The sequence below is a fragment of the Ipomoea nil genome, unplaced genomic scaffold (assembly GCF_001879475.1).
Source record: "Ipomoea nil cultivar Tokyo-kokei standard unplaced genomic scaffold, Asagao_1.1 scaffold2823, whole genome shotgun sequence".
NCBI lineage: Eukaryota > Viridiplantae > Streptophyta > Magnoliopsida > Solanales > Convolvulaceae > Ipomoea > Ipomoea nil.
Window position 1 is genome coordinate 1 of NW_017619251.1, and position 115,000 is coordinate 115,000.

The 115,000-nt window shown below is 37.3% G+C and overlaps 2 protein-coding genes, 1 long non-coding RNA gene and 1 pseudogene across 3 annotated transcripts; 2 read left to right on the forward strand and 2 right to left on the reverse strand.

The window, feature by feature from the left end:
- The first annotated feature begins 53,226 nt into the window (after positions 1–53,226).
- Positions 53,227–67,203, forward strand: LOC109158570 (annotated as a pseudogene).
- Positions 67,204–75,487: 8,284 nt separating this feature from the next.
- Positions 75,488–77,930, reverse strand: LOC109158604. The gene is made up of 5 exons (XR_002050416.1): positions 77,512–77,930; positions 77,301–77,350; positions 75,889–75,962; positions 75,692–75,787; positions 75,488–75,607 (listed from the first exon to the last, which is right to left on the reverse strand). It is a non-coding gene; the product is annotated as an uncharacterized LOC109158604 (long non-coding RNA).
- A 14,163-nt stretch (positions 77,931–92,093) lies between these two features.
- On the reverse strand, positions 92,094–92,507 carry LOC109158575. Its single transcript, XM_019306462.1, has one exon. The coding sequence runs from the start codon at positions 92,505–92,507 to the stop codon at positions 92,094–92,096; it is 414 nt and encodes a 137-aa protein (XP_019162007.1).
- A 10,557-nt stretch (positions 92,508–103,064) lies between these two features.
- Positions 103,065–103,520, forward strand: LOC109158576. Its single transcript, XM_019306463.1, has one exon. The coding sequence runs from the start codon at positions 103,065–103,067 to the stop codon at positions 103,518–103,520; it is 456 nt and encodes a 151-aa protein (XP_019162008.1).
- Positions 103,521–115,000: the final 11,480 nt, after the last annotated feature.

Below are 115,000 nucleotides of genomic sequence, written 5' to 3' on the forward strand. Positions count from 1 at the left end.
CACGTTAGAAACACTTGATATGGTTCAAGGATGATATACGTAAAGTTTGGCTTGCATGCAAACGTGGGAACTATCAAACCCAGACAGATAAAGATATGCGATAAATCGTAATCGGGTTAGTTCGCAGTTAGAATAAGCATGCACAAAATATATGAGCAGTAAGTAAATAGAGAGAGAGATTTATAGTGGTTCAGAGGTGGTGTAATCCTCCTAGTCCACTCTTCTCCTTTCACTCCAAGGAGGAAATTCACTATTCTTCGATCACCCAGATACAATAGTGAATAAGTGTCCACCGACACTTCTCCGAGTGCTTCGCACAAAGCTACACTCCCCAAGGTTTTTCGCAAGCTCCTCTTGTTACTCGCCTTCCGAGTACTTCGCACCAAGCTGTACTCCTACACCACGAGAACTACGCACAAAGCTACGCTCTCACAGGGTTTTCACAAGCTCCCCTTGTTACTCTGCCCTTTACACCGAGTGCTACGCACAAAGCTACACTCAACCAGGGTTTTTCACTCTCTCTAGTTACTCCGCCCTCTTTCTACACTCAGTAGAGAAGTTACAAAGAGATAAATTTTTCTCTCACTCAGACTTGAATTCTATCGTATATAGCTCAATATATCACTTGATGATTGATTGGATATTCTTTTTCGTATTCAGCTTTGTTCAAGTGTCTTTTGTCTTCAAGTCTGCTTGGGCAATTTATAGCCAATGAAAGCTATTTGCCCGTTGATCAACTTTCGATCTCGATCGTCCATTTTGAATTGTAGTTGATCAAATAATATTGTCAACTTGATCTGAAATATTAGGTAGAAGTCTTTTCGCCTTTTGTCAGATGATTTGAATATTTTGCCCGTTGCCGTGTCTTGAATTTTGTAGCCTCCAAAATTTGAATAAGTTCGGCGCGGCAAGCTTGATATTTCTTGTCCTTCATAAATGTTCTGACATGTCAAGTTGATCAAATAATTTATCTGCTGATTCTTGCTTGAGTATGAAAAATATCTCGTGAATCAGCCTTCTTCGAGCGTCTCCGGTTCCACCGTAAAAAGTTGATGTTCAGATGAAAATATATCAGTTATTTTCTCCTTCATGATCCTTGTAGAAATATATTGGAACCTCTGTAAAACTTCATAGTTGTTCATGGTGAGATGCTCTGTTTCGATTTTATGCTTGGTCCACCATACTTGGTGTGTTTCTTCATCTGGTGCATGGCTCTTGTGAGACTTGTGCATTCACCTTGTTAGTCTCCGGCTAGTCTCCAGTCTTTTAGTCTAGTCTTAGCTAGTACTCCCAAGCTAAAGTCTCTCAGCTAGTCAGCTCCCAAGCAAGGTAAAAATGCTTCACTTGAGATTCAAACTTAGATCATTTACCATAGCTCACACGTATCATCCAACTCCTCTAGCATGGTTCTTGGTGACTTATCCGCATCATAATTGTGTTAAGCTATAATCCCGCTTAACTTCTTCAAATAAATTATGATCTTCAGACTTGTACATGGGTTGCATGATATGGGTGCACCATACTCTGTAGACTCAACTGACTCAAATAGAATAAAAATGGGGACTACTTGATTTTTCAAAAATACATTCGGCTCATCAAAATTTACAATATATTCCTAACAATTTCCCCCTTTTTGATGATGCCGAAACTTATACCCAAGTCATTTTGGCTTTGTCAATTTTGAAAAATAATTTCTTTTAATTGCTTTTATTTCGACTAGCCAATTGACGGGTTTAACAAAAATTGAGACTTAGAGATTTTTAATTGGACAATCCTAAACGTATATATGAGACTTTGATCGTGGGGTTTGCATTTTTCTTTTTAGCTTGAATTTTTCTTCCCCCTAAATTTTATATTCTCATTTTATACGTGTTACAAATTAATTCTAAGTCCAAATTAAAATCTTTAAACACAAAATAAAATAAAATAGCTAAGACACACTAGATAAGTATGGTACCAAATTTTGTCATGCATTTCAACCCATTTTAGCTTAGCATAGATATCGTATCAAAGGATAATGTGCTAGCTAAATAACTTATACACCAAAAAATTATGAGATGTGTCAAACAATTTTTACCTCCCTCTTAATTTGCATTGATGTGAGCCTATTTCTTGAAGTCATTTCGTAGTTTTGTTTTGGTACGGGCTCACTTGTCCAATGATGTAGTAGCCATAAGCTTCTCTTATGTTTCTCCTTCAACACACCGGCTTCGTGCCAAGTAATGCACTCATCAAAGGATCGGCCATCACTCATTTGTTCACTCCATGTCCGAACTCGGTTTGAAGCTCTTGTAATTTTTGCATTCTTGTGCAATTGGCTTCGGCATTGGTGCATTCGGCGTGGTGGTAACACATCATGCGAGGTTGAGCTAGAACTAGGACAAGTACCTTTAGATAATCAATCATGCTCACACGGCCCTTTTCGACCTCTTGTTGTTGTTGGTCGAATGAGTTCCACCAATGGTCCTCTCTGTGGAGCTCTGGTTGTGATGCATAAGCTTGAGGTACAAAATGACTTGCTAATCCTTCCCCCTTTTCGGCAGCATTAAAACTTTTGAAAGCTTTCCGAGGAAGAATTTTGCTTATCACGAACACCTTCAAGAAGGTCCATGTTGATGTGGGATTGTTGTAGAAGTCCCTTCATTTGTTGCTCCAATAGCTTGAGCCTTGAAATTGTTTCGGACCAAAGCTTTCCCATTTCAACAAACAATTCATCACCTCATTCTTCAACTCCTCCTTTGCCGTATCAATCTCATTTTCAATAGGCCTTGCCTATTAACAATTGCAAAGCACGTCCACCATTCTTTGTGATAGCCATCAAGCTTGTTGTCCATGGCATCCATCTTGGTGTTTAATCCTCCGTAGACTCTTGAAGAATTACCTTGACATCTCCAACAATTCTTCCCGTAAGGATTGAACATTGAACAATGTTTCACTTGCATTGGTGGTGTTGGATTCGGCAATGTGTGAGTAAAATCATCTTGAGGAGTGTAAGCATTGTCTCGGCAAGATTTGGTTCGGCCTCCTCATTATTGTAGCAAAGCATCAAGGTGGTACGGTTCCTTGGGTGATCTTGATCATAGAACTCACAAGTGGTTGGCAAGGTAGGCAAATTTCGTGCTTCATCCAAATTCAAAGAGATTTGATGGCTCGGTGCACTCTCATTATCATGAATAGATCCCGTAATCTCCGTTGCGGGATGGGAAAGCAAGACTCATAGCTTAAGTTTCTCATCCCCAACAGTGGCAGGATACGGGTCTAATCTCCGGCAATCCTCCATCATCAATCCGTGCCATAGATCCCTCTCCGGGTGCCCTTCGAATTTCCTCCATTGAATTAATAGTTGCCCGGCGAATTTCATTAGGATCAAATTCTCCAATTGGCACTTCGATGCGGCTTCAACATGACATTTTCTCGGTCCTTTTCTTTCTTGCAAGCTTGTCAAGAACAAGAATTAATTACCGATAAACGGGTGGCTCGGGCAGATCACGTGTACCTAGCCAACTCAAGACTAGTTCCTCCCTTCCAAGGTTTGGCCCATTGTCTCGGCCAACTATTGTGATCTCCCAACCTCCAAGCTCTCCAAGTTAGTGCACGTTCAAATTCCTCCAAAAGTACACTGTCCGCCCCAATTGTTGGTATGTTCTCAACACTCCAACCTCAACTTGGTCACACTCAACTGCATCAACCTCCAATCTATTGCTCCTTCAACTATCAACTTCTAGGACAAGGGATTCGGTTTGGAAGGGTAAGGGTCTTGTGGTTATTGGTGGCTTGATTGTTCTTCATTGATCGAATGGCAGGGGTGTTTGATCCTTCATTGCTTGGCTCTCGAATAAAGGTCTAAGGGCTAGGGAGGGGTTTGAGAGTTTCCTTTTTCGGGTAGGCTTGGTATTGTGGGTACGGTGGGATTTTTGGGTTCGGTTGTGTTTGGCCGAAAGAGGTAATTGTGGTTTGTGACATGTTTGGCTTTGGATAAAGTCACATTTTTGTCCTCAAAATTTCACCAATTGCAAAACCATAACCGATTTCCTGTTGAAACCAACCATCTACCAAAGGTTTTGCCTTCTTCAAGATTCACACAATCTCCCAAACACAAATGCACCCCAATCAACACAACATTATTCAAATAATATCCATTATCAACAATTTATCTCCCGACAACTTGTCACGGCAATGGTACCTAGACTCAACACACTTGTGTATAATATCCAATAGGAGTCCGTAGTCCTTTTTCAAATCCTTTTATTGCCGTTTATCTTAGGAGCTAGCGGTGCGTTTGCATCGCGTACCTCGGCCCAAGTGGCATTAATATCAAACACATGATTTTCTACCCAAATTTGTTTCAACAAGATTGAAAATCCTCCGAAAATCATCGATTTTTATTTCTACATCAACTCCTTTGACCATAGAAATAATTGAACCATTTTCAACTCTAGCATGCATATATAACTCGATCACCTCATCCTATAAAACCAACATATCTAAAGGTGCAAAAATTTAACAACCACAAGATTCAAGAGAGTTGATAATTTTTACCCCTAAAGTTTTGTCCTCCACTTGTTTGTTGAAATCGGTGATGTCGAGTATCATTCCTAAGCACACGGCTAGACTTCCTTGTCCCTCCGGTAGTGATTGTCTCCATCTCCACTTGATCAACCTCCATTTGAGTAGAACTTGAGTTTAGGAATTTTTGGTGAAATTTGGGTGTTTCGGCGGTGATGTCCGAAAAATGGGTGAGGGGTATGGGTATTTGGATTTAGAGGATATTTGGGTGAGATTTTGGGTTTGGGTGATGGTTTTTTATGTATAGAAGGTTTTGTGTAGAAGATTTAGGATGGGTATAGAAGCATTGGAAGATGTTTGGCTCTTCTTGTTCGAAAATCCGGCCGGCGAGAGGAAGAAGAGAAGATTTACTTTTTGGGTCTCCTCTTCTACCCGTTAGAATTGAGGGAAAAACATGTGCGAAATTACTCCTTTGCCCTCTAGTGGATGGAGAGAGAGTATTGATCTCCTTGAGGATAAATTCGACCTTCCACATGATTTAAATTTGCCAGCTCAGATTTAAATACTCCATTTGTGAGTACATGGCGCCAAAAATTGTGCTTCAAATAACCGCCAACCTGGAGCAAATCAGATAAAAAAAATCTCGAAAATAATCTGTTAGACCAATAAATATATTCCAGATAAATATTATCATCTCGATTTCATATTTCAATAAAGCTGATATATTTTCTGAAAAGAAACCTGATAAAAATTTTGGACTGACAGATACCTAATATTCTGAAAGGCTTCAAGTTCCAAACACATTTAAAACATTTGACTTTCTATATTTGGGCCTAACCTTTTTGACATTTGATACTTCAATTCAAGCAATCATCAGAATATTTATAGAAACCCATATAACATGCAAATTTCTAAATTCCCCTAAACAGATGCTTTATCTAAAAATTAACCAAAAAGATTTGTTCCCCCTTAATTGCATACTAAGCTCAAATTAATTAATTAAACACACTTAGAATAAATCACACAAATTAATTATTCTAAAACGTGACAAAATAAATTGATACATATTTCACATAATTAAATTACAAACACATGTACGCAAATTTCGTAAGATAAAATTTTAACACATTTAGACACATAAATTTACGAAAACATGTACACAACTAAATACATATCACACGAATAGTAGTCACATAAATAACACATTACATGCATAGTGCGAAATATATTAAGAGTTTAGAAAAGCTTAGCTCATTTCGATCATTCCCATTTCATGCTTAGAGTTGCAAAACGAGATTCACACAACGGCTTTGTGAGAATGTCGGCAATTTGATTCTCCGTGGGAACATGATCGATTCTCAAATCTTTCTTTTCGACGTGCTCTCGGATAAAATGGTGTCGAACGTCGATATGCTTGGTTCGTGAAATGAAGCACCGGATTTTGGGTTATGGCGATTGCACTAGTGTTATCGCATAAAATGCTAACATTTTCGCACTTAATCCCATAGTCCAATAATTGTTGCTTCATCCACAGGATTTGTGCACAACAACTCCCAGCTGCAATATATTCGTCTTCGGCAGTGCTCGTAGCTATGGAGTTTTGCTTTTTGCTAAACCAAGAGACCAATCCTCCCCCTAAAAACTGGCATGTTCCTGAGGTACTTTTTCGGTCTATTTTACAACCTGCAAAATCTGCATCTGAATAACCAGTTAGTGTAAAATCTCCTTCTTTGGGATACCATAATCCCACATTGATTGTTCCTTTAAGATATCGAATTATCTTCTTGGTTGCAATCAGATGACTTTCTTTGGGCTTTGATTGGAATTTGCGCATACGCCAACCGAGTAGGATATGTCCAGTCTGCTTGCCAGTTAAGTATAGCAACGATCCAATCATCCCTCGATACATCGTTTGGTCGACATCTTTTCCTTCATCATCTTTATCCAAATTTTGAGATGTACTCATGGGAATTTTGACTGAGGATTTTCCATCTACGCCAAATTTCTTGATAAGATCTCTTGTGTACTTGGCTTGATTTATGAAAATTCCTTCTTCAAGTTGCTGACTTGCAGTCCCAAAAAGTAATTTAATTCTCCCATCATACTCATCTCGAACCTATTCTGCATGAGCTTAGAAAATTTCTCACATAAAGATTTATCAGTACTTCCAAAGATAATATCATCAACATAAATTTGTACTAATAAAATGTGATTATTTTCTTGAATTCTAAAGAGGGTTTTATCGACTAGACCTTTGGTGAATCCACAACTAATTAAGAACATCGACAAGGTGTCGTACCAAGCTCGTGGAGCTTGTTTTAACCCATACAATGCCTTCTTTAATTTGTAGACTTGATCACCAACGTCTTTTACCTCAAAACCGGGTGGTTGTTCGACGTAAACTTCTTCTTCAAGTAAGCCATTGAGAAATGCACTCTTTACGTCCATTTGATATATGATGAAATTCTTGTGCGCTGCATATGCTAGGAATATTCGGATTGCTTCGAGTCGTGCAACGGGGGCGAATGTCTCATCAAAATCAATGCCTTCTTCTTGTGAGTACCCCTTCGCAACTAATCTTGCTTTATTCCTAACAATGACGCCATCTTCATTTGCTTTGTTCCTAAAGACCCATTTAGTGCCAATTACATTTTGGTGCGTTGGTCTTGGAACAAGTTTCCATACGTCGTTGCACTTTAATTGATCTAATTCCTCTTGCATGGCATCTATCCAACTTGGATCGGCTAAGGCTTCATCAATTTCTTTTGGCTCCAGTTGTGATAGAAAATATGAGAACATTGCATCCCTTGTTACTTGTTCGTTCCTTGTAGATGATCGCGTTTTTACTCCGTCTCTCGGATTTCCAATGACTAAGTCATGTGTGTGACTTCTTAGCCATTTTCGATTTGGTTGGAAACTTATTGGATTCTCAGAGTTTCCTTCCTGTTGAAATACCACTTGATGTGATTCCATTTGTTGCGAATTGTTGACGAGTCCTTCATCGGGTTCATCTACTGGGATTTCTTCCACTTGAATTCCGGGTGCAATTTCGGTTGTAGGTGTGAGTGATATTTCGGGTGTCACATTGGATATTGCCTCAATTTGGTGAGTGCCCATATCACTTGATTCTTCTACATCCTGCAACACAGTATCTTCCAACATATCATTAGACTTATTTAAATCACGATTACCTTCACTATTTTTGCCATTATTGTCGTGATTTTTGTCGAACACAACGTGAATTGATTCTTCTACCACCATGGTTGCTTTGTTGAATATTCTATATGCCTTGCTAGTAGATGAATATCCTAAGAATGTTCCTTCGTCTGCTCGCTCGTCAAAAGTCTTTAACTGAGACTTTCCATTAACAAGTACAAAACATTTACAACCAAATGTATGAAAATAGGTGAGATTGGGTTTTCTCCCTTTCCATAATTCATATGGTGTTTTGTTATAGGACTTGTGGATTAGACTGCGATTTTGAGTGTAACACGCCGTATTGATTGCTTCGGCCCAAAATCTCTTTGGTAGTCCGGCGTCTGATATCATGACTCGTGCGGCTTCCTTGAGTGTTCGATTTCTTCTTTCAGCTACGCCATTTTGTTGCGGCGTTTGTGCGGCAGATAATTGATGTAATATTCCTTGTGAGTTGCAGTACGATTGAATCACTCTGTTCACGAACTCTGTTCCTCGATCGGTTCGTATTGTTGCAATCTTCATGTCTTTTTCAACTTGCAGTAGCTTCAATAGCTCTGGCAACTTTGATAAGACTTCATCCTTTTTCTTGATGAATATTGTCCATGTGTACCTGGAAAAATCATCAACAACAACTAAAGTATATTTTTTACCACTTATACTTACTGGGTCTACTGGACCAAATAAATCCATGTGCAGTAGACTTAAGGGTCTTGATGTTGACTCTTGAGCTTTGGCTTTGAAAGATGTTTTGATTTGTTTTCCTTTCCGGCATGCCGTCACATATTTGATCTTTCTTGAACACAATATTGGGTAGTCCTTCGACTAGCTTATTTCTGGCAAGCTTGTTGATGGTTTTGAAATTCAAATGATTTAGCCTTCTGTGCCATTCCCAACTAGCTTCATTCGAATTGTTTGCTATCAAGCATACGGATTCCTTTGTTGTACTCCAATCTACAACGTACATATTCTTCTTTCTTGATCCGGCAAGTACGACTTCATTTGTAGATTCGTCTTTGACTTGACATTTGCCTTTGTAAAATTCTACGAGATATCCTTTGTCGCAAAATTGACTTGTACTAAACAAGTTGAATTTTAATCCTTCGACATAAGATACGTCATCAATTCGTAGACTATTTTTCACAATTGCGCTGGTTCCTTTTGTCATTCCATATCGATCGTTTCCACCGAACACTACTTTTGGTCCTTCGATGCTTTTGAACTCAACTAGACTAGCTTTATTGCCGGTCATATGTCGAGAGCATCCGCTATCGAAATACCAAACTTCCTGCAAAAAAGATTAATTATTTTTAGGTACCCATACTTGTTTGGGTCCTTTAGTGTTAGTAATTTTTGGCATCCAAATCCACCTAGATCCCACTGATCCAAGAGTAGGTGATTTGTAACCATTAAAGACTTTATAATCATAACGCACTTGCGAATAATGCTTTGGTGCGGGTTGGGAAGCAAATAGTTGCTTGATCCTATGAAAAAGAGCAAATCTGGACTTGGTCCATGGTTTGTCTTCAAGCGACCAATCTTGTTCTAAGGGATATAATCTCCTAGCCCCAATTCTCGGAATTCTTCCCATATTCCTATGAGGTTTTGTTGCACTAGACTCATTGGCTCTCTTTTGAGATACAAATTTTTGCCTTTTAAAATTTTGTTGCCTATCCGAGATATTAATTTTTGGATTCGGCCTTGCAACATTTTTCTGGGCATTCATTTGATTACCAATTCCTTGTCTCATTGTGCTATACTGACTTTTCACAAATTTTACCACTGGAACTTTATTAATTAAAGTAGTAGTAGAATTAGTCAGTTTCACAGGGGTTTGAGAACATGATGGATCGTAGCCTAGTCCGGGTTTATCTCCAGCGGGTTTTTGCATGTTTACCATTTTATCCATTATTTTGGATGAATTTGTAAATGATGCAATTACTTCCCGAAGGTTATGTTCTCGAACCTCTCTAGCTTTACACTCTTCTTGAAGTCGAACATTTTCGGCTTTCAAGTTACTCATTTCATTTAGAGCATTTTGCAATTTTTGTGCCATTTCTTCCTTTTCAAGGATTAACGTATTATTGCGCTCTTTGATTTGAGTGTGAGTGGCCATAACTTTTTGACAATCTTCCATAAGACTTTGAAATGATTCTTGAGTCTGGAAAGAAGTGTCAACAGAGCTAAAAGAACTAAAAGAGCTAGAAGATTCCTCTTCATCGGTTTCACGCGCCATATAACATTCCTCATGTTCGGATGTATTGCTTACCAAACATAGTAGCGCCGTATCTTCTTGTGATGAATCGCTTTCGTCACTAGATGATTCTTCGGATTCACTTGCTTCTAGCAGATCGCTTATTAGTGCCTTCCGTTTGCCCTTTTTGAATTTCTTCTCTTTGGATTTGTATTCCACCTGTGGAGAAGTATTCGAATTTTTGTCCGCCTTGGGGTGTGGACATTCGGCCATAAAATGTCCAGGTTTTCTACAATAGTAACACACATTTGTGTTATCTTCGACCGGTTCCGTTCTTGATCTTCAATTCTCTCGAAAAGAATTTCCTTGTGGTGATCCTTTGTTCTTTCGCATGAACTTCTTGAATTTCCTAACAAATAAGGAAAATTGTTCGTCAGATAAAAAATCATTATTTACTACTGACCTTGATGAGGATGGTTGTTCGGCCATTAGTGCGGATGTTCGTTCATCACGTTCTTCTTCGACTCGTGTCTTCATTTCGAACTCATACGCCTTAAGATCACTAAGGAGTTTATCAGTAGATAATGTCCTTAGATCTCTATGATCGCGCATTGCGGTCACCTTCATATCCCAACTTGTAGGTAGTCCGCGTAACACTTTGAGCGATATTTCTTTCTGGATAATTGTCTTTCCCAGATCCGTGATTTCTCCAAGGATTTTGATCAATCGAGCTTCCATGTCGGTGATGCTTTCGTTTGGTAGCATTTTGAAATCTTCGAACCTCTTCATGGCGATGGTTAGTTTGTTATCTTTTTCTTGTTCGTCGCCTTCACCGATACCGATAAGTGTATCCCATATTTCTTTTGTTGTGGTGCACTTTCGAATCTTTGGGAATATGGTGTCATCTACGGCCTTGAACAAAATATCTTTGGCAATGTTGTCCAAATTATTTCGTCCTCTATCTTCACTTGTCCACTCCATTTTTGGCTTTGGAACATATTGTGGAGCATTTGGATCTCGTGCAACGGCAGTATTAACTTCCATAATTTGGATAGGACCATTTGTGATGACTTCCCACATTTCGTCATTTAGAGCAGATAAGTGCACCTGCATTCGAATTTTACAATCATCAAATTTGTCAAGTGAGAAAAGTAGATTTTGAGCGAGAACCATAACTCTCTTCATCTTGAAGATTTTGAGATCTATCTAGCAGTCAAAATTGACTCAAATAGACAACCGCTCTGATACCACTTGTTGGTCCCGAAAGGGTGGTGAGAAGTCTAGAGGGGGGGTGAATAGACTTCTCTAACTTTTCAAACTTTCTTCGAAAACACACAAAGCAAATAACACTTTGGTAATTTCAACTCTAAGTAACAAGCATCAACAAGATAAACAACTTAGAGTGTGCAGCGGAATAGGTAGCGGTAAAGTGTTATGCTTAATAGTGCGGTGCTCAAAGAGAGATTCTAAACATGCAACACGTTAGAAACACTTTATATGGTTCAAGGATGATATACGTAAAGTTTGGCTTGCATGCAAACGTGGGAACTATCAAACCCAGACAGATAAAGATATGCGATAAATCGTAATCGGGTTAGTTCGCAGTTAGAATAAGCATGCACAAAATATATGAGCAGTAAGTAAATAGAGAGAGAGATTTATAGTGGTTCAGAGGTGGTGTAATCCTCCTAGTCCACTCTTCTCCTTTCACTCCAAGGAGGAAATTCACTATTCTTCGATCACCCAGATACAATAGTGAATAAGTGTCCACCGACACTTCTCCGAGTGCTTCGCACAAAGCTACACTCCACTAAGGTTTTTCGCAAGCTCCTCTTGTTACTCCGCCTTTCCGAGTACTTTGCACCAAGCGGTACTCCTACACCAGGAGAACTACGCACAAAGCTACGCTCTCACAGGGTTTTCACAAGCTCCCCTTGTTACTCTGCCCTTTACACCGAGTGCTACGCACAACTAGGGTTTTTCACTCTCTCTAGTTACTTCACCCTCTTTCTACACTCAGTAGAGAAGTTTACAAAGAGATAATATTTTTCTCTCACTCAGACTTGAATTCTATCGTATATAGCTCAATAAATCACTTGATGATTGATTGGATATTCTTTTTTCGTATTCAGCTCTTGTTCAAGTGTCTATTTGTCTTCAAGTCTGCTTGGGAAATTTATAGCAAATGAAAGCTATTTGCCCATTGATCAACTTTCGATCTCGATCGTCCATTTTGAATTGTAGTTGATCAAATGATATTGTCAACTTGATCTGAAATATTAGGTAGAAGTCTTTTCGCCTTTTGTCAGATGATTTGAATATTTTTCCCGTTGCCGTGTCTTGAATTTTGTAGCCTCCAAAATTTGAATAAGATCAGCGCGGAAATCTTTGACATTTCTTGTCATTCATAAATGTTCTGACATATCAAGTTGATCAAATAATTCATCTGCTGATTCTTGCTTGAGTATGAAAATATATCTTCGTGAATCAGCCTTCTTCAAGCGTCTCCGGTTCCATCGTGAAAATGTTGATGTTCAGATGAAAATATATCAGTTATATTCTTCTTCATAATCCATGTAGAATGATATATTGGAACCTTTGTAAAAACTTCATTTTTGTTCATGGTTAGATGCTCTGTTTCGATTTTATGCTTCATCTGGTGCATGGTTCTTGTGAGACTCGTGCATTCACCTTTGTTAGTCTCCAATTTACTTAGTCTCCAGGTAGGTTAGTCTCCCAAGCTTAGCTAGTCTCCTTCTTGGTTAGTCTCCCAAGCTTAGCTAGTTAGTCTCCAATATGGTTTAGATAGTCTCTCATACGGTGGAGGTTGGTTAGTCTCCCAAGCTAGCTAGTCTCCTTCTTGGTTAGTCTCCCAAGCTTAGCTAGTTAGTCTCCAATATGGTTTAGATAGTCTCTCATACGGTGGAGGTTAGTCTCCTATACGGTTGAGGTTAGTCTCCCATACGATTTAGCTAGTCTCCCAAGCAAGGTAAAAATGCTTCACTTGAGATTCATACTTAGGATCATTTAGCATAGCTCACACGCGTATCATCCAACTCCTCTAGCATGGTTCTTGGTGACTTATCCGCATCATAATTGTGTTAAGTTATAATCCCGCTTAACTTCTTCAAATAAATTATGATCTTTCAGACTTGTACATGGGTTGCATGATATGGGTGCACCATACTCTGTAGACTCAGACTGACTCAAATAGATCAAAAATGGGGACTACTTGAATTTCCAAAAAATACATTCGGCTCATCAAAATTTACAATATATTCCTAACATAGGAGCATTTGATTTGTATGCTCTAGCTTGAGGGGGAGTGTTGGAAATATCTCCTTGAGCAGCCTCTCCTCAACCTCATTAAGGCAATATCTCCTTGAGGAGAGGAGTAGTTTTCTTGGGCAGATTGTTCCATTTATTATGTCTCTTTCATTTATTATGTATCATCCCTATGCTCTTTCTTTAGCCTATATATTGTTGTAATATGATGTTCCAAGTATGTAAGAAATAGAAAGTACTTTACACAAGACTACAATTCACCTCAACATCCTTATTCACCACAAGATTACTCTCCAAATTCATATCCCACACCCACTCATTACACACCATATCCCCAAGACAGTCAACCCCCATATTGTAACACCACAGATTTTTTTTAAACTTTTTTAAAACTTATATAATAAAGGTAATACTATTATTAATACCAAAATAGAGCATACTAAACATCAGAGTTTGGGGTGCTATGCCACATCTGAGCTGGAGAACTCAGATGCACAGGCTATACTAACTAAATATCCTCAACACAATGTCAATACATCATCATGGCGCGCAGGCCGAAAGGAAAACTATCTATCTATGCTTCGGTTCTCTAGCGCGCTCCGGAGTCTACTCATCTATGCCTGAAAGCCAAATATATCTGTTTAGCGAATAATGCTGGTAACCCACTCCAACGCGTTGAAATACAATATAGGTATATATATAAATATATAGATATAGGAAAACCATTTCGAAGCAGAAAGATATATACTTAGGAGACTCTAGCTTTAAAACCAGAAATAGACTCAACAAGTAGGGACAAGCACATTCAACAGATATAATCATGCATATAAAGATACTAGCATATATCCTAAGGTCACATGATTATTTCACGTCATTCATATCGTTATCCAATCATCATCTCAATCACATAAACACACTTTGGTGGTGCCGCAGGACCCTTCACGCGCCCATACACGAAGCGCCAGTGCATATAGCTCTGTCATGGCCTCGAAGCACCCTGCTTGTACCGCAGCACAAGGGGTCGATCGCAACCGACCAATGAACCGCAGCTCATCATAATATTTGATCGCAACCAAACAGTGGACCGCAGCCCAAAAGTGTATTTCTGATCGCAACCAGATTATGAACCGCGGTTCATGTAAAACGTTTGATCGCAACCAAACGGTAGACCGCAGCCCTATATAATATTTATATACCTGACCGATCGCTACCGGCATGGTTAACAGTTGGTATGGTTCTCAACCCATCCAACTGCCCATATAGCCAATTTGATCGCAATCAAATTGGGATATCATGCACACATAACACATAGCAAGTACATGCAACCCACATTAGCACATTGGGAACGGGGAGAGAAAACGTATAATAAACTTATGCGTGGTCATCCACATACTAGGAATAATCCTAAGGGGTTCATACATTATTCACCTAGGCCAACGGGATACCAATTCAACTAGCATGCAATACATAAGACTCTATTATCCTACGAATGGTACCCGAAACATCAAACTAGACTCAGGCACGATAAACGGAGTCCGTTGGGACACCACGAGGGTCGGGGAAACCACCATCCCACATTGGGATTTTCCAGCGGGTGCCCGGCGGGCAGTCGCCTGCCCACTGCCGGCCACGCCTATTTGGGGCAGCGGGTAGGTGGCGGGTTCCCCTACCCCCACCTACCCCCCACTGACTCTTTTTCAATATATTGGTCCCGGGATCTTTCGTGGAACCCGAAACCATGTTTAGACACTTTTAAACACAAATGAGGACACCATGTAGTCAAATAACGGATCAAAACCAAGAATCATATTGAACACATCCTAACATGACTTCTAAACATAATTAACACCCGAACATGCGAAATCCCACCCAATTATATCAAGAATATCACAATACGAAATCCCCAATGTAACCTAGGGCTCTAATCATATTCAAATCATCAAAATCATAGTTTATCTTTAAAATCAAGAACATCAAGATTTATCAAGAACATCACACAATTATAATCATCAAGATTATCAAGATCAACACATAAGATCATCTCATCGACATCAAGATCATATCATCATCATCATAAAAGATTTATCAAGACACAAGCAATAGAGAAAGAACCAAAGAAGAAGATTATAGCAAGGAAAATAGGTTTTGTTGAGACATGGGTTACCTCTTAGCCTTAATTAGAATCCTTGGCTATAAAGGGTCTTTCTTTAAGATCTCTTCTTCTTGATTTCTCCTATGGGAATTATTGAGAATTCTTGTGTGGTGAAAGTTATTGTGGTGTGAGTTCTAGGCCCCCCCTATGTCCTTTTATATATCTAAGAGTCCTAATTAGGGTCTGAATGATATGGATTTACTAATTCTATTTCTTATAGGACTAAGGGTTTGGTTTAGGGATAAGGGTCCATGGTCTATGGTGGACCCTTCCAAGTTAATTAATGGATTTTAATTCTCTTTTTAGGGTAAGAAATTAAATAATTAGTTTGGGTTAGAAGCCGTAACACGGGGTATTACACATATGATCGTCACACCCATTCATCAAGTGTTGAGGTATGGATTAGATAAGGAGACCTTAGCATTGGCTAGGCGTTGTGTAACACCCCGTGTTACGGCCTTTAATCCCAAATTAATTATTTAATTAATCCCGTTAATAATAATTAAAAAGGATTTAATTTGGTTAGGATTCCCTTTAATTAATTAATATGGTCCACCATGGACCATGGACCCTTATCCCTAAACCAAGCCCTTAGTCCTATAAGGAATAGAATTAGTAAACCCATACCATTCAGACCCTAATTAGGACTCCTAGATATATATATAAGGACATAGGAGGCACCTAGAAGTCACACCACAATAGATATCACCACACAAGAATTCCCAAGGGACTCCCCACCACCAAGCTTAGGGAGATCAAACAGATGGAAATCTTAGGGAAGAACCCTAATAGCCAAGGGAGGATTAATTAAGGCTAAGAGGTAACCCATGTCTCAACAAAACCTATTTTCCTCGCTGAAATCTCCTTCTTTGACTCCCTATTCTATACTTGTGTCTTGGTGAAATCTTCTATGATAATTATGATATGATCTCGATAATTGTTGGGATGATTTTATGTGTGATCTTAATGATCGTGATGATGATAAGAGAATCTTTATAATTATGGGGTGTTCTTGATAAATCTTTAAGTTCTTGATTTTTAAAGATAAAGCTTGATTTTTTTATTTAAATATGATTAGAGCCCTATTGGCCTAGGTGGAGGTTGTATGAACCCCTTAGGACTATTCTTAGTATGTGAATGATCACACGTAAGTTCATTTATACGTCTCCCCCTTCCCAATGTGCCAATACGTGCTACTATGTGTTATGTGATACATGATTCCCCAATTTGGTTGCGATCAAATTGGGAGTTCCTGAGCTGCGATTCAGAAGTTGGCTACGGTTAAATTGGTTACTCATGAGCTGCGGTTCATTTTCCTGGCTGCAGTCAGTGATTCACTTCTTGGGCTACAGCCCCATGGGCCTCGTGTGCAGATGGTCCACCGACTGGACGCGCTAGCGGTGTGTAGGGCCACCAGCCTGAGGAAGGCCATAGCCCACCGAATGAGTGATCAAGCGGTGTGTAGGGCTATGGTCGGCTGCGATCCACCGAGTGAAGGGCCAGCGGTGTGTAGGGTCGTAGCCTCTGAAGATCATCGCCCACCGAATGAGTCCCTCAGGCGGTGTGTAGGACTTGATCCGCTACGATCCACCGACTGTGCTCGTCAACGGTGTGTAGGGTCGTAGTCCCTAAAAGAGGATCGCAGTCCACCGACTGAGCGCGTCAGCGGTGTGTAGGACTGTGATCCACCGTCGATCTATCGGCGGTCTATACGGTTGGTTGTGATCAACCCCTTCATGCTGCGGTATGAGGTAGGGTGCTGCGAGGCCGTGTTAGTGCTATATGCACTAACCCTCATGTTCAGGGCATGCGATTGGTCTCGTGGCACCACCAAAGTGTGCTTGTATGATATGAATGATGATTGAATGATGTTGTGAATGGTCTAAAAGTGAACTGTGACCTTAGATACATGTTCTTTATGATATTATCTCTATATAACTGAGTATCCATGTTTAATGTGTTTATCCCTACCTGTTGAGTCTATTCTCGGTTTTAAAGCTAGAGTCCCCTAAGTATATATCTTCCTGCTTCAAAATGGTTTTCGCATATCTATATATATATTTACCTATATTGTATTTCAACGCGTTGGAGTGGGTTACCAGCATCATTCGCTGAACAGATATATTTGGCTTTCAGGCACAGATGAGTAGACCCCGGAGCGCGCTAGAGATCCAGAGCGTAGATTAGTTAGTTTCCCTTTCGGCCTGCATGCCATGATTTTGTATTGACATTGCTTTGAGGATATTTAGTTAGTTTAGCCTGTGCATCTGAGTTCTCCAGCTCAGATGTGGCATAGCACCCCGCACTTTTATGTTTGATTTTGGGATTTAATGAGAATTCACCTTTATTATATAAGTTTTAAAAAGTTTCAAAATTTCGGGGTGTTACAGTTGGTATCAGAGCCTAAATTTGACCCTAAGATAAGACTCTTAAGACCAGACTTTAGGAACATAGGATTCAGGAATCTTCGGACGCGCGGTGAGATTGTGAGCCTACCTATCATCACATAACCTCCCCTCACTTTATCCCTCATTAATTTAAAGAATTTCCCCCTTCGCTTATCACATCAAGGTAAGGGTACAACACACTAACTCTTCATTCCACATACTTGCCCTAGAAATTTGTGATGTCCTTGCATGCTTTTACCTGTTTTGTTGCTTATCACTCTTTGACTATCATACTTGATTATTTGCTTAAGCATATGTTCCTAATTGATTTTAGACCAAGTTAGGAACTGCATATTATTGCTTAACTATTTGATCAAACATGCGTTATTTGGATGTCTGTTGCTTGATAAAGTATTTTGGAACTTGCAATTAGTAATGTTATTCAGCTTATAAAAGCTCACTTGTCCTAATCATAATTGACCAATATAGTTAACTCACTAATAACCCGATAAGTACTTACATGAGTTTGCATGAAATTTTGGGGAACATTGCTTTAATTAGGAAGGGGAAGAATGGGGTGTGTGATCCTTATGATATCTAGTTGAAGTCTCCCGTGTTCCTTGTTAGTGTCATAATAATGTGATCCCTTGATACTTCTTATGTGTTTAACATGTAAATAACAATCTAATGCTTGAACATGAAAGTCAAATTATCTTCCTAATTGATTTGTTTATAAGTTACATAGTAATTATAGGGACTAATTCTATTTCTAGAAAATCTAAAACCTCGAATGCATTGCATATTAAGTTTTGACCCGAAAATCAATCTGAGTGAGACCGGTAGAAAATCGAGGAACCTAAACCATGTAGTCATCTAGAAATTATCCTTGGAAAAATATATTGCGTCCCTAAACTATCTTAAAACTATCCCTCTAGACTTTGGTCCATGTTGCATGATAGACCACAAGCTTCCCATACCTTGTTTAGAACCCTTTACCACTAAGATAAGGACCCCCCCTAAAACAAACATTTATACATAAATAAGTATATCACTACTATTCTAAATATATTCCCCTAAAAATCCTATATATATATCTAAAGTATGTAGTAAACCCCAATTACATTCATATGCTACCCTTACACCAAATTATTATTATTATTATTATTATTATTATTATTATTATTATTATTATTATTATTATTATTATTATTATTATTATTATTTTCATTATTGTTACACTCTAACCCTAATTGCCTAATCCTAAAAATGGTTGCGTCATATACGGTACGTCCCTATATGCTTATATATATATATATATATATATATATATATATGTGTGTGTGTGTGTGTGTGTGTGTGAATAAACCTGTGAGCCTATAGAACATCCTCCCTTATTCATACGTATTCATATAAATTGTTACAGTTATATTATATACAATAATATCCCCAGCCCCGAACCATACACATGTACCCTAGTTACGATAATCTTATATACATCCATGAGGTTGCTCTTAGCATATCCTAACCCTGAAATATCATTCCGTACAAATTACATCACTCTTATATGTATACATACACATATCCTGAGATAACCCTAATTCTACTTTTCCCCCCTCGCATGACCTCCCTGTTACCACTCCTACCTTCCCTAAATAATTAAAAACTTTAGCCTCATCATCAGGTCATCAATTAATTTAGGAATTAGCAATCAAGGGTCTTCAACTCTAAGTTGTTTAGGTATTCTGGGCTTCTAGAGGTAAAAATTATGCCTACCTAAAATCTAATTACCGCCGAGATAAAGCTAATTTTCCTAAGTGCTTGTGTGATTAAATTCTGTCAAGATTTCTCAAGATAAAACCTTTAGTACTTGTGAACCTAGGCTATCTTACTCGTAATTATTAAAGAATATTTGTATGCAAATTGCATGGTCCCATTTATAGGTGGAAATTTATATTTTTCATATGTATTGCATGTCAAATCACATAGCTCGCATGTTTATGTCAAAACACACACTTACACACATTCATGTACATATACAAAGCATGCTAGACAAAAACGATATGTTATAAGGCATCCCACTATGCATATATACAATATTATTAACTACAAGCAGTCTGCATATAAGTGCCAATACTTGTTATGTGATCACCCACCGTTATCTATGGTATGCAAAATAAAGGCCCTAATTCTATTGTCTCCCCAGAATTTATTTACCCCATAAAGAAGCAAGAACCTCCCCCCTAATTACTTACAATCTTTTCCCCAAAATCTGAATTTCGCTATCTGAATAATTGTTATATGATTTATGACCTTCCTGAATTTATATGACAAAAGTTTGGTTATGCCACGATATTAAGTACGTGAATTTAATTGTTAATCATGCACTAGTTAAACATGTTGAGTAATACATACGATTCCATAAGACTACTTATTATTTAAAACTTGAAATAGGTTCACATGCCTTCATACTCTATTCCTATGGACTTAAGAAATTGCATATTTTAGCATAATTACGACTATATACATAGAGGTATGACGACTTGCAGGTTCCGCATATAACATAATAGTTAATTATCAAACATGTTAGGCTTGTTATTTTGTAACTATGAATGTTGGTATAATTTGCTAAGCACAAAGATTAGACATAGATCCTACATATATGGCATCTAGGCTCACAACATGCTACACTACATAATTAAATGTTTGCATCCATTTGTAAATGAGGTTCGCCTGTGTTGATATATGTGCATATATACTTTATAATAATTATGTGGCTATCCGAATCTACACCCGCGTGGTATTTTCTTCTCATTTAGGTACATAAATAATTATATGATCGGTACAACTTGTGATCCTATATGTTAAATCATTATAAAATAATTAAATAAAGAACATGCCACGTGTAAGACTTCTATGTTATGTATTAGTCACCCATAAAACTTACATATTGTGTGTTGCACATTCGTGACCTTGTTATTTGGTGCATTTTGCTAGCACAATAGTTAGACTCAAACCCAGTGCATTTATATGTGTACGTGTATATATTTCCCATATAATACTTTCTTTATGAACTACTATACTAATTCGGGCTCTTTACCCAAAAAATGATTTCTAAGCTTCGGGGACGAAGCTCCTTGTAAGGGGGGGAGAGTGTAACACCCCGTGTTACGGCCTTTAATCCCGAGTTAATTATTTAATTAATCCCGTTAATAATAACTAAAAAGGATTTAATTTGGTTAGGATTCCCTTTCATTAATTAATATGGTCCACCATGGACCATGGACCCTTATCCCTAAACCAAGCCCTTAGTCGTATAAGAAATAGAATTAGTAAACCCATACCATTCAGACCCTAATTAGGACTCCTAGATATATATATATATATATATATATATATATATATATATATATATATATATATATATATATATATATATATATATAAGGACATAGGAGGCACCTAGAAGTCACACAACAATAGATATCACCACACAAGAATTCCCAAGGGACTCCCCACCACCAAACCTAGGGAGATCAAACGGATGGAAATCTTAGGGAAGAACCTTAATAGCCAAGGGAGGATTAATTAAGGCTAAGAGGTAACCCATGTCTCAACAAAACCTATTTTCCTTGCTATAATCTCCTTCTTTGGCTCCCTATTCTATACTTGTGTCTTGGTGAAATCTTCTATGATAATTATGATATGATTTCGATAATTGTTGTGATGATTTTATGTGTGATCTTAATGATCTTGATGATGATAAGAGAATCTTTATAATTATGTGGTGTTCTTGATAAATCTTGACGTTCTTGATTTTTAAAGATAAAGCTTGATTTTGTGATTTAAATATGATTAGAGCCCTAGGTTGAATCATGAATTTCGTATTGGGATTTTCTTAGTATATTTGGGTGGGAATTCACATGTTCGGGTGTTGATTATGTTAGGAGTCATGATAGGTCATGTTATATGTGATTATTGTTTTTGATCCGTTAATTGCCTATGTGGTGTCGTTATTTGCGTTTAAAAGTGTCTAAGCATGGTTTCGGATTCCACAAAGGATCCCGGGACGTTTTATTTGATAAAGAGTCAATAGGGGGTAGGTGGGGGTAGGGGGACCCGCCACCTACCCGCTGCCCAAAAGACACCGCCAGGTAGCGGGCAGCCGGCGGACAGACGTCTGCCCGCCGGGCACCCGCTGCAGGGAAGTTCGCCGCCGGCGGGTGGCCCTCCACCCACCGGCTACCCGCTGGTTTGTCACCCACCCCGGGTCTTTGGCTCCCCCGTTTGATGTTCCCCAATCCCCGTGGTGTCCCAACGGACCCCGTTTGTCGTGCTTGAATCTAGTTTGGTGTTTCGGGTACCATTCGTAGGGTAGAAGAGTCTTAGGAATTGCATGCTAGTTGAATCGGTAACCCGTTGGCCTAGGTGGAAGTTGTATGAACCCCATAGGATTATTCTTAGTATGTGAATGATCACACGTAAGTTCATTTAAACTTCTCCCCCTTCCCAATGTGCTAATACGTGCTACTATGTGTTATGTGATGCATGATTCCCCAATTTAGTTGCGATCAAATTGGGAGTTCATGAGCTCCGATTCAGAAGTTGGCTGCGGTCAAATTGGTTACTTATGTGCTGCGGTCAGTAATTCACTTATTGGGCTACAACCCCATGGGATTCGTGTGCAAACGGTCCACCGACTGGACGCGCCAGCGGTGTGTAGCGCCATCAGCCTGAGGAAGGCCATAGCCCACTGAATGAGTGATCAGGCGGTGTGTAGGGCTATGGTCGGCTGCGATCCACCGAGTGAAGGGTCAGTGGTGTGTAGGGTCGTAGTCTCCGAGGATCATCGCCCACCGAATGAGTCCCTCAGGCGGTGTGTAGAGCTTGATCTGCTACGATCCATCGACTGTGCTCGTCAACGGTGTGTAGGGTCGTAGTCCCCAAAAGAGGATCGCAGTCCACCGACTGAGCGCGTCAGCGGTGTGTAGGACTGTGATCCGCCGTCGATCTATCGGCGGTCTATACGGTTGGTTGCGATCAACCCCTTCATGCTGCGGTATGAGGTAGGGTGCTGCGGGGCCGTGTTAGTGCTATATGCACTAACCCTCATGTTCGGGGCATGCGATTGGTCCCATGGCACCACCAAAGTGTGCCTGTATGATATGAATGATGATTGAATGATGGTGTGAATGGTTTGAAAGTGAACTGTGACCTTAGATACATGTTCTTTATGATATTATCTCTATATAACTGAGTATCCATGTTTAATGTGCTTATCCCTACCTGTTGAGTCTATTCTCGGTTTTAAAGCTAGAGTCCCCTAAGTATATATCTTCCTGCTTCAAAATGGTTTTCGTATATCCATATATATATTTACCTATATTGTATTTCATCGCGTTGGAGTGGGTTACCAGCATCATTCGCTGAACAGATATATTTGGCTTTCAGGCACAGATGAGTAGACCCCAGAGCGCGCTAGAGATCCGGAGCGTAGATTAGTTAGTTTCCCTTTCGGCCTGTATGCCATGATTATGTATTGACATTGCTTTGAGGATATTTAGTTAGTTTAGCCTGTGCATCTGAGTTCTCCAGCTCAGATGTGGCATAGCACCCCGCACTCTTATGTTTGATTTTGGGATTTAATGAGAATTCACCTTTATTATATAAGTTTTAAAAAGTTTCAAAATTTTGGGGTGTTACACGTTGGGGAGTCACTATTGTACTCGATGATGACTTTGAGGATGACGGCTATCCCATAAGACCAAGTGAGGAAGAATATGCCAATAATCAATGTCTACTTCTTGATTATATCAATTGTTATGCATTTCTAATATGAGTGCCACAATTCGAGGTCATAACTGCCATGTTCAAGGTGGTGAAGTTGCCGCCGGCCATGTTCAAACTACCTTTCAAGTTGAAGAACTGGCGGACAAAGAAATTTTATCTGAGGCATAACAAAGAAGAATGCCCGACGAAAAGATTGTCTACAAGTGAAATGAAGTGCTAGAACAAATTCATGAAATTAAAAAGTTGTTAAACGCATGGAAGCTAAGGTAACTATTATCTACTTCTTGATTATATCAATCGTTATGCATTTCTAATATGAGTGCCACAATTTGATGTGAAGATCGCTAAGTTCATGGTGGTGAAATTGCCACCGGCAAAGTTCAAGGTTGTGAAGTTTCCACCGGCCAAGTTCAAGTTGAAGAGCTGCCGAACAAAGGAAGTTTATCTGAGGCATCGCAAAGGAGAATGTCGGACGAAGAGATTGTCTGCAAGACAAATGAAGTGCTTGAACAAATTTGTTAAATTAAACAAGTTGTTGAACGCATAGAAGCTAAGGGTAACTACTATATACTTCTTGATTATATAAATGGATATACATTTCTAATCCAAGTGCCAAAATTCAAGGAGAAGACCACCAAGTTCAAGTTGGTGAAGTTGCCGCCGGCCAAGCTAAAGGTGGTGAAGTTGCCGACGGCTAAGTTCAAGACGGTGAAGTTGCAAACAGCTAAGTTCAAGCTGCCTTCCAAGTTGAGGAACTAGCGGACAAACGATGTTTATCTGAGGTATCACAAAGAAGAATGTCGGACAAAAAGATTGTCTACAAGACAAATGAAATGCTTGAGCAAATTCGCGAAATTAAACATATCGCTGAACGCATGGAAGCTAAGGGTAACTACTGTCAAGTTTTTTATTACATCAATTTTTATGTATTTCTAAACTAAGGGCAACAATTTGAGGTGAAGACCGCAGATTTTAGGGTAGTAATTTGTCACTGACCAAGTTCAAGGTAGTGAAGTTGCCGACGACCAAGTTCAAGTAGCCTTCCAAGTTGAAGAACTAGCGGAAAAAGGAAGCACTGCTGAGGCATCACAAAGAAGAATATCAAACGAAGAGATTGTGTACAAGGAAAATGATGTTCTTGAACAAATTTGCAAAATTAAACAAGTCGTTGAAAGCATGGAAGCTAAGGGTAACTACTATCTATTTCTTGATTATATCAATTGTTATGCATTTCTAATCTGAGTGCCACCATTTGAGGTGAAGAACGCTAAGTTCAAGGAAGTGGAGTTGCCGTAGGCCAAGTTTAAAGTGGTGAATGTAAGACTTGTCCATATAATATATTATATATTATGGGTCTTACTTATGTGGTGCAAGTGGACTAGGCCCATTAAGTAATTGGTTGGACTGGACATTCAGGTTTAAGTCTATATTCCACCAATGTGCCTATATAAAGCTTGTATTGATGGGATACAAGATACATGAATATTATATGGTACTCATACTGCTCAGAAAATACCAATACACCATCTAGGGTTCTGAGTAAGTATGAGACAGAACGGCTAACCCTATTCTGCAGATCTACTATTCAAGAGGCAATACAACAGGATATCAACCATGGCTGGAGATTTACAATGCATCCGCTTTCGCTACTACGAGTTAAGTTTCTCGTAGATTATTCTCTGTATAGTTAGATCATATTTAGATCTCACAATGAAGTTGCCGCCGTCCAAGTTCAAGGTTGTGTAGTAGTCGCCGGCCAAGTTCAAGTTGCCTTCCAAGTTGAAGAACTGGCGAAAAAAGGAAGCACTGTTGAGACATCGCAAAGAATAATGTCGGGTGAAGAAATTGTCTACAAGGTAAATAAAGTGCTTGAACAAATTTGCGAAATTAAACAAGTCGTTGAACGCATGGAAGCTAAGGGTAACTATTATCTACTTCTTGATTATATCAATTGTTATGCATTTCTAATCTGAGTGCCACAATTCGAGGTGAAGACCACCAAGTTCAAGGTGATGATGTGGTACCCAGTTACAAGAATTAGAATTGATTATGTTGCGAAGTCTTGGGCATAGGAAATAGAATTAATTAGACTCTGATACAAAGTGGTATTAGAGCTTAGGTTGCGAAATCTTGGGCATATGAAATAGAATTGAATAGCCTCTGATACAAAGATTGTATCAAAGCAGTATGAACCTTTGGGTTATAAGAATGAGAGTTACAAGTTGGTATTAGAACCTTTGAATTTTTTTTTTTTTTTTTACAAACCGTTAAATATGATGTACAGAAAATTTGTCCTTGCCCACTTGCCTATAGTTTCCCTCCTTTATATTCAGTTGTAACAATTCACAAATAACAATAACAAACTCCTCATATATCTTTCTTCTAGTGATATCAGATCCGATGGCAGAGAAAGGAAGCACTAATGTGTTGGAAAAAAAGGTAGATGTGGAAGCACTTCTAAGGCATCACAAAGAAGAATATCGGGCGAAGAGAATGTATGCAAGACAAATGAAATTCTTGAACAAATTCGCGAAATTAAACAATTCAATGAACGCGAAGATAAGGGTAACTACTATTTATTTCTTCATTATATCAATTGTTGTCCATTTCTAATCTGAGTGCCACAATTCGAGGTGAAGACCGCCAAGTTCAAGGTGGTGAAGTTGCCACCGGCGAATTCAAGCTGGTGAAGTTGCGGCTGGCAAAGTTCAAGTTGCCTTCCAAGTTGAAGAGCTGGCGAACAAAGGAAGCATTGCTAAGGCATCACAAAGAATAATGTCGAACAAAGAGATTGTCTACAAGGAAAATGAAGTGCTTGAACAAATTCGCGAAATTAAACAAGTCGTTGAACGCATGGAAGTTAAGGGTAACTACTACCTATTTTGTGATTATATCAATTGTTATGCATTTATAATCTGAGTGCCACAATTCGAGGTGAAGACCGCAAAGTTCAAGGTGGTGATGTGATACCTAGTTACAAGATTTGGAATTGATTAGGTTGTGAAATCTTGGGCATAGAAAATATAATTAATTAGGCTCTGATACAAAGTGGTATCAGAGCTTAGGTTGCGAAATCTTAGGAATATGAAATATAATTGATTAGCCTCTGATACAAAGATTATGGGGGTGTTTGGTAACTCAGCCTATCAGTTAAAATTGGCTGATTTGACCATTATTGGTTGTTTGACTTGATCAATCAGCCAATTTGAGTGTTTGGTAACTTAGCTTTTTGAGATAGCTGATTTGCCCAAACAGGTAATTACAAAAAGCTATTGATAGGAGCGTTTCTTATTAGCTTATTGCAAATTTCTCTCATTTGACCTTGTTGTATCTTCTACGCAATTCTCTCATTTTTCTCCCTCACAGCCAAATGCTCTCCTGGCCAATGCTCTCCATTCTCTGAGATAATCTCTATCCCTCTCTACTTTTCTTTAATCTTCTAAGTTGAAAACTTCACACCTATTCTTTATATCACACCCTTGAAAACTTAAGGTTTATAGAAATAGAATGCTATCAAATTGGATATGTGGTTTTTGCTTTGTGAGCTTCCTTCTTGCATGTATTTGGGGGCTCATCTGGGGGCTGGTTGGTCCTAAGAGAATTTTCGGCTCTCTGGGAAACTACTCGGCGCTTAACTGGTTCTTTCTGGGAAGATTATTGAGTCCGGTTGTAGTTTGGCTATTACACAAGGCGAAATTAGTTCCTATACTTGGATAAATTATAAACTGGTAAGAACAACCTTTAGTTTGGCAACCAGAAGAGTTTTACTAGGCGGAAGTGGTTACAAGGGTAAGAAACTAGTAGAAAATACCCTTAAACGAGTTGGCGCCTCTGTTCTTACAGAAGTGTTGGGGGAAATCGGGGAGAAATTGTTAGTCGTTGCAATTGCTCCTGCCAGTGTTCATAGAGCATGGTATGCAGAAGTCCTTAGAAACCTTTCATTCTTCTTCTGGATAATCAATAAATAATAAAGAAGTCAATCAATGCATTTCTATCTTTGATTTGTAGATTGTTTAAACTCATCGATTATTTAGTGTCCAATGTGAGGATTTTAATAGTTAGATTTTTCATATTTAAATGTATTGTATGCTAGTCTGAGTCTGAGTTTATTATATTGTTTCATAATGGTTGAATATAGGTAGGAAAATGAATGAATATAGGTACATGTTCAATTGTTCATCAATGAACTGAAACATGCCTAAATTACACTCATTTCTTTCCCATTTTATGTTTGTTTTTTGTTCAATTACTAATGGCTGCTCTCACATGTTTATAATTAAATGTTTGCCTAAATGTTGTGTGCATTAGTAGTGGTTCATATACTTGGATAAATTAGTTCTTTCCTCTAGTGTAGCATTTGTGGTTAAAGGCTTCATGTCTGACATGATTTTTAAAATTTATTTTGTGGCTATTGGACTGAATGCATTTTGAAATGTCAGAAGTAAGTATTGCTGACTCTAGAATGTCACCTAATTTCCATTAAGTAATACCAGCCAAAATCATTGTGTCTGTTTATCATAATTTATAAATCTGAATGCATTTGAAATGTTTAAGTTATAACATAGGGAAGTAACCTGTACCAAAAAAAAAATATATATAGGGAAGTAACCAATTTGGACATTTTCTACTGTTATAGTCATGCATGGTTCAGGTTAATTTATTGTTGATCATATGTGGTCACCAATATAGATGTCTTCTTGTTTTAGCTATTTGAAAGTTCCAATCATGATTATGCTATTTTGCTGGGCTTCCTACTACTTTATGTTATTCAAAGGTGCTTTTTCAGCATCAATCTAACACCTCAATTTTTAAGATTCCAAACTTGATACTTGTTAGTTTCAAAGTTCTTGAGAAATTGCTTAGATTTGGTCTGGAATTTTTGCTCCACTACTTGATAGCCATGGTGATTGCTTAGATTTGGTCTGTGGGGTATGGGAGGTCACCATGCCAGTCTCATTCCATGTGTATTGCTATGCAAATTTCTGCAATAAGGCAGTTCTGCAAAAGGCAATTTATGTGGTTCCAGTATGTGTTTGTATTGCATTGTTATACACTGCAATTTGGAGTGGTAGTGTTGGTACTATGCATATCTTTTTCTTATGTTATTATGTGTTATTATTTAAATGGCACCCAATCGAAAAAAAATAAAATTGTACATGCAAATCAAGGAGGACAAAATGATAACAAAGATGAAAGCCAACATGCTGATAAAGGAAGGGCTAGTTGGTCAAAAGAATTGCTTCATTTGCTTTGTGATCTTTGTATCCATCATGTTGAAAAGAGTAAGGGAAACAGGCTAACCTTTAATGGGATAAATCAAAGCTAAAACACAAGGTGGATTGGATGAGATCTAGGTAGGGGTTATGGAAACAACTAAGAGGAAAAGAGACTGGGTTAGGTGGGGACCATGAAAAGGAACTATAAGTGCTACTGATTAGTGGTGGCTTTAAAAGTTAAGACTCGATTAAATATAATTTTAATATATAACTTTTATATACATTTTAGGAAGTATTATTTGGTAGATAAAGGCTTCCTAGAAAAAAAATTATATTTGACACCTTATTCTAAGACAAGATCCCATCAATCAGAGTTTCGTGGTGCAAATTCAAGGGATCTCGAGAAATATTTAATAATAAAGCCCATTCTTCTTTAATAAGTTGCATTGAGAGAGCTTTTGGTGTTCTTAAGGCTCGATGGAGGATAATCAGGATATTACAAAAAATGCCAATATATTCATTAATAGATCAAAATAGAATAATTTGCTCATGTTTCGCATTGCACAACTACATTAGTAAATGCAAAATTGGTTTCCAATGTTTTAGAATCATTGATCAGGATCCAGAGTTCATACCTCCTGATATTTTTCAAGATGCTGAAGCTGATTTTACACCAAGTGGAGATGATATGAGAACTCGATAATTAATTAGGCTCTGATAAAAAGTAGTATCAGAGCTTAGGTTTCGAAATTTAGGCATATGAAAAAGAATTGACTGTATTAGGTTCTGTATTTCAGCCTGGGTCTACTTTAGAAGCTACTGTCTTACAATCTGGGCCTATTTTAGAAAATATTGTACCTGAGCTAGAAGATAGTTTGGTTAGACTGTATTAGGTACTGTATTACAGCCTGGATCTACTTCAGAAGCTACTGTCTTACAGTCTGGGTCTACTTCAGAAGAAACTGTGCCTAAGCTAGAACGTATTCCAGAAAGTACAAATTTCACTAACAATTTTCTGGTAATTAAAACCAGTTTTTAGACGTCATTTTGAATTGAATTGAGCACCTTATTTTGACGATTTTATGCAGCAATTATTCAGACAAGTTGGTTACTTTATTTATCGACTATAAAAGGGGCATTGAAGATCATGAAGAAGTCGAAGAAGCTACTCTAAAGATTGGTTAATCTTCCAAGTCTTTCACTTTATTATCTATCGTCATTGAAGATCGTGGTGTTTTGATGTTTGGAGAGTTTATTTGGCTTGCACGTACCCACTCAAGTAGATGGTGAAGATTGAGTTGGTGTAATTGGCTAATGCCATAGTGTGCATGGATATGTCTTACCAACCCTTGTAATTTTTGGTTATCATCTAGTGAATTGGGCTAACGTGAGTTGCCTCGCAGACGTGGGAGATTTTGCTCCGAACAGCGTTACCAATTTCTGTGTTCCTGGTTTCTTTTGTTTAATTATCTTTTATATTGCAAACCATCATTGTGTCTGATACAGTCTCTAATCCAGATAAGTAATTCAATTAAAATTAAGTAGGAATCAATTAGGTTCTTCTTGCATTCAAGACTCACGATCCTTTTTCAAAACCCACACAGCATCCACCGCCTGTGGTCGGAAAGTTGGCAGCGCATCTGCATTGGATGGGTTTGCGGACGGTGTTGCCGGCGGCAGCGCACCACTAACACACCTGGCCATATACAAAGTGTGTTAGCAATTGTCTATCTAGGGCATCATAAAAAAAAAGTACCTGCCAAGACGATGACATATTGGATGCATTTGATTATGCCATCGCGGATGGGGTTCAGGTGATTAGCGTATCCATTGGTTCATTACGTATAGATACGTACTTCATGGAGAGTGCCATCACGCTCGGAGCATTACACACCATAAAGATGAACATTGCAGTAGTACCTAGGTAGTGCGGGCAGCGATGGGTAACGTTACAATGTGGGAAATACCGCTCCTTGGATCGTCACCGTTGGAGCAAGTAGCATTGATCGAGTGTTTTCAGTCCCTGTTATTTTGGGAAATAACATCTTATCTAGTTAAGGTCAAAAATGAATTAATTTGACTTTTGGTCCCATCGACTTTTAAGTTCCTATCATTTTTGGTGCACAACTTTATTATTATTATTATTTTAAAATTTAGTGTCTAACTTGGTTTTTTTTTTTAGTTTTGGTCCTTCAATCCAAATTGATAGTGAAATATTACCGGATTTTATATTTTTAGGGGTGAAATCGTCAGCACAAGGAATGATCCTCATATCTAAATAAAAGGGAAATCAAATTAAGAGAAAGAGTAGGGTTTGCCAATCATCGACGCCATAAATCCCATAAATAGGTGTCTAGTCTCTACGTGTCTTCCCCATTATTCTCATAAATCAAACAACCACGCCGATACTTGTTTTCTTGAAAAACTACTTGTTTTGTTTAGATATCTTTCCTTGGGATGACGATTTTACGTCTAAAAAATAAAATATGGCAACATTTTACGGCCAATTTTGATGGAAGGACCAAAATTGAAAAAAAAAATTAAAAAAAATTAAGGTATGCATCAAAATTGAAAAATTTTAAAGTTGCGTATCAAAAGTGATAGGACATTAGGACCTCAATAGTAGTGGGACCAAAAGTAAAATTAATAGGTCAGAAAAATATTAACTTCTTTTCCTTTTAATTATCCTCAGTTTTTTTTTTTTTTTTTAAAAACACCGTCTAAGACATAACATTGTAAAACAACTGCATGCAGGGAGAAAGCATAAGCGTAATTAAGGAAAGAGTGACACGTACTTCCTCTTGTCTAAGTAGGAGATGTAGAGCTCCCTGGAACGACCAACTTTTCAGGGTTCCATTCGATTTTCTTCAATTCTTGTTTTATTTAGGTTAGGTTGTTGGCAAATTATACCATGAATCAAGGTCTATCTTGTATTCTGAATCTTGATCCAAAATGATGTGTGTGCAGTTAACACATTATGTACCAGCAATTAACCATTTCAGTACGACTATACCTGTAAACAAATTAAAAGCACATCACATGGTAATTATGATGGTTGAAAAAATTGCTAGGCATTTCTTGGGCGCTCGGGGGGCGCCTAGGCAGCGATTAATCGGCACCTAGGCACTCGTGTATTTTTTTTTATTTAAAAAAATTGTTTAGAATTTTTTAATTTTTTAAGACTTGATAATTATAAACTATTTAATACTTTAATAGTTAATACTAAAATATTAAATATTAACCTATAAAACATCTAGAGTTTCAACAACTAAGGGTTATTTCGCTCAAAACAATGTCGTTTTTAGTGAAATAACTCATTTAAAAAGAAGGGAATAATAGCTAATCGGGCGACTAGGCGACATAGTCGATGCCTACCACTGATTATGGTGATACGCTCGCTAGGCGGCCGGCAAACGCCTAGCGCTTAGGCGCGAATTAATCGGTGCCTAGGCGGGATTTTTGCAATACTAGTAATTACAAACACATAACATGATAACTACAGACACATAAACTTAAGAGTTAATCACCATTTTGGTCCATCAATTGTTTCTCAACTGTCAATGTAGCCCTAGTTTTCAATTCAACCAATTTGTTTCTCGAATTGTTTAAAATTTTGTCAATTAAAACCTTCCAGGGACCAAAATGGTGATTTCCACATTTTAAAATTTTATCAATTTGGTCCCTGTAAGGGTTGGAAGAGATGTTATTTTACTCGGAGTATTCCTTCGGCATCATCTCTTGTGATAACAATATCATCGACATAGACAACAAGGTAAATGCTCTTACCTTGTCGATGCCGATATAACACAGAATGGTCCACTTTGCTCCGAACTAACCCAAACTCTTGTAGACCTATGCTAAAACTAGGGCTGGGCATTTCGGGTTTCGGTTCGGTTTTTTTTTCGGTTTCGATTTCGGTTTCGTTTTTTCAGTTTTAAAAAAATTAAACCATTCGGTTTAATAATAGAGTTCGGTTTCGGTTTCGGTTTCGGTTCAGTTTTGGTGAAAGTTCACTATTTGAACGTTTGTTTTTTTGTCTGGTCGATTGTTTAATTGTCTCACTTGGAATGCCACTTGAAGTTTTTTGTTTATTACAAGATGAAGAATCATCTATCTACATAGTTAATATTTGAAAAATAAGAATTATTAAATCACCAAATGGTGGGACTTACGACTTAGAGTTGAGGTCTGAGGACATGAGGAGTTGAGATTATTAATTATTATAATATTTATATATAATACTAGCATTTTGTACGCGTGGTGCGTGAAAATTTATGCCCAACATTAAAAAATTGATAAATGCAAACAATTACAAGTTATAGTTCAAATTATATTTCAGAATTCCTTGAAGTAGTAAATTTTAATCATAGTATTTGAAAACTATAGAGATGAACAAAAATTATATTTTTTTATTAATAATGTAAACAATTTTGATATAATTTATACTTTATTTTTACAATAAATAAATAAAATATCTATAATACTAATCTAGTACCCGGACATATATATTGGTGTGTGTGTGTGCCTATATATATATATATATATATATATATATATATATATATATATATATATATATATATATATATATATATATATATATATATATGTATGTATATATATATATATATATATATATATATATATATATATGTATGTATATATATATATATATATATATATATATGTATGTATATATATATATATATATATATATATATATATATATATATATATATGTATATGTATATATATATGTATATATATATGTATGTATATATATATGTATATGTATATATATATATATATATATATATATATATATATATATATATATATATATATATATATATATATATATATATATATATATATGTATATGTATATATATATGTATATATATATGTATATATATATATATACACACACACACACACATATACACATATGATTTACCATTCATAATAATTTAATTAAAATATAATCAATAATTAAAGTAATTATATAATGATTTTAATAAAATGGTAATTAAAGAATAGGAAAAAGATGTGTGTATGATAATAATGATAGAGTTATGACAGTTAGAATAGTAACGGTGTTATAACGGTGTAAGGATACTTTTGTCTAATAAGAATGTAGTAGGGATAATTTTGTCCATTATAATTGAAGTGTACAACATTTAATGAAATTATGTATACTTTATTAGCATAGAAATGTAAGTACCAACACAAATGTTGCTATAGCTTAATGAGTAAAGCTCTTGCTTTATAGTTAAATGGTTATGGGTTCAAACCTCACCTTAAATATTTAATACATTATATATCTATTATTAAAAAATATATATATAAAACTGATCGGTTTATTGGTTCGGTTCGGCTTTTACCCGAACCGAACTGATCGGTACTTCGGTTTGAGATCGAACCGTTTGGTTTGGTTCGGTCCGGTTCAGTTCAGGTAAACCAAGTACCGATCGATACTTTGGTTTGAGACCGAACCCGTTCGGTTCGGTTCGGGTCGAAATGCCCAGCACTAGCTAAAACGTCCAAACCAGGCACGTCCATCCCCGTCCTTGGCCTCGGGAGTGGTGAGCTGCACGAAAGAGATCATCTTAATTTGCAAACCAAATCAGTATCCCTCCCTTGAGCAACAAAACAAGGAGGTTGCTCCATATACACTTTCTCTTTTAGATCCCCATGTAAAAATGCATTCTTGATGTCTAACTGGTATAGAGGCCAATGATGTATAGCTGCAAATCCAGCAATATATATGAAGATTTTGATGGAAGAAATCTTGGTCACGGGTGAGAATGTATCGGTGTAATCAACGACAAACACTTGAGTATACCCCTTGGCTACGAGAGGAGCTTTGAGTCTATCTATCTGGCCATCAGGTCCAACTTTGACATTATAAACCCATCGACAACCAACAACGGTTTTTCCATGAGGTAATGGAACCAAGTCCCAAGTTCCCAAGGAATGCAAAGCAGCCATTTCATCTACCATAGTCTGTTACCAACCAGGATGGGAAAAAGCCTCCTTAACCGATTTAGGAACAGAAACGGATGATAAACTGGAGATGAAAGCATTATAAACAGGGAAAAACGGCGATAAGAGACAAAATTATATATAGGGTAGGGATTACGAGTAGACCTGTTACCTACTCGACTAGCAATGGGAGGACTGGAGATTAGAGCAGGAACCAGATTTAAGGGAAGAGACAGCTCATGAGATGAATCAACAGGGTCAATGTTTGCAACAGTAGTGGTTGGTGGTAATTTTGACTGACGATGATAGGTGAACTGGAAAGGAGAAATAGTGTGGGTTTGTGATGTATTGGGAGGTAGGACACCAGGAGATAATTGGTATTTCTATCCCTCTTTCAAACGAGGGAACTAGTAGGACATCATGAAAAAGGATCCACAACCCCTGTAGAGTCAGATGAAAAGAATGGAGTGTACTCAAAGAAGGTAACATTTTGTGATACATAGAATCGACGTGTGTCAGGGAAGTAACATCTGAACCCTAGAGTACCCCACAAAAACACATTCCAAGGACTTGTTTGAGAGTTTATCATGACTATGAGTAATATTCCGAACAAAGCAAGTGCAACCAAAAACCTTAAGTGGAAGCTTTTGTAATGGCTATTGAGGAAACAATATGCTATAATGTATTTTACCGTGTAGAATAGACGATGGCATACGGTTAATATGGTAACATGAATGAAGGATAACATCTCACCAGAAATAAGAAAGAACCTTGTAGTGAAGAAGCATAGTCCAAGCAGTCTCCACTAGATGCCTATTCTTTTGTTCGGACACACCATTCTGTTGTGGGGTATCTGGACAAGAATACTCATGGAGAATACCCTCAGAGTCAAGAAGTGTAGACAAAGGAGTATTGAAATATTCCTTGGCATTATCACTCTGAAGAATTTTAATAGACATTCCAAACTGATTCTTAATTTCATTATGAAACTTTTGAAAGATGTTAGGTTGAACAGTTCCGAACGTCGTTGCATTAGGAAAACCCAAGTACAACAAGAAAAGTCATCAATAAAAGTAACAAAATACTTAAAACCTAACATAGAAGTGACACGACAAGGACCCCAAATATCACTGTGAACTAAGGAAAAAGGGGATGAGGATACTTTATTAACCCGTTCAGGAAATGAGGTTCTTGAATGTTTTCCCAATTAACAAGATTCACACTCTAGTGAAGACAACTTTGAGAGACTCGGTTCAAGTTGTTGTAGTTTCTTCAAACTTGGATGACCTAGATGACAATGAGTAAGGGAAGGAGGAATAGTAGCACTACAGACAGCGGAAGCAGGAGTGGATAGACGGTATAATCCTTTTGATTCATACCCCGAGCCAATCGTCTTCCCCGAACGACGGTCCTGTATAATAACCGAATCAGAAGAAAAAGTGACAATGAAATTTAGAGAATGAGTAAGTTGACGAATGGAAATCAAATTAAAAGGACACGTAGGTATATACAAAACCGATGACAAAGGTAAATTAGGAAGAGGTCTTGCTTTACCAACTCCGTTAGCAATACTTATGGATCCATTACCAAACACAATGGACGGAAGTGACTTAGAGTTTGTGAGGTGAGTCAATAAAGAAGAATTACCACAGATATGTTCAGAGGCACCTGAATCAAGGACCCATGGTCCAAGAGGTCCAGATTGAGAAACAAGGGCAGTATGAGTCTCTTTGGTATGAACCAAAGGAGTGACAACAACAACTTGGGTATCAGCTTTAAACCGGACAGATTCTTCATATTCTGCAAGAGAGATAGTTTTAGAACCTGATTCTTCTTGTTTGAGCTGAGCCACATTTGTAGGGGCAGGCAACAGTTTCCCATGCAGCTTCCAACATCGGTCTCGTGTGTGTCCAGATCTATTGCAGTAATCACAATATCTAATGTTTTTCTGCCAACTACGGTCTTTATTCCGGTTGCCCAGATTGTTACCTCGACCTCCTTAGATCACAAGAGCAAATTGTTCTATGATGGGTACAGGAATCTCACCAAGAAATGAAGCCACTTGAAGAAGGCATTTGAACAATTCTTGGATCCGTAACACAACATTATCCCCAAGAATCTTATTTCGAGTATTCTCAAACCCGGGGCCTAATTTAGATAAAACAACAACAACAAAATTTCACGTTGGGCAGTTTGTTTAGTAGGTGTCCCTCCAATTGGTAATAGCTTATTAAACTCATGTTAATAAATTTGAGTTTTTCCAAGAAAGACTTTCATACTCACACCACCCTTCTTTATGTTAACCAAATTATCAACAACTATGTAACCTTGTGAAATATCATTAGTGTATAAGGATTTGGCTAGATTCCATACCTCAACACATGTTTTAAAAACTCTAAACAGTTGAATTAACTCAGGTGAAAGGAATTGCCATAGGAGACTACAAAGTTGTGCATCCACCCTTTTCCAAATTGCCTTCTCATTTCTGGAACGTTCTCTACCCCCTGTTCCAAATGGTCAATAACACCTTGGCCCATAAACCACATTTCAACAGCATCGGACCAAGAGTGGTAGTTTTGGGCAAATATATCGTGCACCATTGTGCGCCCTGGCTCAAAACGACGTCGTTTTGTACCTTTTGTTTTGAAATTCCGTTTTGCGTGTCTGCTGTTAACTTTAAAAAAAAAAATTCCCATGTTTCGAATGTACATAATTGTATAATAGAAATACATAATTGTATAACAGAATACACATAGTCTTTTTTTGAAACGATAATACACATAATCTATCATAATACATAATAGATAATACACATAAACTCTTAACATAATACACATAAATTCTTAACTCTTAAAAAAATCCCATGTTTCGAATGTACACAATTGTATAATAGAATGTACACAATTGTATACTAGAATACAAATAAACTCTGTCGCATCAACTCCCCACACAACTTAACAAAACAACGTCGTTTTGGGCAGGGTGGGGCGCACAATGCACTGTGCGCCCTGGTGCACGATATAACGATTGGGTAGTTTTGTGACCCACACAATTTTTCAGAGGTAACAACTGGATATCCAGATAAAGTAGGCACAAAAATTGAGCAAGAAATAACATTTTCAACACTGCCAAATGTTTCCTCAGTTCCAGTTGAAGACATGATTGACAAAAGAAGAAAAAATATTACCAGGAGAGTCAGAGAAGTGTCAAAAACCAACTGAAAAGTTTAGCCGAAAAATCTCGCCTGAGGTCTCACGCGCCGGTGCGTGTGACGGTGGAAGGCGGCGCGTGAGAGAAAGAGGGTGGCGTGTGGAGGCGCGTGCGGCGGTGGTGGAGTTGCTTCTCTTATTTTGGGATATTTTGTCAGTTGGTGGGACCCATCACATTAAATAAAGAATTGCAACCAAAGCTGCGTGAAGTCCAATTAGCGCCCTGGCGCGTGCACTGCACGCATCCGCTGGGCGCGTTAATTAAAGCTTTGACTGTCTGTTTTTTTTTTATTATTATTAAATTCAGCTTTTGTTTTGTTTTTTTTTTCTCCATTTTTTATTTCATCTCATTTTATCTTTCCTAATCACACACACAAAAACTCCTAAAAAACCACACCAAAATCTCCACTATTGAAGATGCCCTAAGTAGAACAAAGAAACAAAGAGAGAAAGGGAAAAAATGAAACAGATGGTGGCTTTGACAATGAAACAGATGGTGGCGTTGGCAAAGAGAGAGAAAGATAGCAGTTTAGGTTAAACAAAGGGTAAAATTGGAAATAAAATATAAAAGCTAATCCTGAGAACGCAGGAATAGATTAATATCAGGGGGTGCCGGTAATAGCTATTCCCCCTGGAAAGGGAATAGGCCATTCACAGGAACATTATTCTTGGAAATAAATTTTTTTACCAAACGAAGAAATAAACATATTATTGGGAATGTTATGCCATTCCAAGCCTATTTCGTGAACCAAACGTGCCATTAAAGCAATCAATTGTTGTACAAAATGCATTTTAAGAAAATCATGCATTTACATACTCTTTCACACTCTAGCAAAAGTGTTTGTTAGGGATGACACTTTAGCGGGTGTTTAATTGCCTCTCTAATTCTTCTAGGCAAATTATTGTGTCCAACTGTCCATGTTCTACATAGTTGTGTGGACCATGAATATAATGTACATTTTCAATGCACTAAAAGTATATTATTTATGTACTGAATATACATTATTTGATTGCGTGTGTGTGTGTGTGTGTGTGTGTATATATATATATATATATATATATATATATATATGATGGTTTTATTAGGACCGGGTCCACCATAAACTGGGTACAGGGGTACAGAACAGGGGGTAGGGCGCTAGGCCCAACACGATGTGTATAGAAGCCCGAGGTACAGGCCCAAGAACAGCGACCCAAATACAAAGAACAAGGCCCACAGGATGGGCTATTGCTAACTTGTTACTGCTTGGAATCGAACCCAGGTGACTGGATTGAGAGTATGAGATCAAGACCACTGGACTAGTGTGCATGTCGTGTCTGTGTTGCCCTTTAGCCAGAGATCCAGGGCCCCTATTTATAGAAAGCCCCCCTCCTCCTCTAGCGTCCACGTGTCCCATGCAATCCATCCCCACTTCCCCACTCCGCTTGCTTCTCGCCATTTACATCACGTTCTCTACCTTTCTCGGCTCCTATTGCCTTTGCCACCTTACTCACGCCACCCCCGACTCACCATGCTCGGCGCACCCACCCCTCCTGCATGCGGACGCCGCCCGAGACCAACACCCCGGGACGCCGGGACCGCGGTCGCACAGGACCGGCGCGGCGCCGGATGCGCCGGGGGCGCCACGGCCGGCCGGGGCCAACGCGCCCTGGCCGGCTCTTTCCTCGGTCACCAGCGCCGGCCCCCGCTCGGGGCCGGCCATGGCCCCAGCACGCCGGGCGCCAAGGCCGGGCTGGTCGCGACGTGGCCACCCGGGGCCAACGCCCCGGTCGACGTCGCCGCCCGGCCACCGGCGCCGACCCCTGCCCGGGGCCGGCTGTGGCCCCCCAGCACGCGCTGGGCGCCGAGGCCGCGCTGGCCCGCGCCCAGGGCGCGCTGGTCGCACCACGGTCGACCGGGGCCAGCGCCCCGGCCGGTGTCGCTGTCCGGCCACCGGCGCCGGCCCCCGCCTGGGGCCGGCTGCGGCCCCCCGCGCGCCAGGCGCCAAGGCCGTGTTGGCCCGCGCCCAGCGCGCACTGGGTGCACCGTGGCCGACCGGGGCCAGTGCCTCGGTCGGCGTCCCGGTCCGGCCGCCGGCGCCGGGTAGCGCCGGCGGCCCCTCTTGGCCTCCGGCCCAAATGTGTCGCCTCCCCCTGTCGGCCCAATTACCTAGGCCCTCTGCGTCCATGGCCCACCTCCAATATCCCCATCAATATATATACTAGTTTTACTCGCGCATTGCGCGAATGAGTTAATACTTAATGTTTGAAAGTATATCAATGTAGATTATATATGAAAAGTTCATACATAAGTAATTTAATGTCAAATTTGTTTATTTAAATATGTAACTCATAATATATGAATACAATATAATATAGGAGATTCATTATAATTGTCGCTAAACTTTTTTTAAATAGAGATCAATGAATGAATCAACGGTACCCGTCCTTTAGCTGGTTTGCTCGGTGTTCATTTAGTTCAACCATTATTGTTGAATAAATTATTATGGATAAAGAAATTCTTAATTTAAGGAATTTAGATGAAGTAGTAAAAATTTAAAAAATTTAAATATAATGTAACCCATTGATATTGGACGGTTGGTAAATATGATGTAACCCAAAGATCAAAATGCTAAAGAAAGTGTTTGGTTATTCAACAGTTTGGGGCAATAATTTGTTACAAACCACTGAAAATACCAAAACTGCAATTTATAATAATTTCACTTAGCGTTTTTTAGAATGACTTCCCAAAACACCTTTATATTTTTTTAAAAAAAAGTTAAAACTGTAGAGCCATTTCGACTCCTTGAATAACAAAAGTCAGTTCCGCTGGCTTACTACTTGCCCATCAACGGATGGGTAAGCTTATTTTTAAATTGGAGCCTTAAGCCTCCTTTTATAGGAGCCTCAAGGCTCCCATGCCAATTTTTCCACCGATGTGGGAAAAGTGGCAAAACTAAGGGGAGCTGAACGTTCGGCTCCCCATATGTTTTATTTTTTATTTTTTTAAAAAAAATTATTTCGTTTATTAAATTATTATTATTTTTATTATTATTATTATTATTATTATTTTTATTATTATTATTATTTTTATTATTATTATTATTATTATTATTATTATTATTATTTTCATTATTGTTTTGAAACTATTATTATTATTATTATTATTATTATTATTATTGTTATTATTATTATTATTATTATTATTATTATTATGATTATACCCTAGGTCATTTTACATGTTAATCTAAACAACTAATTTTTTTTAAAAATATTTTTTTACCAACCGTTGATATAATTCGCTTGTCAAATCTGCTAATATAATCCTTAACACTAACCGCTAGCTACTGATTGCCAAACAAGGACATTTCACGATAGTTTCCCACTTCAATTTGTTGTGTTATTTGAATACTCTCTTTGTCAACAAATCCCTCAAGTAGTTAATATGATTGACTTAATTATATTTTTTTAATTTTTTCATGGTATTAATAAAATACTTGATAAATAAATATATAGCATTATTTTGTATTATAACTTTCATATTTAATTAAAAAATAGTGCACAAAAAAAAGATAATAGAGAATGTAGTGAATATAATCAATTGATGAATTTGAATGTAAAGAATTTTTACATTGGAGAAAAATAAAGACAATATAACTAATGAAATTATTTCTCTTAATTAATTTATTGATAATGAATAATTTTTTTGAATAAAGACATTGTAGGGACAATGTAGCGAATATAATCAATTGATGAATTTGAATGTAAAGAATTTTTATCTTGGAGAAAAATAAAGACAATATAACTAATGAAATTATTTCTCTTATTTAATTTATTGATAATGAATAATTTTTTTTGAATAAAGGAAAGACAGATAATTCTAAATTAAAGAAATGCATATTTATTATTTTTTGTTGTAGCTACTAAATTATTATTTAATTTAATAAGAGTAAAATAAAGTACTAATTATGCCAACTTTGATTGCGATGATGTTCGAACCTAATACTTTTCTTATTGAAATCAATCTGTAAGTTAACGGTGAACTAACAAAGATTAATGGAGAATATAATATTTAACCGAAAAGTTAACGGATAATCATATAATTAAGAATAAATTAGGAAATCTCAAGAAAAAATTAAAATCTGACCAATCTGAGCCATTCATTTGATTAAAAAATTTGACCGTCATTTTTTTTACCCATTATAGGCCTAACTCTCTTTGACTCTTATTAGTGTGTGTGTGTCTATATATATATATATATATGTATATATATATATATATATATATATATAGGAAAAAGTTCAAATGCGGCGGTGCGGCCATATTATCATCGTCCATTCTGCTTAATCTAACGGCAGCGGCTAATTTCTGAAGATTTGAAGATTTAAGCGCGTCTTGGTAAGTGGGGGGTGTTATGGTAATTATAGTGGTCATTTATATCGATCGCTTGATAGAATACACCAACAGTGTTAACAAAAGATACCAATAGTGTTAGGAAAAACACAACAATGAAATGCACAAATACACCAAAAAAACACACAACATACCAAAAAATACATCATATAACTCATCATCCCAATGCTGTATTTCCGAACACTTTGTGGTGTTTTATTTATACCTAATGGTGTTTTCTGGTGATGCGTATCTAATTTGTGCATGTTTTTTGGTGTGCATTTTCAAACATGGATATTGTATATTTGTATAACTATTAGTGCGCACGCACTGACCGCACGGAAAGGCGCGGGCGCACCTGAACTTGGCACTAACACGAATCCTCAAATACACCACAGTAAGGTTAATAATGCACCAATAACGAACATAAAACACACAACACTATGATTCGATCTATTCTGGTGCCAAATGACGATTTTAACCTTGCAGATCGCGTAGTGTGAAAACGTGCGCGAAAATATTGGAGAAGCCTTGATGAATGTGATTTATTGGATTTATCTAATCTAGTGGCCTGTAATTGACCGCACCGCCGCACCTAAAGCCCCTGCCGCACTTGAATCTTCCTCTCTCTCTCTCTCTCTCTCTCTCTCTCTCTCTCTATATATATATATATATATATATATATATATATATATATATATATATATATATATATATATAGTGAAAGGTTCCAGTGCGGTTGGGTGCTTCCCGTGCGGTTGTGCGGTTGATTAATGTGCGTGAGCTCTATACTTAATGTGCGTGAGTCTTGTGCTTAATGTGCCTGAGCTTTGTACTTAATGTTCGTGAGTGTGTAATGTTAATGTGCGTGAGTTTTGTACTTAATGTGCCTGAGTCTTGTGTTTAATGTGCCTGAGATTTGTACTTAATGTGCGTGAGTGTGTAATGTTAATGTGCTCCTGTACATATACGCTTTCATCTTCGTGTTCTCTTTCTCTCTTTTCCCTTAATCCTATATTACTCTCTCTCTCTCTCTCTGTTCTTCTTCATATACGTCTTCGTCTTCTCTTCCTATTCCTTTAATCCTCTCTTCCCATCTCTCTGTTCTTCATCATATACGTCTTCGTCTACTTTTTCGTTTTCTCTTCCTATTCCCTTAATCCTCTCTTCCCCTCTCTCTTTTCTTCATCTTATACGTCTTCGTCTTCGTCTGACTTTTGTGTTTAATGTGTGTGAGGTTGTGGCCTAAATGTATTTTGTTTATAGCTTCGTGTGCGATTGTGTTAAAAGTCACGCACATTAAGCACAAACCTCTCGCACATTAAGCACAATACTCATGCACATTAAGTACAAAACACACGCACATTAACATTACACACTCACGCACATTAAGTACAAATCTCAGGCACATTAAGTACAAGACTCACGCACATTAAGTATAAAACTCATGCACATTAATCAACCGCACAACTGCACAGGAAGCCACAAATGCACCTGATCCCTTCCATATATATATATATATATATATATATATATATATATATATATATATATATATATATATATATATATATAATGAATAGAGTGGACCCCGGTACATGCGTAATTTACAAATTTATATACTGAATGGTCACAATTTGTAAAAAGATAAATTACGAACATTTAGTACGTAAATTATGAACATTAAACATGTAAATTATGGACGTAAATTGTCAACATTCAATATGCACATTATGTATTTTAGACACGGTTTTGAGCCACAAAAACAAGACAAGAGATAATCCCAAATCATGAAAACGCTAAAAGGGTGAGAGAATATTAATTAAAACAAAGAGAAAGAACATACCTTTAAATAACTTTTGGAAACTCTTAAAAACTGTTTTCTAAATGGAAAGCATAATCATCTATCATCTATTTGGTTATATGTCACTATAACCACATTACTATGATTACATTTATTATCATATTCTTTTACTTATCACCATTTTCTATATTTTATATTTTACTTGTTTAAACATAACTTATTTACTTTCACTTTAAATTTAGCCATTTAGACATTATTTACATTATCAAAATTAAGAATTGAACTTTATACAATTTTTAGATTTTAGTTGAACTCAATAGATTATTAGTTCGGATAATTTTAGTTATGTTATATCGTAATACAAATTCGGTCCGGATATCGGATATTGAAATCTCACATATATTAGAATTTAAAGTAAAAATTATATATTCATATAACATTCAAATGAATATATCCAAAAAAATATTTTAAATATTAGCTCAAAAAATATTAATATTATCTAAAGTAAATTTTAGGTGAAATTAGTAGGTTATTGGTTCGGATATATTTTTTAGTTTTTATGTAAAACAAAAATTTACATACATTAGACTTAAAAGTAAAACAAAAAATTAAATTTATTCCATTTAAACCAAACATATGTAAAAATATCTTAAATATAAGATCTAAAAATCACTCGAAATTAAACTTGTGTCCATTTTTTAACGTTAATCTAAAAAAAAAAATTAAAAATAAGTGTTAGTAAACAAGTTTTCTAAACAGAAAATAGAAAATTAAAACTGAAAAATTAGAAAACAAAAAACAGAGAACAGTTTTCTGTTAGTAAACGGGGCCATTACAAGAACTGAAAAGGCTTACAAGAAGCAAATGACGCGTAAGTTTTGGGTTTTTGTGGGGTGGCAGGACTACAGAGCAATTGAGGGCTTGGAGTTTCAGGTTAGTGGGACTGGTGGCGTACAGTGTACTGGCAATGGTGGCGTGACTCGCGACGGACTAGAGCGTGAAATGGTGGCGGCAGGCTGGACTAGAGGAGACGGGCAGACGTGTAGAGTGTAGAAATTAGAGTTAGGTCTTGGGGGCGCTTAGTTTTTGTGAGAATTATCTGTTTTCTTTTTTAATTTTGTATTTCTCACTCTTCTGGCCACACCCGTAGCCATCAAGAACAAAACGCCTTCTGGCGAAACTATGCCAAATTAACATATATTTAGAGGCGGTTATGAAATCGTCGCTAAATGCAATAAGAACTGCCGCTAAATAAAAATTCTCACGGTTGTATGAAACTGCCGCTAAATTGTTCGCGGCACACTATTGAGTCACGATTGAATAACCGTCGGGAAGCACAAGCATGGTGGTTCTAAACCGCCGCTAAATAAAAATTCGCACGGTTGTATGAAACTGTCGCTAAATTGTTCGCGACACACTATTGAGTCACGATTGAATAACCGTCGGGAAGCACAAGCATGGTGGTTCTAAACCGCCGCTAAATGCAACAATAACTTCCGCTAAATGACCTATTTGGCGTAGTGGAAGGAGAGTTACAAGTTGGTATTAGAACCTTTGAATTTTTTATTTTTCTTTTTGTACACACCATTAGTTTGATGTATAGAAAATTTGTCTTTGCCCGCGTGCCTATAGTTTTCCCTACTTTATATTCAGTTGTAACAATTCACCAATAACAATAACAAACTCCTCTCTTTCTTCTAGTAAGTCAATTCAGATCATATGGCAGAGGCGTCGAGAAAAAGGGCAGACGGTGGAAGCACTATTGAGGCATCACAAAGAAGAATGTCGGGTGAAGAGATTTTCTGCAAGAAAAATAAAGTGCTTGAAAAAATTCACGAAATTAAACAAGTCATTGAACGTGAAGCTAAGGGTAACTACTATACATTTCTTCATTATATCAATCGTTGTGCATTTCTAATATGAGTGCCACAATTCAAGGTGTAGATCGTAAGTTCAAGGTGGTGATGTGATACCTAGTTACAGGAATTAGAATTGATTTTTTTTTAACACCATAACAAGTCTTAACACAAAGAAAAGAGACTTTGACAAAAGTCAATAGTATTTGGACTTTTTACAAACAAAAAGAAGCACAATAATGTAAAATAAAAGGGACATAGAAAAACTTTCTAGCCTTCAAAGACCTCTCAGATGGACTTCGACCTCTCAAGTCGATAAACTTCGTGTGTTTCAAAAAAAAAATAAAGTCGAGGAACTTCGTTAGCGTCCTTCACCATTAAGATAACCACATTCAACACATCCACCACATGAAGGAGCTTCTCCTTTATTTTCTTTTTTTCTTTTTTAATCTGCACATGATATCTGGTTTTTATCTTGAGTTTCACGTCGTTGACCTCCTCCTTCAGTACATCGGACTTGACATGCATCCTTTGCATAACACTATATTGGTGTTCGATGATTTCATACAGCTGATCTATATGTTTTTGCAAAGCATCTCTGGGTGGCACCTCCGCTATTTTCTTGATTCTCGGGAGGAGAGAAAGAGGGGGTTGAGCGGAATAGAATTTATTAGGTTGTAAAATCTTGGGCATAGGAAATGTAATTAATTAGGCTCTGATACAAAGTGTTATCAGAGCTTAAATTGTGAAATCTTGGACATATGAAATAGAATGAGTTAATACCCAAAATGGTACTCGACTATAGTGGTTTTTCTCAATTTCGTCCTAATCGACTTTGGTGACCTAATGTAGTCCCAGACTTTTTGTTTTTTGCTCAATTTAGTCCTCTGTTTGTTATTCCGTCAAATTGGTGTTAAATAAAGGGACAATTCAGTAATCTCAATATTGACCTCTCTTCACTTTCAACCTGTGAAGTGCAAAATCCCTCTTTCTTGTACGAATTATATTACTCCCAGACTTGCAAATCAAATTTTATATTCGCATGTTTAGGAGTAATTCTGGGAGTAATTCGTAAAATAAAGAGGGATTTTGCACTTCGCAAGTCTAGGAGTAAAGAGATGTAAATATTGAAATTACTGAATTGTCTATCTATTTAACACCAAATTGATGGAATAACAAAAGGAGGACTAAATTGAGAAAAAACATAAAAGTCTGCGACTAAATTGAGCAAAAACACAAAACTCTAGGACTACATTAGGTCACCAAAGTCGTTTAGGACGAAATTGAGAAAAACCATTATAGTCGAGTACTATTTTGGTTATTAACTCGAAATAGAATTGATTAGCCTCTAATACAAAGTTTGTGTCAGAGCAGTACGAACCTTTGGGTTATAAGGAGAGTTACAAGTTGGTATCATAACCTTTAAATTTTTTTTTGTACAAACCGTTATATCTGATGTATAGAAACTTTTACTTGCGCGCCTGCCTATAGTTTTCCCACAATTATATTCAATTGTAACAATTCACAAATAACAATAACAAACTCATCTCTTTCTTCTAGTGAGTTCGGATCAGATGGCAAAGAAAGGATGCACTAAGGCGTTGGGAAAAAGGGAGTACGGTGGAAGCACTACTGAGGCATCACAAAGAAGAATTGTAACACCCACTTTTCTTAAACAGTTAAACTTGATTAACAAACTAAACCTTTTTAAAGATAAACTAAAGCAGCGGAATAAACTTACTAAACATCTTAGAAGAGGTGTCACCGCCACAATCACCCTTCACGGTGATTGCACAGGCTAAGGTTAAACAAACTAAACATAAAAGTCTTACTAACATCCAATAAACTAGGGGATGAGTCCCCGGTGTTCAACACCATCAAAACATGGGTAGTCAACTACAAACCCAAAAACATTAAAGAGTTTAGACTACAAAAGATATCTAAGCTATTCTAGTCTATCTCGTGCCCTCTCTTACAAACTGGGCCCACCTGAAAGGGGTTATCAAACAACAAGTAGCAAACAAACTCGTTAGCACGAAGCTAAGTATAACGCCACTCAACCCTGTAAAGTAATATAATATATACTTTTGGAAAACATTTGCTTCACATTCTTAGATCAAACAACTTAATCACTTAAACCATACTTTGACATTAACTTCTAGATGCTTGCAACCTAATTAACATATAGGCATACTTATACAACAATCAACTCTTCACAGTCTCAACAAACTTACAACAAATCTAAAGCTTTCTCGAGTATTCAACAATCTCATGCTTTTTCATATAACCCACTAAGCGATCTCATGCTATCAAATACTCATCATGCAATCTCATGCAAGGCAAATAACTCATACGCAACCTCATGCTATCAATCACTAATCATGCAATCTCGTGCAATCATATAACTCATAAGCAATCTCATGCTCTCAACTACTAATCATGCAATCTCGTGCAAGACATATAATCATGCGATATGATGCTATAGCATAAGTATAGATAGATATACATATACACTCTTTTGTAAAAAGAATACTTTTCTGCGGAGGTTTCTTAGAGTCAAACTGACTCTCTTTGCTCTTCTTTTCTTAGAGTCTCAATGACTCGCTTTCTTAGAGTCACAATGACTCGCTTTCTTAGAGTCGCAATGACTCACTTTCTTTACTCGTGGGCGAGGTAGGAACTTCACCGTAGCGTGAATGGACCTATCCGGGCTCGGCGCCTAGCCGACCTAATACTCATCTCGCCCACAGAACCACTCTCTTGATTCTATATATCAAACTCTGTGGAATCAGGTATCGAACTATCAGTGTGCACACCCCCTGACCAGGATTCCAAGCCTGGCGGGCAGTTTCCAACCTCGTAACGTGGGAATACGCCGCGTTACATGATATCGGATCGTAATGTCCGTTTCTTTCTCTTTTATTCTGAAAGGACATAGTCCCATCGGGTCCTCCAAAACCACGGTTTACTCACACTAGATACATATAGATATAGTTCATGCAATTCAAATCATGCAACACTTTACTTATGCAAATATGCACATAACTTCTCAACAATTTATAAATACAACAAGATAATGACTTCCTAAAGTAGTTATGAGTTTTTGGAAAATAATTCTTACTCTCACGTTGGCCACTTATGCACTTTTAAAACATGATGTGCTCAAAAATGCAATTTAGTGTAAAACATACTTCAACTCCAATTTACTGTGAATTCTCCATAATTTCTTAAATCATGCTCGTAAACCATAACTTAGCAAATTTTCTCAACAAACACTTAGCAAGTATTTAACATGGACTTGGAACTCAAAATACTCAACTTATACTCATTCTCTGTATACTAGTATTCAAGGAAAAACATGCTCTGTATACTTCAAAAGCTCTAAAACATGGCAGACAACTCAACAAGTCATATTAGACAATTTAGGCATGCTTTTCTAGCAAAACTTAATCAATAGTGTTCATGTTTCTATATTTAACAAACAAGTAATATCATACTCTTCAAATAGATAATCTAAGTCTGGTGATTCTCAATTTATACTTACTGCAGTTATACTCTGATAGCTTCTGTAACAACTTTCTTCACAAAATCTATCACATAAAGCTCATTCCTACTCCAAATTCGATGAAACCAACGTCTAAACGTGCGTCATGATGGCCCAAGGTTACGAGCCACAAGGGCCCGTGATTCACGATTCGAAATGACACGTAGCTGAGCCACAAGGGCCCGGCCACTGCACAACTGGAGCTTGGCGGAGCATCGCGGGACTTGGCGTGTCCCGCCTCCTGGTTCCGCTTCACCACGGCCCTCTCCAAAGGCCGCTCCCTAGAGCCGGCCATTCACGGGGCTGGCCAACGGTCCCCTTCTAGGGCCGTTGGCTAGGCCCGTGCACATTCTGGTCCACACTGCCTTGTGCATCAGATGTGTTCTTTCACTTGTAGAAAATTATTCCAAACAAACCAACACCTCCAAAACCTCAACAACACATCATAGATCAATAATAAATCACTTAATAGCTTAAACACTTCAGTAATCTAGCATTTCTACTCATTTCTACCACAAAAAGAATTCACAAAGCCTAAGAAAAATAGCTTTGGGAGTCCATGGGTTATACCTTTGTAGACTTCTTCTCTTGAGTTGGGATTCCACCTTCTTCCCTAGCTAGCTACACCCTCCTTCACCTCCTAAACAACTCAAACAAACCACACAAAGCTTAAGGCTAGAACCTCAGAGAAAGGATGAAAGCTAAAGGGAAATGGAAGGCTAGGATTGAATGGAGAAGAAGGATGAAAACTTACTGTGTTGCCTCTTGATTTGCAGAGCTTAAATGTGGGAAGCAAAGAGAGGAATCAAGAGGCAATTGTCTGGAAGAGTCTTTATATATAGAGGCACAAAACCCTAGGATGATCCCTCATGATTGGTGGAGGGCAAAGGTGTAAAGTTTAGCTAGAAAGGTGCATCAGACAAAGGTTTTTGGATGGCTTGTGGTCCACCATGCTTCATGAACCAAGGACTAGAATTGATATTTAAAATAGTTGGGGTTGAAATGGAATTTTCCCAAAAATATTTTCTAGATAAACACTTAATTTAGGCTTCTCAGATTTCTCCCGGTTTCACTCAGATAAGTTTCTCTTTTTAAAACTTGGTACACGAAGTACCCAAAAAATTTAGGATTTTGGAATTAAATTAAGTCTTGGTGTTGAATTTATTTAAAAGTGGTTCAAAATAATTTATTCAACACCGATTCTATCGCAAAAAATTTTATGTAGTGAAAAATGGCTATTCTGATTCTCTTTAAAACGGGATTTATAAAATTAAAATTTGGGTTGTCACAAGAATGCCTATGGCCGTGCCAACCCAAGGCAGTGTATACTGCATTTTTTGCACGGCCAGTGGCACAGTAGCACGACCGTGCCTACCACGCTTTGTTCGTATTTAAGCCCGTTTTCACTCATTTTTACATGGTTCCGACCCTAGATGAACCCTAGTTGGTTTCTTTCACTTCCTTTCATATTTTTAGATTTAGGTTCTATAATAGTTTGGAAGTTTGTAATCTTGGATTTAAAGCTTGGATTTCAAGAATGTTCTCTCATTTTCAATACATAAGTTCTCCTTCTTTTTATCTCTTTCGTTTGCAAGATTTATGTTTAATACTTGTGCTTTTGTGTTCTTTATGTTATTTAAACATGAGTAGTTAGTTTTTAGACTTGAGTTAGGATTGTATTATCTATCTTGAAGTTTAATTTGTGATTATTGCAAAAAGGGGAATTAAGGAAAATAGTCAAAGAATGAAAATAAAATTTGATTTACTATCAAAGAGTAAACATTACGGGTAAAATGCGCAAATTAGAATTATTAAATAATTTTATATAATAATAATATTAATGGTATATATAGGGTAGTAATAATGATCTTTCTATATATTTTTTTAAAAAACATGAGCAAATACAAATTTTAGTCCCACGAGTATTAGTAAAATGACAGTTTTGGTCCACATATTTATTTCCTATTAATTTTCATCCACGACTATTATTTTAGTACCAAAATTCATCACGACGGTCACCCTTCCATTTAAGATATGCCGAAATCTAAAAATTTTAAGGACATTTTCATCATTTTCAACTTAAGATTCCAATTTGAGCATTAATAAAGGGATTAAGATCAATTCCAATTCGCAGTTTTCCTCCTCATCCTACTTTAATTTGAGGAGAAGAATTGCGAAATGAGGTAGATATTTGGGCTGAAATCCCTTTATATATTCATCCTCAAATTGGAATCTTAAGTTGAAAAAAATGAAAATGTCCTAAAATTTTTAGATTTTGGCATAACTTAAATGGAAGGGTAACGGACGTGATGAATTTTGGTACTAAAATAATAGTCGTGCATGAAAATTGGTACTAAAACAATAATCGTGGATGAAAATTGATAAGAATTAAATATGTAGACCAAAACTGTCATTTTGTTAATACTCGTGGGACCAAAATTGATATTTGCTCAAAAAACATAATACTTAGAATTTGATTAATGAAAATTCCAGTAAAGTTCGTGGAAACTGGAAAGCTAAACTTTCTATGAATATACCTTTCAAGTCCATGTACGCTTGCGTTTGTGCAGTCAACCTCACCTTTAAAAAAAAAAAATTTATCGTAAATATAAAATTTGATAGATACAAAACCTTACTAAATGTTTATAGAAGAGTTGATTAGGTGCAATTGGGAAAGCGATTGTGAGATTAATAGAAGAGGAGTTCTACTATATGTACTCCCAAATTTTACTCCCTTGTTTATACTTCTTGAGGTGACAAATTAGGATTGGTCATTTTTATCATATGGATCTACAGAAAATGTCTACACTAAGAACATGTGAGAGAGAGTAAAAGTATAGAGTACAAAATGGGAGTACACCAAGTATTTTCCTTAATAGAATGGTCTGAAGGCTTCTACTGAATCCTTACCTTAGCCAAAATCACAAATTATATAATATAATGGAAAATGATACTGAAAGCCAAAACTACCTTTTAACGCGTCAGCGGGCGCGTGGCTGAGCGCAGATAGTGTGAAAAACGCATCCTCAAACTACTGTCATTGCTTTTTCTCTCTCCAGCGAGTCCCACAAAAAATCAAGGTCTTATAGGAAGACCTTGGTCATCTCTCTCCTCCTTAGAGCATCCATATCGATCAGTTGGGGATATTAGGGGAGAATGTAAAAGTGATTAGGAAAGAGAAGATGGGACGGAAGAGAAAAAAAGAAAAAAAATTGAATTTAAAAAAAATAATAATAATAATACTTTATATGATTGTTAGGCGCGCCTGAGCGTGCACTGCACGCGCCCGTGGGCGCACAATGGTGACAGCCACGCGTTACTGTCACCATTAGTATAAATTGTGGTGGGTCCCACAAATTCTAAATTATCCCAACCCTTTCGGGAGCAACCAAATTTTCTCTCACCTACACCTCTCTCCTCCATGTAAGCTCTATATTTCTTAGAAGTTGTGCATGCTTCCCAAATTCTCCTTTGATGTAGATGCTCTTATGACATTAAAACTTGCAAAAACTAGCCAAAAACCAACTAATATAGATGCCCTTAGTCCAAACCTTCAAAAAACATTTAAGATTTTATTAAAAAGTTTTAAAGTCTATTGTATTGACTTGTTCCAAGCTAGTTAACGGGACCATCACTTACAGTAAGCAATAATTAATTACATCATCAACTTGTTGTGGTAGAGATGATGTCAGTAAATGGAACAAATTATAGGCATCCCGCAAGTACTCTCACCTTGCTAAATCTATATAAATCGTAACAGCAAACTGGAGAGTATATCCATCCTCTCTAAGATGAAGAAAATTCTTACTACATTTCTGTTTCTTTTCTTTCTTCACATCTCAGCCTTCAATGCTAAACCACAGGTTTATGTGGTGTACCTTGGAGAACACAGTGGAGACAAAAGCGCGCAAGAGATTGAAGGCCAACATCGCACATATATTCATCATGTAAAGCGCTCCAAAGAAGAAGCTTCAGCTTCCCTGGTGCACAGCTACAAGAATGTCATCAATGGCTTCTCGGCTTTACTCACCTCAGAAGAAGCAACCACCCTAGCGGGTAACTTACTTTTATTTACTTAATTAATGCATAATGGGGGTGTTTGGTAAATGACTGTTAGCTGATTCGGTTGGTGGGTTAAACTAGTTGATAGCATTAGCTGATTGTAGAAAAGTGTTTGGTAAATTAGTTGTTAGCTGATAGCTGATTACATACAAAATAACTTTCTAAAAAATGTGATCATAAAAGCTACTTTGAACAGTTTTTTGAATTTTAGCATTTTGAAGCAATAAGTTGTTACAAAAAGTTAATTAATCAAACACTTATATTGATTGTTTAACCAAGTCAAACAGTTAATAGTGGTCAATAAGCCAAAATTGATTGATAGACTAACTATTTTACCAAACAATACAAATATATACTTCTCTGCCTCCGACATGAGCACAAAGGGGTACGTGTTTGGCAAATAGTTGTTAGTGAGTTTGACTAGTTGATAACATTAGCCGATTGTGGAAAGATGTGCGGTATATTAGCTATTAGCTGAAAGCTGATTACATGCAAAATGACCTTTTAGAGTATAATTTATTTTCTCAAAAAGCTTATCGAAAATGCAGCTTTTTGAATTTTAGCATTTTGGAGCAATGAATTTTTACAAAAAGCTGATTAACCAAATATTAATATTGGCTGTTTAACAAAGTCAAATAGCTAATAGTGATCAAACAAGTCAAAAATTGACTGATAAGCTAACTATGTTACTAAACAGGACTAAAGTATTTTCCATGTTTAATTAATAAGTTGTTTGTGTTCATATATAGAAATGGATGGTGTGATCTCAGTGTTCCCCAGCAAGTCATCGGAGCTCCATACAACAAGATCCTGGGATTTCATAAATATGTATGAAGGAAATGGAAATCCAATTTCCGGCGAGGAGTTTCTGCGCAAAGCCGGCGGTGGAAAAAACGTCATTATAGGAATGCTGGACACCGGTAAATCATCATGACCAAATTCCTTTCATTTTCAATTCTCAGGCTTACTCATTTATTGTCCGTCAATTTACGAACGAATTATATATATATATATATATATATATATATATATATATATATATATATATATATATATATATATATATATATATATATATATAGGGACGGAGCCAGAAATTGGATTTAGGGGGGGCGAAGAAGTAGGACGGATTCAGAAATTTTTTCCAGTAAAAGCGAAACATTAAAACAAAAGAGATCATTTAAAATAAATAAATAAATTACCTAAGAATTTTTTTATAACCATTACTTAAGAAATATAGTTGTAAATATTGTTGGATATGTGCGAAAAATAAAACACATCGAAACTTTATAAAAATATTCATAACAAAATATGAAACATAATTAATTAAATAAAATAATTTGAATAGAAAACACATTATAAATATTTAAAAAGTGACTGTGTTGAAGTCATAGGAGAAGGACTCAAAAATATGTAAAACTATGTTAATACAAGAATTTGAACCCAAGACCTTTCCTATTAACAAACACATGCCTTACCAACTAATCTAACTCCTTACTTGTTGACATTTACTAGTTTTTTTATACTAATACTAAAACCTATACTATATATACATATATACATACATACAAAAATTATATATGGGGTGGGGGTGGGAGTGGGGGTGGGGTGAGGGGGGTAGCTGACCCCCCTGCCCCCTTTGGCTCCGTCCCTGTATATATATATATATATTATATATATATATATATATATATATATATATATATATATATATAAAAGATTATTGCCCAATTATTATTGCTACACATTGAGGTGTACAATATGATGAAAAGAGAATATTTTGTCATAATAAGTTTGGTGTGACATGACTTTTGAAAAAGTAAAAAAAGTTATTTCAAATAATTTTTTCTAATAATTAAGTAAATGGAATATTACCTTCTAGTATCAGAAGTGTGATCAAAGCCATTGCATGAGGTTTAATTTATAATTTCTTAGTGCACATTATCTTTCTTGTGTGATTTGTAATTTACTACACTTAAATTAGTAAATTTATTTAGGACATACACTTAAAATTAGTAGATTTATTTAGGGCATACACTTAGACACTGATTGTGATTTTTTTTTTTCATCATCTATAAACAAAAGAAAAAAAAAAAAGACAAAAAAAAAAAAAAAAAAAAAAAAAAAAGGCGAAAGAAACCATACTTCAACACATATGTTGACATCAAGGTAGAAGGTTGGTGGAAGTGACAAATTTTAGTGTATACGGAAACACTCTACGTTAGAAGAAGGGCATTCATGCATGTGCCAAGTAGGACATAGAGAGTTGCTAAAGAATAAAATAATTGGAAAATGATAGGCATTCATGGGCCAAATATGGAGTTGATCAGTCCTTATATCATGGACCGCGGTGCATGTGCATCGCGGTCAAAATGGCGTCATTTCTTTAAGTAAAGAAACGGCGCGCCGTTAGTTTTAACGGAGTGTATATTTTCTATATGTTAATTACCAACTGACACTACAGTATATCTAAACCGACATTGCTTCTCGTATTATTTTTATATTATCAAATGAAACTGCAGTTATATCAAAATGATACTAGAGTTGTGGTGAAATGAAACTGCAGTGTATATAAAATGAAACTGAATAACATTTCACATATTTAAATGTATATTGTACAATGAAGCTGTAATTATATCAAAATGATCATGTACTTGTGTTTTAATAAAACTATAGTTATATAAAATAAAATTAAATAACATTTTCACATATTTGAGTCTATAAATATCAAATGAAATTGTAGTTATATCAAAATGAAACTATAGTTGTGTTGAACCGAAACTGTAGTGTATACAAAATGAAACTAAATACCAGAGTTACTTTCTGCGGAAGGGTGCGGAACGGCGGGAACCAAATGCCGTTTCTTTTCATTAAACAAAACAACGTCATTTTGATGCGCGATACATAATCGATTATGCACCGCGGTGCACGATATAATTTGCCAGAGTTGATAGAGAAAAAAGAAATGAAAAAAAGATACATATATATTCTTAGCGAGTGAAATTTTTCCCACATATATTCTTACTAGCATTTTTACGCGCGATGCGCAAAAATTTATGCCCGACTTAAAAAACTTGATAAATGCAAATAATTAAAAATTATAGTTCAAATTATATTTCACAATTTCTTAAAGTAGTAAATTTTAACCATCGTATTTGAAAATTATAGCCAATTTTTTTTTTATATTTTGTTTAATAATAATGTAAACAATTTTGATATAATTTATACTTTGTTTTTACAATAAATAAATAAAATATGTATAATACTAAGCTAGTAGCCACATATATTGGTGCATATATATATATATATATATATATATATATATATATATATATATATATATATATATATATATATACACACACACACACACACACATGATTTACCATGCATAAAAATTTAATTAAAATATAATCAACAATTAAAGTAATTACATAATAATTTTAATAAAATGATAATTAAAATACGAAAAAGATATGATAGATATAGGTGTATAGTAAAAATGATGGAGTTATGAAGGTTAGAATTAAATAGTAACGGTGTTATAACGGTGTAAGGGTACTTTTGTCTAACAAGAATGTAGTATGGACAATTTTGTCCATTATAATTGAAGTGTACAACATTTAATAAAAAATGTATATCTTTATTAGCATACAAAAAAATGGACAAAAAATCAAGGATATAACTATGATTGAGACTTATTATTTTTTAGATATCAAACATTATTACATCGACCATGTCCATACAGCTGTGTGAACCAAAATAAAAAATACCTTTTTAATATACTAAAACTACATTATTTATGTACGTAAAGTACATTATTTGAGTATTGAAAATATATTGTTTTATATACTATCAAATAATGTACATTCACTACACATAATATATTTTTAGTATATTAAAAATGTACCTTATGTTCATAATCCACACTGCTATATGGACCTTGTCACAGAATAATTTGCCACTTCTTATGAATACTATAAAAATGTTAGGCTCAATTTCCTTTTCTACATCAATTGGAGCATTTTATGTCATTAGGTAGTAAAAAGTTATGAAATAAAAAATAAGAGTATATATATATATATATATATATATATATATATATATATATATATATATATATAGTATTATTCTAAAATGATGAGAACTTAATTTAAAACATATAACCTATTTTAAGTTATAAACAATTTATATCAGGACTATGTGGTCCAATGGTATCCGGGTTGGACTTCCATTTGGAAGATTGTGCGTTTGAGCCTCAGTGGAGGCGTGGAGGCGTTGTTAGCTCTTTGTGTTTCAGTAGGTTGAGAAAGTATATGAACAGATACTACATTGTAATAGAGTTAGTAGCATTCAAAAAAAAGTTATAAACAATTTATCGATTCAGCTTAAAAAATAATAAAATTTCTAAATTAGCAATTAATTTGAAATATTACTCTCTAATCTCTATATAGTGTTTCAAAAAATATGTTCGAGGTCTTACAAATTTTTGTTTTTCATTAATAATTCCATTGTTTTACAAGAATGACGGCATTGCTCTTTCAAGTTAAAATATAATTTTTATTCCTACCCTCCACACATTTAATTTTGTAAGTATTTTTTTTGAAGTTAAAATAAAATCCAAATATTCCAAGATACCCTTTTGCCTCATTATATATATATATATATATATATATATATATATATATATAGGGTTGAGTTCAAATGAGGACAACAATATATAGAGGACTGTGAGGACAAATAATGGGCACACAACAAATTAATACCTGACACACAACTTAATACATAGTGGCACACAAGAATAAACGTAAACATCAGGTTTCGAACCCATACTCTATAAATTAACAAATCTAGCACGCGACATACAAACTGCGTCACATGACTACATTCGGCCATGCACACAACATACCGGCTAATGGCACACACTACATCTGTCCTCACAGTCCTCTATAATATACTTGTCCTCATTTGAATACACATCTATATATATATATATATATATATATATATATATATATATATATATATATATATATATATATATATATATATATATATATATATATAGAAAAACGCTCATATGTGGTCATGTCATTAGGTGTGGTCTTGTGGTCGTATCTGTGTCGTTGAATCAGTTTAATCTAACGGCAGTGGTAATTCTGAGAATTTTCGCGCGTTTTGGTAAGTGGGGGTGTTATGGTAATTACAGTGGTCATTTTATAGCGGACGGGTTCCAGAATACACCAACAGTGTTGACAACATACACCAATAGTGTAATAAAACACACCACAGTGAAACACACCAATGGTGTATTCCCATGTTATAGTAATTACAATGGCCATTTATAGCGGTCGGGTTCCAGAATACACCAACAGTGTTGACAACATGCACCAATAGTGTAATAAAACACACAACAATGTGATTTTCCTTATTCCGGTGTTTTATGACGAGTTTACCCTTGCAGTTCACTGGGTAGGAGAATGTGCGCGAAAATACTGGAAAAATCTTGATTAATATGATTCATTGGATCTATCTAATCTAATGGCCTATAATTGACCATATGACCATACTTAACAACATGACCACATGTGATCACCCCTGTATATATATATATATATATATATATATATATATATATATATAGAAGAGCGCTCATATGCGGCGGGATCTTACGGTGCGGCGGTGCGGTCAAATTCCAGAATACACCAACAGTGTTAACAATATGCACCAACAGTGTAATAAAAACACACCCCAATGAAATGTAATAAAACATCACAAAATACACCACAGACTCAAAAAAACACACCATATAACTCACCACCCCCAATGGTGTATTTCCGAACAGTGTATGGTGTTTTTACTCACACCTAATGGTGTGTGTTTGGTGATGCAGGGCTCTGTTTACTCTATTTTGTGTGGTGTATTTCCTAACGTTGATGGTGCATATTTGGTGAACTATTGGTGTTGCCGCACCGTAAGAAATAACCGCACCGTAAGACACTGCCGCACCTGAACCCGCCTCAATATATATATATATATATATATATATATATATATATATATATATATATATATATATATATATATATATATATATATATATATATATATATATATATATATATATATATATATATAAGGTCAGGTCTTCCCGTGCGGTCAGTGCACTGTTAGGTATGCATAAATGCACCACACAGTGTTCGTAAATACACTATATGTGTGGTGTATTTTTGTTTTGTGTGGTGCATTTTTTGGCATTTTATTCTGGTGTATTTTCGAACACTGTATGGTGCATTTATGCATACCTAATGGTGTATGCCGCACTGACCGCACGGGATGATCTGACCTCACAGAAACTAATATATATATATATATATATATATATATATATATATATATATATATATATATATATATATATATATATATATATATATATATATAGGTTTAAGTTCCCGTGCGGGTGAAGGTTTCCCGTGCGGTTGTGCGGCTGATTAATGTGCGCGAGTTTTGTACTTAATGTGCGTGAGTATTGTGTTTAAGGTGAGTGACGTTTGTGTTTAATGTGCGTGAGTGTGTAATACTTAATGTGCGTGTGGTTTATGTTTAATGTGCGTGAGTGTGTAATACTTAATGTGCGTGAGTTTTGTACTTAAGGTGCGTGAGGTTTGTGTTTAATGTGCGTGAGTGTGTAATACTTAATGTGCGTGAGTTTTGTACTTAAGGTGCGTGAGTCTTGTAACTAATGTACGTGAGTGTATACTTAATGTGAGTTGTTGTTGAAGATGCGACTTGCGAAGCACGTTGCACGTATACGCATCTGGCCAACATTGCTTAATTATATATCTAATCTATTATTCCTGCTATGTACGTAAATATAACTTCATCATTTGATCTGCGTGTAGGCATATGGCCAGAGTCAAAGTTTCAATGATGAAGGGATGGAGCCTGTTCCCAAGTCATGGAAAGGGACATGCCAAGAAGGACTTCAATTCACTACATCGCACTGCAATAGGTGAATATATATATATATATATATATATATATATATATATATATATATATATATATATATATAGAGAGAGAGAGAGAGAGAGAGAGAGAGAGTGAGAGAGAGAGGAGTGATCACATGTGGCCATGTTGTTAGGTGTGGTCAGGTCAATTATAGGCCATTAGATTAGATAGATCCAATGAATCATATTAATCAAGATTTTTTCAGTATTTTCGCGCACATTCTCCTACCCATTGAACTACAAGGATAAACTCGTCATAAAACACCGGAATAGGAAAAATCACATTGTTGTGTGTTTTGTTACACTATTGGTGTATGTTGTCAACACTGTTGGTGTATTCTGGAACCCGGCCGCTATAAATGGCCACTGTAATTACCATAACACGAGAATACACCATTGGTTTGTTTCACTGTGGTGTGTTTTATTACACTATTGGTGTATGTTGTCAATACTGTTGGTGTATTCTGGAACCCGCCCGCTATAAATGGCCATTGTAATTACCATAACACCCCCACTTACCAAAACGCGCGAAAATCCTCAAAATTACCACTGCCGTTAAATTAAACTGATTCAACGACACTGATACGATCACACCTAATGACATGACCACATATGAGCGCTCTTATATATATATATATATATATATATATATATATATATATATATATATATATATATATATATATATATATATATATATATATTTTTATATATATATATATATATATAGAAAAACACTCATATGTGGTCATGTCATTAGGTGTGGTCGTGTGGTCGTATCTGTGTCGTTGAATCAGTTTAATCTAAAGGCAGTGGTAATTCTGAGAATTTTCGCGCGTTTTAGTAAGTGGGGGTATTATGGTAATTACAGTGACCATTTATAGCGGGCGGGTTCCAGGGTACACCAACAGTGTTGACAACATACACCAATAGTGTAATAAAAACACCACAGTGAAACACACCAATGGTGTATTCCCGTGTTATGGTAATTACAGTGGCCATTTATAGCGGTCGGGTTTCAGAATACACCAATAGTGTTGACAACATGCACCAATAGTGTAATAAAACACAGAACAATGTGATTTTCCCTATTCCGGTGTTTTATGACAAGTTTACCCTTACAGTTCGCTGGGTAGTAGAATGTGCGCGAAAATACTGGAAAAAATCTTGATTATTATGATTCATTAGATCTATCTAATCTAATGGTCTATAATTGACCATATGACCACACCTAACAACATGGCCACATGTGATCACTCCTCTCTCTCTCTCTCTCTCTCTCTCTCTCTCTCTCTCTCTCTCTCTCTCTCTCTCTCTCTCTATATATATATATATATATATATATATATATATATATATATATATATATATATATATATATATATATATATATATATATATATATATATATATTCCTAATCATATGAGAACTACTTTCTTGGAATGCATTAGGGTGTGGTGCATTTTACCCTGGTGTATTTATGAATAGCTGTGGTGCATTAGTGCATATTTAATGGTGTATGCCCGCACGTCCCAATGTGTGGTGCATATGTGCATTTCACTCTAATGCATTTTTGAACACGATATAATGCATAACTCATGTTGCATGATGTAGGTATGCACGAGAAGGTCTGTCCCCATTAATTAAATTAGAATCACCCCTTAAGTGAGAATATGAAAACCAACATGCACATAAATTATTCTATGATAAATTGTGTGCATTATGTTACTGAAATATTAGAGTGTGCGCATTCATGTACACCTTGGCTTACTGCGTGTTTAATTAGCATCTGTTGTATTTGTACAGAAAAATAATCGGAGCACGATATCATTTAGGAGGTTACGAGGCAATGTATGGTCCTTTGAACTCCACATTAGACATTCGTTCAGCTAGAGATGTAAACGGTCATGGAACCCACACAGCATCCACCGTCGGTGGTCGGAGAGTTGGCAGCGCATCTGCACTGGGTGGGTTCGCGAGCGGTGTTGCCATCGGCGGCGCACCACTAACACACCTGGCCATATACAAAGTGTGTTGGCAGTTACCTATCCATGGCATCATAAAGAAAAGCACCTGCCAAGACGATGACATATTGGCTGCATTTGATTATGCCATTGCCGATGGGGTTCAGGTGATTAGCATATCCATTGGTTCATTACCCGCAGATACGTACTTCTTGGAGAATGCCATCGCGCTCGGAGCATTACACGCCATGAAGATGAACATTGCAGTAGTGGGAAGTGCGGGCAATGATGGGCAATATTACACTGTGGGAAATATCGCTCCTTGGATCGTCACCGTTGGAGCAAGTAGCATTGATCGAGTGTTTTCCGCTCCTGTTGTTTTGGGAAATAACATCCTAGTTAAGGTCAGAAAAGAATTAATTTCACTTTTGATTATCACTTTTGATTCACAACTTTTTGTTTTTAGTTTTGGTGCCTAATTTAGTCTCTTATTAGTTTTTGTCCTTCCATCCGAATTGGCAGTGAAATATTACTAAATTTTATATTTTTAGGGGTAACTCGTCAATTCAAGGAAAGATTTTCATGTCTAGTCTCTCCATGTCTTCTCCATTATTTTCATATATCAAACAACCACACTGATACTTGTTTTTTTTTTTAATGAAAAACTATTTGTATTGTTTAGATATGAAGATCTTTCTTTGGGTTGAAAATTTTACCCTAAAAATATAAAATTTGATAACATTTCGCACCTGACCAATTTGGATGGAATGACCAAAATTGATTTTTAAAAAAACTAAGTTAGGCACCAAAATTGAAAAACTTTAAAGTTGTGCACCAAAAATAATAGGACTTTAAAAGTCATGGGATAAAAAGTGAAATTAATTTGTTAGAAAAATATAAACTTTTTTTCCTTTTAATTTTCCTCAGCTTATTATTATTATTTTTTTCCTTTTTAACACCGTCTAAGACATAGTAATGTAAAACAACTGCATGCAGGGAGAAAGCATAAGCGTAATTAAGGAAAGAGTGACACTTCCGCTTGTCTATGCAGGAGATGTAGAGCTCCCTGGAACGACCAACTTTTCAGGGTTCCATTCGATTTTTTTCAATTCCTGTTTTATTTATATTAGGTTGATGGCAAATTATACCATGGATCAAGGTCTATCTTGTATTGTGAATTCTGGTCCAAAAATTTTGTGTCTACAGTTAACTTGCAGTTAATCATGTCTGTACTTGTAAACAAATTAAAATTAAAGTACATCACATGTTAATTACAGCCACATAAAATGATAACTATAGACATAAACGGTTAACTGCAGGTACATAATAATATGTTTACTACAGATACATAACATGTTAATCAACATCTTACGTGTTTTCAGTTAACATATTATGTACATACAGTTAACAATTTATGTATCTTTAATTACCATGTTATGTGCATTTAATTTGTTTACATGTACATAACATGTACCTGAAGTTAATAATTTATGTACAAGTAAACAAATTGAATGCACATAATGTGTTAACTGATAAATACTTTTTGGATCAGGGTTTACAATACAATAGAAATTCTGGTTCATGGTATAACAATTGTAGGTTGTTTGATTGGAATCGATCTGGTAGATGTTATTATGTGTTTGAATCAAATATTATATTCTTACGTACAGGTATTGCCAACCCAACACACTTTCACCGGAGAAGGTGAAAGGTAAAGTAGTGTTTTGCCTATTGGGAGGTTTGATCTCGTCCTTAGAAGTGGAAAGAGCAGGGGGTGCAGCAGCCATACTAGGGTATGTTGAAAGTGAGGTACAAGTTACAAGTTTTCTGATTCCAGCAACAACCATATTTTATCCTTCCGGGACAGATGCCATTCTTAAATACATTAAGACTAATAGCAATCCAGTGGCCACGCTCATTCCTGGACAAACAATTTTTGGTGCTAAACCATCACCAGCCATGGCTTCTTTTACCTCATTAGGTCCAAGTTCCGTGGAGCCTAATATTCTCAAGGTATGTAATAACATGTCAATTATTGTTCCCTTACATGTCTGCTATAATAGTTGTTTCAACATCTATGACTTGTAATCAATGTTGCAGAAGGCGCTAGGCGCTAGGCGCTAGTCGGACGTCCGGGGGCGCTTAGCACCTAAAACGCTTAGGCGGCGCCTAGGTGCCTCTTAGGCGGTTGAGTAATTTGAGTATATTGTCTTCACTTTTCCCACTCAGAGCTGTGAGTTGTAAGACTATATATTATATAAAATCCCACAAACTAATCAATTACATATGTTAGATGGTTAGTTGTGTACAACTGTACGTACATGGTTGGAGGAATATAGAAGAAGAGCAACCGATCAGGCAAATTAAAAAATACTACTTGGCCGAGTTGGGCGGAATTAGGCGCCCAACTCGGCGCCTAGTCGGCCAGCCAACTAAAAACCGTCTATGACTGAAATCAAACATTAGCTTAGGGGTGCCTAGGCATAGACGACAGCCTCCTCCAATTTTTACAACACTGCTTGTAATTAGAGCTGAGATTCATCTACCAAATTATACCCACTTCTAAAATCCGTTTTAATTTGCAGCCTGATATTACAGCTCCGGGGCTTAATATATTAGCAGCATGGAGTGAGGCATCCTCGCCTTTAGGAATAACTCAAGATCATCGAAGTGTTAAGTATAACATAATATCAGGAACATCCATGTCATGCCCTCATGTTTCTGCTGTGGTTGCGCTTCTTAAAGCCATACATCCTGATTGGAGCGGTGCTGCAATCAAATCTGCTCTTATGACCACTGGTATATATCCTATTGCGCTTCTTAAAGCCACATGCCGTGGCAATAAAAGTTCATTACTTACATGTTCGACTCTCATCAGGGCAGTCTATTAACCTTTTTGGTTTAAGCTGGTTAACTATATATGGCCAACCTATCTAAGTATATTTGTTGGTCTTTTGCCCGCTAAAGCCACAAGGTCAGGGCTGTCTTTTGAATTTTTGTTGCCTAGTTCTTGTAAATAAATGAGGCACTAATTTAGCCGTTTGATACATAAAAATTGAAGATATGATTGAGAAGGAAAATTGAATTTTATGTCAAAGATTTTGGACGATTTTGCCATAATCATGCTCAATTAAATAGGAGAGAGAAGTGAAAATTGAATTGCAACTTTGGTAATCAAAGACATTTGGAGAAATTAAAAGTTTTAAAATTAATGGAGGAAGAAAGAATCTTGCTCTCTTCAATGGTGGTACGTGATTTGAGAAAAAACGGATAAGTTTTAGGCAAAATAGAAAGCGGTCTGAAAGAATGTGGACTTAATTGGGATTTTTTTTTTTTTAAATTTCTTTAGCAGCTAGGTCAAAAATAGATATTGGCCCTCTAAAATTGAGGCCATGTGCTGTTAGGTATTATGCGGCAAATTATTGTATGGACCATGGTCCACACAATGTTATGTGGACCACAACAAAAAAAGTACATTTTTAATATACTAAATGTACATTATTTTTGTATCGAATGTACATTATACAATATAATGTACACTTAGTACAAAAATAATGTACATCCTCTGAATACAATGTACATTATTTTTGTGTTGAATGTACATTATTTTTGTACTGAATGTACATTATTTTATAGTATACAAAATATGATCCACACAACTTGTATGGACAATAGTCCACACAATAATGATTGGTATTATGCACGGGTCGAAAACCAACCCTGCACGAGGCCAGGTTTGTTGTGTGCGGCAATTTATTATTGACCATGGTCCATACAGTGTTATGTGAACCATAACAAAAAGTACATTTTTAGTATACTAAAATTACATTATTTGTATATTGAATGTACATTATACAAAATAATATACATTTAGTACTCAAATAATGTATTTTTCCTGAATACAATGCACATTTTTAATATACCAAGTGTATATTATTTGTGTACTGAATATACATATTTGATAGAATGGTCCATAAAGCTGTGTGGACCATAATGATTGATCAATGTGCACACCCTCTGCTTTCAATTCCCTCACCCCAAAAAAGTTCATTACTTACCTCATTGTTTTAAGAGATTTTGCTAAACATTAGATATGATGCTTCCTTTTTACCATATATATATATCAGCTACAACTGAAAATGTGAAAGGAGAAGCAATAAAGGATGCAAATGGAGAAGTTGCAGGCCCCTTCCATTACGGGGCAGGCCATATTCAGCCATCAAAAGCAGCCGATCCCGGGCTTGTATATGATTCAACATACACAGACTATCTTCTCTTCGTTTGCGCCATTGCAGGCACTTCACTAGACCCATCAACTTTCAGTTGTCCCATGGAAGCTCCATCTCCAAGTGACCTCAACTATCCATCACTGGCAATAGCTGAGCTCAAAGGGTCGTCAATGGTGGTGAAAAGAACTGTCACAAATGTGGGCTCAACCATTGCTACCTACTCTGTGGAGGTTAAAGCCCCAACTGGATACTCGGTCCGAGTTTCTCCCCCAGTATTGAATTTTACACAAGTTGGAGAAAAGCAGAGTTTCTTTATAACCATTAAGGCTGAAAGTGTTAAGAAGAGTGGGGGGTTTGACTATGGTTGGTATAAATGGAGCGATGGAATTCACATGGTTAAAAGTCCAATTGTTGTGCGGAAATAGTGAGATTTCCAGCAGTGTACCTGCGTGCAATGTAGCCTCGTAAGAGCTGGCCCAAATGGTTGAATAGTTTTCTTTTTGTTTGTTTGTTTTATTTAGCAGCCGAAGTGAAGACACATTTCATTGAACAATGTGTAATGCAAATTGTAAGTGACAGCGATTGAACGTTTTACCTTCAATGCCAACAAAATACTCAGTTCAACCAAATAAAACAGACTCAAGTTTAGCTAATCTTTTAGGTGCAGATTCAGCATGCAGTAGACTCTGACAGATTTTACTTTTGTTTATTGATATATGTCATGTGTGAATGTCACTTGGTTTTTTTTTTTTTTTTTTTTTTTTTTTTTTTTTTCAATTAGAAAGCAGCTATGGAGGCTGTTGTTGATGATGCCAAAACCCTGTTGTTTCCTCGCCAAAGTTGCACCCTTAAGGGAATGGATTTCGATCCAACACAACCCAACCCAACCCAGCCCAGGTAGGTTCTTTCAGATTCTTCCGATCCTCCAATCGTTATATGATGCACCAGGGCGCACAATGCATTACGTGTTCTAAAAAATTACTTATTTCGTATGTACATAATTATATAGTAGAATACACATATACTCCTAACATAACACACATAATTTAACATAATACATAATACACAAAACTCTTAGCGTAATACACATAAACTCTTAACATAATATACATGAACTCTTAACATAATAATACACATAAACTCTTAACATAATATTACCAAATATCAAATATCACAATCTGTATGACAACAATGTTGAAAGAGCCACATTGCAACTTAACATTATGAAGCAAGGCTGGCATTTATGAACAATAGTTAAACACCTATATGAAGACTCCAAATTGAATAAGCCACACGGCCACACCTATAATCAATGTAGTTACACAAGCTGACTCTGCAGAATAGAACCAGATGAATATAAGAACAAAACTTTGAAGTTGAAGATGAGGTAATATTACCATTAGAAGAAATAGCAATTATTGAGGAAAACAAGTGTTAGGATCAAGCGCTTACAACTACGACAAAAGCTATAGCTAGTAGCGAATGCGCAACTTTATTTCCTTATAAACCGCCACACATTTTCAAGAGCCAGGGTGCTGGACTTGGCCCCTTTACCTGTGCCTCCACCCCACAATCCCCTAGCCACATGGTGTTGGAATTGGCCCTTACTCGTTGCATTCCGACTTCACAAGTTCACTCTCATGAGTTGCATATAAAGAATCTGGAATTCCCTCATTAATTTGGTAGTTGAGCAAAAGTCCCACTGTTAGGACTACAGCCACCAACTATCATTTTTTCATAGATGTTGAAGCTCTTCATACATTTTGTCTGCCTCCTCCATCCTTCCAATTATTCCAAGATTGAAAATCAAAGAATTATATGTATAAAGGTTAGGAGTAATGAACTCCTTTGCTTCGCATCTCATCGAGAAGACATAAGGCTTCCTTGAATTTTCCTGACCTCCCAAGGCCGTTGATCATAAGATTGTATGAAACTAAATCAGGATCAATGCCAGTGATATATGCGACTCAATCATGTTTCTGACTATTAGATTTCATCTTAATGAAAACTTCTTTCGCAGTATCAAGTTTTCCAGCAATACAAAGAGCATCAATTAGAACTGTACAAGTAACAACATCAGGTGTGGAACCCTCATTATCCATTCGCTTCAATATAGCATAAGCATCATCAACTTTTCCAGCTCTCCAGAGGGCTTTAATGCAGATGGTAAAGGTGTAAATATTAGGCTTCAACCCCAAACTATCCATCTCTTTTAACAAACTCAGGACCATGGCAGTATCCCTTCTTTTACCACATGCAACCATTAATGCGGAGTAAGACTTAAGGCTCAGCTTAATGCCATCTGAAACTGCTCTTCTATAAACTTCTAAAGCCTTCACTCATGAATAGCCTAATACCAGGGGATTCTGGGAATCCCTTGTCATTCCCAAGAACATAATAGATGTTTTTACCAAACAAAGGAATAGGCCTATTATCGAGGATGTCATTCCATTCCAGGCATATTCCGCGAACCAAACGAGCCATAAGTGTATCAACCAATTGTAGGAATATGCATTCAACACAAAACCTGTTTTTCTCATCCTCTCAACATCAAATGAAGCCAGTCTAATCCCTCCTCTTATATGAAGACATTTGAATATGGTCAAATACGTGTCCAAATTCCTATAAATGATCTGTTTTTGCATCACATCAAACACCATAGCCATATCACTGACCCTCCCATGAACCCTCAAAAGCTCAAGCATGTAATTACACGTTTCTGTAGTGTGAACCACCTTAGGTAGCTAAGCAACAGACTTAAACAGAGATAAGGCTTGATTCGGGTCTCAAAACGACTTCAAGATCCCAAACACTTCCTCTGAAGAAATCCCACTGTTGAGATTCCCATTCGAAGAGTTCATCACATTATGCCAAACACCCACATTATTTCTTCTAGTTTTCTTCCAATTTACCACAGACCCGAGCCTTAAAATCTTCAAAGATTCAAACTTTCTGCCTCTATGTGGCCCATTACTAATTGAAACCCGCAGTGATAGCGAGCTCTTACCTGGCGCAGTGTCAGTTACGGATATGCAATTGAAATGAGCGCAACAGAATCTTGAGGAATTAAGTACATCTATAGCCATATTTGAAGAAATTCCAGTGGAGTATATTTGGGCATGAATTTCAAAAGGATGCTTGCTTGAAATTCAATTGCTTATGAAAAAAAGCAGGAAGCCATAGACAGAAATAGAGAAAATAAAAAAGATTGGAATCTGCGGCGAAAGTAAAAAAGAGAATGGGCTTATCTGAACTCTGAAGAATGGGAAGTTATAGACTCGCTGTCAGCTCTTCCAGTATTTTGGATGCTATTGAGAACCGCCCAATCGGAGATATTTTTCTTTCAAACAAAATTAAAGAAAAAGAAAACATTTTACTGAAAAGGAAAAGAAATGTTTTATGATAAAAGAACAATTAGGCCGTTTGGTTCGTGAAAAATATTTGAGGGGAAATGGAATTGAATTTTCATGGAAAAGAAATTACCGGGAAGATTAATTACATTGTTTGGTCGGTGGAAAATAAATTACTGGAAACATCGATTCCATTGTTTGGTTGAGTTTGGAATTGTAAGGAATAATGAGTATAAAGACAATTATACCCCTACATAATAATAACAACAATAATAATAATTGTAATTAAGAAAAGTTGATGAGGGTATAATTGTCCTACTTATTTTCCATGGAAAACAAAATACCAAGGGGGCCATAGAAAATGTTTTCCTCATTTTTGAGAAAAATGTTTTCCAATAGAAAATGTTTTCTATGAACCAAACAAAAGAAAATCTCTAGTTTTTCTCAAATTCAAGAAAAACATTTTCCATGAACCAAACATGCCCTTAATATAAAAGTAGAACAACTAACAATTCTAATTGCTCCAAGCGTAATTCACTCTATCAATTTTTCAAAGAGAGAAAAAATCACCGCTTCTGAAATGTCAATGTAGTTTATAGTTTTCAATTTCAATTAATTTGATCATAAAATTATTTAAAAAATTTTGTCAATTAAACAATTCTGAGGGACTAAAATGGTCATTTCTCCCTTTTACAATTTCGTCAATCTAATTTTCAAAGGGTTTAATTGATAAATTTTTAAATAATTAGAGAATCAAATTAGTTAAAATTGAAAAATTAAGAATTACATTAACCATTGAAAAACGATCGAGGGACCGAATTATAATTTCCCAATCAAAAATCACTTAAAGCAATCAATTATTGTACAAAATGCATTTTAAGAAAATCACGCATTTACACCCTCTATGCGTCTCTAGCAAAAGTGTTAGTTAGAGATGACACTTTAGCGGTAATTTATTGCAGCTCTAATTCTTCTAGGAAAATTATCAATCATTATGCTGTGCATCTGTATGTACCATGCATGGTGCATACGGATGCAAAAACGACGTCGTTTTGATGTCTAATTTAAAAGATAAAAAATTCAGAATTGCATAACTACATATCCATAATTTCATAACTATACATCCAGAATTACATAACTACACATCAATAATTTTATAATTATAAATCCAGAATTGCATAACTAGACATCCATAAATTCTTAACTATACATCCAGAATTGTATAACTATACATCCAGAATTGCATAACTATACATTTATAACATCATAACTATAAAATCCAGAATTGCATAACTACACCATGCATAATTACACATCCATAATTTCATAACTATAAATCTAGAATTGCATACCTACACATCCATATATAATTCCATAACTAAAAATTCATAATGAATGAACTAAAAAAATTAACAACATAATGTTGTTGCTGGGAATCGAAACTAATTTTTTTTTAAGTAGGACACGTGTTTTGATGCAAAACGACGTCGTTTTTGCATCCGTATGCACCACGCATGCACGACATAATTTGCCGCAAATTATTAGGTATACCATGGTTCACATAGATGTGAGGACCATGAATATAAAGTATATTTTTAATGTATTAAAAGTACATTATTTATGTACAAAATATATATTATTTAATAGTATATAAAATAATATATTTTCAGTAGTCAAATAATATACTTTGTGTATACAAATAATATACATTTAGTATATTAAAAATGTATTTTTTTATTTATGGTCAACACAACAATGGTACATGTAATAATGATTGAATTCTTCAATGATCAACCTCACCCATCTATTGCTAAACATTTTTTGGGTAAGTTTGCATGAAACTTTTATCAGCTACAATTTTATATAATATTTTAAGAATAATCATATTCAAAACATTTTATATATATATATATATATATATATATATATATATATATATATATATATATATATATGATATTGGACCTAAATCTCACTTACCAGGTGGACCCGGGTACATACATAATTTACATATGAATGTTTACAAATTTATATTCCTTACCAAGTGGACTCGGGTACATACATAATTTATGTATGAATGTTTATAAATTTATATACTCAATGTTCACAATTTGTATAAAGAAAAATTATGAATATTTAGTACATAAATTGTAAACATTAAACATGTAAATTGTAAATATTTAGTATGTAAATGTATATTTTAGACACATTTTAAATTTGAGCCACAAAAACAAGACCGAGAGATAATCCCAAATCATAAAAACGCTAAAAGGGTGAGAGAATATTAATTAAAACAAAGAGAAAGAACATACCTTTAAATTTTGCGCTTGAACCGGAGGAAAAAAAAAACATAATTTTCTTTTCTTGCAATAAAATCTCATTACACGAACTGAAAGAGCTAACAAGAAGCAAAGGATGCGAAAGTTTTGGGTTTTTGTGGGGTGGACTGCGGAGCAATTGAGGACTTGGAGTTCACGGTTGGAAATCAGCGATTTTCAGACCACCAAAAAGTGGTCGGAAATAGCCCAAATCAGGTCGAAAATCCTTGTTCCGACCAATTTTCTGACCACTTTTGACATCCGAAAAAACGCTTGTCAAAAATTCCGACCACAACAGATAGTGGTCGAAAACACCGACAACCAAAATAGAGTGGTTGGAAAGTTTTGTCGCATGGGAAAGTTGGTTGTACGGCATTTCCGACCACCTGGTGGTCGGTAAACTTACTACGCGTATATACGAATTACGTTTTGCGACCACTAGGTGGTCGGAAAACATAATTCGTATATACGCGTAGTAAGTTTACCGACCACATGGTGGTCGGAAATGCCTACAACCAAGTTAAAAAAAAAATTAAAATTAATTTTTAAAAAATACATTTTGCTACTCAATTAGTTTAATACATATTATCTATCCTGAAATAATACTTTTATAACAATGTAATATTATCAAAAACTAGCAATTTTAATTGGATGTTCACAATTCAAAAAGTAGTAGCTACACTTGGAGAAAAAAAAAATCTTTTGATATCCACAGGCTGTTTCATTTGTTGCATTTGAACAGGGGGGATCTACATTCTTCAGCTGAATATATGAAATCCACAAGCTGCTTCATCATTGGCCAAAGAGAATTCATCAAACACCTAATTCCAATATCAAACAAAGGATCAATAAAAACAATATCGAACAGTATAAGCAGTGGGACTGGTGGCGTACAGTGGACTGGCATGGTGGCGTGATCCGCGCCGGACTAGAGCGTGAGACGATGGCGGGTGGCGGTGTGTGGCGGCAGGCTAATTCCTTCCCCATTCTTCTAGTTTTCCTTCTCCATTCTTCCAATTTTTCATTTCTCCAGTTTTGCAATTTTTATTCCCTATTCTTCCAATTTTCATTCGTTCCAATTTTTTTAGAGTTGGTGAAGCAAGGGCCGGATGGTGCTTTCGGTGGCGATGTGCTACGAGGGGTGTTTGATGCCATCAAGTCGCATCGAGTGGTCACTGCAAATCAGCATGACGCTGGATCCGATGATATGCCGTCCTTCAGTTTGGGTAGTACGCAGGATATAACAGATCAGGGTTGGGGTGATATTGAGGCTGTGTTGCGGACTTGATCCTGGAAAATACTGACATTCCTGATTCTAATGTGGAGGTCAGTTTGCCAAGTTTGCTTTCATTCGTTTTGTAAGGTTGTTTGGTCAGATCACGTGCACTCGCGCATACTTGTCTGCATTCGTCTTAATGGTTACATTACCTGGGTTTCAAACTGTTTTTTTGTTTAGTTTTTTTTTTTTTTTTTTTTTTGCCTTTTTTAACTCATTGTTGTCGTGTATTTTTTGCCCGATAGGATGGTCATGGTAATGTATGTGGTGGCGATAGCTTGGTTGGGGTTGTGGATAGTGCGGTTTCTGATGGGGTTGTTTCAAATGGTGGTGAGCCTGGGGCTGGTTCTGATGGTGCTCGCCCGACGGTAACTATCGAACCTACGCATGTTGTTCATCCGGTTGATACACGTGTGACCACGGGGTTGGTACGTATAATGTTTTGTGCTCAGTTAGTTAGGAATATGTTTCAATGGGTGTTTGCAAACATGTGGATTCATTCCGGCCATGTGAGCATCCTTGTATTAACATATGTGCACAATGCGTGTGGCCTTTATTTAATCTGTTTACTTTTCCAAATGTGGTGTTGTTCCATGTTCATCTACCATAGGGTGGGTGTGCTGAAGCACAAGCTGGGGATTGCGTTGTTCCTGCTCGCGGTGATTCTGCGATGGCTACGTCGGTTCAACATGGTTTGGTATGTGTTGTTTTTTTGCTTATGCGTCGTGCACAAGAATTTACTGTGGTGTGTATGCCACTGTTCTCTAGCCATTTCCACATGTGCACGCTCGCATGCTCCAGTGTGCATAGCCATTTCGCGCGATATCCCACGCTTTGTGGGCTTTTTTGTGTTGTTTAATTCTCTTATTTCTGTTTGCAGCCATCAATACCTGCGGAGGAGGCCATTGGGTGTCGGTCTGCTGGCCCTGTGTGTCAAGCACCTTTGAAACCTTATCGGGGGGGGGGGGGGGGGTGTATTTGGCCGCCGGTTGGTTTTCCTCCGGGGGTGTCGCGCCTAAATATCGGTGCGTCCGGTTCCATGAGCTCTGTGGCTTTGCCCGACTTGGACAACCCGGACGAGGCAGTAATTTGCAACTGGTTGTTGTGCGCAACAGATGCGAACATGTTAGTTTCAGAATCTATTTTTTGATATGCATATTTTGTTTCGTATGGTTAGTTGATATGTTGTTCTGTTTATCTTTATATGTTTTAGGGACGATATTCTATTCGATGTTAGTGGTAGGGCTGCGCGATGGGTGGACTTGTTGTCGCTGGCACTCGGGTCGTTGGTTGAGGTTGCCGTGGTAGATGCGTGGACATGTCTTTTGAATTGTCGAGAGCGGTATATGACCCCTTTGCCCCTTAGCTTCCCGTTGTTTTGCATCCACTCTATCCACGGTTTGTTTCGACTCCTTACCCTTATGATACTGTATTTTGTCGTGTTTATGTTTTTTGATTTTGCATATTTCATTTTTCTTGAAGCTTCATACTATCGTGGATACCTCGCTTGATCTGGTTAAGCGGATTGCTATGTTTAAGGCCAGTCTCCACGGGGAGTTTGAGATGACGTCTTACCATTATATTAATAAAGTTGACTTGGTGTGTATGATTTTCTGCTTTTTTCAGTTGTTGATCTGTCATCGGTGTTAGTATGTGCACACTACGTTACGCATGTGTGTAGCCAATGATTAAATGGGGTCCTACCAAAGAACTTAAGATCAGAAGGTAGCTTTAATTTTAGCAATTTTATTTTCAACTTAATTTTCTACTCTTTGTGGCTGCACTGCAGACATTTCCTGCAGTGTATTCGGTCTTCCATCCTGTTAACTTTGGTAGCAGCTAGTTCATTCAATTGCTCTAATATGCATAATGCATGCATCATACATCTCAAGTCCTTTATGTTCCTGATCAAACAAATATTAGACATCTTCACAGGGCAGTATTCCATTTTAAGATCAATAAAAAACTCGGTGGTCCACCATCTGTACCTGTAACTGAGAAGAGTTGACAAGACTTTTGAAGTAATATATCCAGCATCCAACCTTATAAGCTTGCAGATCAGATCATTACAGATAGATATCCCACTGTTTACAGTAAAAGGGAAAAAATTAAGGATAGATAGATGGACAAAGAGCTGAAAGATTGATTCAAAGAAAATAGGATATTTAACACCAAAGCATCAGACCAGAAGGCATGTGATTGTGGGCTGAGAAGATCTTAGCTGCATCCAAACTAAAGCCTCTGGAAATTGTTTTAGCACTGCACAAAAAGGAGTCTTTATCATCAGATCACGTACAAGATAAGGATTCAGCAGCCTAAGTCAAGACACATTTCATTGAACAATGTGTCAAGGTTAGAAACAGCTAGTAATGCAAATTGTAAATTGAACATTTTACCTTCAATGCCAAGAAAATACTCAGTTCAACCAAATAAAATAGGTAGGTAAGGTTGAGTCAAGTTTAGCTAATCTTTTAGGTGCAGATTCAGCAGTAGATTTTTCTTTGTTGATATATGTGTGAACGTCACTTGGTTTTTTCTTTTTTTTTTTTTTTTTCTTGTTTTCAATTAGAAAGCAGCTATGGAGGCTGTTGTTGATGATGCCAAAACCATGTTGCATTTCCCTGTTTCCTCACCAAAGTTGCACCCTTAAGGGAATTAAGGGATTTCGATCCAACCCAACCCAACCCAGGTAGGTTCTTTCAGATTCTTCCTCCTGATCAAGTGAGTATGTGTTATAGGCCAGAATATCTAGGATAGCGCCACAGGCTTAGAAACTTAGGAATAAAATGAAGCTTTTCTGGAGTGCTTCTTCTCCCCAAATGAAGCGTTTTTTTGGAGTGCTTCTTCTCCCCAAATGAAGCGTTTTTTTTGGAGTGCTTCTTCTCCCCAAATGAAGCGTTTTTTTTGGAGTGCTTCTTCTCCCCAAATGAAGCGTTTTTTTTGGAGTGCTTCTCCTCCCCCATCTTTCATTTAATAAAAAGCCAAAATACAAATTTCCCAGATAAATATTCCCTCTTCAAATACCTAAGGCATCTATTTATAAAAGATAAAAACTACCCACTACCTTAAAGTGCTATAATTACCTAGGAAGTGGTCATCCCACTACAATAACAATAACAATAACAATAACAATAACACTTGTATCAGTATGTACCTACCTGGTCTCTGATCAAGTGAGACACTCTGTTATGTTTTCGGGCGAAAGCACGCGTCAAAGGGCGATTAGGGTTATTGGGGATGTCTATGTTGAGAGATAAATTTAAGGAACAAAGATAATAGGAACGTTTTGAGAGTTTTCCCATCTCTTGATTTTAACTTAACTTCTTTCTTGCTTGTTATTTTATTAGAATAAAAATCCTCTTTATATAAGAGGGTTACAAAGACTAGTAAAACATAAAAAGGAAAGGAGAATCATTAAAGCTCCTTACCATAATTATTTCTTATCTCTATAGAAAATAAATCAATTCTAATAATAAGGATAATAAATCAATTCTAATAATAAAGATATTTCCTTTATCATATCACACTCAGTGTATGTTAGCATCTTTTCTTTCTCAGCTATTTCTTGCCATTGCTATCTGAACCAACCCCCCTCACCTTGGTAGATTATATTGATGCTGCTTTTTGCAATTCACGGTCATCCTCGTCTATCAAATTAAAAGAAGAAGAGCATGAGTATGTTTACAGATGCATCGAATAAAGAAATACACAAAGCATATAATTAATAATTCCAGTACGGATAGATGAAATCTCTGTTCTGTTCTTTTCATTTCATTCAGAAAATAAATAAATTATACACAAGGCAAACCTGATCGAAATCACCACCAGCAAAGTCATCGTCTATGCAGCAGCCCGGAATAGACAGTAGACGACCCTAAACAATGAATGCCACTCACATATATCCTGTATGTATAATGTATGTGTGTATGCCTAAAGGCTGCAGGCCGAAGAGGGCCTTTACTATGTAATGTCCCACAGGAAGGATTTGAGAGTGAAACAAACGTAACTCCAAAGATTCTTAATTGTGTCAAGTGACAACTGTGTATGATATGATGTAGTTCTCAAGGATATGTACAGAAACCAAATATCACAATCTGTATGACAACAATGTTGAAAGAGCCACATTGCAACTTAACATTATGAAGCAAGGCTGGCATTTATGAACAATAGTTAAACACCTATATGAAGACTCCGCATTGAATAAGCCACCTATAATCAATGTAGTTACACAAGCTCACTCTGCAGAATAGAACCAGATGAATATAATAACAAAATTATGAAGTTGAATGCGAGGTAATATTACCATTAGTAGAAATAGCAACCACTGAGAAAAATGAGTGTTAGGATCAAGCGCTTACCACTACGCCAAAAGCTATAGCTAGTAGCGAAGGCGCAACTTTATTTCCTTATAAACCGCCACACATTTTCAAGCTATAGCTAGTAGCTAATTTTGCTTCATTAAAAAATCCATAACAAATACTTCTCCAAAAAGATTCATCTGACGAATTTTCCATTTGCCAAACAAAATTCTCAACAATTTTAACAGCATACTTAACAGAACCATCTTATTATTCTCAACAGTTGAGATTCCCATTCGAAGAGTTCATCACATTATGCCAATCACCCACATTATTTCTTCTAGTTTTCTTCCAATTTACCACAGACCCGCGCCTTAAAACCTTCAAAGATTCAAACTTTCTGCCTCTATGTGGCCCATTACTAATTGAAATCCGCAGTGATAGCGAGCTCTTACCTGGCGCAGTGTCAGTTACGGATATGCAATTGAAATGAGGGCAACAGAATCTTAAGGAATTAAGTACATCTATAGCCATATTTGAAGAAATTCCAGTAGAGTATATTTGGGCATGAATTTCAAAAGGATGGTTGCTTGAAATTCAATTGCTTACAAAAAAGCAGGAAAAAGAGAATGGGCTTATCTGAACTCTGAAGAATGGGAGGTTATAGACTCGCTGCCAGCTCTTCAGTATTTTGGATGCTATTGATAACCGCCCAATCGGAGATATTTTTCTTTCAAACAAAATTAAAGAAAAAGAAAACATTTTACTGAAAAGGAAAAGAAAAATGTTTTATGATAAAAAACAATTAATATACAAGTAGAACAACTAACAATTCTAATTGATTAATATACAATGGTAATCTCTGGAGTGCGAAGAACGATTGGAAATGGACAGACGACTCTAATATAGGGACATACGTGGTTACTGGATAATTCTAGTCCCTTAATTCAAAGACATATGTCAGAAGAGTTAAGAAGCACGAGTGGCAGAATTGATTGATTTACAAACAAATACATGGGATCCACATATTTTATCTGACCTGTTTATTCCTGAAAATGTGAACCGGATAAGTATGATTCCTATTAATCCTGACTAAGATGACTCATGGTATTGGATGGGTGACCCAAAAGGGACATACCCAGGGAAGAACGCCTATAGGCGTATTGTTGGGGATTATGAGGGTAACCAGTTTGATAAATGGGTTTTTATGTGAAAATTAAAGGTCCCACTCAAGTGGAAGACATTTTTGTGGAGAGCCATATGTGATATTTTACCCACTACCACTAATTTGATTATAAAGAGGGTAGAGGTAGACCCAACATGTCCATGTGTGCTTTAGATCATGAAGATGTGTTACATGCTTTAGTGCTCTGTGAATATTCTACACTTGTTTGGAATATAACACAATTGCCTATCACTAATATTATTACAGATTCCATTTCAACATGGCTAATGGGGACTTTGGCGGTCTTAACGGAGGAGCAAACCCGGCTATTGGTAGCCGTGTTGTACCACATTTGGAGGAGCCGTAACTCAGCAGTGTGGAAGGGGTCTATGATGCGGCCAGCCGATGTCTGGAGAGTGGCTGTCGCGTCTTTGTAGGCGTACGGTGCTGTGCAACACCGCCAGGCACCGCCGTCTCTAGCAACACCCACCGGAACGGACACGGACGACAGCAGCCTCAGATGCTATGTGGACGCGGGTTTTCGTCAAGACACTGGAGATGCCACGTACAGTATTGTACTAGTTTCACCAGAGGGCACTTTCATAGAGGAAAAAAATGGCAAATTTCCTTTTTGTTTCTCACCGTTTATGGCGGAGGCACAGGCATATAAGGAGGCACTGTCCTAGCTACTAGGAAGGAACGACACATCAGTATGTCTACTCACGGATTGCATGGTACTACGTACTACTATGCGGCAGCAGGACTCACCAATTCATTCTTATGTTGGGGTCACAATTGACCAATGCAGAACACTTATGTCTTTATTTAGTCATATTTCGTTAAATTATGTTTCCAGGCAGGTTAATTTACATGCGCACACTTTAGCTTCCTTAGCTTTTATTCAGGGTCATGCTATGTACTGGGATTCTATCCCCTTAACGCTATTACAACTTTGATTCATTAATACAATTTGTAGATTGGTTTAAATAAAAAAAAAAACAATTCTAATTGATCCAAGCGTAATTCACTATCAATTTTTCAAAAAGAGAAAATCATTGTTTCTCAAATGTTAATGTAGTTTATAGTTTTCAATTTCAATTAATTTGATCATAGAATTGTTTAAATTTGTCAATTAAATTATTCTGAGGGACTAAAATGGTCATTTTTCCTTTTTAAAATTTCGTCAATCTAATCTTCAAAGGGTTTAATTGACAAATTTTGAAATAATTAGAGAATCAAATTAGTTAAAATTAAAAAATTAAAGATTACATTCCATTGAAAAACGATTGAGGGACCGAATTATAATTTCCCCAATCAAAAATCACTTAAAGCAATCAATTGTTGTACAAAATGCGTTTTAAGAAAATCACGCATTTACACCCTCTATGCGTCTCTAGCAAAAGTGTTAGTTAGAGATGACACTTTAGCGGTACTTTATTGTAGCTCTAATTCTTCTAGGCAAATTATTAGGTATACCATGGTTCACATAGATGTGTGGACCATGAATATAAAGTATATTTTTAATGTATTAAAAGTATATTATTTATGTACTGAATATACATTATTTAATAGTATATAAAATAATATATTTTCAGTACTCAAATAATATATTTTTAGTATATATTAAAAACATATTTTTTTTATTTATGGTCAGCACAACAATAGTACATGTAATAATGATTGAATTCTTCTATGACCAACCTCACCCATCTATTGCTAAACATTTTTTGGGTAAGTTTGCATGAAACCTTTATCAGCTACAATTTTATATAAAATTTTAAGAATAATCATATTCAATATATATATATATATATATATATATATATATATATATATATATATATATATTGGACCTAAATCTACCTTACCAGGTGGACCTATGTACATACATAATTTACATATGAATGTTTACAAATTTATATTCCTTACCAGGTGGACCCGTGTACATACATAATTTACATATGAATGTTTACAAATTTATATTCCTTACCAGGTGGACCCGGGTACATACATAATTTATGTATGAATGTTTATAAATTTATATACTCAATGCTCACAATTTGTAAAAAGAAAAATTATATATGAACATTTAGTACATAAATTGTAAACATTAAACATGTAAATTGTAAACATTTTGTATGTAAATGTGTATTTTAGACAAGGTTTAAATTTGAGCCACAAAAACAAGACAGAGAGATAATCCCAAATCATGAAAACGCTAAAAGGGTGAGAGAATATTAATTAAAACAAAGAGAAAGAACATACCTTTAAATTTTGCGATTGAACCGGAGGAAAATAACAAAATTTTCTTTTCTTTCAATAAAATCCCATTACACGAACTGAAAGAGCTGAGAAGAAGCAAAGGACGCGAAAGTTTGGGTTTTTGTGGGGTGGACTGCGGAGCAATTGAGGACTTGGAGTTTCAGGCCATTGAGACTGGTGGCGTACAGTGGACTGGCGTGGTGGCGTGATCCGCGTCGGACTAGAGCGTGAGACAGTGGCGGGCGGTGGTGTGTGGCGGCAGGCTGGAGCAGTTGGGGTTTGGGGGCGCTTAGAGGTCGTTTATTTCATTCTTCTGTTTTTTCATTTCCAGCAAAATAAAAGAATCTCCTTTAACTATGCAAACAATAGGATTTGAACTAGAGACAACTCAATATAGAGTGCACTATCCACGCACATTCTCTTCCCTTCCTCCATTTGGGTTAAGTTGGTTTTGCTTTCTCTAAAACCGTTAAGAAGGTTGAAGATTAATTGGAGAAGGAGTAAACATTTGGAAGAAGAAATTTAGTAAACAACTTCTCCAATATTTTTTTTTTCACTTCTCAATTTCTCCAATTTTTAAACAATTTTCCATTTTTTCAAGTTGGTAAAGGACCCCTTAGTTTTTGTGAGAATTATCTGTTTTCATTTTTTTTTTTTTTTGAATGCTATCTGTTTTCATTTTTAATTTAGTATTTGTCAAACTTTTTGTCACACCCATAGCCATCAAGAACAAAACACCTTCCGCGAAACTATGCCAAATAGTTTCAATTGATTCCATGAATTTTAAAACGATGCTGTAATTTTGGAAAACATTTCAACTTAATCCAAAAAATGATTCAACTTAAATTGATTGAATTTATATATTTTGTAATGTTTTACAGAAAATAATTTATTTTTTTAAGTTAAAAAATCTTTGAAATATTTTTATACGCCTATAGAAATAGGAATAGTTAATTATGAGAATTATTGTATTATTAGAATTAGATGAATATTTTAATATGAGTTATTAGATTTTTAGAATTAGGACTAGGACTATATGGTCTAATGGTATCCGGGTTGGACTTCCATTTGGAAGGTTGTAAGTTCGAGCATCAATGGAGGCGTTATTGGCTCTTTGTGTTTCAGTAGGTTGAGAAAGCATTTGGAAGGTTGTAAGTTCGAGCCTCAATGGAGGCGTTATTGGCTCTTTGTGTTTCAGTAGGTTGAGAAAGTATATGAACAGATACTAAGCTAGTAGCATTCAAAAAAAAAAGAAGAGATTTATAGAATTAGGAAACACTTTGCCAACTACCATGTAGTGTGATGGCATCCCGGTTATCCATCCAAGTAGATGGTTAAAAGTTTAAACCCCGGTGATGGGGACTTAGATTTAAGTATAGAACAGATACTATCTTGTAAAGAATTTTAAGTTTTTCAAAAAAATTAGTTATACTTCAAGAATACAATGTTATATCTCAATATATAGTTAAAGTGAACAAGAACAATAATACAATTGTTTGAATATTTTTTCTCACATTCGACCTCTATATTCTCTTCTCCCAATTCTTTATTGGAACTACCACTTGCTTCAAGTAGAAAAATACGGTGTCAAATCAATTGGTGTTATTTGATACGGTGTCAAATCAATTGGTCTTTTCATTAATTGTGCAGCAAAACTAATTGTTGACTAAGGGTCTATTTGGAAACTCAGAAAATGATTTCTGAAAATCATTTTCCGAGTTTCTGGTGTTTGGGTAGGCGGAAAATGAAGTGGTCAAAGAAAAATGGTGGATAGTCAATGAAAAATGAGGGTTGATTTCTGGAAAATGATGAGGATATAATATTTCTGAATGAATCAAATAATAAGTCTGTACAGGAATATATATAGTAGTGAATAGCAAACCTAATACAAGACTAATACTAGTAACAATAGGTAACGAATACTAATAAAAATAGAGTCCTAATACTCCCCCTCAAGCACAAGGTGGACTAGCTACAACATTGAGCTTGCCACACAGAGTAGAGAAACGCGGACTAGGGAGAGCTTTAGTGAACACGCCAGCCAGCTGATCCTTAGTAGAAATGAAGCTAACCTGCAACTCTTTCTTTGCCACTTTGTCACGAACAAAGTGATAGTCAATTTCCACATGTTTCGTACGAGCATGGAACATCGGGTTGGAACAGAGATAAGTTGCACCCAGATTATCACACCAGAGAGTGGGAGGAGCTGCCAACGGCAACCGAAGTTCATGCAATAGAGAAACCAACCAGGTGACCTCAGCAGACACGTCAGCTAGTGCCTTGTACTCGGCCTCTGTAGACGAACGAGCAACTGTACGTTGCTTCCGGCAAGACCAAGAGATCAGATTGTCACCAAGAAAAACCGCAAAGCCGCTAGTAGACTTTCTGTCAGCGGGGTCCCCAGCCCAGTCCGAATCCGAAAAAGCATGCACTGCAACAGAGGAGGATGGGCGAATAAACAGACCAAAATGCAAAGTGCCTTTAACGTACCGCAGAACACGTTTGAGCATTGCCCAATGCTCAGTAGTCGGGGAGTGCATATGCTGACAGACCCGATTCACAGCAAAAGATAAATCCGGGCGAGTAACAGTAAGATACTGCAGAGCCCCAGCAAGACTGCGATACTGCGTGGGATCGGCATAAGGAACCACCGATTCAGAAACGGGTCGAGTCACAGGCACTGGAGTAGCCAACGGCTTGCAGTCCACCATACCTGCACGGCTCAAGATATCTCGCATGTATCGCTGCTGAGAAAGAAACAAACCATCACCACGAGAGACCGTCTCAATGCCCAGAAAAAAGGACGGAGCACCCATGTCACGAATCTTGAACTCCGAGGCTAAGTCAGTCAGAAGCCGCACGGTTGTGGGTTTTACAACAGGACTGAAGGTCTCAAAAAAGTCCTGTCCTGCGACTTGATTGAACCCCTTAGCCACCAACCGAGCCTTGTGCCGCTCAATCGTGCCATCAGCCTTGCGCTTCGTCCTAAACACCCATTTGCAGCCTACAACATTCATACCAGGTGTGCGACTAACCAGACGCCAAGTGTGATTCTGGAGCAAGGCATTAAACTCAAGATCCATGGCCTCACGCCATTCCGGATACCGAACTGCCTGAGAATAACAGGTCGGCTCAGAAACAGTCATAAGAGCCACATGCTGCGTCGGCCCCAAAGAACGAGTCGCCATAACATGAGACCGAGGTGGAACCGGTTTTACCGTGCGCCGACCTCGCTTGGGCGCCTTAGGAGCACCCGAGACTGCCACATCTGGAGCCACGGCAGTCTCGGTGCGGGAATCAGAAGCAGCACCAGCAGCCCCGGAATCCGTGTCCATCTCTGGACGAGGATCCGGCCCAGCAGAACAAACACCGGAGCTCGCGCCAACCTGAACGGCGCCAACACCCCACGGCTCAATCGGGCGAGAGTTAGAGACCTGAGAGGGGACAGAAGAAGCAAATGGAAATATGGTTTCATCAAACCGCACATGACGGCAAATGAATACCTTGTTAGTAGCAGGATCAAAACAACGATAGCCACGAAACGAAGACGGATAACCAAGAAACACACACGGAGAAGACCGATACTGCAACTTGTTACGATTATACGGGCGTAACAGAGGATAACAGAGACAGCCAAACACACGCAAGAAAGAGTAAGAAGGACTAGAACGATGCAACCGAGAATGAGGACTATCATTATCCAAAACCCGAGTCGGCATCTTATTGATGAGATAGACCGCAGTCTCAAAGGCATAATCCCAATATCGTTGTGGAACCGAAGCCTGGGCCAAGAGAGCCAAACCCGTTTCCACAACGTGACGATGCCGACGCTCAACTCTACCATTCTGCTCATGGGTATAGGCACAAGACTGCCTATGATTAATACCCAAAGAGACAAAAGTACGGTGCAAACGTTTATACTCTCCCCCTAAATCAGATTGAATAGAGACAATCTTACGACCATATGAACGCTCAACTAGTGACCGAAACTGCTCGAAGATAGCATACACATCAGTTTTCAAACGCATAGGATAAAACCATACATAGCGCGTATAGTCATCAACAAACAAAACAAAATAACGAAAGCCATTGACGGAAAGAAAAGGCGCTGGGCCCCAAATATCAGTATATAAAAGTTCTAAAACATGAGACGTAGTAGTATTGACACGAGGCAAGGGAAACCGTGAGGATTTCCCAAGCATACAAGCACGACACAATTCCGAAGTATCACTAAAACTAGACTGAATAGAACATGAATTTAAAATCTGCCGCAAGACACGCGGGTGAGGATGACCCAACCGGCTATGCCACACGTCAGAGGAGACTCGAGAGGCCACAAACGCAGCGGGACTTGAACGAGAGACAGGCCAAGAATAGAGACCCCCCGAAGCCGGCCCTTTATATAGAACTTCCCTGGTTGAACGATCCTTCACAAAGAAACAATCAGGGTGAAGCTCAAAAAAGACATTATTATCACGAGCAAACCGTTGCACAGACAATAAAGACGCAGAAAGCCCAGGAACATGAAGAACATCAGACAATCGAAACAGTGTTTTAGATGCGGCTAACGAAGATGAACCAGTACTAACAATAGGTAAACACTTACCGTCACCAACACGAAGATGATCCGGACCATTATAAGGAACCGCCGAGGACATTAAAGACGGATCCGGAGTGGCATGATTCGACGCACCAGTGTCAGGAAACCACTGCTGAGGATTAACCGAAGCCGAATCATCAACAGAATATGCAACATGTGCCCGCGGCCCCGGAGCGCCATCATAACGACGATAGCACGAAGCGGCCGAGTGGCCTTCGCCGGAGCAGATCTGGCACTGGACAGCCCCGGCGCCACCTCGACCGCGGCCTCGGCCCTTGCCACGACCTCGGCCTCGATTGCCGCCGCTACGCTGTTGCCCGCCCGAGCGACCTCCACCTCGCTGAGCCGCCATGGCGACCGGAGCAGCAGCAACGTCACCACCATCATCATCACATATAAAGGCCTGCGAAACAAGAAAATCGGATAACTCGGGTAAAGACACCGGAGCACCCCTCGTCAGCGACGCCACCAAAGGGCGATATTCGGACCGCAAGCCCCGGAATATATACATATTCTGATCTTCTAGTGTCACCGGACGGCCGGCAAGTGCCAAATCCTCAATAAGCACCTGAGCACGCCCAAGATAATCCGGGATCGAAGCATCCCCCTGCCGCAATCCTTGCAGTTCGCCCACCAACCGAAGAGCACGGGCCCGAGTCGTCGAACCAAGAACCTGTTCGATCGCCACCCACAAATGCCGAGAGGAGGTTTTACCGATGGCAAGATGCATCATCTCGTCGGACAAGGACGAGATCAACAAGGAGAGCACGGCCTTATCTTGACGAAGCCATGCACTCCGAGCGGCGGAAGATACGGCCGACGAAGACACGGCAGCAGCAGCCTCCTCGGCAGAAGGTACCATAATCGCAGTAAACGGGGGACACACAGACGTTCCATCGACAAAACCCAATAATCCTTGGCCATCCAGGAACGGAAGAAGCTGAGTGCGCCAAAACAAAAAATTACGGGATGTCAATTTGATGGAAACGAAGTGATGAGCCGAAGAAAACGACACCCCGGACTGCAGGGGTGCCACAAGCGCAGCCTCAGAAACAGTCCGTTCAGAACTTCCAACAGAACCGCCATCAAAACCGAGGTGCGCCATAGAGAGAGAAAAAGAACCTGCTGATACCAGATGAGGATATAATATTTCTGAATGAATCAAATAATAAGTCTGTACAGGAATATATATAGTAGTGAATAGCAAACCTAATACAAGACTAATACTAGTAACAATAGGTAACGAATACTAATAATAATAGAGTCCTAATAAAAATGACTTCCCCTTTTCTTGGGGGAAGTCATTTTCCATCTTCTAAACACACACACACAAACGCAGCAGCCTTCCTCCTTCAACAACATTCAACAACACCATCCTTCAACAACATTCACTGGTTTCCCCAGCTCTCTGGTTTCCGGCTAGAAACCAGAGATAAGCTCTCTGTGGTTTTCGCCGGAAACCAGAGAGCTTTTCTTTGATTTCCGGCCGCGGAAACCAGAGAGCTCTCTGGTTTCCGCCTTTACGGCCGGAAGCCAGAGAGAACGGCGGAAACTAGAGAGTTTTGTACTCTCTGGTTTCCATCTTTTTTTTTTTTGTTGTTTTTTTTTAATTTTTTTAATAAATAATATTATTTGATTTCATAAATAAATATTATTATTTATAATATTATTGTAAATTTTATATATTTTAAACAAAATAATTAATTATATAAAATGTTTAATTATACAATTCTACATCATTTCCAGAAAATGAGCCAAACACCAAAATCCAGTTTTGCATTTTGCAGCCAAACACCGGAAAGGAAAATGACTTTTGAAAAATGACTCATTTTCCAGAAGTCATTTTCCTCATTTCCAAACGGACCCTAAATGATAATTTGGAGGACCACCTTGGTAGGTTTCACAATATTGCCCTAAATTCAACACATATCTAATCTAAAGACATAATAAGTTTCAATCGAGGTTATGTCCCTAGTTCTATCTCCATTTTTTCTGTTAACTTTTTTTTGTGCCTAATGCTATAAATGTTGTATTACATAATTTTTGGGACAAAAATATCTATGTCGTTATAATTTCTATTATCTTTTCACATTATTATTATCATGCACATGCATACACAATATTTTTTTTCTTATACTCTTCAATGGTAAGTTTGCTTTTTTTTTTTTTTTTTTTTCATTTTATAAATAAATAAATGAATATGTAACCAAATAATATGTACAGTCCTTAACGATGCTTATTGCAAAGCTAGGGTTTCTATAGCTTTCTCTCTCATTTCTGGTGTTTCGCTGAGATTTCTATATGGTGCTGCCTCCGTGAAGCAAGCGGATCGGAGCGAAACACAAGAAACGAGAGAGAAAGCTAGAGAATGAGCGAATACAAGTTCTGAAATTATGAGCGAATACAAGTACTGAAAATTGTGATAATTTCTAACAATATTTTTGAGCAACAAAGCAATGATGAAATTTTAAACATTTGTTGTCAAGCTTAATTTTGCAATGTATCAAAAATTATATTTTACATTACTAGCCTTTGCATGCAATGGTACAAAAAATGCATACTTTTTATTATTATTATTATTATTATTATTATTATTATTATTATTATTATTATTATTATTATTATTATTATTATTATTATTATTATTATTATTATTATACAAAAATAAAACATAACTTGGATTGACACATATTTTTAAATATTATTTCATCTCATTCATTTTTAAGTTTGGCAAAAAATAAATTATTATAATTTCCAATTTGTTTTAAATTAAATATGTAGAATGATTTAATATAATACATACAATATTTCTATTTATTATTAAATATTTTTCAATATATATTTCAAATTATCATTAATATATATTTTATGAGAGTTTGATCGTGTGAACACTCATTTGGTATGGTAACAAAAGTGTGACCATAGTAGTTGACACATGCTTGCTTTTTTTTTTTTTTTTTTTTGTTTTGTTATTTTTAATGTGTTTCTTACCAATTAATTTTATCAAATATATATATATATATATATATATATATATATATATATATATATATATATATATATATATATATATATATATATATATATATATATATTACCTCTAATCAATTAGTCTTTCGTTAAAGCCAGAAATTTGAACAAATAATTAGAAAAAAAAAAAAGGATGAGAATTATTCAATTTATGAGGCTAATACTTTTTCTACGTTGTCCAATCATCTCACACGTGCATGAGATAAATCATTACCAAAATTCAGTCAAGATGACGATAATTTGTCATACCTAAGATTCGACTCTCTAACCAAACCCTACCAAATTAATTCACAGCCATCAAATTTCCCGTACGTAATCCATTTTTATTTTCTACAAAGAAATTTTTTTTTTTTTGGTGGTATTTTAAAAGTACATTAAACTGTTTTTTTTTTTTTTTTTTTTTTGAAAACCACATTAAACTTTTATTCTTTTAATATTAAGTTTTTTTAAAAAAGATAATCTCTTTAAGGTCTATTGAGCTAATTACAAATATTTAATTCACAATTTAAAAAAAAAAAAAAAACAAAACAAAACAAAATTGAACTCATTAAGCCATTTGTTGTTGGTATAATTATTTTTATATTCTCTAAGAATAATACTATAATAAAAAATAGTAAGAATGATAAATATTATAAATGAGCAAATTCCACTTTTAGTCCTTGACTATTGTGACATTGTCACATTTAATCCTATTATTTTAATTTTTCCATATTACATCCTTAACTTTGAACAACTTCCACTTTTAGTCCTTGACTATTGTGTCCTTGCCATATTTTGTCTTATTCTTTTAATTTTCCATATTGCATCCATGAATTTGAGCAACTTCCACTTTTAGTCATCGACTATTATGACATTGCCACATTTAGTCATATTCTTTTAATTTTGTCATATTACATCCATGACTTTCATTTGATTGCCGCCATTAATCTTCCATCAAAATTTCCATTCATTTACCGTTAGAATTGACAAATAACATATGAAAAAATCCTTACACATATCGTAACTCATATTTCGAACGCATTAGGAATATCGTAAATATCAAAGGATATAATATCATAACTCATAGGAATATGAGTTACGATATGTGTAAGGATTTATTTTCCTTTGTTATATGAGTTATGATATTGCAACATAGTAATATAAGTTACGATATTGCAACATAGTGATATCTTTAAACGGTAAGTTAACAAAATTTTTAACGGAAGATTAATGGTGACAATTAAATGAAAGTCATGGATGTAATATGGCAAAATTAAATTAAAAGAATAGGACTAAATGTGGCAATGTCACAATAGTCGATGACTAAAAGTGAAAGTTGTTCAAAGTTATGGATGCAATATGACAAAATTAAAAGAATAGAACTAAATGTAGCAATGCCACAATAGTCAAGGATTAAAAGTGGAAGTTGTTCAAAGTTAGGGATGTAATATGACAAAATTAAAAGAATAAGACTAAATGTGGCAATGCCACAATAGTCGAGGATTAAATATAAAATTTGCTCTATTATAAATATAAGAAGAATTAATGACATTTTTTTTCCTGAAAGGAGAATTAATGGCATTTTAAAAAATATTGTATATTCATTTCTATTTCTAATGTTCGATAATCAACATTTCTTTTAACATAGGAAAATTACAGTTTTAGTCCATGAGTTATAGGACATGTTTAATTTTCATTATTAATTAACATGGAGCTTTATTAATAGTACCCCTATGCAAGCACCAAAGTGGTGTATGTAGTTCTTGTTCTAATGGATGAAGTTATTTTGTGTGAAAATCCAAACAATACTAATATAGAAATAATGAAATTATATGTTAGGATAAAAGTCAAATAAATTCACTGATACAATTATATATCAAAGTGTAATTAAATCTCAAACTAAAAATACATTCAATTGAACTCTTAAATGTATTAAAATTGTGAAATTAACCCATTTGACGTATAAAACCATATATGTTACCTCCTAATTACCTTTCACACAGGATCCCATGTAATATATTGGAGGATTAAAAATCTTTTAGTCAGTTAGGATATTTTAGTTTTCAATTTTTCTGTTGATTCTCGCCACCTGCTCATAGTAGTTCCAACTGTATATATATTACCTCTGTAATACTTCTATATCAATTTTTTGAGAAAGTAAACTTACATTATGTTTGGTTCACGGAATGAATTTTGAGGTAATAGGAATGCTATTCCATAAGGAATGGAATAGGCAAGGAATAGAATAGGAATTGTATTCTATTGTTTGGTTCGCGGAAGGAATAGACTTTAGGAATTGTATTACAGTGTTTGGTTGATTTAAGGAATATAAATGAAATATGTTTTAAAAGACATAAATACCCTTATAAAAATATGTGATGGTGGTGGTGGTGGTGGCGGTGGTGGTGGCAATGGTGGTGGCGGTGGTGGTGATGGTGGTGGTGGTGGTGCTGGGGTGGTAGTGGTGGTGGTGGCGGTGGCAGTGGTGGGGGCGGCAGTGGTGGTGGGGGCGACGACGGTTGTGGCGGTGGTGGGGGCGACGACGGTTGTGGCGGTGGTGGTGGCGATGGTGCTGCTGGGTGGTGGTTCTGGTGGCGGTGGCGGTGGTGGCGGCGGCGGCGACGATGGTGGTGGCGGTGGTGATGATGGTGGTGGTGGCGGTGGTGGTGCTGGGGTAGTAGTGGTGGTGGTGGTGGCGGTGGCAGTGGTGGGGGCGGCGATGGTGGTGGGGGCGGCGACGGTTGTGGCGATGGTGGTGGTGGTGGCGGCGGCGGCGGCGATGATGGTGGTGGTGGCGACGACGATGGTGAAATAGGATAAATTTATATATAGGATAAAAAAAATGAGGTTAAAGAAAGGGGTAAAAAAGAAAATAGATTCTAAAATCTATTCCTGAGCATTCAGTAATAGGCTAATACCAGGGGGCCCTAGTAATAGCTATTACCTTATTTGAGGTAATAGGTCCTGGTAATAGAAATGGTTACCAAACAAAGGAATAGGCCTATTACTGGGAATGCTATGTCATTCCCGGCCTATTCCGTGAACCAAACGAGCCATTAATTCATTATATCAGAATGAAGAATGTTTACAAGAAAAGATGGAGGGGAGTCCAGCCACTCCCCGCAACCTGTCTCAGAAAAGGCCTCCCTAGAAACACAGTGAGCGGCACGATTCGCAGATCGCTTAACAAAATAGAATTTTACATCCTCAATTTCAGATACCAAATCCTTTACATCATCCACCAAATAGCCAAAAGCTGAACCAAAAGACACAGAATGAATAGCATTACATACCAGTTGTGAGTCCATCTCCACATCCACACGTCCTAGTCCCGTAACCTTCAGCCAGCTGAGAGCTTCTCTTACACACAAGGCCTCGGCTTCCTTCACCAAATAAGTTCCTGCTAGAAGCACATTCTTAGCCGCCAAGAACCCCCCATTCTCATCCCGCAGCACCCAACCCAACCCCATCCGTCCTTCCTCCTACCGGACCGAAACATCCGTATTTAATTTAAACCTGCCCAACCGCGGCTTCTTCCAGTGGTCAGCGTCCACCGGCCCATTCACACGATGTTCCTGATTCGCCCCACGCCACCCCTCCAGAAAGTCTAGGGCACGCTGCACCACCGTGGCTGAATTATACACACTGCCCTTCCAGACACTGTCATTCCTGCTTGTCCACAATCCCCAACATACCATTACAAACCGTGGCAAAGAGTCAGCACACAACTTGCTAACACACCAAAAAAACCAATCAGAGATATTATCACCTACATAAGCATTCAGCTGTGGCACACCCAATAGGCTCCAAACCCGCCTGGCCTCCGCACAGTTTACAAAAAGATGGACCGCAGACTCGGCCACCAGCCTACACATATGACAATCAAGTGAACAAGCTACCCTTTTCACAGCCAACGCATCACGCGTGGGAAGAAACTCAGAAGCTAGCTGCCAACAGAAACATTTTACCTTAGGGGGGACATGTAAACTCCATATACGTGACCATGGCCGATCATCCAAGGCAACCATGGTAAGCCGTTTGTAGCATGACTTAACAGAATACATCCCCTTCGAATCCCAATGCCAAGTCCAGCGATCAACAGGCCTGCGCCAACTAACCGGAATATTCATAATCAATCTTGCATCACGGGAGTTAAAAATATCATTAATACAACCATAATCCCATCCCGTACCTTGGTCATTTAACAAAGACGTCACCCGGGCTCCAAAGACAGACTGGTGCAACTCTGTTTCTACATATGGATTGTTGTCATCTGGCAACCAGGGATCCAAACCTATTATCGTGTCCGCCCCATTCCCAACGACCCTCCTACACCCCTCCTTCAACACCCCCTGTACCGCCATAATACCCTTCCAAATGTAAGAGGGATTACTTCCCTCCGTTGCATCAAAGAAACCACACCTCGGGTAATAACGCGCTTTGTAAACCCGAGCCACCAAAGACTGTGGTCTGGTTACCAAGCGCCAAGCTTTCTTCCCAAGCAACGCTTTATTCATCTCATGCAATTTCCGGTACCCTAAACCTCCACAAACCTTCGGCTTACACAACCCTTCCCAAGAGCGCCACCGGATGCCCCGACCCCCTCCTATACTGCCAGTCCACCAATACTGATTCATCAACGTCTCAATCTCTCGACACAGCCCCACAGGTAACAAGAAAATCATCATTGCAAAGGTGGGCATTGCTTGAATCACATTCTTCAACAGGATTTCCCTACCTGCTCTCGATAGGAACATTGCACTCCACGATCTGATCTTAGCAAGTATTCGGTCTTTGATGAAACCCAGAATCTCCTTCTTCCACTGCCAACTAGGGATGGTAGCCCTAAATAACTCCCACTCGTAACCCTTTCCTCCACCCCCAGAACCTCCACCACCTCATTCCGCACATTCTGCTGAACATTTGCACTAAAGCACACAGTGGACTTATCATAATTAACCCATTGGCCCGAAGCCTTAGAGTAAGTATCCAGAACATACCTCATCTGCACACTCTCATCCAAATTCGCCCGATGAAACAAGAAGCAGTCATCAGCAAATAGAAGGTGAGAGATCGCCGGGGCTCCTCTAGCAACTGTGACACCATGCAACACACCCCCAGCCATTCTCTTCTCCAACAATGCACTGAGTCCCTCGGTTACAAACAGAAACAAATAGGGCGAAAGCGGGTCCCCCTGACGAAGTCCCCTTCCCGGTAATATAGGCCCCAACTGCCGGTGCTCATGCAGCACACTATAACGCACAGATGTAACCGTCTCCATCATCAAATCAACCCACTGCTTAGCAAATCCCATTTTCAACATTACCGCCTCCAGATACAGCCACTCAACCCTATCATAAGCTTTGGACATATCCAACTTCAATGCCACAACACCATTTTGTCCCTGCGTTTTCCTCTTCAGGTAGTGGTGCACCTCATATGCCAACATTATGTTATCCGAGATTAGCCTCCCCGGAATAAAAGCACTCTGTGCACAAGAAATCAAATTATGCAACATATGTTTCAACCTGTTAGCACATACCTTAGCCGCGATTTTATAAACCATGTTGCACAGAGCTATAGGGCGAAGATCCTTCATAGATACCGGACTCGGCTTCTTAGGCACCAACACAATAAAGGTTTCAGTTGCCTTCTGGGGCAATTTCGCAGTCTCAAGAAACTGCTTACAAAATAACCACACTTCTCCCCCGACAATGTCCCAGTAGTGCTGAAAAAACCTCGGGCCAAACCCATCAGGTCCAGGCGATTTATCAGGATGCATTTGAAAAGCCGCTTCACGGACCTCGTCCATACTCAGCGGCCTTAACAACCCCGCATTATCCACATCAGAAACCCTCTTTGTAATAACATCAATCACCTCCTGTACATCCCCGTAGTCCAGCGAAAACAACTCCTCAAAATACGCCACCATCAACTCCCCCAACTGATCCTCCCCTTCAACCCAATTACCCTCCCCATCCTGCAACCTCACCACCTTATTCCTCCGCCGGCGGGCTTTTACCGAATTATGAAAGAACCTACTATTCACATCGCCCCCTTATACCAATGCTCTTTAGCCCGCAGCTTCCAGTACAAACTCTGCTGTTCTAACAAAAATAAGTGCTCCTTCTGCGCAGCTGCATAACCTCTCATCCCATACCCATCTCGCCGCATACACAACCTTTCCATCTGACCCTTACAACGATCCATCCTCCGCTAGAACTCCTTATTATACTGACGTCCCCATCGGGCTATATCCGTGGCACACATACCGATTCTAGAGATAGTATCCAAACCCGCAAACCGAGTCCAGCTCTGCACCACAATCTCTCGGCACACATCCTCCCGTAGCCACATATTATCAAAACAAAACCGTGGCCGTCTCCGAATCCCGGGTAACACAACTGGAGTGACTAACAACGGCGAGTGATCACTGTAAGGGACAACTAAAGATTGCGCCCGTACACCCTGAAATAGAATAAGCCAATCATCAGATGCAAGGACACGATCCAACTTTTCCTCAATCATATGATCAGTTCCCCTGGACTTCACCCACGTGAACTGATTTCCACTAAAAGGCACATCATGCAGACCACAATCATCCACCGCCACTCTAAACCCATTAATCTGCCACTCCGGGTGAGGCACATGCCCCCGTTTCTCTGACTGGTCCATAAGATCATTAAAGTCATCCACAACCAACCTAGGCAACTGACTCCGCCCCGATAGCGTGCGTAACATCTGCCAGGCCTCCCTACGTCGGGTACGTTCCGGATATCCATAATACCCCGTTAAACGCCACTTCGGACTCCCAACATCCAACTCAACCTCAGCATCCACATGATTAGTAGAATAACCCGTTACCCTCAACTCCACCGTATTCATCCACAATACCGCAAGTCCCCCACTATGCCCATCCGAATCCACTATGCCCATCCGAATCCACGGCAAACACACTATCATACCGCAACTGTACACGCACCTCCTCCATCCTGTGCCTATCAACAAAAGTCTCAACAAGAAAAAGTACACACGGCCTCTTAGAACGGACCAATTCCGCTAGAACCCGAATCGCCGTAGGGTTGCCAAGCCCCCGACAATTCCATGATATAAGACTCATAATTCTGGGCGGGTCTGTGCCGCAAGACCCGCCTCCAAGCCGTTTTTTGAACCCGTAGCATCACAGTCCATCTCCGTCTCCGCCGCCACCTCATCCACACGCCTCCGTTTCTGCTCCCCAACCACCACACAACCACCGTCCCCCTCCCCACAACACTGCCCCCTCCCCCGCACTCCACACTGCCACCCACACTGCCACCCACATTCCCTCCCACAATACTGCCCCTACTTTCGCCAACCACACTGCCAACTTCCCCTCTCAACCCAACATTGCCCCCAACGTCTCTCCCCTCACTGCCACCCTCCCTTCCTCCCACTAAACTGCCCCCAACACCGCCCCCCACACTGCCACCATCCCGAGTTTCCAGTACAGAACCCCCTCCACCGCCCCCAACACTGCCTCGTACCCCCTTCTCCACCCCGGCCTCCCCATCCAGTCCACCACTCTCCTCACCAACACTGGCCACACCCCCCATTGTCGGTGACCTCCAGAGCTTCCTCTCAGCAGCAACCTGCAGTGGGATCCAACACTGATTTTGCGTCGGCGTAGCTCTCCTCGTCCCCGCCCTAATCCAAGCCCCATAAGGCTTTTCCACAATCGGTTGCTCCCGCCCCAATGTTAGACGGCAGAATCTATCCCCGTGCCCAATCACCCCACACAGGAAACAAAACGTGGGTAGCCTCTCGTACCGGAAATCCACCACAACCCATCCAGCACCCCCCTTCTTCAATCTCATCTGCTTCTTAAGTGGTTTAGACACATCAATGGAGACCCGAACACGGAAAAACGTTTGTAACGAACCATCAAAATTACGAGAGTCCGTTTGAACAACCGAGCCCACAAACGAGCCAATTGCCCTCACCACTACATCACTCCGAAACCCCACCGGCAGTGCATGAATCTAAACCCAAAACTCAGCATGCGTTAGGGCTACCGTCTCCGCATCAACCCCAGACGGCACCTCCTTCATCACCAACAAGCTTTGCTCATATGCCCACGGCCCCTCGCTCAATATCCTACTACGGTCCCCCTCGTGATAGAAGCGGAACAAAAACTTTCGGGGCTCCAACTCCCGCATATTAACCCCCATAGCCGGCTGCCACACCCCAGCCATAGTATCTTGAAAGAAAGCAAAGCGTACTGACCTGGTTGTGATTAACCTCCCTACCGCATAGTAGCAGTCCTCTTCTACAACCGTATCGTCATTCTCATCCATAATCTGCATGAAGCTTCCATCATCATCAACGTCTGCCAGAGTCAGGCCCGCACACTGGTCGGCGACATCATCGACTTCCATCGTGACTTTCCGGCAATCTGTCGTCATCACGGTCAAAACGCAATAAAAACCTCGGAAAACCCTAGAACTCGCGAAAACGGCGAGAGAGAGGATGAATTTACTGCTATATCAATTTTATGCGTTGAATGTATGAAATTCTCCTTTCGCTCTCTCACTCCCAAACACTTTATTCTGTGATATGGTATCAGAGTGCTAAATTGCGTTCATGGCTTCAAACGGGACGACGATTAGACCATCCATGGCACCGACAGCTCCATCGGCAGTCGCGAGATTTCAAAAATTGAGTTTTAGGAGATATGAGTATTTTAAGGTTCGTAAAAAGAAAAATTTGAAGGCACTCATCATGACTTTATATTACTCCGATGAGGTAACACTACATTTTGAGGACTCGGGGCGAGTCTTTCACAACCAAGGGAGAATGATACGAAATAGGAATTGAGGAAATAATAGAGTAATGGTGACATGCATGAAGTCTAAGAGACATGGAGTTTGGTAGCAACTTTTTATGGAAATTTTGATTTAGCTTTAAATGTTATTAATTCACCACTTTTTAAAGTAGAGGGACTAAATTGAACATAATAAAGGTACAAGGACTAAATTGAAATAAACACTATAGTACAGTGGCTTCATAATTACTTTGACCTACTTTTAGCCCATCTTATCTTTCTCTTTAGCACGTCACTATAAGAACGGTTGATTTTGATGAAAATAAGACCCACTATGGCAGATACCGGGGTGGGGTTATAATGATATGATTCAATTAATCAGTTGTCCATACTAGGGGTATAATCGAGTCGAGTCGAGCTTGAGCTCAAGTTGGTTCGAGCTCGAGCTCGATAAAGAATAGGTAGACTCGAGCTCAACGTTGACTGAGCTCGAGTTGAGCTTTGGCCGAGCAATTCGTGAGCCGCTCGACTATAATTATATATATATATATATATATATATATATATATATATATATATATATATATATATATATATATATATAAGTTTATAGAGTATTTGATCTTGAATTAATCACTAATTACTAATTTTAGTTTAATATTGTGATCGTTTATGATTTGTGTTGAAGATCATGCATTAAATTTAGTCGTTTCAATAATTATTTCATATTTTCTTCCTTACCATGAACATTTTTTCCTTTATAGACTTCCAGTGCACATTGTCATTTCTTCCAAAGTACATTGTTCTGTCTTCATCCTTTAAACCTTACCATGCACATTTTTGCTTTTCTAGAGTTCAAGTTCACATTGTCCCTTCTTCTATAGCACATTGTTATGCCTTATAGTGCATATTGTTGTGCCTTCAACATTTAAACCTTACCATGCACAGTTTTGTCTTTCCAGAGTTCCAGTGCACATTGTCTCATCTTCAAGAGCACATTTATTGTACCTTACAGTGCACATTTTTATGCCTTCAACCTTTAAGATCATATGTAGGTGTTATATATTCTTTTTTTAAAGAGCTTTGATCTTGAATGAATCACTAATTACTAATTTTAGTTGAATATTGTGATCTTTTATGATTTGTGTTGAAGATCATGTATTAAATTTAGTCTTTTAAATAGTTATTGCATATTTTTGTGCTTTACAATGCACATTTTTGCCTTCCAGTGCACATTGTTATGCCTTCTAGTGCACATTGTTCCTCCTTCCAGGGCACATTGTTGTGGCTCACATGTGGCAAATTTCTTTTTTAAAGATGAGCTGATGAATGGCTGAGATACACCCGCACGTTTCACATGCGACTTCTTTTTCACTTGAACCCCTATATATATATATATATATATATATATATATATATATATATATATATATATATATATATATATATATATATATATATATATATATATATATATATATATATATATATATATATATATATGGAAGGGATCAGGTGCATTTGAGGCTTCCCGTGCAGTTGTGCGGGTGGACGCACGTTAAGCATTAATTTGACGCACTTAAAGTACACAACACACGCACATTTAGCACACAAACAAAACCCCTCCAGAACACAACCTCACGCATGTTAAGCACAAGACTCACGCCTGTTAAGCACAAAAAAACACACGCACCTTAAGTTTTAAAAACAACTCACATTAAGTACACACTCACGACCTTAAGCACACGACTCACGCACATTAAGCACAAAACTCACGCACATTAAACATAAAATTCATGCACTTTAAAATTTCAACAACTCACATTAAGTACACACTCATGCACATTAAACACAAAACTCATGCACATTACGCACTAAAATCACGAACATTAAGTACAAAACTCACGCACATTAAACATTACACACTCACGCACATTAAGCACAAATCTCACGCACATTAAGCACAAGACTCATGCACATTAAGTACAAAGTTCGCGCACATTAATCACCCGTACAACCGCACGGGAAACACTTAAATGCACCTGAACCTGAACCTATATATATATATATATATATATATATATATATATATATATATATATATATATATATATATATATATATATATATATATATATATATAATTTAGTTCCCGTGCGGTTGAGTATCACTCGTGCGGTTGAGCGGTTAAATCTAAGCCATTGATATTCCTTAAATCAACGTCTAAGATTACCAAAATTAAAAAAATAAATACGGGGGCATCTAGGTCAAATTTAAGGTGTGTGGTTTTTGTGATTAAGGTGCGTGAGTTTTGTGCTTAAGGGTGCATGGGTTATGTACTTAATGTGAGTAATTGTTGAAACTTAAGGTGCGTGAGTTTTGTGCTTAAAGTGCGTGATTTTTGTGCTTAAGCTGCGTGAGTTTTGTGCTTAAAGTGCGTGGGTTTGTGCTTAATGTGAGTAGTTGTTGAAATTTAAGGTGCGTGGGTTTCCTTCTTAAGGTGCGTTGTTTTCTTTCTTAAGGTGCGTGATTTGTATGTTTAAGGTGCATCAGTTGTGGGAAACTTAAGGTGAACCATTTTAAAAATTTAGGTGTGTGGTTTGTTTTCCTAAGGTGCTTTGTTGTGTGATTAAGGTGCGTGGTTTGTGTTCTTAACGTACGTGGTTTGTGTTCTTAAGGTGTTTTGTTTGTGTGCTTAAGGTGCGTGGGTTGTGTACTTAAGGTGTGCCATTTTAATGCTTAACTGCGTCCTTCGCACAACCACACAAGAACTCTTCAATATATATATATATATATATATATATATATATATATATATATATATATATATATATACCAATGATCATATGAGTTCACCTCTTTTCATGAGTCAGTGTTTTCAAATCCATTCTATTAAAATGTGAAGATCAATGGTTTAAAATAAAAGATTTTTAAATTTATTCCCTATTCTTTTGCATGTTTTTGAGTTATTAATCAAGATTAAGCGTAAATTAAGAATGTTAATTATTAACTAATTCAAGTTTGTGAGATTTTAATTAATTTGTTTGTCATTTTCCTTATTCGTCGTTGCTAAAATACGGTGGGTTGTTTTCTCTTTTGGGGGGGGGGAGGGGGGGGGGGTGTTGTGATGGATCGAAACTTGTGGGTGTGTCTGTTTCTAGCCTTGTTAGCGTCTAGAATAAGCTCGTTCACGTAATTGTACAATGTTACACAAAAAATTATGCATTGTTGCACAAAACACCGTTAGCAATTGCTATGAAATTGTACAATATTGCACAAAACATTGTGTACCGTTGCATGAATGGATATACACTGTTGCACAAAGTAGTGTACATAGTTGCACAGAGAAGTGCACACTGTTGCACATAGAAGTGTACACTGTTGCACACATTAATGTACGTAGACCGTAGTTGTACACAGAAGTGTACACTGTTGCACATGAAAGAACCCTGTGCTTCTTGTAATACGCCATTCAAAAAAAAATCCTATCAATTAAAAATAATAATAATATCCTAACATAACAGTTTTCGAAAATAAATTGTTGATTTGGAAGAGAGTGGAGATAAGATATTTGTCTGAAAAGGAGGAAAAATGGTCGTGTTTGGGCAACTTGAGCGCGTAACGGATTCGTTACAATAATCGCTAATTGATGATTACTTTAACTTTTCTAAACTTTTTTCTTTTTAATTTTCAATGTTGAAAATTCCAGATTACAAAAAAAACCCGGCCTTCCCAACGCAAATTAAAATCATTGATTTTGCCTTTATTCCACTATAGTAAATTAAAGCTTAGGTGATTCAAACTTCACTGGATTAATTTTAAGCCCACATGGTCCCGTCCGTAGAGACTATTTTATTTTAAAATGGGAAAAAGGTCAAATTGGCCCCTAAACTATACACCAAAAGTCAATTAGGCCCCTAAATTTAAAAAAAGTGTAATTAAATCCTCAAACATGTCAAATTGAGTGATGCAGCCCAAGAACCGATAAATGACATGTTATTACATGTCATTTTAATTCTGGTAAAAAATTCGACGACCGACGCTCCGTTCCGACGAAAAATAAGGCGACCGGCGACAGCCAAGCCGTCGCGGGTCGCCGGTCGCCATCTACGTGGAAGGCGACCAAATCTGGTTGCCTTCCCTTGAAGAAGGTGACTAGAAAAGATCGCATTCTCCGGGGAAGGTGATCAAAGAGTTATCGGAGAATTTTTTGCCGGAACGGAGGGCCGTGCACCGGATTTTTTGTCGGAATTGAAATGACCTGTAATAACATGTTATTTATCTGTTCTTGGGCTTCATTGACTCAATTTGACATGTTTGAGGGTTTAATTGTATTTTTTAAAAAAATTATGTGTCTAATTAACTTTTGATGTATAGTTTAGGGGCCTATTTAACCATTTTTCCTTTTACAATTACTATTGCTAACATCTAACATGGCACGTGATAATTAGCTAAAAATCTAAAACGAAGTTACATTTTTTTTTTCGTATATTCGATTAAAGCCTAAAAAGAGATTATTTTTTACGAGTTTACTCAAAATTTTCCTAATTCTCAATGTATATTTTTGTGCCATAAAGAGTTCCAAAATGGAATCGGAGTTTATGCCAAAAAAGTCAATTCAACTAATTTCACACAAAAGCTACGCATACACACAAGCGAAGCCGTGAGGCTCAAGTAAGAGAGCTGTTTTGTGTGAGGCAAATTATGAACTTTGTGTGGATACGATCCAAAATGACGTCATTAAATTTTATAAGTTAGAACAATGTAGATTATGAGTTGGAATAATATATTTAATGTATTAGAATAATGTGATTTATATATTAGAATAATGAAACTCCTGAAGTAAAAAATAATATACTTTATGAGCTAGAATAATGTACACTGTAGATTAAAAATATGTTACAGTGGTCGCATAAAAAAACTAAATATTATAAACGACGTTGTTTTTGGACCGTCCACGGTCCACGCAGTAACTATTGTTTGTGTGATTATATAGAGAGAGAGAAAGAGAGAGAAAACTTGCCGGGACCGCACTCCTCGCTCCTTACAGTGACGACATCTGATGAAAACTCCTTCGTTATCCAATCAATCACTTTTGTCTTTCTCCCCTATATATATTCTTACTCTTTCTCTTAATCTTTCCTACTCCATCTTCCTTAAATTTTCCAATCTCCTAAGATTTCATTTCAAGGGTGCCGATTGAACGAGGTTGTTTCTTCTAGACATGGCAGAAGAGTACCAAGAATCCGAGGTTGTGTTTCAAGAAAGCCCAGCTGGGTTTGAGGGGGTTGAGGACGACGATGATGATTACGAGTATAGCGCGCGCGCTTCGGCGGGTCGTCTTCGAGGATCGAGAAACAAGAAGCAGAGGAGGCCGGTGACGGCGGCCGCGGCGGCGAGGAGGGAGTCGATTTCGCTGCCGGTGAACATCCCCGGCAACTGGCCTACAAGAACGGCGCCGTGGGTCGGCGGCTGCGTGGACGCTAAGGAAGGGGGTGGGTCGGTGGAGGACGACGCCGCCGGGGAAATGGTGCCGCCGCACGTGATCACCGGCCGGAGAATCGCCGGGAAAATGATGGCGTTTTCCGTCTGCACCGGAAATGGTCGGACTCTCAAGGGCAGAGATTTGAGCCAAGTTAGGAATTCTGTTCTTAGGATGACTGGTTTTCTAGAAACGTAAAATCAAGAAAAAAAATTAGGCAAAAAAAAAAAAAAAAAAACCATTTTTCTTTGGGTTTTTGCTTAATCCTTTCAATTTCCATTCATTGTACTCCAAACATTTTTTCCATAAAAAAAAAAAATTAAATTAATCCGAGAAAAGTTATTGATTATTAAACTCTATAAACCTCGATCGATCTGTACTGTAATTAACTTAATTAATTAATGTAGATGATGACCCATGCAAATCCAGCTGGTTTTGAGATCAGATTAGGTTTCAGTTACGATGTGGTGTGGATACACATTACATACGCCAGTGATGCCACACTGTTTATGTTTCCTGTCATTTTGTTGACACAGCCCAACACTAACAGCTGGTATTCTCTCAATGGTCACAGAATTTATGTTGTTTTTATTACATGTTTCTACACTCCTCTACACTGCATAGTCGTCCTCCCATATCCCTTTGAAAACCTCTATCAAAATGAAAAGTTAATGCAAGAGTACAACTCCGCTAGATCGTACTACGACCACGTTCAAGGAGTCCGACCAAAAAGGGTATTGAGAAAATAATTTTTTCAAGGAATAAGGTTCAAATTGACCACTGAACACAATCAGAAAATACAATTAGATCACTAAACATTCAAATGTATGCAATTTAACTTGATAACAGGTTATCATCAATTTTAGCAGATTACCTGCTTACGAGACAGCTGAGTTAGCATTTTTAATAATTTTTAATAATAAATTTTTTTTAAAAAAAGACGGGGCTGCTAGCCACCCGTCATTTTATTTTTATTTTATTTCTTTTATTTAATTACAGTATTTTTAATTTTTTAAAATTTATTATTAAAAATACCAATTCAACTGCCACGTAAGCAGGTAACATGCTAAAAATGATGGTAACATGTTATCAGGTGAAATTGCACTTTTTTTTTTTTTTTTTTCGTTTAGTGGCCTAATTGCGTTTTCAGGTTACATTCAGTGTTCAATTTGAGCGGATGCTGGTGAAAGGGTAAGTCCAGCATTCTACCTCTTAAGAATGTGGTGTGGTATAAGGAAATAAAATTGTGCTTTTTTGGTTAGTTATACATTTTGACATAGTGGTATGCGCTAGGTTGATCCTAACAAGTAATATCAGACCTAAGTCGAAGCACGTGGTTATATGATTTTGAAATATTAAGTATTTATGTTGTTAAATTATTTAAGTGTTTTTTTGACCAATTGACAAATTAAACACGTTAAGTAAATATTTTGTAAATTCTTTTGTCAATCTCAAAACATTAAATTATATATTATGGAATATGCTGACGATACGCAACAGGAAAATATTTTGAAATTATTACGGAGTATTCAGTATTTATTGTTATAACATAATTACACGTATTAATTGTAGTGGCTGATTCATTATTATTATTATTATTATTATTATTATTATTATTATTATTATTATTATTATTATTATTATTATTATTATTATTATTATTATTATTATTATTATTATTATTATTATTATTATTATTATTATTATTATTATTATTATTATTATTATTATTATTATTATTATTATTATTATTATTATTATTATTATTATTATTATTATTATTATTATTATTCTTTCCTTCTTCTTCTTATTATTATTTTTATAAAGTCAAACAAAGCTTGATTAAAAATGAGAAGATCGATGTGTAAGTGTGTAACTCTTGCAGAAATTCGTGATTGTTCTTAAGATTGATTATGTTTGTCCACGACATCTCGTTGTCAGATTTTACTTTCACAAGTTTTGTTTCATCATAAGTTACAAGATGTCAACATCTTATTATAATTTGATATAAATTTGATTTCTATAAATTAATTTACCACATGTTGTCCCATGGACACGTAATGGAAAACATTTGGAACTAAACCTTCCTTGCCACGTGGACAATATTTTGATCCACATATAATATTTAAAATTATTGGAATAAAATATTTCTATATGAAAATAATAATAATAATAATAATAATAATAATAATAATAATAATAATAATAATAATAATAATAATAATAATAATAATAATAATAATAATAATAATAATAATAATAATGATATAAGAAAAGACCGCGACGTACAATTGAAGCCTTCGCCTTCATTGGAGGCCATGGATCAAGAACCACGGTGGTCGTGGTTCTTCAGATCCAGATATTTTTTTTTTTTTTTTTTTTTTGGGTTTGCAATTAATTATTTTATTATATATATATTGTAAAGTGATTGTAACCTTGTATAAAGTACGTTATTTTTGGACAGATTATAATTAAATAAAGTTGTTGAATGTTAGGAAGCAAAAACACATAACTTCGCAACGTAATTATGTCTTTATAATGACACAAATATGTTGAGAATTGAGGAGATGCTTTCTTGGTCAACAAGAACATGTCTGTCAATGAAATGCTAATGTGGAATTGATTACTGAAACTGAAAATAGGGGTTCCTTATAGTTCTCTAATTTTGTGACATTATCACATTTTGAATTTTATAAGGGTAACTCTAATTTCTAGATCAATTAGTTGTATGATATGGTCAATACACAGTCAGTTTGTGAGAAATAACGCAAGGAGACTGTGCACAATAGTCTTATGGAGACGATTCAGCCTATGAACTAGTTGAGTAAGAAGTTCAAAAACAAATTCACACACATAACATGCAAGAGATAATCAAGCAAAGTAATCAAGAACACATGTAATTTGTTAACACAGATCGGAAAAACGATTTCTACATCTGGGGGCACCATAACAGTAGCCCAATTCTTCATTCATGATCAATGTCAAAAGTCTTACCAAACCACAACGATATGAGCGAAGAACTCCAAACTTCTCGGCTACTCCATAGCCTTCAAATGCAGAGTTACTTCTTGAAGAATAGGTGAAGGATCTCTCGATCGATCATGTTGAGGCTCCCCCTCAACTGCAGCTCTCCCGAGTAGTCAACATATGGTCACAGCCGGATTGCTTCAAATGTCGAAATCAACTTGATAAGAATGTTAATTCATCAAGTTGCTTAGTTGAGACGAATCTACCCTCTCTCATTTTTGAAATTTTCTCTGAGTAAATCTTGAATCGTCAATTTCAAGCCCGAAGATAGTCAAGACTTTTATATTCTCCTTCCGAAATAATTTGTAACAAACTAACTGCCTTGAACTATCTTTGTATTTGGTTCAGTCCTTGATCTTCCGTCTTCAATGCCTGTAAGTAACCTGTCTTTGAACTAAAGTCTAAATATTAGTATAAACTCAATCTAACTTAGTACAAGTACAGAGTTGAATCTTGAACTAAATCTTGAACAATTGTATTGTTCCATAAACCATAACAACATAAAGGAGTAAAAATATATTTTCTTTTGTAAATTCTTTTCTCAAAGATCCATTTTAATAACACATTTGGTCATACTTTTTAAATTTAATTAATTAAATTTATAATTTTAATTTATTTGCAACAATTAATTATCTGTTTAAATTTTTAACATTTTAGTGTTTAATAAAGATGACTAACCTATACTTTATATTTTATCATTTAAATATCTTGTCCTGCAAGTAATTTTTTTCCCTTTCTTTTAAACTATTTTAATTGAATGATAAAAAAAAAAAAGTTGGCAATTTTAGACTAAATATTTTTACATCCCTCAAGATTAGACTTTAATGTGAAATTACTTCCATACTCATGTGATCAAAAGTATTTTTATAAAAATAAAATTTAATTAAAGACTATCCCCTTTCTTAGGTGAAAAAGAAATATTATCCATATTATATCTGCCTTTGTAAGAGTGATTAGAGCAGTTAAAGTGGCGGACCACTTTAATTTACAGTTTTTTGGGGTGAAAGTGATACAACTAGAACAATTTAAAATAGGGAAAATTGTATCTTTGGTTCCTGAGTTATACCCAAGTTTCTGACTTAGTTCATGAATTATGACCGTATCTATTTTTATTCCTTAGTTATGAACGAAGTGGCGCATTTGGTCCCCGTCCGTTAAAAGTGACGGAAAAATTAAAAAATATTTAAAATTTGAGGGATAAAGTAGGAAATTCACATTTTATTCCCCTTCTTATATCAAAACCACTTCTTAGCCTCTTATTCAATAACTTTAGTATGACTTGTTTGCAACCTGGCTCTCGTATAACAAACTTAAAACTTAGCACAAACAAATAAGCACTTGATCATTGTCTTCAGACGTGCGAAACACTCTATCATATCAATTTTTAATTTTCTTTACTAAGAAACAAAGGTAATCAAACCAGAACTTTTGAGATACAAAATGGTGTCAAATTTCTCAAGTTGCTTTTATGAGAAATTCACCAACAGAATAATTTGAGATTTTTAGTATGTAAAATTTTTTCATATGTAGTAGTTTAGTCAATCATCGTTTTCAGAAATTACAAAAGTTTTTAGAATTTTCATAACTGAGTCTTAGGTTCCTCATTCATTACTCTGGTTTTTAAGAAGATAGAGGAGGTGATGGATATATATATATATATATATATATATATATATATATATATATATATATATATATATATATATATATATATGTTGGAAAAAATAGCTTAAAATGGCATATTAAGTGGCTATTTTGTGGTACAATTATCAGTGGGGTCCATTTCCAATTTGGGTCGGGTTAAAGTGGATTCGGATTCTTCGTAGTGAGACGAAGAGATTGGTATATTGTACGCTCAAAACGGATAATGGGTGAATAAGATATTGATTCTCAAAGTAGACCCACTTGAGTTGGAAAATGTAGGGAAAAAGTGAGCTTTTGTCCCACATTGGTTTGGAATGGGGATTTTCCCCCCTTATATACAAGAGCTCTTTTGAAGCTTGTAGAGTTGTATAACATAGAGGTTCTCTCGCGTGCGCGGGGGGGGGGGGGGGGGGGTGCAAATCAAATTCCAACTAGAAATGAGATTGAAAAGGCTTGATTCATGCCCGAGCTCGTGTGCGTCGGCACCTGAGTTATGCCAGACTTCGATATCATTTTCCAATCTAGCCACTGGAAGTTTCGGCCTCGGCCTGCGAGCCGAACTGAGGAGGTGAAGGGCGAGCCTTCACTTAGTGCTTAGGCCAAGAGGTCTCGGCCTCCATGGCCGAAACTCTAAGTTTCGGCCTGCCTAGGCAGTAGAGTTTGGCCGAAACTCTAAGTTTCGGCCTGCCTAGGCAGTAGAGTTCGGTAGAGTTTTAAAAGCTATTCAACTCCTCAACTCCTATATAAGAGAGGGTAGAGGTAGTAGAGTTTTACACAGAAATAGAACATGAAAGTTCATCTTTTTAGCCTCAAAACCTCTCTGCTTCTACTCATTCTTTAGCCTACTGTGTTCATAACCGTGTCTTGCTCGCCGGATTCCTTGTTTGAGTGCTCAAACATTGAATCACTAGCAAGTTTTATCCTGGGAAGCCTAGGCCACAACGCTCCTAGCATCTTTGGGAGGTGGCAAATAAGGTTTTAAGGAAAGAGTGCTCACTTGACTCTTGCAAAGATCCAACACCAAACACTAGCCAATTTTCTCCATCTTTCCTTCCCTTGTTTTCCAGAAAATAATAATCTTATTTTTTTTATTATTATTGGTTTTTCTACCAACGGTTCCAACAATCTTAAAACATTATTCTTTGTTTTCCCGTTGGTTGTTTTCTCTAATTTCCTTGAAGAAATGGAGAACCCCGAGTTGCCTATCGTGAACAATGGGGAAGAAAATGTTGTTGAGAACAACAATGGAGGAAACGGCAACAATGTTGCTAATTCCCAAGCTACACCAGTGAACGTTGGTTCACAAGATGGTGGGAGCACTGAGGGATATATTCCCATGTCTCGGGTACCGTCGGTACTGAGTGGTTCGGCTGAAAAGCCGGAGAAGTTCACCAGTGTTGGTTCGAACTTCAAGAGGTGGCAACAGAAAATGTTGTTCTACCTAGCAACTCTCGGCTTGGCAAGCTTGTCCGAGATTTTTCCCGAGTTGAAGGAACAAGATGCACAATCCGTGATGGCGGTTGGCTATTGGAAGGATTCAGACTTCCTTTACCGAAACTACATCCTGAACGGATTGTGTGACACGCTGTATGATGTATATCGAAAGATAAGCACATCAAAAGTGTTGTGGGAAGCTTTGGATCACAAATACCTAAGTGAGGATGCCGGCTCAAAGAAGTTTGTGGTTGGCCGATTCCTCGACTTCAAAATGGTTGATTAAAAAACTGTGCTAAGTCAGGTAGAAGATTTGCAATTAATCTTCGATGAGATCCGTGACGAGGGCATGGTGCTAAGTGAAGCCTTCCAAGTGGGATCTGTGATCCATTTGTTGCCTCTAGGTTGGAAGGACTTCAAGAACTACCTTAAGCATAAGCGAAAGGAGATGAATCTGGAGGACCTGATCCAGCGACTCAAGATTGAGGAAGGGAACAGGACGAATGATAGGAAAGTTTCTATCGTTGTTGGCGCTAAGGCCAATGTTGTGGAGCACGGTAAGAGCTCTAAGAGGAACAAGAAGGACATGCGAAAGCTAGGTCCGAAAGGTGGCGTTGCCAAGAACAAGTTTCCTGGTGAATGCTACAATTGTGGCAAGCATGGCCACAGAGCATCTGAATGCAAGGCTCCAAGGAAGAAGAACAAGAGTTTTGAAGCCAACGTTGTTGGAGATAGCAATCAGAAGGAGGTCGAGATTAGCCTTTCGGCTATGGTGACCGAGGTGAACCTCGTGGGCTCAAACCCTCGTGAATGGTTCATTGATACCGGTGCAACCAGGCATTTGTGTTGCAACCGAGAGATGTTCAACACCTTTGAGACCGTTGAGGGTGAAAAGGTGTGGATGGGAAACTCTGCTCAGTCTGCTGTGGAAGGCATGTGCAAGGTGATTCTGAAGATGACTTCCGGGAAGGAACTGACGTTGAACAACGTGCTGTATGTTCCTGAGCTGAGGAAGAATCTTGTGTCTGGCTCTCTGTTGAACAAGCATGGCTTTCGCATGGTGTTCGAGTCAGACAAAGTAGTTTTGTCCAAGTTAGGGATGTTTGTTGGTAAATGATATGTAACTGATGGGCTTTTTAAGCTTAGTGTAATTCCTGTTATCAATAAAAGCAAAGTTAATTCTGTTTACTTGCTTGAGTCTTCCAGTTTGTGACATGGTAGACTAGGTCATGTTAATTTTACTTCTATGCGTAGATTAATTAGCATGGACCATATTCCTAACTTTAAAATTGACACAAATAACAAGTGTGAAATTTGTGTTGAGGCAAAACTAACAAAAGTGCCTTTCAAATCGGTTGAAAGGGAAACTGAACCACTTGAATTAATCCATAGTGATTTGTGCGATTTTAGATCGATACAAACGAGAGGTGGTAATAAGTATTTTATCACATTTATCGACGATAACACACGATACTGCTATGTGTATTTGGTTAAAAGCAAAGATGAAGCCGTTGATAAATTCATTCTTTATAAGAATGAAGTGGAAAACCAACTTAATCAGAGGATTAAGAAGGTTAGAAGCGATAGAGGTGGTGAGTACGAAGCACCGATTGGTGACTTCTGTGCAAGTGTAGGTATAATACACGAACGTACGGCACCTTACTCACCTCAATCGAACGGTGTTGCCGAACGAAAGAATTGTACATTGAAAGATATGATGAATGCGATGCTTATAAGTTCGGGCCTACCTCAAGATGCGTGGGGTGAGGCGATTTTGACAAGTAATTACCTTTTGAATAAGGTACCCCGCAAGAAGCTCGATAAGATGCCTTATGAGTTGTGGAAAGGTAGGAAACCTTCTTACCAGTACCTGAAAGTGTGGGGGTGTCTTGCCAAAGTATTAGTGCCAACACCTAAGAAAGTAAAGATAGGTCCTAAGACGGTGGACTGTATCTTTATTTGCTATGCACATAATAATAGTGCTTATCGGTTCTTAGTACACGAGTCCCATAATCTGGATGTACACGAGAACAGGATAATAGAATCAAGGAATGCATATTTCTTCGAAAATATATTTCCTTGTAGGTCCAACGAGGGACCGAGTACGTCAAAACGAACGTTTGACGAAGCTATGGATAATGATAGCGGGGAATCCGAAAGAGAACCCGAGCTCGAGCCGAGACGCAGTAAGCGGGCGAGAGTTGGAAAATCATTCGGTTCTGATTTTCTAACTTACTTGTTAGAGTATGATTCGGGTACTCTAACTTGTTTATTAGAAAATGAACCCGATTTTCTATCTTGTTTGATAGAGAACGAGCCTCGAACGTATGTAGAAGATGTGACTTCTACGGAAGGACCAATGTGGAAAGAGGCTATTAAAAGTGAAGTGGATTCTATTTTACAGAATCACACTTGAGAACTTGTTGATCTTCCTCCGGGTAGTAAACCCTTAGGATCCAAGTGGGTCTTTAAAAGGAAGATGAAACCCGATGGTTCCATCGAGAAGTATAAGGCTAGGCTTGTAATCAAGGGTTACAGGCAACGCGAGGGCCTCGATTACTTCGACATGTATTCTCCCGTGACGAGAATAAACTCCATTAGGATGATACTTGCTATAGCCGCGCTACGGAACTTGGAAGTTCATCAAATGGACGTTAAGACCGCTTTCCTAAATGGCGAATTAGATGAGGAAATGTATATGGAACAACCCGAAGGGTTCGTGGTTCCGGGCCAAGAAAGGAAAGTGTGTAAGTTGGTTAAATCGCTATATGGTTTGAAACAAGCGACTAAGCAGTAGCACGAGAAGTTTGACCATGCGATGTTAACTAACGGGTTTAAAATAAACGAAAGTGACAAATGTGTCTACGTTAAGGAAACGATAGACGGCTACGTCATTCTTTTTTTATATGTCGATGATATTCTCATCGTTGGTAGTAATGATCGGATGATCAAGTCTACCAAAAACATGTTAAATGCGAGATTTGACATGAAGGATATGGGTTTGGCTGATTTAATCCTTGGGATTAGAATCATTAGAAGACCTGATGGTCTCGTGTTGAGCTAATCACATTATATTGACAAAATCCTTGAGAAATTTAACAAGGATCATGGTCAATTGGCTAGAACACCGTTTGATACAAATATTCATCTAACCAAGAACCACGGAGAAGGTATTTCACAAGTGGAATATGCTCGGGTCATTGGTAGTTTGATGTATCTTATCAGCTGTACTAGGCCTGATATTGCCTATGCGGTTAGTAAACTCAGTAGATATACGAGTAACCCCGGTGCCATGCACTGGAAGGCAATAGTAAAGGTTATGAGATACTTGAGGTATACTCGTGATCTTGGACTGCACTACGGGAGATATCCCGCTGTACTTGAAGGGTATAGCGACGCGAATTGGATATCTGATATTAAGGACTCTAAGTCCACGAGTGGCTACGTGTTTACACTAGCTGATGCAGCCGTTGCATGGAAATCCTCTAAGCAAACTCTGATAGCTAGATCCACGATGGAATCTGAGCTGATAGCCTTGGACAAAGGTTGTGAAGAGGCTGAATGGCTACGTCATTTTATAGAGGATATTCCTAATTGGGAAAGACCGGTACCTCCAATACGTGTGCATTGCGATAGTCAAGCCACAATTGGGAGAGTACAGACCCATATGTATAATGGTAAGTCTAGACATGTGCGTCGGAGACATAATACCATTAGACAACTGCTCACAACTGGTGTTGTCTCGATTGACTACGTAAAGTCAAAAGACAATATAGCGGATCCGCTGACCAAAGGGTTAGGCAAAGAAGTTGTGGAGAAGTTAACACGAGGAATGAGTCTAATGCCATTGGACTAAAAAGTTCTATAGTGGATACCCAACCTAGCTGGCACCTAGGTTCAATGGGACAACTAAATTATAGAACGGAGCGCGTCACTGTGGGGGTCTCGGACTCCCTACCACTCCTCGTTAAAACAGTGACTCCCGCAAGAGGCTAGCATGTTAATGCTTTAATGATTCTTGAGTATGCGGGATACTCGAGAAAGAATCACCTATGTTAGAGAGAAGTGAGGGTCGCTTCAAAGGAGAATTGCTGGGCACAATTCTTTAGAAACTCTCGCAGAACCAGGAACGGTGACCCACGACCAAAACGGGCACACTCGTGAGAGCAAGAGCATGGTTGGGAGATTCCTGTGTGAGATATGTCATCGTCTACACAAACGGCAGTCGGTTCAAAGATATCGCGATCTACCGTACAGCCAGTAGAGTAAACATGTCTTCACAAGGGAAGGTTCAAAGGGTATAGTGACTCCCTACCTATCCTATGCAGGGATCGACCGTTTGAACACAGTTGTTTCCGATTTCAAAATACCCTGAAAATCAATTTTTCATTCATGTGGGGGATTGTTGGAAAAAATAGCTTAAAATGGCATATTAAGTGGCTATTTTGTGGTACAATTATCAGTGGGGTCCACTTCCGATTTGGGTCGGGTCAAAGTGGATTCGGATTCTTTGTAGTGAGACGAAGAGATTGGTATATTGTACGCTCAAAATGGATAATGGGTGAATGAGATATTGATTCTCAAAGTAGACCCACTTGAGTTGGAAAATGAAGGGAAAAAGTGAGCTTTTGTCCCACATTGGTTTGGAATGAGGATTTTCCCCCCTTATATACAAGAGCTCTTTTGAAGCTTGTATAATTGTATAGCATAGAGGCTCTCTCGCGCGGTGGGGGGGGGGGGGGGGGGTGCAAATAAAATTCCAATTAGAAACGAGATTGAAAAGGCTTGATTCAAGCCCGAGCTCGTGTGCGCCGGCACTTGCGGACTGTGAGTCGAACTGAGGAGGTGAAGGGCGAGCCTTCACTTAGTGCTTAGGTCGAGACCTTCGGCCTGTGAGCCGAACTGAAGAGGTGAAGGGCGAGCCTTCACTTAGTGCTTAGGCCGAGAGGTCTCGGCCTCCATGGCCGAAACTCTAAGTTTCGGCCTGCCTAGGCCGAGAGTTCGGCCTACCAAGGTCTGAACGCTCGACTATGGTGTTGGCTACCCGAAAGCATGTGACTGTTGGGATTTAATTCAGCTGTTACGGGATTAATTCTTGGAATTAATCCCAATTTCAAATTTTGAATTAAAATCCATGGTAATGGTTGCTGTTACAGGAGTTGTAGGGGTGCCCTTAAATGCCTATATTAAAAGCTATTCAACTCCTCAACTCCTATATAAGAGAGGGTAGAGGCAATAGAGTTTTACACAGAAATAGAACACGAAAGTTCATCTTTTTAGCCTCAAAACCTCTCTGCTTCTACTCCTTCTTTAGCCTACTGTGTTCATAACCGTGTCTTGCTCGCCCGATTCCTTGTTTGAGTGCTCAAAAATTGAATCACTAGCAAGTTTTATCCTAGGAAGCCTAGGCCACAACGTTCCTAGCATCTTTGGGAGGTGAAAAATAAGGTTTTAAGGAAAGAGTGCTCACTTGACTCTTGCAAAAACCCAACACCAAACACTAGCCAATTTTTTCTCCATCTTTCCTTCCCTTGTTTTCCAGAAAATAATAATCTTATTTTTTGATTATTATT

Excerpts from the sequence above, each read along its gene's own strand:
- LOC109158575 (XM_019306462.1), bottom strand. The coding sequence starts at position 92,507 with ATGGGGTTGGGTTGGGTGCTGCGGGATGAGAATGGGGGGTTCTTGGCG.
- LOC109158576 (XM_019306463.1), top strand. The coding sequence starts at position 103,065 with ATGGCAGAAGAGTACCAAGAATCCGAGGTTGTGTTTCAAGAAAGCCCA.